Here is a 144179-nt window from a genome sequence, read left to right on the forward strand (position 1 = left end):
CTATATATGTACATGTCAATCATCAAACATGTAAAATCTAGATGAAAGTCTAGATCAAATAATCTATAATAATAAAAAAAGCTATGGATCATCAGCTATAGGACTATCATCATGACATCTCCTCATAGTGTGGTCTGAAGACTAACTATCACTTGGATGCTCACTAGGATGTGCTAACCCCATATATATTAAAGAGAAAGTGAAATCAATGTACACAATTTCATATTTAATTTAATCTCTTTTAAATTTACTTGAATTGCATGCAATTTAAATATTACATTTAAAGCTCACACGTGTCTAATTCAAAAAAATAAAAACTCACATGTCCACTACTGACATCATCAAATGAGTCTTGACAACATACATGATTGGGCATCAAAGATGGAGTAAAAATAGTAATGTCCCCCTATAATACATACATACATGTGTGCAAAAATTCATATTAAAACATGTACATGTGCATAAATGATTAGTTGAAGAAATTCTTGAAATTGAAATTTTAACATGAATGTAAAAAAACTATAGATTTACTTGTGTAGATGTTGGCATCTGATAATACTCAGACTTCCTAGCATCGATTTTGTCCACCAATTTATCTAGATTTTGTTGGGCCTCAAACAGCTCCATCACTGCATGTATGCTAGCATGACTGGTGGCTGGCACACATCTTGATAATGATGATACAAGTGGACTGACTAGATGAGATGGCATAGAAGTAGAATCATCATGTGTCAACAAGTCCATCCATCCTATGGTTGAAAAGTTAAAGTCAACATCATCAAGGTCCACATCTAAACTCTAACCATGCCTTGCACTAGCTAAAGGATCTATAATTCTATATATATGTCCCTCTGTAGCAAAAAAGTGGTCAATAGGTGGATCATGATGTGTACTGCCACCATGAGCACTACCTGATCGAGGAGAGGAATGTGGTCAAGGATGTGACCCAATACCACCATGGACATGATGTTGAACATTTGATATGGGTATGCCAAGATGCTTTAATATAAATCTATATGGATATAATAGATCCTTAGCAAGATTACTCATAGTATCTCATGCCAACACTCCAGTGAGACCTTCTAAGCTAGTTAGTGAAGGGATGCCTACTACAATGTACAAGTCTCCTTAAGATGAAGCACCAAATGATGATCTGGAATGTCGATGTGACATCAAATACTAGCCAACTTCATTAGTGGAAATAGATCTAACACCTGTGACACTATCTCCAACTCCTTGAATCACCCCTTGCAACTGTGTGCTAGGCATGGCCTCATTAGTTGATGGACCTAATATACGGGAAATAGTAGATGTCCTCTCTTTGACAATCGACATATGTGTCAGTGGTGGATGATCTAATTGCCTATCAACTAGCCTACCATGCCCCTATCCTAAATGTGATGGTACATTAGTGTAGTTCACCACCCTATGTAAGTGAACCTCAACATAAAGTTGTCATGCAAAATAGAATGGAACTTGGTCATTATTTGGATAACGACCATGAGCAACGAGGAAGTGTGAATATATAAGTAAAGCCATCTGTGGATCTGTACACTTAAGGAGAGAATACCCCTTCACATACTTTAGTGGAAGATAATGAGGGAAACATTCCCTCTTCAGTGTCTCTTTGGACACTAAGCCCTATACCTACTGCAGTGAGAGCCATGAAGAGACCTCTCATCTCTTACTATTAAGGACAATCTATATAGTATGTGTAGAATATGGAGTAGCACCATGAATCTCATCTCTAATATATTTGAGACTCTGTAAGATGCTTTGACATGTACTACTATACACACTAGAGCATGTTTCACTAGCCAAGTATTCATAAAGTCTATGAATCTCTTGGTTAGTGTGCTCATAGAGCATGTTAGATGGGATAGGTTGCTAATTTGTGGGAATAGCATGCTGCTTGGGGGATAGGCCACTATTCGGGGGGGATAGGAGGCTACTACTCGGGGAGGATGGGAGGCTGCTACTCAGGGGGGATAGGAGGCTGCTCAGGGGGGGATAGGAGGTTACTACTCAAGGGGTATATGAGGTTGTTGATCTGCCATGTGAAGGTCAATATATGTACTATGCTTGCATCTATATAATGTGTAAACCTAAAATAAAAATTAATAAATGAATTTTTTTAATAAACATGAAATTTATCAAGCATAATGACATTTAAGAAACTAATATGTATAAACATGAAGTTCGAACATAACATATATATATATGTACAATACTACATGTGTAAACATAAAATTAAATAATATGCACGTGTTTAAAGTTAAAATGTTACTTGTTTAGGTTAAATTAATTTGATTAGGGTTGACATTCTTGAGGTTAATGTTTTATCATGATTATGAAACTTATATTATGTATGGTTATAAGGTTAATTTTAGGGTTACTTGGTAAATTTTCATTAAGTTAGGGTTAGAAAAATATTTAGTTTGTAGGGTTAGAGTCCAAGTGTGCATTCAGAATAGTGGTATATGTCAAGAGTAAGCTATTATGATAGGTTAGACTCAGGATTAGTGAACTATAAAATTATTAGAACTCTATCTAGTTAGTATTAAGAACTTAGAGTTAATTTTTGGGTTATGCTTAAAGTTAGAAAATTACTTGGTTAGGTTAAATTAATTTGATTAGGGTTTCAACATTCTTGAGGTAAATATTTACTTGGCTCCTAGGGTTAAAGGAGTGTGTTTTCAAAATAGTGTTTTATGTTGATGTAGAATCATCAATGAAATATTACCTAGAAAGTTAATATATAATGTTTAGTGATCTTTAGTATTAAATGTTTAGGGTTAGTGTACAAATCTCTAGATCTTAAAGTTTTTAGTTAGGAAATTGATAAATTAGCTTATTTTTTAGGGTTAAGAAGTGAGGATCATGATATAAAAATTTAAAGTTAGAAAATTAATATTCATGCTTAAGTTTAGTGATAACTTTTGGGTTAAAATGATATAAATTTATGTTTAAAGGTTTATATTTCTAGGGTAGCTTATATTTTATGGAACTTACATGGTTATTCTATCAACCTATCTTCATTCTAGGGTAAATATATAACATGAGTTTGAATTACATTTAAGGTTAAGATTAAATTTACATGCGGGTTAGCATTGTGTTACATGATATTTCTAGGGTTAGGATTGCATGATTATATTTATTTAAATTATATTAGGTTAAATCTAGTCAAGCTTTAATTAGACTTTCAAGATTAGGGTGAGGAGGTCAAAGTGAATTTTATAAATTAGGGTTCATGTGTGTGTGTGTGTGACAGGTAACCAATGTCCAACTAATGTTAAAAGGTTAATTCATTGAAATTAAATTATTGAAGGTAACTTGGTGAAGATTTAAAAACACAAACACACACATGTACATGTATATGAACTTAAATTTTAATATATTACATTGTCTAAACATGTGTACATTACAAATTTATATACATATGTGTACATATCCACAATATGTTCATGTATGTATAACATGATGTTACATTTATGTATATACACACACACACATACATATATACACACATACATATATATATATATATACATACGTGCATGCATGTATATATATATCATGTACACATATATAGTGAATGTATATATATGCATATATGTACATGACATATATATATATATATATATATATATATATATATATATATATATATATATATATATATATATATATATATATATATATATATATATATATATATATATATATATATATATATATCATGTACACATATATATTGAATGTATATATATATGCATATATGTACATGACATATATATATATATATATATATATATATATATATATATATATATATATATATATATATATATATATATATATAGAACCAAAAAACATATAAAATGTAACTAAAATCATAAAAAAACAAAAATTGTATAAAACCAAAACCATACCTTTTTCGAAGGTTGAATTTTTTGGAATATTCAAATGGGAAGAGTACTTCCGAGAGGGGAGGGGTGAATTAGAAGTACCACATTTTTAGCCTTCTCAAATATTTTAAAACAAATAGTTGAAAGTATACTGCATGCATGTAAACATATTCAATAAACATAAAGTAAACACATTCAAGTAAACATGGCACCAGATTTGGTAACCCAAAAATCCTCCAAGAATAAGAAGGTAAAATTGGGGTGGGGATGATACCCACAAAATCATTGCAACAATAATTGTTTGACCACTTTTCATGGTTTGCCCTATGAAAGGCCTGCCCTATTAAAGGCTTTACATTGTGTCAATAGTGACTTGGTTAAAGGATTTACAAAAAATTTACATGAAGTGTCACCCTATTAAAGGATTTAGTCACCTCTTCAAAGGATCTACAAAATAGTTGTTAAGCTAACCTATCAACATAGGGTTTTCACTATCTAATACAATTGCTAGAGTGTATTAGAAACCTTTGACCTGATTGCTTACAATCTTCAATTACTAATTTTAAGCACTTGAACTTCTCATTCTGATGTGATCCTTGGTTGATTTGATATCTATTTATAATCCTTGTACTTTTCTGATAAACTAGATATGTAATTGCTGCTTAATTCACTAAATCTGTGATGCCCCTATTGTTTTCCCTGTTCTGCAATTTTTCTTATCTGCTTAGTAGCTTCCTTGAATTCTCTTTAGTAGCATAAAATTGTGGGGTCTTAGCCTTCTTATAAAGACTTCATAGACTTAGGGTTAGGTATGGATCTACGGTCCATATTGAATCTTGAATTCATGCCCATTCTCTGCATTTTTCTCATTGGTTGCATGCCTTTTCCATTTTTCTTGATTGGTTGCATAGGAAATATAAAAGATTCATTCTTATCCTTATCATCCTTTGAAATCCTACTATGTCAGCTCCAAAAATGGTTTACATCTAAGTTTGTGAGGGCACAAACTCATATGCCAATTTTGTGTTACTCAACACATTCTAGACTACTAGTGCTTGACACATATACTATCTTGCTTTACTTGGCACCATTTGCATTCTATCTTTCTTGACACACGTATGACTCTAGGTCACTCGGCACATGAAGCATTTTGACTTGCTCAACATCAACTATGACTCAAAACCTATATGTCACTCAGATCTTATATGAAAAGTGGTTAAGTGTCTTGACACTCAAATGTCAAAACCATTCTAAGACCAACAATCTCCCCCTTTGACATGACTCTCAAAAACACTTAACTAAACATTACTAGTATGATCTTATGAGTATGCTATCTAATTTGATATTACTTGCTTTTTCCCTGTTACTGTAGTATGTACCTATGTGCTAAGTTGTTCTGTCTTTATTCATATTGTAGACACCTAAAAAACCTTTAGAAAATAAAGTATTTTTATTTTTTGAAAAAGTCCTGATGACATCATCATTAATTAATTAATTAATTAATTAATTAATTAATTTTTATGCCATTAAATCCCTTTATCTTAATTAAAAATATTTAATTAAGGAATCCCTCCCAAAAATGTTTAAATCTTATTTAAACATTATTTCCTTATTTATTAATTATTTAATTAATAAATTGACCAAAAAACCCAAAATAAATAAAAAATTTATTTTTTGCCCAAAAACTTGGCCAATTTTCTTAAGACCACTAACCTCTTCCAAAATATTCTAAACCTTCTTTAATTTTAATTAAAGGCTAATCCCATCATTTCCTACCCCTAATCCCAACTCAAAATATTTAATTAAGATTAAATATTAATCCTCATGTTTATTAAAAAAGTTTTAATAAATATCTCCTCAACCCAAACCCTTGAAATAAATAAAACTTTATTTATTTCCTAAAAATCTAATTTATCCTCATCCTAAGAAGTTCTAGACTCTTCTAGAAAGTCTTCATCCTCATCCTTGGAAATTCTAAACTATTCTAGAAAGTCTTTATCCTCATCCAAAGTCTAGACTCTTCTAGAAGATGTCTTTAAACCTAATCCTAATCCCCTCCTAACCTTGTCACATTCCCTAAACATGGATTAAAACTTACTAACCCAAGCCAAAGTTAACAAATATCTCCTCCTTCACCCACCCTCATTAAATGCCATCCACTTGCCTATCCCTAAGCTAATCCTAAACCATCCTAATCCATCCTCTAATCATTTTCACAAGCCTAAACAAGCTTAAAACCTTCCTAATCAAGTCCAAGTCGAAATTGCTCTCATCACCCTCAAAATATCTATAAAACTTTATGAAGTCCACCAGGTCATAAATGACTCTTAGAAGCCCTTTTATTTCTCTTACAAGTCATTATGAGGGTCTTTATGAATATTTTATCCCTTGAGCCTCCTTTGTTGACTCATCCTTCCCCTTTCCTCCATCCTCTCACCATGTGACATGTGTCACTCCTTGATTGGCTATAAGGAAGCACAATCCATGTGCTCTCTTCTCATGCAATCTGAGCCCTCCATGAGCTTTTTCCCATCCTTGCATCTTAGACCTCAATCCCTCAAGCCTCTTGCCTATAAATTGGATCCTTCTCCTTTGTAAAATAACACAATCCATGAAGTAAAGTCATAATGCCATTTTGAGAAGCCATTTTACATCCAAACCATACACTCACATCCAAATTCCAACTCCATTTGAAGCCCTTTTTGAAGCATAAGCTTGAGCATACATCCTATCTATTTAGACAAAGCCACTCAACAAGAGAGCTTCTCATTGAGAGAGTCCACTAATGGCTCATATTCTCAATTGAGAGTTCATCTTAGTCTATCTTGAAGTTTATGAATTTTGTTTAGTTTGTAGAAGCTTTATTTAAATTTGGTTTCTATTAGCATACTAACATTGCTCATATACACATATTTCCTTCAAAACATTATTTCTCCCCCATACTATTTACACATTATGACTTATCTCCCCCTTAGTCATATCTTCCTTATTGTTATTTCTCCCCCTATCTCCTTTATTATTTCTCCCCCTTTTTGACACTTATGTCAAAGGGTCCTAAGGAGTAATACCATATTTAGCCAAAAATGTGTTGTTTACCTCCATTATCATTTCTACGGTTGCATCCCAATTCTCCAAAGTAATTTCTAGTGACTTATGTTGGAGGGCAGTCTCTGTAGCAAGATGTACAAGTCCATCTAACGTAGAAAGATTAGGATCTTTCTTTAAGATAGTTTTAGCATAGACTTGATCTTTGTGGAGGACCTCCAAATGTGGTGTTATGGAGGATTGAATCTACATTAATTTGGCCTTTATATTTGCCTCTTCACTTGTTAGTGTAGCGAACTCTCTTTGAGTGTGAAGCAAGTGGGAAAAATGCTTCTCACTTTGAGCTGGATCCCTTGGCAATTACATTCTAGAAATCTTCAAATTTCTCTCCAAGCTCATTATCCTCTGATCTATCTCTTGTGTGAAGTTGGAAAAATCACATAGCTTTTTATATAGTGAGAAAATGTTCTCAAGTACAATTTTGACCTTGTCAATTTTCTTGGCCAATTCTACTTGTTCAAGTGCTATACCACTAGATATTTTCTCATTTGCCTTCCCTTGAAACTTCTTTTCAAACCATTCCATAAGTTTAACATTTGTATCCTAGTTTTCACTAGTCACCTGGTCAACTATATTAGATAATTATTCCATTATGGGCTTTGACTCATCTGGTGATTGCAAGCTAAAGGCATCCATAAAGATGTCCTTAATCTCATGTAGTGCTTGCTTATGTTTCTACTATTTTTTGAGTATTTCTTATCTTTGCCTCTTATTTAATACATTTTGCATTTCTGTAATCTGCTCCATTGTGATAGTCTTTGAGTCATAAGAAGGAATGATTATCTCTTCATCTAACTCAGGGTCTCCATAGTGAAGTACCCTAGTCACCTTGGTTGAGCTCAAGCCTGGTGTGGAGATTCACAAAGGTATGGTGTCAGTGCTTGGCTTCTAAGGACTCTTTGTGGGAGTGCCTATTTTTGGTAGTTCTACCAATGTTTGAATAATGACTTGCTCCTCTTCCTTTGATGTTTCCTCCTTCTCATCATACTTTCCTTCTTCTACATTGGATTCTGAATGGTGTCACCTGTTGCTGTTGCAATTGTTGGAGGTGGTGGTGGAAGCATTAAAATTTGAGTGCTAGTAGCTATATAGATGAAAGGTGGTTCTTATGGTTTCAGGTTGTCTCTTTTTGGTTATGCTCCTACCTTTTGTAGCTCATCTATACTCACCAATATAGGGATTGTGCATAATTTTTCCTATAGAGTGGATTGGTGAAGGATTTTGGAGATATCCTCTGTAGTTAGAAGATTGATGCTCTAAGCAGAATTGTCAGGAACATCCTTGATAGTTATTGTGTTTACAGGTGTGATAGTTACATAAGGAGGGCTAGGAGGTGGCATTTTTGTGTCTTGAACACTCTGTTCCTCTTCTTGCTATTGTTCAACTATTGCCATGTCTTCTCCCTTTTGTGTTTATTCCTCCTCACCTTTTTCTTTTTCCTCCTTATCTTTCTCTTCTTTCTTCTTTTCTTCATCTTCTTTTGTTGTTGCTTCCTTCTCCTTCTCTTCCTCTTGTTTCTCATCCTATCCTTTCTTTTCTTCTATTTTCTTTTCCTTGGCACTAGCCTCTACCTTGTTTGCTTCTTCATCCTTGTGATCAATTAACTGGTAGATTATCTTCCACAATTGTGTGGATTTATTTACTACATCCTCAATCTTATTTTGTAGAATGTTCAAGGCTCTATATTTAGGCACAAATTCACCACCATGTTTCATATTAGCCTTTTTTGTTTGACCTCTTGTTAGGTTAGGCATCACTTGTGCTGAGGTAGATTCTCTGATCTCCTTTTCCATTTTTAGACAATAATTCCATTTGTTTTCAATTATCTTATATAGTTCTCTAGGCATGGTATTTTCTAGCTCTAGAGGTGTGTTTTTGAATTCAGCCATCATGGCATATACTAATTCCTCTATTTTATTTTTCACTTCTCTACTTCACTTATTGAAATCAAGACTTTTTAGATCACTCAAATCTAAATTCTTAACATTTTCACAAATCTTATCTATGGAAAATTTGGGAGGAGGCTTACCACTTTGAATTGGCTGATATCCTCTGATTTTGTTCTCTCCTCATCATTAGTGTCTAGCTATGCCACATACTTTCTCCTTTTCTTTGGCATTTCATTAGTCTATTCAGTGGCCTTTTTTTTTTCTTTTACTTGCTCCTTGGCCTTTTGAGTAGAGGCCCTTTTGCTAGGTCTTGTTGCTGGTGTTGGCTTGGCTTGTGTAGGCTTGGTCACCTTTTTGGGTTTGGGATGAGTTGAAGACTAGGTTTTAGCCTTTCTTTTCTTTGACTTGACTTCTTCTTCCTCTGCATCTTCCTCCTTGTCTTCTCCTAAGCTTTGGGTCAACTCTATTTGACCTTGCCCTTATTCTTCTTCTTCACTCGCACCTTCTTCTTCTTCTTCTTCAGCACCTACTTGTCCTTCAATATCTGCACCAAATTTCTTCTTTATCTTCTTTACTAATTTATCTTTCCTCTTAATAATAGAGGTTGTCTTCAACTCTATTTCAACTTTGGATTTCACAACATTATATGTGCCAAAATAAGGAGCCTCCTTATCTATCTCTTCTGTAAGCAATGTTGTGATTGCTACTAAGGCTTCATCTACATCAAGTTCATAACCTAATGGCCTTAGCAATCTTACCTTGGAATTGTTGCTTGGATATAAGTATAGTCAATATCAACCAAAAAGCATATGTCATTGATATTTTTTTCCACTAGGGAAACTGGTATTCTAACCATTTGCTTCATGGATTTCTTAAAATACTCAAAATAGCTTGTCATTTGGGCTTCAAAGTTGTTACTCATCTAATCAATGAACTCATTGATTTGTGTGATTGCAATTTTGTTAAGGTTCCAATTCACCTTTCCAATAAAAGGAAACTCTTCCATGACATAATAAAATATGCACATTAGAATTGATCAAACTTACATTGAGCACCTTTTGATCTCCTTATTGCTCCTAGGTTCTCATTTATTTGTTGCAACATTAGTTCTGACATATCATATGTGTGATCTTTCTTTACAAACTTATAGGATACATCCACATCAATACATGGTACACTGTTTAATATGTTGGATTGGTATAACTTGTGAGAAATGATTCTCATAGTAAAGTCCAGAAGGGGATCTATGATTGTTTCAATTGACATGCCATTTTTATTCCATTTAGCCACTGTGTTCTTTTCAATTGCCTCTTTATAGTCACTTCTCAGTGTTTTATGTCGATCTAGGGTTGGGAAACCCGTAACCCTATGTACTATCCTCTTGGTAATCTTCATTGATCCTATTTCCAACCACAAACATCCATTGTGAATTCTACTGAGAACAATCCATATCCATTCTATTTTGAAACTTGTAGGGTAAACAAGGGCATTTGTTAAATGCTTCTTCTCAACTATCTAAAATTCATCCTTCAAAGTTTTTTTATCACACAATTTGTCATAGGCTTGGAATATCTCAACGTCTCCTACAACTCCTATCTTGTAGTTATAACACTTTCTTACATCTCGCACCATAACAACCTTGGGTGGGATAATGGACAACGTGTCAACAGGGCCATTTTCGTAGGTGACTTTAGGGATTGTCCTACACTCAGGTTGTTTTACTTCATTACTAACTAGTTGGACCTCATGACCTTCCTTTTCTTTGGGATTTCTTGAACTAGAAGCCATTATATTGAGCTAGGGTTTTAATATATTAGAAACTTCAATATTGTGTAGCTCAGCACTTGATAAATACCTTAGATCGACAAAATGTATGTTGAATCACTACTGAAATCAATGCAAATGGCTTCAAGGTTTTTGTATGATCACTTCTACACTCTTCTTGTCTTTTCTCTATGTTTTAATGGTGTAAAAATGAATAAAATTTTACTTTATACCTTTCCAAACCTAGCATTAAATGCTTAGTATGTACAGCTGTACACTTGGCACTTAAAGGTTTCAACATAACTCAGCTTCCATTGTGTTTTGTTTACTCGGCTTTCACTAGATTTCCACTTCACTCGGCTTCCATTGACATTTCTCAACTTGGAATCAACCATCAACTTGGTTACTATTAGTAACTTGACATCCATTGGAGCTTTACTCGGCATCTAAGAATAGTTTGATAGAATTTGCAAAAACTTCAAATTTTGTCTTGGCATCTTTGCTCATGCTGATTTCTTCTTTGCAGTACTTCTTTGTCTTGGGATTGATGTATGATATAACTTTGTATACTAGTCCCATGTGCCTATTCATGCTTAATTTGATGAGCTATGATCACTTGACCTCTTGGGTGAAGTGATCCCTCCATTTGATGTGTTGCACTCATCTTTTTAGTTCCAAGTTTTGTTCATTTGCCCTATGATTTGTTCAACATCAACCTTTTCTTTTCCTTTGTTGACTTCTAACTTGGGTGCCTTTGACTTTGTTGGGAAATTCCTACTGATATGACCAGTCTTCAAGAAATTGAAACATGTGGTTTGGCTCAACCATCTATTGTAGTTTCCTCTAAAATGTGTCCATACTCCTAACAATAATGATAGCTATACTTGGTATTGTAATCCTAGTTGTAGTGGTGTGCATGGTTGTTTTTCTTTGTAGGCTGATTAGGTGTCCACATAGGCCTTGATCTGCATTCAAATGTTCTATGTCCATACTTTTTGTAGTTATAACAGTGACCCTCAAATCTTGGTGCCCTCATGGTCTTAGTTCTACATTCATGTGCTTGATGTCCTTTCTTTTTGCACTTGTGACAAAAGCTTTCATTCTTAGGCTTATCATGCTGATGACCATTCTTGCTCTTACATACATTAGAGGTATGTCCTTTTTTACCATAGTAATGACAAGTAGGTGTATTTTTTCTTACCTTTGTTACTCCTTTCTTCTGCAGTCTTGGATGATTCTCCTTGTTCAGTGCTAGTGTAACCAAGTCCTGAAGTATCATTACTCGCCCTTGGTGATTTTAGTAACTGCTCAAAGTACTTGATAACCTCATTGGGTTTGTTGAAGCTTTTTTCTATCTCCTTTTCTCTTTTTATGTCATTTTGCAGTTGATCATTTTGTATCTTCATTGTAGAGATCTCAATATCTTTCATATTTAGTTCATGATGAGCATTCATCATCTGACTTAAGGTGTCAAGCTAGATGTTTGAGATTCTTTCATACTCAATTATTTTCTCCTCTAGTCTATTGGTAAGATTTCTCTTTTCATCTTCTATCATGGCCTTGTATTCAATGGCTTTCTTCTTTTATTTAGTCACTTCACAAAGCATTATGGCTTGTGATTCTTGTTCAAGCTTGAGTATTTTGATTTCTCCAGCTTGTGCTCTATTTTTCTCCATCAATTCAGCTATTTCTGCATCAAATTCCTTAGAATCTCCATTAGTAAACACTTGTGTGGTATCAGTCTCCTTGTAGTGTATTTCATTTTCAACTATGGCTATATCCTTCCTTCTTTTTAAGGACTTTTTCAATTCCTCTCTGGCTTCCTCCAATTTGTATAGAGTGAGATGCACATCAATCACCTAATTATCTATGATCTTCCCAAGTTTGAAGACTTCCATCTTCAGATCTTTTCTCTAAGCTATTAGACTTCTCCTTATGAGAACCTTGAGCTCTGATACCAATTGTTGGAATATTCAAATGGGAAGAGTACTTCTAAGAGGGAAGGGGTGAATCAGAAGTACCACACTTTTAACCTTTCCAAATCCTTTAAAACAAATAGTTGAAAGTATACAACATGCATGTAAACATATTAAATAAACATAAAGTAAAAAAATGCAAGTAAACACATGACACCAAATTTGGTAACCTAGAAACCCTCCAAAAGTAAGAAGGTAAAACTGGGGTGGGGATGATACCCACAAAATCACTGTAGCAACAATTGTTTGACCACTTCTAATGGTCTGCCTTGTGAAAGGCTTTACACTATGTCAATAGTGACCTGGTTAAAGGATTTACAAACACTTTACATGAAGTGTCACCCTGTTAAAGGATTTAGTCACCTCTTCAAAGGATCTACAAAATAGTTGTTAAGCTAACCTATCAACATAGGGTTTTCACTATCTAATACAATTGCTAGAGAGTATTAAAAACCTTTGACTTTATTGCTTACAATTTTCAATTGCTGATTTTAGGCACTTGATCTTCTCATTGTGATGTGATCCTTGCTTGCAATCTAATATCTATTTGTAATCCTTGTACTATTGTGATCAACAACATATGTAATTGTTGCTCAACTCACTAAGTCTGTGATGCCCCTACTATTTTCCCTATTCTACAATTTTTCTTATCTACTTAGCAGCTTCCTTGACTTCTCTTTAGCAACATAAAATCATGGGGTCTTAGCCTTCTTATAAAGTCTTCATAGACTTAAGGTAAGGTATGGATCTACAATCCATATTGAATCTTCAATTCTCACCCATTCTTTGCATTTTTCTCATTGGTTGCATGCTTTCTCCATTTTTCTTAACTGGTTGCATGCTGATTGCATAAGAAATATAATAGATTCATTCTTATCCTTATCATCCTTTGAAATCCTTATATATTAGCTTCAAAAATGGTTTACATCTGAGTTTGTGAGGGCACAAACTCATATATTGATTCTGTGTTACTCGACACATACTAGACAATTGGTGCTGGACACATATACTATCTTGCTTTGCTTGGCACCTATTGCATTCTATCTTGCTTGAAACATGTATGAATCTAGCTCACTCGACATATGAAGCATTCTCACTTGCTCAGCATCAATTGTGACTCGACACCTATATGTGTTTTTGTCGCACAATACACGCCCCATTCCTTACTAGGAATGAGGACCCCCTACCTTTTCTGACTCTCGAACTCACACTTTGAGAGTCAAGGGAAAAGATGTTAAGAGTCAAAAAGTTTGAAAAATACAAAAAAATAAAAAATTTTAAAAAAATGTTGAAAAAAATTCTAACTCTGGAATTTTCTAAAGTTGAAAAAAAACTAACTCTAGAAAATTCTAAAGTTGAAAAAAAAAAAAACTAACTCTAGAAAATTTTGAAGTTGAAAAAAAAAAACCTAACTTTGGAAAATTCTAAAGTTGGAAAAAAGAACTAACTTTGGAAAATTGTAAAGTTAAAAAAATAAAATCTAACTCTAGAAAATTTTGAAGTTGGAAAAAAATCTCTCTAGAAAATTCTGAAGTTGGAAAATAATCTAACTCTGGAAGATTCTGAAGTTGAAAAAAAACCTACCTCTAGAAAATTGTCACTTAGAAGAATTTTTGAATTTTTGGATCTTGTCACCAAGGTGAGCTATTTTTTATTTTTTATTTTTTGTGCTTTCTAAGGTTAAAATTAAGGTTTTGTTTGGTGTTTTTGAGTAACTAGTTTTTAGGGTTTTGTTTTGGTGTCATTAGGGTGTGTCTTAATTAAGTATTTTTCTAGTCTATGGACTAATATTTGCTTCTTTGTGTAGGTAAAAAAGGGCATCCTCAACTTGTCAGGGTCATAACTTTTGACCTAGAGCTCAAAATTCAAAACTATTTTCACCATTAGAAAGAAGAATTGAAGATCTAATTTCAATCACTAAAATAGCGAGCCTTCAGCTACCCAATTTTAGGGAATGATGAAGGTTTTGACTTGAAATTTTGAGTAGAAGACCTCCGAAAAAGCCATTAAAAAATGCCTAGAAAAACTTGTGAAAAAATATGAAAAAGTTTCAAACATTTGATCATTTTGGATAATGTGGGTCACTTTGTCTTTGACTAGAAAGGATAGAGCAGTTGGAGAGAAGACAAAGGTCAAAGATATAGAGGTTGGACACATGAAGTGGAACAGGTTCCTCATCTTATGCAACTATTAATGATAAGATTCAATGCAGGTGCCTTGGAATTTTAGATTGAAGAAGCAGAAGGAGTTCAAGTTTATGAAAGTGATTGGTTATAAAGAGGGTATAAATCATCAAAAAGGGGCAAAGTATGTACATAAAAAGTGATCTAAATCCCCATTTGAGAAAAACCTAGAAACTATTTTCAAAATTGAGAACTTTAATTTTTTGGTGAATTAAGCTTTGGAGGTGTGCAACTACACATTTTTAGGAGGTGCACATTTTCAATAGGTTCACATTTTGTAGGTGGACATTTTTGAGTTCCACAGGTCTACAGCTCTACAATTCAGAGGTGTGCTAATAGTTAACTACCAGTTGCAAAAATAGAGCTTTCCAAGCATTAGAAGCACATTCCGACGACAGTTTAACTTCGACACACCCCTAGTAAAGGAATAGCTTCTATTTTTGGCCCTTCTTGATAGAAGCACTCTAACTTAGAGCTTTCTTCTCTCATATTTTTTTTTTTTTAAACATGTAAAAGGCTCATGCATCCAATTAGTGAATAAAATATGGATGGAGTCCCTCTAAGCACCATATTAATTGTTAGTCTGTATATATTTAGTTTGTTTTATTAGTTAAAAGTATTTTATTGCATGAATAATATCTATCACTCTCAACATGTAAAAGGCTCATTCTAAAATGTTACAAAGGCTGCCATTATTATGCAATAAAATTATTCTTTTGGTGCTCGCATTTGGAGTGTAGTGATTCTTGCCTGAATGTGTCATATTTTTGTGAATTTTATTCATGAGATTGTGATTGAGCCAAAGGTTTATTGTGTTGTTTCTAGTTGTGTGATCTTTTAGTTCTAATGTTTGCTACAAATTTACAAATTCTGCTAACATAACGAGCTTGAGAAGAGATCATCAACCTGCATAGCCTTTTTGTCTTACATGAGCGCACTTTTTGTGGCCCTGTGATTTGATGAAAGGTGAAATATCATATGATTGTTAAAGTTTCTCATTGATGATTGCATTAGTGGATTCTAGGAAGCGTTGCTCCTATTTTCATTGGTTTCCTACCGATTTCTTTAAAATTTTAACTCGTAGCATGTTGTTTTATATAGCTTATGTCCATTTAGGATTTCAATTTCAAGTTATTTCAATTTCACGTTATTTTCTTTCAATTTTTTTGTTTGCTTTGCTAACCCCTTGTTAAAATAGGAACTCATTTTAGTTGCATTGTTAGAATTATATTCATTGGAAAAACCAAAAAATACAAAAGTATTGTTCTTTTGTGAGTTATTTTGAGACAAAAAATAATTTTACTTCATTCTAAGATCATAATAGGACCAACAAAGGCCTCTTTGTGAACAATTACATTTATCTTCACTTGAGCAAATTTTGGTACATCGCAAGACAAATACTGAACCTTGGAGTTGATCTCCAAAAGGATTAGCTTTTCAAGAGAAGAATTTTGCAATGGATTCTTGTCGTTGACCTTGTGTAAAATGACCACCCAACAATATGTCAATGGACTCTTATATGAAAAGTGGTTAAGTGTGTTAACACTCAAATGTCAAAACCATTCTAACACCAATAGAATTTCGGATGCTCTTTCTCCGAATTCACTTTTGATCAAAACTACACAATGAAAAAAATGACAAAGTGGGGTTGAGAAAGTGAGCTTTTTTCTTTTCATTATTTTTATTGAAACTATTAAATCCTGATTGCAAGTTTATTAAACCTGTGGTCAGGTTTTAGTTTTGATCGAAACTAAAAAGAGGTAATAGTTTCTATCAAAACTATGTCATTTTTTTGTTTTGATAGAAACTAATAAGTTTCTATAAAAACTTATTTCTAAAGTTTCCATCGAAACTTTGAAGTAAAGTATTTTTGATTGTGTGATTGTGTAGGATTTTCTTCCTCCAAAAAAGTATAACCCACTATTGTGGGTTCACCCCATGCTTACTAAAAGCTCTGCAACTGCAAGGCCAAGACTTTGAGCTTTAGGATGCACTTAATAAAGACCAAACAATTTTTCAAAATTTAGGGCTCCTTGGAAGAACTATTTCCTCTTAAAGGTGGTGGATGTGTTCATCTATTTGTTTTATGTATTGCTGATTGATACCGATCCATACTATAATCAATGATTATATTATTACTAGTGATGCAAAGATATTACTAACTAGTCTTCTAAAATAACTAAGGAGAAATAATTCAAGGTTAGATAATATATGATTCATTTATAATGTGATACCTTATTTCAAGTAAAGGTTTTGAATGATGCTTATCCCTTTCAAATTGGTTACAATGAGAAATGTTGTATGCTTTTTTCATTACATGGATTTTATTTGTTTAAAATAAATTTTTATTTAAAGATGGTTTACCTTTCTAGTGAAAAAAGGTGACTCAAAAAATGTTTTGGTAATTAATGCATACTATTTCATGATCATTAATGCATACTATTTCATGACATTGACTACTTGTATGTCTTTTAAGGGCTCTTCACCTTTCTAGTGAAAATAATGACTGAACAAATGTTTTGGTCACTAGTGCATACTTTTTCTTGTCATTGACTATAGGCATGTTTGAAGTTTTTGAGAGATAGAACATTATTTGAAGCATCAAATGATGCACTGGGAAATTTAGCCCAATGTTCTGGACCTATAGTCAATCTTTCTTTGGATACCACTGCAAGCTTCTTTAAGGTTGGCCATATTTTCCTCTCCTTGATATATTTAGAATGAATGAATGTATCTTGCTTTGCTATAGGACTGCGATTTTTTTTAGGTACTTTAGTCTAATGTTGGCCAATTAGAGAGTCTCAAGATCTTGTGGAAGAAATGAAATGGTTACATTTTGCAAAGCTCCATGTGAACCCCTGATTATTAAGTGTTGGTGTTGCGGAGTAATCATGATTTGAAGTATTTTCTATTGATATTGATGAAGACTCAAATTCTTATTTTTAGAAGATCTATGTTGGGTAGTTGACTATTGAGGATTTAGTGCAAATACTTGCATGCTTCAAGGAGTTTTTTGACAAAAATTATATTACTTACTAACTAATTAGCTAGTACAGTTGACTGTTGTAGCTAAATAAGATGTCATTTGATGGATTTAAAGTCTACATTATTCTCATTTTGTTCTTTTAAATTTTCATTGATTCAAAAAATTATGCAAATTATCTTAAATTATTTTCCTTTCAGATCATATAATATCATGCTAAGCATATCTATACATTTTCACTAGTATTGACCTACTCAGTCATATATGTGCATTAATGCATTTCATTCTTTGTTTTCTCTACCTAGGGGGCAGTACCTGTTATATTGATCACCAAAAAATAGATACATATGTTATGAAGAAGATCCTCCAATACTAAATTAAAAATATATCCTCAATGATAAAGGTATCCAATACCCTCACCAATTGAGGCCAACCTAGCTACAACATCCTTTGAAAAAGGCTTATTATTAACTTGATAGAATGACAAAAACTTTTCCATATCATTAACTTGAGCAACACAGTCCTTGAAGGTCATCTAGGCTTTTTTCATAATTTTTTTTCTTTTCCTTATCTTTAGGAGCAAAAAATGCCTTTAGTAGCACACCTAAGAGATTGGCATACATCAGGTCTAAACCCACAGTCACTTGGTGAAAGAGTTCATCTACAAGAATTCTTCTGACCATACCATTGACAAGTGTTGAGTGGCCTATAACTTTAATGATGGGCAAGAAAGGTCATGAATAAAATTTCCATCATGAACATGATGACTAGACTAGTAATCTACCCACAGAAATGAAATCATAGTTGCCTTCTCCCTTTCATTGGCTTTGTTGAAGATGCGCTACAACTACTCTCCCAGTGATTCCCTAAGCTCCACTTCTTAAAGCACTTACAACTAATTCCCATCATATGTGCCATTGCCTACCTTATCTTTGTAAACTGCAAGTCCTAAAATGAAAAAATTGGAGAGATTTTCCCTATCGAGGGGTTTTTCTTAAAAACTCTCATAGTGCTGAAAAAAGTGGAAAACACTCTACACTTGCCTATGGAGGCTGCCATTATAGAGCTTGAAGGACTCTACAATAGTCACACATGATAGTAGAAGGAGCTTGTCCTTCCTATGCAAACACTCTAGAATTGCCTATGGAGGCTACTATTGTAGAGCTTGAAGGACTCTACAATAGTCATGCATGATAGCATTATATATTTTAATTGATAATATAATATATATTTTTAAAAAATAGAATCAGACATCGCAATTCCAACAAAAGGGACCACAAAATTTTGACAAAAATTCTATACGTATGATGTTCATTTTGACACATATTCATCACCATTTTGATGAAAAATAACTTAGTATTTTGATGGGGATGTTATACATGCAATGGGAGTTTCAATGGGTGTTTGTCGCAATTTTGATAGGAAAGATCACAATATTTTGACAAGGATGCTTACAATGCTTGCAAGTTGAGGTGGATATCCCAATAATAGTTTCGTTGATATCTCTATAGTAATAACGTCACAATTTTGACAAACATTTTGGGCATCGTAAGCTTGATGAAAAAAGATCGGTGACAGGGTTCATCATTTTGTCAACATAGTGGTGTTGAAATTATGACGAATCCTTGTAAAAAATTAGGTCTAAATTTACTAGTGCTTATTAATCCTTAACCATATTAGCAGTATAATTAATAACCATAATAAGATACTCAATAACACTAGATATGTTAACTAGGGAAACCCTTGATCAGAAGGAAAACCCTGGTGGGGATGGTACCCACAAGATCATGTACTAATATAAATATTCCTTGTTAGAGGATGGACCCTGTTAGGAGTCAATAAAAACATTAGGTACATATTAGTTCCTATTAGGAGACTTTGAATCCCTATTGGTAGATTCCAACCCTATTAGGAGTTGTTGAAGGTAGATGGACCCACTGTCAAAATAGCTTCAAGGGCAAGAGCAATGAACCCCCTGTCTAAATGATCTATGTATTATTCCTTGTAGAGTAATAAAAATTGTTAGGATTAACCATAGACAAAAAGAATAGCTACATGCAAATATAACTATATCATTAGAAAATGGAAGCACTTCCATTTGAGATTGGTTTAGCCCTTTAAGTACATGGTTTGGGGTCATGTCAAGTTCCTTGAGTGCATATTTGACTAGATCTGTCTTTTTCCCCTATTCTACTTCTCTCTCCCATATTTCTAGCTCTTTTCTAACAGCCTTTTTGAAGATCTGAGATCTTTGACCTTCTAGGTCAAGGTCGACCTTGACCTTCACTGAGGTCAAGGATTACATCAATCCTCACCTAGGTTAGAATTGACCTCGACCCTGACCCTAGGTCCAAATTTTAGATCTAGAGGTCTTGGGATATTGGGCTTTGAAAAGTATTATTTCTCACTTTCAAGTCGGCTATTTTGGATTTTACAATGGTAAACTCTTAAATTGTATTAAATTTTAGGTCCATTTCTAGGTGCTAAGACTTAATTGGAATTTAATTCTCCTATGTTAGCCTCACTAGAAATTTGTGTCCCAGAATATTATAAAAAGAAGCATTTCTCTCACATTTCAAGATTCATTTTTCATGAGGACAAGGAAGTTTTTCAATAATCCAATTTTTCTACAATTCACTTTCATGATCAAGTACCCAAGTATTGAAGCATTCAATTCATTAAGGAGATCCATTGATAGCTATTGAAGGATTTAATCTCTTTGGAGCCCTCTTGTTGAAGATTATAGCATCCACATTCTTTCAAGCTTCTTTCTATTCCAAGATCCATTCAAGATTGGTGTTGAAGATCCAATGTAATTTATTTTAGACATTCTACATTCAATTCTACATTAATTTGCAACATCCATACTTGTGGATTCAAGGATTCAAATCCTCCTCAAGGATTACAACACAAGTAAGGTGAATAGTTTCATTTACTTTGTTTATCTATATTGCAATTTCAATTTTAAGGTTGATTCCAAATTGGGGTTTGACCGAGGCAAACCCCTCATCAAATAAAAAAAACCTTTTTTCTTGTAGGAGCAGGTGCAAACAAAATGAATATTAGTCCAGATTTGAGTACCCTTTTCGGAAAACTTTCAAGATATGTGAACATAATTTCTTTCAAAGAAATGTAGTTCAAGGTAAAAAATAAAGGGACAAGATCTTACCCCAGCTTTGCATCAAGGTCAACCTTCTTTAGAAAGACAAAAAGTTTTAGGGTTTTCTCTAGTTTTTGCATTACTAGTATAGATCCGGTTATAGGATTTCCTAAAACTGTACATAGACATCAATTTATTTTTTCTAGATTTACTATACTTTAAGGTTAATATTGTTTTCAATTCAATCAAGATTTTAATACATATTTTCTATAAGAAAACATAATGTTTTCTCCTTTATTCATATTCTCCATAAGTTGATTCTTTTGTGCAATTAACCTTTTTGGTTGATCAATTTGATCTCTCCTTTGGGAACCTAGATTTAGAAGTAGATCTTATATTTCTTTCATCCCTCTACATTTTGATACACACTTGTTATTCATCATACATTTTGGTGAGCACTTGTTGTGGAACATACATTTTGATGAACCTGCAATAGACAACTCTTTATTTTATGGTGATAGATCTTGCATGTATTAGATTTCTTTTATGTGTTTGCATCTCATATAAATTAAAAATACAAAAATATTCATTTCTTCATGCTTTCTGTTTTCTTTGATTAGTTTGTTTGCATTGCATTAGTATATGAGCTTTACTACCTTTAGTTCTATTTATAATATTTTGGTTAGAAAAAGTCATAGATTTATGGATGTCTTTGAACTTGAACTTGAATCTTCCTCTCCTTTCTTTAGGATACCGAATGACAATTTGATTATTCATGATTCCAAAAATATTATGGATCAAAACTCTTCTCACTCATCTCATGATGAGCACAATGCTTTAAGAGTTCCTCATGAACAAGTCCACAAACTTTCAATTGAACTTTATAAAATGGGTAATTGACTTATTCAAGAAAACCATAATTAAGATTCTATTCAAGCTATAGAGGCTCTTAAGAAAGTCCTTCATGATAATGATTAAGGTTTTATTATTCGGTGCGGTATAACTCACATCATGTATTCAAATTTTAAACCTTTAGTTCAAGAAGCTCAAGATTTAGGATTCATTCCTCGGGTTGCTAGTGTTGAACCTCCTTTAGTTCTTTTACCTAGTCTTCCTACTTATACTCCTCATTTGGTGACTACGATGGTTCTAGTCTTTCCATGAGTGTTCCTCTTATATCCCTCCCTTCATCACAACCTTCTTACCATAATGTTCCTTTTACTTATTCCAATCCTCTTCTAGTTGTGGTTCCAGGTGCTCCTCAAGTTGTGTTTTCCATTCATATCATCCCTTACACTTTACCTAGTGTTTCTAACATTGTTTTTTCTACTATTTCTTCTAATGATTCAACAATTACGAATTTTTCTCAAACTATGTCATCTTTACAACAACAACTTGCTTCTTTAAATCAAAAAAAGTTTATCATTCCTACATGTGACATGGGAAGTCCTCTATCCTTAGATATCATTCATACTCCTATTCCTTGGCAAGTTGATATGCCTCAACTTGAGAATTGCATCAAAAAAGGAGACCCTATTACTCATGCTAAAATGTTTCAAATCCTTTGTAGTGACTATGCTCATGACCATAGGATTTTATCCAAGTTGTTTGCTCAAACTTTTCATGATAAGGCCTTGCAATGGATTTTTTTTCTTGTCTCCTTATTCTATTGAATCTTTTCCTAAAGTTTCCAATGTCTTTATTCAAAAATTTCAAAATAACATTGGTCTACAAGTGTCTTTAACTGATTAAATGCATTGTAAACAAAATAGTAAGGAAAAATTGATTGAACTCATTTGTAGATTTAAGCATTTACATGCTCAGATTTCCTATCTTGTTCCTGATATTGATATTCAACATATGTTTATTTCAAATTTTCAATAGGATATTAGAGATAAGATTCTTCTTACTGAATTTACCTTTTTTCAACAACTTTGTGCAGCGCTTCATCATTATCAATTACAAGTGAGTCAATTTGAGAGAAACACTCCAATGGCTCCTGTTCCAGTTGATATAAGTGATGTTGCTTCTATTGAAAATTGGTTAATAGAGATATGTAATTGTTGTCATTTATGGCAATACATGAAATACATTCTTATAGGAAACCTCAGAAATAAAGAGACTTAACTTTTGGTAATTAGAAAATTGTCTAAGTATGGAATTTGGTATAAAACAGTATATTGTTTTGTTTATAACTTGTTTCTCATGTCATATTATAACTAGCAAAGTTAGATGGAGATAGTATACATGTTGATGATGGCGTGTATAACCTTAGAAGTCAGTACAGACTATACAAAATAGAGATACTCAAGTTTGAAGTGAAAGACAATAACAGAATTGAAGGAAAGAATTATTTTGTTTACAAAATAATTACTTATCCAATTAGGACCAACATCCTTAATGTCTACTCTAAGTTGGAAAAGTGCATTTTGGTCTTAGCCGACCTAGCAAGAATTTGTGTAAAGGCATGGTATTTATGTAAAGGACATTTTGTGATGAAGGATGTAAGTTGTGTAATACCCCAAAATTGGCTCATTGCCATGATACCAATTCTGATCTATTTCTGACCAATCCTAAAATACCTATTCTAATAGGCAATTCTCATTCTGCTATTTGCTACTTGAGTTAATTGTCAGATATAGAAAACCCTAATCTGCATTCATCATGCTTATTATTTAATTCCTTCTGTATTTACTCATAGTAGTCACATTAAACCTATTGATTAATATTTAATTTAATTATTAAGTATTTATACTTTAATTAAATTAAATTATATCCTAAGGCTAATGCACTATGGAATTAAATTTATTTAATTTAATAAATACGCCTATCTTAATTAATTAAATGTAATTATTTAATTAAATGGAAAAGGTATTTCTAATTAATTAAAAGAAATTATTTAATTAAATGGAGTACTTACTTGTAAATAATTAAACAAAGTAATTTAATTAAATGGGAAGCCATTCCTAATTAATTAAATGAAGTTATTTAATTAAACAAAAGTGTCTCTAATTAATTAAAGATTATTTAATTAAATAGAAAAAGTAATTATGAGAGCATATCTCATTTTATTAAATTAAATATCTCAACAAAATCTCTCTTCAGTTCAAAAAGGGAAATTTCCAGTTCACTATTGATCAAAAATGAGTTAAATCAGTTAACTCCTTTTTCTACTCAAATTAAAACAGTTAACTCCTTATTTTACTCAAATTAAGTTTGTTAACTCCCTTTAATTTGGGAATTTCCCTTTATGACTGAACCTCATCTTCAATCCTGACCGTTGATCTGAATCGATCTCAACCGTTGATGGATTCTAGGAGAGTCTATTTAAGAGACCCTTAACTCTTCATTTTGAGGGGGATGAATTGATTTTCTATCGAATTGCTGTTGAAATTCATGCTCATATTTACTTACATTTCTTGCATACATTCTCATTCTTAGTTTAATCTCATTTTAGTTTAATCATGCATATGCTTAATCTAGTTTGCTTTATTTGTTCTTAGATTACATTGCATCTTTCATTTTTTAGATTAATCTGCATACTCATTTTTAGGTTAATTCCATTGTCAAATCCTTCGTTCTTAGAGGCTCTGGTTGCTTGCACCTTGATTCTGAGGATATTAACAGGCAAAATCCCTTTAGATAGAAGGCAACAGTCACTTTGCAGGGAAAATTTTGGATGAACAATCCAATGTTCATTCCGAGATGAATCCGCATGCAATGACCGTGTTGAAGTGTGTGTGTTAGCATAGGCCACATTTTCACACATGCATTTTTGGCGCCCACCGTGGGGCATGAAAATCAATTTTTTTGGTCTCTTTTTGTATTTTTTTAATCATTTTTTTGTTCTCTGTCCGTACAGTTCCATACAGATTCAAGAATCTTCATGCGAAACTATTCATTTTCGCGCGAGGATCTAGAATCTTCTCGCGAGCGGAATTTAATTTCACGCGAGCCGAATTTGATTTCGCGCAGGCCATAAAACTTCTTCGAGCAAACTGTCAGGAATTTCACGTGAAACTCTGCTGACAGCGGCAAATTTTTTACATTGATTTGCATGTTTTCTAATTTTTCTGTTGACTGTTTGTGGTTTCTAGTGTTTCTGTGTCTTTTGATTTTTTTGAACAACATAGCAGTAGTTTGTGGGACAATGGGAAAAGCGTGCTAAAGTTGCTAGAAACAGGTAAAAATCTACTAAGCGCATTGCGAGGATCACCAGGTAATCTTCCTCAGCTGATAACACTTCATTTGGATCTAAACCAAACATCTTTTGTGTTGAGCTTGTGTGTTTCCTTCTGTATTTTCATTTTACAACACATGCATAAATTGATACTAGGGTGTGATCTCTGTTAGTATTCATTTAGCAGGCTTAGTCTTTAGTGATAGATCTAATTAGATATCTTGGGTTATTGGACTAGTTAATCCACCGACCCCTCATTCCACCCTATGGTTGCAAGCTCAGCACCATGTTAAATAGGGGAGGGGTCTACAGGACATAAGTGTTAAAGGCTCCACAATGCAACCCTTTTGTGCTTTCTAGAACTCACTAATTTCTGAGTTGTGGACTCATTTTGACTTGTGTGAGGGGTTAAATGTTCCACATCTTTGGACTCACCTCGCATTAGTTAAAGCGTTCAGTGTACCACCTTGTGCTTTTTGATTACTTTTAGATAGATTTTCTTTCAGGAATTAACATTTGTACACACATATTAATTAAGCCCCCATGAACACTATTCGTGGATCTTGAGGGAGTGGGTTCCTAGTGAAACTCCTCTCTAAGATGGATTCCTTGTAGGTGGGGAGGATACTTTGAGCATCTCGTAGATAGATGAATCTTTGACTTGTTGATTAAGGCATCCTTTCTCCAGAGAGGTTGATAGATCACTAGGAGATGATATCATAGATCTTTAAGAGATAATCTTAGTTTAGCGTGTCGAATTAATCTATCTTCTTTGATTGGGCTAAAGGTGACAAGGTGTCAAAACCTTGAATCTGGAAGCTAAGTCCCCTTGTGGTATACTATTGTGAGTTGGTCACCTTTAGAGAGGGTTAACCGTAGCAGACAATCCCTCTACAGGGAAAACTGTGATGATGAAACCTCAAGCGGTAATAGCCATTTTCACCATGGTAGTGACAACTGCTATATAAATGTCCTTGTGGAAGAAATCTCCACGGGTGTGGTTCATTGTGGGTTTTCAGATCTCCCTAGTAGCTCTTGAAGATTAAGTTCTCAGACTGTGTCAAAACCTCTGTGCGCCAGGATTGGAGGTCACCCTTGTGAGTCATAAAAGTTGCAGAGTCAAACCATTACTAAAAACCTTAGAGAGGCCAACTTTTATTTTCTAGGGATGTATGCATGATTGAAAAATCTTTTGAAAATGTACACAAATAGCTCTCTTAGGGATTAGCACAAACTAAGTCACTTGATTGTTCATGCGCAAGGTTGCTTTTGCCCTTGCTCATTATTTTCAGACGTGCTTGAAATCACTTGCTTGCTGTTCTATGTGCCTATTTATCTGCCTGGTTTTTGGAACGATTGAAAATTTTGTCAAAATCAGTCATTGTTGTGAAATTGTTCTGTCCTTTCATGCAAAATAATTTGGGTCTCGCGCAAAATCATTTGGCTATCACGCGAAGGAATTTTGTCCTTGTGCAAAATTAAATTTTTGTTGTTCATCTTCGTGTGAACTGGTAAACATTATTGTGCAAAATTAAAAACTGTTACTGACCTTCACGTGAGATAGAAACATCTTCATGCAGCCCGTAAAACTTCTTCGCGTGACCTGTAAAGGTTTTTCTCGCGAGACTTTGTATCAGCATTTACAATCTGGGTCTGTTCTAGCTATCTGTGGCATGCACACTATCCTTTTTTGCGTCTGTTTATCGCTCTCTATTTGCAAACATTCCTCAAATAGTGGCATCTTGCTTAGCTAATGACTTGTGATCCATACTTTAACTAGTCTTGTCTCTCAGTTATCTTACTCTTGTCCTTTAGTGCTTGTTGTACTCCACGTTATGATAGTCATAATCTTTGGCTATTCTAGCCTTCAAATTAGACTATTCATGCCTTAGTATACAACACTCTTATCTTGTCCCATTGAGACTAAGTTCTAGTGTGGTTCTTGTCTAAGCTTTTTCTTTTTGTCATTGTCTATGACTATGGCAACTTGACTTATGTTCTAAAACTTGGTTGTCACTACTTGAAACATAGTACATCAAAATGGCTAACAATAAATGTGCTAAATCCAATATTCCTAGTGAGGAACAAGGGATTCTTATTGCAAACATGAAGCAACAAATCCAATCAATGGGTGCTCAACTTCAAAGACTAAAAGAGGAGGAAAACACATCATCAAACAAATTCTCCTTGAGAGAAATTTCCCCTTTCTCCTATGACAACCAAAAATCACATTCTTGTGATCTTGAATCCAAGACATCTGAGAACACCTCACATACACCCAAGAAATCTAGAAATATCTTTGAAGATAAACCTTGGGAACCTAAACCAAAGCGTGATTTCACACCTTTGGGAAAATCTTATGAATTAATCTTGGAAGAACTTCTTGAAGAAAAACTCATTGCTTTACCTAAGCTCACTTTGGTGGGAGTTTCCTTTATGAGTAATTATTGTGTTTATCATAGACATAATTTACATAAAACTTCCCATTGTAAGGAGCTGAAAAACAAGATCCAAGATCTCTTTGACAATGGTATAATTCAAAAATCTAAGCTATCAACTATTAAAGATTATACTCTCAAGAAGGATCAACCTCATGAAACCATGTCTAATAACGGTTCAAACACAACTTCTACTTCCTCCAACATACATCCACCTTTTAAATTGTCCAATATTTCCAACACATATTCACCAAAAGAACTCACTACTCCCCTAGTTGACTATGTGTACCCTTAAGGACTACCTTTAAAGGAAACTCAAGCTAATCTTGACTTAGCTACAAACCTCTCCCATACTACACAAAGCAAAGATCCAAAACCTCCATGTGTTGCTCCTCCTGTTATCCCCACTCCAACTATCCCTCCATTGTCTCTTCAAGAGCCTATTATGCAGCCTCCAGAAATATATTTGAATACAGATTCAAATACTCCCTTATCCTTTGATTTGGTTTCATGTCAAGAGGACCACTTAAATCATGAAGAAACAAGTGTTGATCAAGACCAATATTCCTTCATCCCCTTTCAACTCTTCCAAGATCTTGTGCCTCCATCTCAAGAGCCACTTAGTCCTCCATCTCCCATGTCATGCACCTCTACTAAGCAAGATCAAGATATTCCTTCCACCATCCTTAAGGAGATTACAAAATACCAAGAGAAGGATACTTTTCCTATGTTACCAAAAATTTCTTTTGAAGAGAAAAGTGTTCCCTCACTCTCTTATTCTACCTCACTACATTCACTTTCAAACTATGCTCAAGCTTTAAATACTCCTGTCAAAGGTATCACTCCTATAATAGTTACTCATAAATCTATTGATGGCTTTGGCCATATTGCTCACTCTAAAGATGCTGATATCCATACTCATGGTCCATTCACATCTTCTAAATCTATCCTTGGTCCCTATCCATCTAAACTAAATCCTTCAAGTCTTCCATCCATATTGGGACCTTATGTTCCTCTATCTCATATTGCCACTACTAGCTCATTACACATTCTTCCTACCCTACCCCAAGATCAACAAAGATACACATACTTGAACTCTTCACATTCACCTTTCCATCCAAACCAGTCATATTGGCCTCATTCATCCACAAATCCCAAGTCCTTTGGAAGCAATTTGGATGATCATCTCAAACACAAGTGCATGAATCCATCCTCAAAAGTTCACTATGTCTCCTCTAATCGACATGTGAATGTCAAGAAGGAAAATATGAAAAAGAGACCACAAAGGTCCACTATTGAAAGAGCTCAACCAAAGAAAGTATGGGTTCTTAAATCTGTTATTGAAGAAATGCGTTCCAAAGCATCTAATGAAAAATCAAAAGCTATATGGATTCCCAAGTCTCTTTTGAAGAACTTGAATATCGAAAAAAAATCAAAGTTGACATTCAAGCTTCCAAAGGCTTCCACTCCATCTTCTTCCCAACATCTTCCTAAAAAGGTTTCAAAACCTTCTACTCCACCCCTCTCGAAAATGGCTTTGCTACATCATATATCTAAGCCTCAATCTATCTCATCCATATTTACTCCATCATTTCACTACCCTTAAAGGTGTGTGTCAATGTTTATCTTGCCTAATATCTCATCCACCCTCATGAGATTCTCTAAATCTTATGCTTGCTTGCCATCATTGCTTGTTTCAGTCTTCAAAAACCAACAACCTTATCCTCCATCTACCTCTCATTTTCCTATCATGTCCCTTCCATTACCTTATTAGCATCTTTGAGTGTACCTTGCTATGGCCTTGGCTTATCATATCTTATCTTACTTATAGGCATGCTATATAACTTGAGAACAACTTGAATTCTTTCCAAAAACTCTAAAAATCCCAGAAAAAGAAAAAAAAAAAGAAAAAAAGAAAAAAAAGTGCCTCGGTGAAAACCTAGAAATAGGCACCTTGGTAGCAAAAGTAAAGATAAATAAATTTATCCTATGGTGAAAACCACTTCTTGTGGCACCTTGGACAAGTACCATGATGAAAACCTGGTAAATAGGCGTAATGCATAATTCTTCCATCCATGACATCCTATCATGGTCTTGCTTATCCTTTAGATGTCCTCATCTCAAGTCACTCACTCATAACCTCCATAACAAACTTTGCTATCCTATTCAGTTAACCCTTTGGTCTTGATCAATGAAAGAAATAAGAAAACTCAATTCTTAGCAATCTCTTGACATGGTCATTTTCTTGGATTACTTATATGACACCCTTCATTACACCATGCGCTCATATTGTTATATCCTTTTCCCTAGCTTGGGTAATCTTGTGAAGGCTTTCCTTGAGGGTAACATTCACCACTTCATACTCCTTGCCTATCCATCTCTGCTTATCCACTTGCTTGCTACTACATCTTGTCCTACACCTTGCTAGACACTGAAACAAAATCAAGATAATCCTTCTTGAGAGCTAGTAATCTCCAAAAAAATCTAAAAATTGTAAAAAGTCCTGAAAAAATTATTACCCTGGTGAAAACCTAGCAATAGGCACCTTGGTAACACCAAAAAAATCAAAAAAATCAAAAATACAAAAAAATTAAAAAACAAGAAAAGTGCCATTGGTGATAACCTGGAAACAGGCATCATGGTAGCAAAAAAAGAAAACTTGCCAAGAAGGTGAAAACTTGGTAAACAGGCGCCTCTTATTCCCAATGCTCATCTTGCAACATATCTTCTAGCTATTCTGTACAGTTGCTTTCATGCTTTTTCTTTCTTTCTTTTCCTACTTTCTGCTCATGTATCCATGGATTGAGTCTTGTCATAGCTTAGGGGCATTCCCCCCTTAGTGTCACTTTTTTCGAGATTCTCCTCATAGAATCTCCTTCATGACAGTCACCAGTGGTTCTCACTACGTCTGCCTACTGTCACAAGTGTCACTCTTTTCAAGATTCTCCTCATAGAATCTCTTTCACGATAGTCACCTGTCATTCTTACTACGTCTGCCTACTATCGCTAGTGTCACTCTTTTCAAGATTCTCCTTATAGAATCTCTTTCACAACGGTCACCAGTTGTTTCAGCTGTGTCTGCCTACCATTGCTCGGGTCATGTCTTAAGATTCCTTTATGGAAGATCTCTTTTGCGTCAGTCACCAATCATCCTGGTTGTGTCTGTCTATTGTTGCTTAGTCCTTATTAGGTTCTTCATCATGAAGATTCCTCTTTGACCTTAGTTACCAATCGTTCTAACTGCGTCTGCCTACTGATGTCACCCTACTGAAGAGATTTCTTTCTTACATGTTCTGGACATTGACACTTGACATCAATCCCAAAAACATTAAACTCAAAAAAAATAATGATATACTTGTTTGGATATGCTGAGCATTTTCTTTATTTGTTATGTTTTGCTTTATCATATCTCCTTGAGCAACTCGATGATGTCATCTTCGACTAGAGAAGTAATGACTAGGGGCATGATCTTTTTCTTTGCTTTCTGTTTGTGGTTTAGTTCTAATAAGTTGATCTATTCCTATAAGAGGGGTGTCTACTATAAGAGCCTCCATCTTGTATTGGATGGCCATGTGTACCTCGACTCCTTTTATACAGATATGTCAATGACATTGGTTCTTCTCCTTTTTTGTTGGAGTGAACTCTTCATGCTATAGTGCATACTGATACTCATCCTATTAAGTGAACGTACGAGTCATTGCGAGTATATCTAGCACACTTCTGTCTCAAATTACGAATGCAAGGGTCATTGTGGATAGAATGAATACTGAATACTTAGCATAAGAGGAATCTCCTATGTGTTTGGTGTGCTTGTCATGCAAGCAACATTCAAGTCATCCTAGCGTCTATGCTTTGATGCTTATGTTAACTTGCTACATTAAAAGGGACAAATATTCCAGTCATTTTGGCTTCTTGTGCCTCGAATGCTTATATTTAATCCTGACAAACCAATAACATATATTATATTCATATTTCCATGATTGCAATGTCAGTGGGAATTGTATAATATACCAGCTTTATTTTATATTCGGTGATGATTAAATATTGAGGCTTGGTAACTAGACCTAGGGTTGCATTTAACATAGTCTTGCATTACATACTTCACTTGCATAAGCATGCGATTCAATTGCAAATCTACTTTCACCTTCTCTGATGAGGGATTGTTGATCTCTTCAAAGTATCATGTTCTTTCATGAACTACACAAATGATTGATTAATCACCCTCTTGGCTACTTTGGTTTCTCTGAACCCATTTTTCAAGATCGAATTCAAAATCTGAAACACTTAAGTGGCTCAAAATGCATTTTAATTTTTTTTGTGCAATCCAAATCTTTTTGATACTTTGCAATTCTTGGAATCTTTTCAACTCAAACTTGGTCTTTTGGATCTCAAAATCACTTCGGATCAACTTGCAAATTTCTTTTGATTGTTCTAATATCTTCATATTTCTTCAAATTGTTTTGATCTCTTTATATTTCTTCAGATCGTTCTAATCTCTTCATATTTCTTCAGATCATTTTGATCTCTCCAAATTTCTTCAAGATCATTCTGATCTCTTTATATTTCTTCAAATCATTCTGATCTCTTTATATTTCTTTAGATCATTCTGATCTCTTCATATTTTTTCAAGATCATTCTGATCTCTTTACATTTCTTTTGATCGTTTTGATCTCTTCTTTATTGTTCAGATCATTCTGCTCTCTTCTACATTTTGTTGAATCTTAGATTTCTTCTATATCTATTGCTATATTGCTTCACATCTATTTCTAGTGTGTCATCTTTCAATTTCACTCCTGAGGGGGCAGGATGATTACATCATTAAACTTGAATTTCAAATCAATTTGAATCTTCATTGCTTGGGGCATCTTGTTCCTATCTTTGCTATCTATCACTTGGGGCATCTAATCACTCAGGGCATTTTGTTCCCTCCTATTTGGCATCTTTTCTATCTATCTTATCTTTTCATCAATTGATCAACCTTATAACAACTATTCTCAAAGTTCGACAGATAGGTATTGGGACAGTCTAAACCCCGACTCCTGAGGATCAAGCCTCATTCTGGGGATGATTCTATGACTCATGATTAGGACCTTGTTATCTTTTATCAATCTTAGGTATCTAGGTGTTCTATCTGGATCCTTGAAGATTATGCTCTATTCTGGAGATAGTCTTCTAAATGCTATTATTCTCGAGTATCTAGGTGTTCTATCTAGATCCTTGAAGATTACGCTCTATTCTGGAGATAATCTTCTAAATGCTGTCAATTTCAGGCATCTAGATGTTCAGTCTGGATCCTTAAAGATTACGCTTCATTCTGAAGGTAGTCTTTTAAATGCTATCACTATTAGGTATCCAAGTGTTCTACTCAGATCCCTTAGGATTAAGCTTTGTTCTAGAGATGGTCCTTAAAAAGCTTATCAATTGGTCTCCGTATCATCACCTTCGAAACCCATCTCATCTTTGCATCATGCTTTCTGATTTTCTTTGAATTGAATGTGCTGCTCGCACATTCATTCAAAGAGGGGCAAAATGTAATACCCCAAAATTGGCTCATTGCCATGATACCAATTCTGATCTATTTTTGACCAATCCTAAAAGACCTATTCTAATAGGCAATTCTCATTCTGCTATTTGCTACTTGACTTAATTGTCAGATGCAGAAAACCCTAATCTAAATTCATCATGCTTATTATTTAATTCCTATAGTATTTACTCATATTAGTCACATTAAACCTATTGATTAATATTTAATTTAATTATTAAGTATTTATACTTTAATTAAATTAAATTATATCCTAAGGCTAATGCACTATGGAATTAAATTTATTTAATTTAATAAATACGCCTATCTTAATTAATTAAATGTAATTATTTAATTAAATGGGAAAGGTATTTCTAATTAATTAAAATAAATTATTTAATTAAATGGAGTACTTACTTGTAAATAATTAAACAAAGTAATTTAATTAAACGGGACGCCATTCCTTATTAATTAAATGAAGTTATTTAATTAAACAAAAGTGTCTCTAATTAATTAAAGATTATTTAATTAAATAGAAAAAGTAATTGTGAGAGCATATCTCATTTTATTAAATTAAATATCTCAACAAAATCTCTCTTCAGTTCAAAAAGGGAAATTTCCAGTTCACTATTGATCAAAAATGAGTTAAATCAGTTAACTCCTTTTTTAACTCAAATTAAAATAGCTAACTCCTTATTTTACTCAAATTAAGTCTATTAACTCCCTTTAATTTGGGAATCTCCCTTTATGACTGAACCTCATCTTCAATCCTGACCGTTGATCTGAATCGATCTCAACCATTGATGGATTCCAGGAGAGTCTATTTAAGAGACCCTCATCTCTTCATTTTGAGCGGGATGAATTGATTTGCTATCGAATTGTTGTTGAAATTCATGCTCATATTTACTTACATTTCTTGCATACATTCTCATTCTTAGTTTAATCTCATTTTAGTTTAATCATGCATATGCTTAATCTAGTTTGCTTTATTTGTTCTAAGATTACATTGCATCTTTCATTTTTTAGATTAATCTGCATACTCATTTTTAGGTTAATTCCATTGTCAAATCCTTCATTCTTAGAGGGTCTGGTTGCCTGCACCTTGATTCTGAGGATATTAACAGGCAAAATCCCTTTAGATAGAAGGCAACAGGTCGCTTTGCAGGGCAAATTTTGGATGAACAATCCAATGTTCATTCCGATATGAATCCGCATGCAATGACCGTGTTGAAGTGTGTGTGTTAGCATTGGCCACATTTTCACACATACAAGTTGTGTGAATATTGTGAGGTGCAAACTTACTATGAAAGCGATACATGCAAAGTTTTGTATAAGCTATTTTTTGATTTGAGATCAAGCTAAAGATTAGAGATCAATCAAGGAATATGATATAGTACTTATATTTTCAGAAGTCTGATTAGTTGTTTGGCCAGTGAGCCCTTCTTGTAATTGTAAGTGCATGTTTGGGTAGTGGGCTCATGTTGCATTCTCTATACTATAACTCCTAATAGGGTTGAAATCTCCTATCAGGGATTCAAAGTCTACTAAGAAGGACTCCTTATACTAAATTTTATCATTGAATCCTATCAAGGTCCATCCTCTAACAAGGAAACTATATATTAGTATATTATCTAGTGGGTATCAACCCCACCTAGGTTTTCCCTTGGCCAAGGTTTCCCTAGTTAACAAAATATGGTGTTATGAGTTATCTTTGTGCATGGTTATTGTTATTGTTTAGCATTACTTTATTACTTAGTTATGTATGGTTTAAAGTAAGAAATAATATCTAGTTGGTGACTAAAGTTTGTAGATCCCTATGGATATGGAACAGTTGATGAAGAACTTTGAACAAGCTCTTGAACAAATTGATCTTCTAATTGAAGAAAGAGTTAAGCTAAATAATAGATATGAAGACTCCAAAGTGTACTCTGGAAAATTGAAGGAAAAGATTGAACATCTCAAATCCAAGCCCAAATCTATTGAATCTAGAACTAATGATGATGATTATTCAAAGGTAAAGATAGAGTACAAGATCGTGAAGCATGAATTGAAAATTATGAATCTGAAGTTGAATTTTAAGGAATGATCCTAGAAAAGTTGAGTTTTATTTGAAAACTAAAAATGCAGATCTAAGAGAAATTTTGGCAAAGAAGACATCTAAGTTTGAAACATTGAAAGAAGATCATGAAGAACTTCATAAGTATAATACAATTGTGAAAGGTGAATTAACCCAGTGCAAGTAGTAGCTTGAGAAGCTTAATTGTAGTAGAGAAAAAATTGATGATTCAATGTCAATATAGAGACCTACTTATGATAAGACTAGTCTTGGTTATCTATTTAATATGTCTACAAAGAAACCTAAGATTATATTAGATTCAAAAGAAAAAGAAAAATCTGATGATAAGATTGGATCTAGTCAATCTTCTGATAAATCTAAAGAAGTTGAACAAAACAAGGAAGTTGAAATTTTGGATGAACCAAAGCAGGTGGAATCTCCTAAGGAAACTATTTATAAATTTAGAGGTAAGTTTTTTTTATGTAATGAAGTAGGACATATGAAAAGAGATTGTACTAATAAGTCATTTAATCATGTTAAGAATTTTTATTGTCATAATCATCATGGTATGGGATCATAAAGCAATTGATTGTAAGAAACCTAAGGATGATAATGATAGAAGGAATAGCAGAATGTCTAGAAATACTAACCTTGCAAATAGAAGAAGATCTAATTGAAGGACATCAAGAGATGAAAGACCTTATGAAGACAAAAGACAAATTGTGTGTTATAAGTGTAACAACTTTGGACAAATTGCTCAGAATTGTCATGCAACTGATGATTAGTAGAATCTTAGAAGTAGAGCACCAATATGTTAGTCATGCAACAACTTCAAACATGTAGCAAAGTATTATAGAATGGATAGAAACTTTAGAGATACATGGAACAATGGAAGAAACTTTGGGAATAGAAGGAATGATGGAAAGAATGTCAAAAATGACAAAAGGAACCATGAAAGGAACACTAAAACTAATAGAGATAACGAGGAACAAAGAAACCTTATTAATGAACTTTGAAAAGAACTTAATGACACATTTGTAAAAGGAGTAGATATCTCAAAGGAAAAGCTAGATGATGATGAGATAAGAAGATCAAAGTTAGTTGTTGATTTTGATTCAACTAAGTTGAATTAAGATTGTTCATAGCATTATAATTTGAGAACTTCATCCAAAAACCTAATTAGAAATAGAAAAGTTGGGAAAAGGTGTATCTAGTTAAGGTTAGATGGTACCTAAGCTCTCTTGTAATTTGGAGTTTCTCTAATCAAGTTATGAAGGAATTTAGAGTTATTGGTATTACAAAAAGGGTTAATTCTGTAGCAGAAAATGAAAAGTATGCTTTTGCAAATTATTTCATGAAGAGAAGTTTAGTAGAGCTTTGTCATGATGGAAAATAGCTATGGAAAACCTCAAGTGACATTTGAAGATTGGATAGATTCTCTTGAGTAGTTATTTGATTACAAAATGAAATTGATAGCTTTTTTGTGTTTGCAAAGTACACATTTAATGCAAGCTCAAGTTGAAAGAATAAATGGAGTACATAATTGATTTTCACTTCATTGTAAATTCATCCTATTGGTGTAATTAAATATTCACTAATCACACTTACTTAAGTTGACTTAGGATAATGCATTTTATAGTAGTTTGTGATTGAGACACTTAGGAGTTTGCACCTCAATTAAACACATGGTGTAGGAGAATTCCACTCTAGGTGGTCATAGTTGTTATCTCATTCCACCTTTAGTATACTTATCACATTATTATCCTCATTATTTCACATACTTCATTGAAAAATGGAGGATGATCCACCTTTTGTGGACATGTGATTCCACCATGTGTAGGTGATAGCTTATCTTCTTCTTTTCATTGTCTCTTATCGCTCTCCTATATAAGGAGGCCTATTATGTATAGTTAAAATCAATCTATTAGATGTCAATAAAGTCCATTATCAATAATAGAATTCTTGCATCTTCATGCATTTATCTTGCCAATCTCTTGTGGAAGTTTTCTTGGTCTTTCATTTGATCTTGGGGGTGTTGTAGAGTCACCTAAAACTCTAACACATATGAAGAAGAGAGCACTCAAAAGTGACTTACTTTTCAGAAAGAGATATTTTATCATTTTTTCTACAAATTTGTTTAGTAAAAGTTCTTATTTGATAGAATCATGGATATGTCAGTAGTGCACAATGTTGAGAATGAGGATAGACCTAAGTTGAAGGTTGTTTCCATAAAACCTATTGAAGGAAACCCTAACTCAACACTATCCATCACTCTAAACAATGTAGTATATCTTGAAGATGTAGGAAGTTACCTTAATAGTAAATTTGAGTTTATTGGTAGTGAATACATGAACATAGATATGGAATTAGTTTTTAATAATGACATGACTATGAAGTCTAGATTTGAACATTTAAGGGAACTAGACCTGATCGAATATCATTTCTACCATGAATTGGACAAAAATGAGTGGACACGGATCATATTAAGTAAGAGGCCTATTATGTATATTTAAAATCTATCCATTGAATTTCAATCAAGTCCATTATCAATAATAGCATTCTTGCATCTTCATGCAATTGTCTTGCCATTCTCTTGTGGAAGTTTTCTTGGTCTTTCATTTGATCCTGGGGGTGTTGTAGAGTCACCTAAAACTCTAACATGGTATCAAAGCTCTCATGGTGTGAAGTCTTCTTCTCAAGAAGAGAAATCTTGGCTTGAATAATTTTTGGTGTAGCATTTCGCAATTTGGACATCAAAATTTGGAGGAGATTTTGGGAGTCCTATTTTGTGACCTTCTATTGCAAGTGAAAATTGGAGTTTGCTAGTAAAAATTAGAGGGTGACATCCTATAGAGAAGGTCCAAAAACCCCTAAATAATTTTTTTTTTCATCCAAATTGGACATATGAGGCCAAATCTAGAGCCATTTGATTTTTGAAGGTGTGATGGCAGCGATTCAGAAAAAATAATTTCATAAAGAATTTTCAAACAACAATATCTCCCTCATATGGACTCCTATTTCTAAGATTTTTTTGTGTTTTGGGGTAGAATTTAACAATCTATATAGTGGTCTAGGTGATTTTGGATCTCTGTCTCTAAATTTTTCTAAAAGTCACAAATCCCATTTTTTGCAACTTTCAAGGCTCTATTTAAGCACATTCGGTAACATTTTCAGGTCCAAATTATTTTGAAAGTGCATGATTTTTCCTCTACTTTCCAAACTTGTAATCAGATTTCAATGATTGGGAGTGGGCATATCACTTTTAGAAATAGGTCTTTTTTAGCTATATTTGCACTTGGTGAATACTTGGATTGCAATTTTCGTAATTGAATCAGTAATTTGAAGGAGTTATTAGTTAATTTCAGTCATTCTTTGATTCATTATGGATTTTTCAAAAGTTTCATTACTCACTCCCTATAACTATCATGAATGGAAATAAGCAGTTTCTACTCTGTTTACGAGTATTGGATTGCTTAGAATTATTCTTGGATAGGATCTTAAACTAGCTACAGGTGTTGCAGAAAGAAGGAAATGGTTTGATAGAAGGGATAAAGCACTTGGCTCTCTTAGATCTACCATCTCAATGATTCGCTATATCATATTGCATCCTACACACATTCTCATGATGCTTGGACAACATTCGAAGGAATCTTTGGTAAACTTAATAGAATAAGAAAATTCAAATTGGAGAATGAGCTTATAGGTCTAAGTCCATATGATTTTGACAATATTCAAGACTTTTTCTCTAAGTTCAATTCCATTAGATCATAGCTTTCTAATTGTGGCATTACTAAAGATAATGAGCAATTGATATTGTCTATTCTTTCCAAGCTAGGTCCTGAATATTCAATCTTTATTTCCACATTCTATGCTACTATGGATGCTCTAGGTAGTGCATACAAAATGCCTTCTCTTGATGAATTTGTAGCTCAGCTCACATGGGAACAAGAAAAGTTAGCACACATGGGTCAATTGAAGCCTTTAAAGCATCAAGCATTGGTTGCAAATGACTCCTCTCCAAAGGCTCCCAAAGGAATGGGAATAAACAACACAAGGATCCTAAGCAACATGAAAAAGGTAATGACTCTCCTTCACAACATAATATTGAATCCAAGTCCTCTTCAAGAGAGGAATCATCTAGAAGAAAGAGAGAGTAAATGTGCTTATTGCAAAAAGTTAGGAAATGGTGAGCATAAATGTTTCCATAAGAAGATTGATGAGCTTACTCACATTCTTCAAAAGAACAATATCTAGTTGCCCTCATCAATGTCTTATCCTTCTTCTCAATATCAAGTAGCTACTACATCTACATAATCATCTAGAGGCAAAGGAAAATCACTCATTTCTTCCACACATCTTGAGAAAGTAAATTGCTTCTTGATTTAGGTGCATCACATCATATGGCATCTTCTATGGATATAATTTTTTCTATTGAGCCTTGTAATTCTCCACCTATATTGATGGGTAATAATAGATACATAAAGGTTTGTGAGAAAGGTCCTATTCCTATGGGAGAGGGTACATTTAATGATGTTCTTTGTGTACCATCCTTGACTACTAATATCCTTACCATTTACCAAATTAATCATGGGGTACAAAGTAAAATTGTTGAGTTCACTCTATTGACATATCAGTCAAGTTTGGTATTAGTGAAAAAGACTTATTTAGATTGTATATAGCTACCAAGCTCATTGTATAGTTCTCAATGTTTGCCATGTATTTCAATTGTCACTGAGTTCTACAGTTTCTACTAAGTCCTTTGGACAAATCTCAGTGATTATCGAGCAAAGTTAGTTAATGTGAAGACCAGCAGTGTAAACCATGCATTTTAGTTGATGCCAAGTTTATTAGTGGTTACCAAGTAGTGCAATGCTTATCGAGATAACAATTCATGTGATGTGAATCCAGTGTTAACTAAGCCATTTTGTGTTAACCAAGTGACTCAATTTATACCAAGCTCAAGGTGATAATGTTTATCAAGTCATACAATATAAATCAAGAGACTTAGTTTATATGATGAGTTTAACAATGCCTACCGAGTCACTAGTGTAGACCAAGTTTAAGAATACTTAGAAGTGATCAGTATGGATTAGGCTTCTACATCTACCAAGTGCATGACAATGCTAAGCAATGAAAGTGGATGTTGAGTATCAAAACCTCAAAGAGTTAGTCTTTAGAAACTGAATGTCTTCATGTGGACCGAGTTTGTAACATTTGTGGTAACTTGTATGATGGTTGACTTTGTAATTTGTATAACTAGATTGATATATATGTAATTCATTGTTTCATATCCAAGTGTGTGTATGCATGGAGTTAATTAGAGAAGAGAAGAAGAAGAGTGAATTTTAAAGGCCATAACAATATAAGTTGTAATAGAGACATATCTATCACATAAAGGTAATCAATACACAAAGGAATCCATTTAGCAAACCAAGTTATAGATCAGAGATCTACTACTACTTCATCCTAATAGGTGGATCAGTCAAATCCTTTCACAAGGTAGACCTAACAGTATCTTGTCAATCTCTTTACCAAGTGCATACTTAATTATATGTTTGTAAACCCTTTCACAAGGTGGACGTTTTAGTCCTAATTGCTTCTAATATAGCAGATCATCACAAGTGATCAATGTAAGCTTTAACGAGCTAAGTTTATACTATAGTACTAAAGTTCTGGGTATCATCCCCACCTTATTTTTACTTTCTATTTGGAAGGTTTCTAGGTCACCAAATATTTGTGTCTCAGTGTTATGAATGCTTTCATGTTTTTAGTTTCTTATGCACACAATAAGATCAAAATTTATATGATGGATTAAATGTTAATTGAATGGTTGGATTAAGGATTGAAATTTTTGAAGTTTTAGAAGTTATTGATTCACCCCTCCCCTCTCAATGACTTAGCTTAGTCTTGAATATTTCCAACAATTGGTATCAGAGCATTGTGGTTCTTAAGAGAAAGCTTAATAGCTTGAGCAAAGATCAAGGCCATGGAAATATTTAGAGTTGACAAAGCTATTAAAAATGAAAAGCTAGATTTAGAAATGGCCATTGTCCAATTGAAGAAAGAAAAGGAGCAACTCTCTCAATCCTTGAAAAGAAGAAAAGAGCTTGCAATTCAAACGAATGACCATCTCTACATTTAAGAAAGAATTGAAGACCTTCATTCAAGTAATTAAGATGAAGCCAATGAAGCAATCAAAGAACTCCTAGAAAAGAATGGTTCCCAATAAGAAGAAGTAAGAAAGCTAAGAAGTGAACAAGAAATTTAGTCAGTAAGGTTATGTGAAGTCTTGGAATAGAGAAACAAGATAAAAGAAGAGATAGATGGAAGGAACAATGAAATTCAGAACCAATCACTTGAGCAAGTAGACCTTATTGATCATCTCTCCAATGAAAATTGAAGAAATCATGAGCCTAAGATTTGAAAATGAAAGAATGAGGAATGATCTAAATTTTGAAAGGCAAATCAATGAAAGAATGAGAAATGATCTAAAATCTGAAAGAAAAATCAATGAAAGATTGAGGAATGATCTAAACTCTGAGAAGAAAATTAATGAAATAATGATGAAATCTCAAGAAGACATGAATCAATTGAATGATCAAAACCTCTATAGAAAAAAAGGAAAAGCAGGAATTGGATATACAAAAGAAGAAGAATCATCCAAGCAAAGAACTCAAAAGAACTAAAGACCTACTTGCAATCACTGTGGTAAGACAAGTCATACATCAAAAGAATGCTAGAGTAATAGAAAAGCAAAATTCAATGGAAAATACTACAACTACAATTAGCATGGTCATAGAGCTAATGAATGCAAAGAGAAACCAAGATTTGAAGGCAAATTTCACAAATACAAGAAACATTAACACAAGTCATCAGAATGCAAAACCAAGGTATTGAATCCACCAGAGCAAATTGTGGAAGCAATATTTGGATGGGACTACAACACCTAATGTAGATGTCATTACTATGGAGAATTTAGAAACATTCATAGAATTGTGTTAAAATTCATATGAGGAAAAGAGATATTACCAAACGATGCTTCATTTGTATAGAACTTGGTCTCTTTCCAAGAACTATATGAATACTGGTAGAATTCAGGATGAGAAGAAGAAAAAAGTTGATAACATTTGAAAACAGATGAGACAACAATGGGTTCCTAAGTCTACCAAGTATACAAGTCCAAGCAATAATGAAGATGTCACTCAAGAATTGGGTGACTCTACCATTTCTAATTAAGTTCTCAAGGGAGAACTTGAACTAGACTATCAAAGATGACATCCAAATTAGTTCCAGTTAAAGGTGTCAAAGATTCAAATATGTATTTAGGATACAAAGGGATCACTGAGTGAGATTGGTATTAGTTATTACTAAGTTACCTTTTCTACTAAGTGAGGTCAGGTCATAGACTCTATCGAGAAAGGTCGAGAGTGATAAAGATGTTCATGGTTACCAAGTCATGAAGAATTTTCCGTGTGATCAGTCCCAAGTAGTGGATGATAGTCTATCAACATATCTACTTTTGTACCAAGCATTAATAGTCAAATTTCAACAAAAGACATGAAATCAAAATCATTTCTTACCATGAAATTTTGAGTGCTATTGCAAAGAGTGATTTTCACTGCGACCAAAGTGATTTGAGAAAATTTCTAGCAAAAGTGTTTTGAATTCTCTCAAACTCTACTATGTGAAAATAGCATCCAGTAGAAACAAGGTTAAGCAAGGATCTGACATGTCAGTTTATGGAGTGGAGTGGAAGTTGCCAAATTTCAAGCTCACTCCTACGATTGTTGAAACCCTAGATCCAAGTGGTGCACAATCCCGAATTCCTCCAAAGGTACTTCTTATCAATGATATTTGCACTCATTTCAAATGCATTATTCAAGAGATTGGTACACTAGAAATGGATGATGCCCTAGGTCATCTATGTGTGAATGGAGTCCTAAAACCTAAGCATCAACATCTAAAAACCAAAGAGTTGACACACGTCCCTTACATGCCCCATGAATTTCAAATCAAATGGATTAGGTTTATCCTTAGTCATGTGCATAATGGGTAGCTATGGTTAGATAAAACAATTCTAATAAACAAGAAAATGATTCATCAAATCACTGGCCTCCCAATGCTAGCTAAAGCCAAAATGACAAAAACCCTAGGTCGGGGAGAATTGGAAAAGAAAACCCTAGCTGAATGGGATGGTAGAGGAATGAAAATCAATAGTGTCACAAATGCATAATTAAAGATTGGTATTCACATCATTTCACATAAGATATATAATTCAAGCAAACTAAACAGTGTGTTATGTGAAGCCATGGACTTGGCTTACAAGGTGGTTAAGAACAATTTATCATACGACCTCATAGAGCTATTGCTAAGATAGTTCAACAAGAACATGGAAAGCATAAGAACTTCAATGAACAATCCATGTAAGTTCAATTCCTTATTGACTTATCTATTCTTTTATGTATAGAAATTCTTTCCCTCTAAAGGCACTATAGTTTGGAGAAAATATGTGTCCGTGCTCTATCAAATCAATAAGTATATTTCCAAGATGGGTGAAAAATACAACAATATCATGGACAACTACTTCGATGTATTCATAGAGAAAATGAACAACAGGTTTAGAATTCCCAAGAAGCTAGTTGAGGACTATAAGGATGATATATGTTTCATGGTGGATAGTGACAAGGTGTATATTTAGGCAGTTAAGCCTAGAAATGTGTGAGTAAAACCTCTTGGTTATGGGGTCAACATTGATGAAACAAAGGATATCATTAAAGATATTATCAATGAACTAGTTGATCCTAAGGTTGCATACTTTGGAATGTATGATGAAGAAAAGGCCAGGATTGAACTTGAAATTAAGCTCCCTCAAGTGGTCAACAAAGGGAAAACAAGGATTACAAAACTAAAATCAAGTTCACCCCTCTTATTAACTGAGGGAAAAGGTGAGGATGAGCAAGGTGAAGAAGAAAAGGATGAGGAAGAAGAACCATTAAAGAAGAAAGGAAAAGTGATCATCACCAAGCTAACAAAACCATCCACTATAGTTTTCACAATATCTTGAAGGAAGAAGTTTGACAAGGAAGGAGGAGACATTATATTTAGAAAACCTTCACACACCTTCCAAGATAGACTAAAAGATCTAGAAGTAGGGGTAGGCATAAAAAATTTCAAGGCTTTAAAATATGGGATTAGGATAGTAGAGGAGCAGAAGTAGATTAAAGGGAATAAAATGGGTAAGTGGAAATACTCACCAGATCAGCTCACTTCTCAAGTTCCTAGTGAATTATTGGAAAAGATAAAGCCAAGATCAGATTTTGCAATGCAAACTATCAATGATATAAATGGGAAAACCTCGAGGTAGTTATTATCGAGTATATCAGATGTTCAGATGAAAGAATCATTGAAGAAAAATGAAGAAAAATTGACTCTAAACTTTAATACTTATCTAGTTTTGACCAAGGACATTGAGCATGTTGTTAAGAATGCAAAAAACACTTGGAAGAGTATTTACTTGTTACATAAACCAAGTGATTTTTCAGTCAATGTCAAAGATGATGATGATGAAGAAGATAAGGAGAAAGATGAAGAAGAGAATGTTGAAGAAGTAACTCACTTTGACAATGAAGAACATGAAGAGGATCAAGGACAAGAGGCTAATGAGGAAGAAAAGAAAGATGATGAGGAGCCTTACCCAATCAAGATAGATGTAACTGGCATTGCCTCACTTCCTTACTCTCTAAGAAAGTCAGTGTCAACATCATGTGTGGAGACAACATCAACAAATTTTATTGTGACCACTAGTGACATCTCAAATTTCCAATCACTCTTTTCTTCTGCTCATCTCAGCACATCACTAATAGAAGTGACTTCCACTTCATCTACCAAGCTATATATTTCTCCTTCATCTACTAAGTTAAGTACTTCAGTTTTGATTTCTCTAGTTTTGACTTCTTCAATTTTGAGCACATCAATTTTGGGTTCCTCAACTATTTCTATAAGTATTCCTTCAGTTAGTACATAATCAGTTTTTACTACAAGCCCTAGTATCTCTATCATTGTTTCTACTATGGATACAAAAACAATAAGTGTAAGGACAGTTGAGCCCAAGGTTCAACCAAGCACAAAATTTTTGGGGAAAGGAAAGGAGATAGAGGAAGATATTGATTTAGATGGGGAAATAGTAATCCTTAGTTGGAATATTTACAAGCTTACTCTAGACCAAATGCAAAGATTTGGTGAACTCCTCCAAAAGAAGGCTAAACAACAAAGGCTAAGAGAGGAGAGAGATAAAGAGTATAAGATAATTGAATATCCTAAGAAAATTTTGGTAAAGGCTATAGGAATTGAGATTGATTCTTCTCAACCTATCTAAATTAGCTATTGGAGTTGATGAAATCCAACTTCGAAGATGCCCAAGATCACCTGCATGTAAAAACTTGTCAAAGAGAAGCCAAGGAAAGAAGAGCATGGAGCAAGGGAAAAACCCTAAATAGATATGAGAGAGAAAATATACAAACATAAGAAAATATGTATTCGAGTGGATTTACCACACTAAGTATGTTGTTGATAGTTCCTTTGATAAGTATAAGGCTCATCTTGTTGCGAAGGGTTTTTCGCAAGTCGAGGGTGTTGATTACTCTGAGACATTTGCCCTTGTCACCAAGATGAATTCTATTCACCTTGTCTTATCCCTCGCAGCTTCACATGGATGGTCAGTTTATCAGATGGATGTGAAAAGTGCCTTCCTGCACAGTGATATCATAGAGGAGATTTATATGGAGCAGCCTCTAGGTTTTGTGCAAGATCCCACCTTGGTTTGCAAGCTTTGACATTCATTATATGGTCTCAAGAAAGCCCCTAGGGTTTGGTATCAGAAGACAGACTCCTTTCTACTATCTACAGGCTTCATTCACTGCCATTTTGAGCCCATAGTGTACATTCAACGTCTTGGTGATGATATTTTGATTCTTGTTTTGTATGTTGATGATCTTATCCTTATAGGTAGTTCATCATCCATGCTCCAAGATGTTAAGCGTGCACTAATGGACTAGTTTGAGATGACTGATCTTGGTTTGCTGCACTACTTTCTTGGTCTTTAGATTCATCAATCTCCTACTAGCATTTTTGTGTATCAGCAGAAGCATGCTCTTGACATGCTTCATTGCTTTCACATGCTTGATTGTAAGGCTACTCCTACACCATTTTAGTTGGGTGTTACTTTGTTTACCTCCTACTCATTTTTTAAATCATTTGCAAAGCTTCATATATTCTAGCCAAAACTGACTGTTCTTCTCCTATTAAGTCATTCTATTATCATAGTTTGGTTGCCCTCTAGATGTTCTAAGGGTTTCTATAATGTTCTAAACATCATTTGACACAAAATTGCAATGATAAATAGTCTTATGAATAGCGATCAAAGATTGACATGGATCAATAACTTAATCAAATGAAATCAGATACAACATGATAATAGATGATGATATCTATATTGTGATGCACATAGTGACATATAAATCCTATTACTCAAATTGTCGATGTACTTATGGTATGCATTGCTACTGGTGACTATTTATATCGTAGATCCACTAATTAAACAATCTGTGCTGCTAATTGAATTCGGTCCAGAATTACCCAATATGAAGAATTATAATCTGGTATACTATGGATAGCAATGACCAAATCTTGTAAATACCAATGTAGGAATAAATCCCATGGTAGTATGATGTGCACAACTTTTGGCAGTACTTTGTTATTTCTACTGAATAGAAATAGGATTAGGATAACATGATGTCTGTTATTAGACTGTACGGTGCATCGGCTTCCCTTGTTTGGTCTTGTTTTGGTGTTGTCTAGGTACGATGAAATGAAAGTAGAAATAGCCTGGCAATGTCTTCCAATTGTGATTTGACTCTAAATGATTTGTTTTCTCTAGGTTCCCTATCAGTGAGATGGAAGAATTTTGGATGCCACTAGTGATTATCACCATGTATGCATCTAAGGTTGCCTATTCCTACCAGCGGGATCACATTGTTATTGTTTATTGCTAATATTTAGCCAATCGATTTGAGTGTTGTTCTATAACTCTTTAATCAAGATGGGGCTACTATTGGGCAGTGGTTTTCTATGCCCACAATGAGTAATGCCCATACCATTTACAATGTTTGAAACTACTTTTCAAAGTGCTCCTTTGATTGCTATGATTCCAAAAATAATTGACTCTATCTCATATTGTAGACTCCACACCAGATTTCCTATTCTGCACCTCATAATACGTGTCTGTGACTTTTGGCCTTCAAAAACTTGAAATGAAGAACAAAGTTTATAATTTCATTCATAGCCACCATCTAACTTGCTCAGTATTAAGAGTTCTATCACATATTTGGCACACTCTTCCAATTATAGAGTCAATTTAGGTATTCACTACATATAGGTGACCTATCTATTCCTTGTTATATCCTTTTACCTTTAGTGATGTCTTGTTATCTTGTTATATGAGATGATTAGAATGAAAGGAATTTATATTCCTTTTGACGGAAAACATTCAATACAGAAACATTTTAATAAAAATTTTTTTTTTTAAAAATTATATATGAGAAGGGGCAAGGAGGGAATAACCCCATGCCCCCACCCCTCTCCTTATTACCTCCACCATGTTGATCAAGTAGCAGGCCTTGCTACTGATGCAACATACCCTATTGCGGCAACAACAGAGGTGCTACCATGGCCGCATGACCCTCTGTGTAAGTGCAGGTAGATAAGTTAAGTTTTGTTTTAATTTTGAGATATATATGGTATGATTTAAGTTTGTAGTTTATTTCATTTCCTCAATATATCTATGTTTGTATATCATCTTGAAATATATCTTAGTATCAACATTATTATGGGTTAGACTATCAGTTGTATCACGTTGTATCTATTCAAGAATCTAGTGCCTACCTGCTAAGCCACCCTAAAAAATTACCCTCTAAATTGTCTTCTTAATAAATTGTGCATTCATATACCCTACTGCTCAAACATTCTATACATTGGCATTACCTTCACAAGTCTCTTTTTTATCTTTTTATATGTGACAATTAGATTAATGTTGTTAATGGCCTTTACCCTATACATTCTTGACTATCTTTTTTGGGTTGGTTTCAATGTTTATTTTATTGATGACACTGATAATAAATCTACATAGTATTTATCTTATTGCCTAGAAGCGTCCTCTCTTCCTTAGTGTCATGCTTTCCTTCACGGTTGGAAATTTATACTTTTCTTGTGTCATTATATTTGCAATGACTATTGGGTGCATTTTGCAATCACCTCTTGCCATTAATGGGAGGCGTCATTCAATGACAATTGGTATTCATCTCTTCTGTCTACCCCCACTCACCTCTTATCCATTGGCATCTGCGAGTTGTTGTATTGCACTTGCGGTGAGTAGTGAAGGAAGCCATATGGCTTCCCATTAAAGTCACATAGGCTTTAAACATTTATTAAAGTGTATTAAAGTTGCTTTTATTTTTTATTAAATGTTTTAATAATGAGTTTGATTTATTAATTAATATATATTATTTAATATATATTGAAGGTTAATAATACTCCAGGGATTAATATCGCTTAAGACTTTAATGCCTTTCTTTTAATATATTGTAAAGTTTTAATATTATTGAGTTTTAATAATAGGTTTTTAATTAATTATATATGGTTATTAATATTAATATATGTTATGTTATTTAATATATATTAATGTTAATATTTTGTAATTTGTTGATATTGTATTAGTAATGTTAATTAACTATATTTATTGAGTTTTATAATAATAACTATTAATAAGTTTTTAATTTAACTTGTTATTATTTAATATAATTAATAAGTTTAATTATATATGGTTATTAATATTAATATATGTAATGTTATTTAATATATATTAATGTTAACATTTTATAATTTGTTGATATTGTATTAATAATGTTAATTAACTATATTTATTAATGAGTTTTATAATAATGACTATCAATAAGTTTTTAATTTAACTTGTTATTATTTAATAAATAACAAGTTTATTGTTATTTGTTAATATTAACACTTTTAAGTTGTAAGAAATGATAATGTTGAGCAAGGAACGAGAAACAATCCAAGTAAGTTAAGTGTGAAACAATGTTACCATAAGATATGCAAACTCCAAGAGCATACATCAAGATGGTTCAACAATGGAGACAAGGATTTATAAGGGGAAAGCAAAGAAAACCCCTTGTGAGTATTATGAATGAAGGCAAATGCCTAGAGAAGAGAAGAGAGAGAGTGTTGGAGCAAAAGTAGCTCAATACAATAACATCAAGTGCTAAGAGTGTAGAAGAAAGAAGGAGGAGCATCTCTTATATAGAGATGAGAGAGGAGTTGCATTTGTAACTCCCATTTCTATGAATGCCAAATTCATAATAGGTGTGTGCAAAGTGTCACAATCCTCTTAAGGAGGATAAACTAAATAAAGAAATAAACAAGAGTTGTCCTTACATGTGGAATAAAGGACAAACAATGACATGTCCTCCACATGTGTACAAGAGGACAAACTACATTTAGGGACCCTTGGAATATCCCAATTAATACATCCAAGGAAATATTAACCTTTCTAACACCCCCCCTTAATCTTTACTTGGGGAGTTTACATCAACGGGTTGTAAACCCAAATTTTTACAATGGAACTGAAATCTCTCTTTAGAAAGTGGTTTGGTTAAAATATTAGCCACTTGATCTTCTCTTTTACAATAAAGAAGAATAATTTGGTTGTCTTCAACTTGTTCTCGAATGAAGTGATGTTGAAGTGAAATATGTTTGGTTCGTGCATGATAAACTAGATTCTTTTCCAAGGCAATAGCACTTTGATTGTCACAATGTATAGGTGTAGGAGATTGTTGAGGTAGACCCAAATCGTCAAGAAGTCTTCTAATCCACAAAGCTTCTTTAGCTACATTGGTACAACCTTTGTATTCAGCTTCAGTGGAGCATAGGGAAATAGAGTGTTCTTTTTTTCTTTTCCAAGAAATTGGACCTGAACCAACAAAGAAAAAATAACCACAAGTGGATTTCCCATCATTGGGATCTCCACCTAGATCGGAATCAGTATAGCCATGTAAAATAAATTCAGAATTTGCATCATAAAATAATCCCATATTAAGAGTTCCTTTAATGTACCTTAAGATGCGTTTAGCAACTTTAAAATGAGTTTGTTGAGGTTTAGACATAAATCGGGAAACTAAACCAACACTATAATAAATATCAGGTCTAGTAAGAGTTAAATAATTTAAACTTCCTACCAATTGCCTATACAAAGTTTCATCAACAAAAGGAGTATTCATATCAGTCATTAATTTAGTACCTAATTCACATGGAATTGAAACATGGTTAGAGTCATTCATCTTAAATTTTTCTAAAAGATCATAAGCATACTTGCTTTGAGAAAGAAAGATACCTTTAGGAGTTTGAAAAATTTGCATACCTAAGAAGTAATGTAAGATACCTAAATCAGTCATCTGAAATTACTGTTTAAGTTGAAATTTGATATCAAAAATCAAAGCATCTGAACTAGAAGTGAGTATTAGATCATCTACATAAACAATAACAATGATAATATCATCGTTAGTATGTTTAATATACAAATTAGAATCATTCTTACTTCTAGTAAAACCTTGAGAAATGAAGAAAGAATTAATTTTAGAATACCATTCTCTAGGTGATTGTTTAAGACCATAAATAGATTTGTTCAATTTGCAAACTAGATTTTCACTACCTTTCTTAACAAATCCAGGAGGTTGAGCCATATAGATTTCTTCATGTAAATCACCATTTAAGAAGGCACTTTTAACATCCATTTAATGAATGGGCCAATTCAATTTAGATGCTAAAGCAAGAACTAATTTGATAGTAGGCATTTTAGCAACAGGAGCAAAAGTTTCATTATAGTCTAATCCTTCAATTTGGGAAAAACCTCTAGCAACTAGTCTAGCCTTGAATTTACTAATTTCATTATTAGTATTCAATTTTGTTTTGTATAACCATTTACATGAAACTATATTCTTTCCATGAGGTAACTTGACTAAGTCCCAAGTTTGATTAGCAATTAAAGAATCATATTCCTCTTGCATGGCTTTTTGCCAATAAGGTTGAGAGTTAGCTTGATCAAAAGACTTAGGATCGTTAGAATTCATAATAGTAGTCATCAAAGCATACTTACAATAATTAATCCTTCTATGTTTAATTCCACCAAATCTAGAAATGTAATCATCACCTTTATTGATTAAGTTTTGAGCCCATTTAGGTTTACGTTTAGTTGCAATGGAATTATCACTAGAGGAAGAATCATTAGTAATAAAAGTATCATTAGTATCTACTTGAGTATAATGAGTTGTAGGAGCAAAAATAATAGGTGGTACTTGATTTGAAGGATTAAGAGAAAGAGTAGGGTTAAGAGAAGGAGGTTGGTCCTCCACGAGCACAATTTTAGTGCTACTGAATTCTTCATCATGTGTAGTAGAGCAATCATGAACTCCATTTTCTGCAATACAAACATCTCTAGCAACTTGAACTTTGTTAGTAGTGGAATCATAAACACGATAACCTTTAGTGTTTTCATCATAACCAACAAACATATAAGGAGATGACTTAGCATCTAATTTATGCCTTTTCTGTTTAGGCGTATGAACATAAGAAATAGAACCAAATATCCATAAATGATGTAAATTAGGTTTCCTACCAGACCAAGCCTCTTCTGGAGTGATAGCCTTGAGAGCTTTGGTAGGAGTCCGATTAAGAATATAAGTTGCACAAAACATGGCTTCAGCCCAAAATTTATAATGCAGATTCTTAGCATGCAACATGCTTCTAGCCATTTCAACAATGGTCTGATGCTTTCTTTCTGCCACACCATTTTGTTGTGGTGTATAAGGAATAGTAAGCTCGTGTTTAATTCCACATGATTTCAAATAAGAATGAAAAGCATTATTCACATATTCTTTGCCATTATCAATTCTAAGAATTTTAAGTTTAAAACTAGATTGCCTTTCAACATATAACTGAAATTCAATAAATATATCAAGAACTTGATCCTTGCTATGCAAAAAATAGATCCAAGTTCGTCTAGAAAAATCATCAACAAAGGTAAGTGCATACTGAGAACCTTGGATGGAGGTATTCTCCATGGGGCCCAAAAGGTCACTATGGACAAGATGCAACTTATGAGTTGCTCGCCATGATTTTCCACTTGGAAAGGGCTCCCTATGCATCTTACCACTCATACAACCTGTACAGGCAATCTTGGAAGGAATAATGTGAGGCAAGCCATCAACCATATTATACTTTTGCATGAAAGTAATATAATCGGAATTTAAATGGCCAAGTCTTTCATGCCATATATTGAAATCAATAGAAGTATGTAAAGAATATCATGAACTAGCAAATTCATGGAATTTAAACAAATTGTCATTATCCATTTTAGCATGAGCAATCACTTTGAGAGTTTGAGGATCTATGATATAACATGTATCTTTGTAGAATTCAACTTTATAGTCCTGACATAACTGTGAAATAGAAAGCAGATTAGTTTTCAAGTCAGGTACATATAATACATTATGCAATTTACCATTAGGAATAGTAACATCACCTAATCCTTCAACTTTACAAGTCTGATTATTATCTAACTGAATAGGAATGTTAGCAATATCAGGTTGTAAAGAATCAAAAATTTCTTTATGAGAAGTGACATGTTGTGATGCACCACTGTCAACAATCCATTCTAAAGGTCTACAAAGATTAAAGCTACAAGTAAAAGCATGACGAGAATTAAAACCAGTAGAGTTACTTTTTTTATGATTTGAGTTTTGATGATTGTTACTATTATTCATAGGTTTTTTATCATTTTGCTTTTTAAAACAGTTATTGACAATGTGACCATCTTTGCCACAATAAGAACAATGAGGTTTGGAATTGGAATGATTCCTTTGATTATTAGTATTACGAGTATTATTAGGATGATTGGTATTATTATTATATTTGGCATGAAATTTATTGTTGGAATTATTTGAATTAGTATTATATTGTTTATGATTATTATTATTATTATTGGAATGAAAATTATTATTTGAATTTTTAGACACAAATGCATGTTCAGTTGATTTAAGGATACCAAACTGAATTAGCTTAGCTTCTTCCTGTCTTAATAAAGTTTGAAAAATAACATAAGTTAACTGAGAAGTTAAAGTAGGAATAACAAGATGTGCATGAATATTAGTTATAAACTGTTGAAACTGTCTAGGAAGACATTTTTTAAGAATAAGATGAATTAAATGAATGTCCTCTAATTGAACACCTAAGGCAATAATTTGACTTTTAAGAGAATCAAATTTTAAGAGAAATTAATCCATACTTTTAAAATCTACATACCTGAGATCTTCAAGTTGATCCTGCAACTATATTTTGCGGTATTCATCTCCACTGTCATACTTGGTTTGCAAGATGGACCATGCATCATGAGCTTTAGAACAATGAGCAATTAACACATATAAATCTGGAATAATGGAAATACCAATTAACCCTAAAGCTTCTTCATTTTTAGCTTTCCAAGTATCTTTCTCATCTTGAGTAGCCGCTGAACCGGGTTTAAGAGAAGGGTCAGTGGCTATTTCGAAAAGGTGTTTAAAACGAAAAATAAATGAGATATGAGTTTTCCAAGAATGATAATTAGAATAATTAAGTTTTATTTCTAGAATTAAGGTTGACATGATTAGAAAAAAAATTTCTCTTTTTTTTTTAAAAAAGAAAAAAATTCCTTAATTTGAAAATCAAATGAGAAAAAAAATTTTGATGTTGAGAAAAAAAAAATTTTAATTTTATTAATTGTGAAATTTTTTTTTTTGTTTTTTTTTAATAAATAAAACAAGATTTGAAATAAAAGAGGTCGATAAAAGGGCGGCAAAGAGGGCATAGGTTTGTAAAATGGAGGATAAAAGGGGAGCAGAGCGCAGGCGATGGCTGCCGCGTGGCCAAAGGGCGAAGGTGGTTGGTCGGCCCTGGTTGGTGGAAAAGGGCGGGGTTTTAGTTTTTTTTTAAAATGGATGAAAGTGGATAGGGATGCTGGCGTGGCTGCACAGGCGACGGTTGCCGCGTGGCCTGGACGCAGGCCGCGCCGAAGGGTTTACACCAGGTGTGAAGGGGGCGGCGGAAGCGGCAGAAAAATGAACGGAGTTAACACAGGGTTTATGGCATCGGCGAAGTTGCAGAACTCGCTCGAGCGGGTGATTTATGTGGCAGTGGTATCAGAAAAAAAGAAACAAAAAAGAAGGTTTACGTGACGCAGACGTAGTGTTGGGTGGCGATGCGCGGCGGCGCTGACGGCTCGCAGCGACGCGCGGGTTTCGTGCGGCGGTGCGCGGGTGGCGCGACCGCCCAAACAAATTTAAATGTGAGATTTTTTTAAAAATGCAATGATAATAGATTTATAAGGATTAAATTCTATGAAAACATCTATGTTGTATGTTAGAAATTTTCAAGAGCATACAACAAATAGATATAGAATATATAAAACAATATATTGGAATTTTTTTTTTTAAAGAGTAGAAAGAAATTTTTTTTTTTAAAGGAGTAAGAAAATTAGAGACTTATTGAAAACTTTACTCATGTAATACTTCTTGTTTTGGCAGCATGCCTTCCAAAACAAGAAAAAAAAAATTGAAATTTTACAAGAAAACCCTTTGGCGGCAAGCCTTCCAAAGAGGGTTAGTAAAAAAATAGGAAACCTTCATACACAAGATATGTTAAAATGAGCTAAAACCACAACACAAACTTCTTCTCTCAATAACGTCTGCAAATAAGGTGTGCTCCAATGAATGGCAACCTTCAACACAAAACTTAAAACAAGGATTAGATAGCCAAGCTCTGATACCATGTAAGAAATGATAATGTTGAGCAAGGAACCAGAAACAATCCAAGTAAGTTAAGTGTGAAATAATGTTACCATAAGATATGCAAACTCCAAGAGCATACATCAAGATGGTTCAATAATGGAGACAAGGATTTATAAGGGGAAAGCAAAGAAAACCCCTTGTGAGTATTATGAATGAAGGCAAATGCCTAGAGAAGAGAGAGAGAGAGTGTTGGAGCAAAAGTAGCTCAATACAATAACATCAAGTGCTAAGAGTGTAGAAGAAAGAAGGAGGAGCATCTCTTATATAGAGATGAGAGAGGAGTTGCATTTGTAACTCCCATTTCTATGAATGCCACATTCATAATAGGTGTGTGCAAAGTGTCACAATCCTCTTAAGGAGGATAAACTAAATAAAGAAATAAACAAGAGTTGTCCTTACATGTGGAATAAAGGACAAACAATGACATGTCCTCCACATGTGTACAAGAGGACAAACTACATTTAGGGGCCCTTGGAATATCCCAATTAATACATCCAAGGAAAGATTAACCTTTCTAACATAATTGTAGTTTACTTTTTAATTAGTTAATAATTGAAGGAGAGTAATCTAATGAATTATTAGTCAACATATATAGATGGAATTTAATTGAGATTGAATTAGAGGGGGGAACATAAAGGAAATGAATTCAATTTATTTTGATGATGATTTGTAATAAAATTGGAATTAAATCATTAAGAGATTATTAATCTTAATGATTTAAGTTATTCAATATACAACCTTAGTTGATTTTAGCAAGGTAGACTTCAAATATTTAAGAGGTTGAACCTTGATTTATGTAGTTATATGTACGATATATTTATAGGGTAAAAGAGAGTTTTCTCACATGATAACAAACCCTAATAATAATTATACTCTATATAGACACATGCTGGTCTCTGTTTGAAAACAATAACCTTAGTGAATTTGATAATCATTAAGGTGTTAATATAGTTATATTAAATAATTGTTGAATTAATTAAATTGGTCATTAAGTTATTCAATGGAGTTTAATTGATACGATTGTTTCGGAATTAGTTATTATATGATGAGATGATGTGGTACTCTATATTTCATGTATGCATGATGATTATTTAGTGTTTTTAGATATTGATGATGATTAGTTAGAAGGTTTAATATCAATGTGTTTTCTTATGGATACTTACCCCATATTGCATGTGTATGGTGTGTGTGTATTTTTTTTTTTGGGGTTGACTAGATTGTTGACCAGTTACAGGACGTCTACCAGAGGCTCAAGGGTTATGAGATGTGATGTCATGCTGATATTATTTGATCTCAATTCTTTTTAAACCCAATAATGGTAATGTGATGGCATGCTCTATGTTGTGTGTGGTTTATTGATTGATATTGATTTCCAGTCTTCCTGTGTGAAGCTGAGGTGTATGTATATGAGATACTTGACTTAAACATATTTGAGTCATTGATCAGTCATACTTGGTTTACTTTCCAGTCACTTTAATGGGACTGAAGTGGTTGTTTTGATCTTGAAGATGTCTATTGTGACATGTTTGACTTGACCATTTTGGGGTCTTCGATCAGTATTACCTTGAGATACTTTTTGATTGCTCATTGAGAACTGTTAGAGATTATGATCTATCATTTGATTCTTTCTAGTAACTCGTGGAGAACTGATGTGAACTTGTGGATTATATTTGATGCTTTCTAGTCGCTTGTATAAGACTGAGGTGATTTTGTGATTTGTGATTTCATGAGCCTAGGTTAGGTTATCTATATGTAGTGTCGGGAAGTGGCTTGCAATGGGGGCTAGGGTCCTAAGTGGCTGCCAGGGCAACTTGTTGTAAGTTGTTTAATAAGTGAAAACATTTACACTAAATGGGGATTAAAATGAACCTAATAAGATAATTGTATGTTCTCGCCCATGCCTTGAGTGCTAGTACAGAATAGGATGGGAGCAAAGGTAACGCTTGGTTGTGACCTTGCATTCCATAGTATGCCTCGTCAGTATGAGAGGATACTACTGGCTGCATAGGGATCACTAAGGGGTCGAGGTCTATTGAGAGAATACCAAGGTAACTCTAGCATGATTCATGCGATGACACTTTCTCGCTTACATAGTAGGTTTCCTCCATGTCTATGTTGTGCCTCTGGGTCTAGATGTTGATCTATGTGTTGGAACCTTTGAGTTAGTATATTTTTAGAATTCTTGCACTTAAAGAGTATTTGTGTTATGAGATTTGATATCCTATTTGAGACTTGAGACTATCTCCTCTAGCACTTTCTTTGTTGGCATTTACCTTGATTCTATTCTTGGATCATTATGATAGATGTTATATCTTATGATGGATGTTATTTTGTTAACATATTTCTTTATATTGATGATTAGCATGTGATAGATGATGTTATCTATTTTGTAGGATCGTCTTATGCTTTATTCTTATATGTTAGATTTCTCTATGCATATGTTGTAGCATGTTTTAAGAGTGACATCCCTATTACTATAGTACCGATGATCTCTTCAGTGGCTTGGGATGTTATGCGCAGGCTATGAGTAGGGCCCACGATGGTCTAATGATGTTATTAACGATTGGGAGGAACTGCGCACTTAGATTAATTGAGTTTTCTAATGGATGGATGTATCATGTATGTTATTGGTTTCATTTACTTTATTTCACTTGTATCATAGATTCGATGAGGATGATGTATCTTTATTTTTACATATGTTTGATCTTTTAAGCTTTTCATACCCTGTGACATGTATTGTGGATGATTGAGCATTCTGAAAATTAATTTACTAAGGGACATTTGGAACAAATGTATATTGTTTAAGAACATTGGACTTTTCACTATTATTTCATGTGGATGTGGTATTAGTTGGAATTAATATTAGTTAAATGTGACTCAACATCTTGGGATCCTTAAGGAATGTAACCTATTATGTATGCTCTAGTTGATTGTATATTATTGCTACCACTACTAGGTGTTCGATGTTGTTGCTTCTACTACTTGATATGAATGGTTCATCTTTCATGATTAAAAAAAAAATTTCTTTGGCAAACTTAGTAAAACTTTAGGTTAATTCTTTCGGATCCCTTGGTGGGGCATTACATCTAGCTTTTAAATTAAAGTTAGTTTTATTTGTTATTAAAATGTTTTATTTGTTATTGATATTAATATTAACAAATGTTATTTAATATATATATTGTTTAATATATAATGAATATTAATATATTGGTTACTATATTAAACAAAATTAATAATAACATTTTTAGATTAATGATAATTTAATATAAATTATTATTATTATGATCAAGAGATATAATAATAATATTTATCATTAATTAAGTTATTATTAAAATAATTTCGAGCCATAAAAATTGTGAATATTCCATACAATTATTAATTAATTTAATTAAATGAGATTTAATTAAGATTGATTAATAATGAAAGGCATTTTATTAAGTTTTTTTTTAAGCTTGTCAAGTTATTGTAATTCTGTTTTAATGAAAATGTAGATTATTAATTAATGGTAATATACTAGTCTTGTATAATCATTAATTAATTTAATTAGTTTAATTGAATTTAATTAATGATTAATATTGCTTAAAGAAGATATAGTGATATCTTATTAAAGTAGTAGTATTGAAACATCAATGATTTAGTGAATGATCACCCTTAGGTTATTTTGGAGAAAAATTACTAAAAGTCGAATAGGAGTAGTGGTGCTTGTTATTTGAATATCCAGATGGGTTTAATTATTGGGGTGAATGAGGAATACTTTTACCTAGAATATACTTTGAAATAAAAACTAAAAATTGAAACTTATTCCATTTTTAAAACATGTATCTTTCATCTATGCCTTAAGGTAGTATGCCTTTGATCATGTTTGCAAGCATTATGTTTATCATTTGTTTGGAGTGTTTAGGCAATCTATTTTAGCATTTGTTAAAAGAATTAATGCTAGATCAATGTGGTTTTTGGTTTACTATTAAACTAGAATCATATTGCACTAAGTGTGTTGTAGTGTCCTCAGTGGAATCATATCGGTGCCGACAGTTAGTGCACTCAGTAGGTGACACGTGGCAGAAGTGCCTCGTGGCATCTGCCATGCCACCCTACCAACTCAGCCACCTGCCATGTGGCATCCATGTGTGTAGCCACATGGACTGCTACGTGGCTTCTTTTTTTGCGTCGACAACCTTCAAGCCATCAATTTTAATTCAGTGAAATGCTAATGTCAGCACTAAATCAGCATACCTTGCTTGCACATCTCCTAGGTCCTTTTTTACCTACCTTCAATTTTTTGGCCCTAACTTAAGCATACGGAGGTATTTTTCCGATCTGAAAGAAGTGTTGAAAAGCTAGTTCCGAGATAGAGACATTACTATAGGTATTTTTAGGTTTTGATACATTTTTTTTGCCCATTTTTCTAGTTGAAGTTTGAAGTTCTATTTTTGACTCTGGCATGCATATCTTTTGCATCCCATGTCACTTTTTGACAATGTTATATTTTTGGAAAGCTAGTTTTGTCATCTTTTCAAAAATGTAGTCTTTTTCCTTAGATTTTGGCCCATTCTCTTTCTGTCATTTTTTTGGCATTTTTTCTCTATGGTGGATATCTTGGGTGTTTTAGGTACGCAGATCATTTTCCTGGCATGGTTTCTCTTGTTTTTGGTTGTCCTATCTTTTGTGTCAACTTTTTCTTTGTTCTGATCATTATAGACATCATTTGTAAGCACTCTTGTGTACGCACTGAGATAAAGTGTCACTTTTGCATTTTGAGGGTCATGAACATTATTTTGAGTCAGTTGTACATGCACTCTTTTCATAAAGCACCATGGGGGGATAGTAGTTGCCATGTAGTGAGTGTCCCTTCCATGACATCAGCCCCATGCAGAGTCAGTTTGACTATGTCTTTACGGGTGTTTGTACCTCTTTCCCTCTTGTCATTCTTGGTTCATTTGCAGGAGACTTTGGCCCACCTTTTCAGTTGCCTATCATCTAACCCCATTTTCATTAAGGGGGGGTTATGTTTTTGTTCTAATACTTCCGTGGTTCGATGGTTTGTTATTGTGAACTATGTATTCAGTGGTTGATCCTATATACAAGGCAATTGCAGTGGCTGGCTACCTATGCATGTGGTTGAGGTTAGTTGTTGACAACATGAGAGTTTGTTCCCTTTAGCATACTTATCTTTTCCACCTCTTGTGGATGTGTGCTTAGTTGTCAACCTTATCTCCTACCTCATTCGAGCTTGTTCTACAAGGTTCCATGAGGCCTTTTTATTTGGTCTCTCATTCATTGTAAATTCATTCCATTCACATCACAATTCTAATTTCCTATTGTGAAATATTCTCTTGTGCAGTATTTTCTTCAAGCTCTTTGCTCCCTAGGTTTCTCTTCAGCAAGCTATTTGCATTGCACGTGATCTTGGTGCATTTTTAGAGTCAGATTCTCAACTCCTACATCAACTAGTAGAAGCAGTCTAGAAATTTAATGAAGACACTAATGGACAAGATAAGTTGGTGCAAAAGGCTGAAAAGAAGTTTGACAATAAAGTGTTGGAGCACATTTCTCAGTAGATTGCCATTCATCAAGTAGAGCTTTCTACAATTTTGGGCAATTTAGAAGCATCATGTTCAAATGTGTCATCAATTTTTTTGGGAAACTATTTGATGTTATCCAAGATAAATGAAGATCTAAAGGCCAGTCCTCATTAGCTATAACTTGACCCTAGCTCAAGCTCTACACACTTCAAGAAAATAAAAATTTTGTCAGATATGCAAGAAAAATTGCTAAGGGAAGAAGCAAGGATTAGATCCAAATTGATTAACATACAAAACATGATCCTTCCTAACATGAATGCTCTACAAAAACATATTACATATTAAAAAACTCTAATCCATGGCAATAACTTCTCTATTGTGGAGTTTATGATATAATTATTAGTAGAGGTACAAATTGCACTTCATATATGTAAGGTCTTGTAGGAAAATTGGGATAAAACCTTGGCAATCATTCTCAAGGTACATTCTAAATTTTTATCTCATTTTGCTGTTTCTAAATAAAACAAAATAAATCTTTGGCATTACTCTCAAAAAGGGGGAGAGAGACACATAGTATGAAAAGAAAAAGGTGGACAGAGATACATAGAGAGACACATAGTATGAAGAAAAAGATAGAAGATAGTAAGGGGGAGAAATATGCTATGGGGGAGAACTTGCAATAAGTAAGAAATGTATAGAAAGACATGGTGTATATAGCAAGAAGATGTATAGTATACTGTATATACCTTACAAAATTAATTTTGAAAAATCCCAAAAATGGTATACTCTACCAAGCCAGTATCATGTGATGATGGATATAAGGTATTCATCTTTGGCTGATAAGTGTTTTTGTCACTAATGCCAAAGGGGGAGATTGTTGACATAACAATCAAGTTTGTTATTGGTGACACACACTTATTCACATTGTATATAGCTACCGAGCTCATTGTATAGTTCTTAGTATTTTCCATGTATTTCAATTGTCACTAAGTTCTACAGTTGCTACCAAGTCTTTTGGACAAATCTTAGTTGTTTCTGAGTAGAGTCAGTTAATGTAAAGATCAATAGTGTAAATTGTGCATTTTAGTTGATGTCAAGTTTATTAGTGGTTACTGAGTAGTGCAGTGCTTATCAATCTTGCAGTTCATGTGATACAAATCAAGTGTTAACCTAGCCATTCTATGTTAACCAAGTGACTCAGTTTATATTGAGCTCAAGGTGATAATGTTTACTAAGTCATACAATGTAAATCAAGAGACTTAATTTATATGATGAGTTTCACAATGTCTACTGAGTCACCAATGCAGACTGAGTTCAAGACTTCTTAGAAGTGATTAGTATGGACCGAGCTTCTACATATACTAAGTGCATGATGATGTTGAGCAGTAATAGTGGATGCTAAGTATCAGAACCTCACCGAGTCAGTCTTTAGAACCTGAATGTCTTCATGTGGACCGACTTTGTAACAATTGTGGTAACTTGTATGATGGCCGACTTTGTAATTTGTATAATTGGATTGATATAAATGTAATTCATTATTTCATATCTAGATGTGTTTATGCATGGAGTTAATCAAAGAAGAGGAGAAGAAGAGAAAATTGTAAAGGCCGTAACAACATAAGGAGCAGCAGAGACATATCTATCAAATAAAGGTGATTAGTACACAAAGAAATCTCATTCAGCAAACCAAGTTGTAGATTAGAGATCTACTAATACTTCATCCTAATAGGTGGATTAGTTAAATCCTTTCACAAGGTAGACCTAACTGTCTTTTGCAAATCTCTTTAACGAGTGCATACTTAATTGTATGTTTATAAACCCATTCACAAGGTGGATCGAGCAGTCCTTATTGCTCCTAACAGGGTAGATCATCAAAAGTGATCAATGTAAGCTTTAACAAGATAATTTTATACTGTAGTACTAGTTTTACTTTCTATTTGGAAGGTTTCTATGTCACCAAGTCTTTATGTCTCAATGTTATGAATGCTTTCATGTTTTTAGTTTCTTATGCACGCAATTAGATCAGAATTTATATGATGGATTAAATTCTAATTGAATAGTTGGATTAACGATTGAAATTGTTGAAGTTTTAGAAGTTACTAATTCACCCCTCCCCTCTTAGTAACTTAGCTTTATATGTACCCTAAAGTGGTCACCCAAACTATGGGCCCCATTATTTAATTTATCAATTTATCAATTTCTTGAATTAATGGTTTGCAGTATTTTATTATATCAATTCAAATCAATTTTCTTAATCAAATTCGATTATTTCATTTCTAAGGTTGATCATTTTATCCTAAGTCTTATTTAATTAAAAGAAAATCTCCCTTTTAATTAAATAAAATAAGTCCCCATTTAATTTTTAAAAAACCTCTCTTTCAATTAAATTCATCCACATTTAATTAATTAAGAGAAAAACCCCTCTTTTAATTTAATTAAATATTTCTTTTTAAATTAAAAGAACTTGCTCCCTTTTAATTAAATAAAATCCCATGTGAAAAAGGAAATGAAACAAATGAAAATTAAATAAATTATTTTTTCCTTCCCTCATTTAATTTTCCTCCTCTTTCTTCATTGGTGGAATTTTGTCTCACCTGGATCAAACTCTATTATCCCATATTGGTTGTGAGAAGCTTCCCACTTCCACATTTTTCTTTATAAGGGAGAGCCCTCTCCTAAGTTTTGGACATCCATTATTATTCTATTGTTATATTACAGGTTTAGAGAGTAATTTTTGAAGGAGGAGATTGAATACTAAAGCTTTTTGTGGAGAACTTCTATCTTCTTGTCTTCTTCTCTCATGAATCCATGGCTTCCATCATGAGGTTTCATCCTTGCATTTTCATATTATCTTAGAGTCATATTTATTTTCATAGATTAATATTGCATTGTTATTTCCTTTTATAGATTAGATTTCCTTTCTTGCATTGCTTTACATTGTCATCATTTAGATTAGTTTGCATCTTCATTTGCATTCATATTTTGATCCTTGAATCTTTTGTTTCATGGTGTACTTGCATGGGCACAAACTAGGTCAAACTGAGGGCCTCCATTACAAACCCTTGCACTCCATGAATAGAGAGCTATGAGCCATCATTCGATAACTTATTTTTGAGAAATCTTGGATATAATGACTCATAGAAGTGTGCTCACATTTTAGGCATGCAAGCTTAGTCTTGAATATTTCCATCACACTCCTAATTATGTCTATATTAGGGACATGGAGACCAGAGATGTCATAGCTATGAGAGTTGTTGATCATACATCACGCTTGTATTCTTCTGCACATTTTGTTGATAATAACAATGATATTCATGATGTACCTAACCCTTTATCAAGAGTGAATAATTCATGTGAGGAGAACATTGGACACTTGAATCATTTTTTTCTTGAGACAAGTGTTGAACTTCCTACTCCTCCAACTCTTGCTTCTTCAGACATGAGCTCTACTATTCAACAGGATGATCTTTATGCTTTAGATCTTACAATGTGGGATGAATTCTTGGATGCTATTTCAGATGAGTCTCATAATGAAAATTTTGTTAATACATCTGAGGGGGTTTCTCTTTGAGATACTTCTTCACATTCTTTGGAGATTGGATTTCCCAACTCTTTAGGTTCTCTTGATTTTTTACATCTCATAGGTCAACTTGATGGTGTGACAAAATCTTAGAGCTTGGAGGCACCTATTCAATCTTTAGAGAAGCATACATGGAGAACTTCTTCCTCCTTCCTCACTTTTTACATGGAGTGGCTTCTTCATCATTTGATGTATTTATCTCTTCCTAAAGTATCACTCCATATCAAAGTATCTGAAATAACATACATCTCCATATCAAAATATTTGAAATGACATGTATATATATAAAATGTCCCAACATCAATAAAATAGACATGTAAAATAAGGTCAATCGCCTCCCCCTCCTGATCCATGACCCCAAAATGCCCTACGATCTGGATCTAAACCCTGTGTCAAATGAAAGAAATTTGTAAAATTATAAAACTATACATGTATTATATCATATGTACAATATATATCTATCAAATATATTATAAAAAATACATAACATGCCTATGACTCATGTCATGTAGGATCTATTGGGGTGTGAAGATATCCAAAACATAACATACTATCACTAAGACCCTATAGAACACACATGTACATGTACACAAGTTAAATTGAATCACTCAAGAATACATGTATAGACCTAAGTACATGTATAAAAGATCTTGAGTATGCTAAACAAGTATACATGTGTAAATTATAGTAACAAATAAATTTAAACATATAAATTTATAATATTTACTATTGCATCATGTAAAAACATATAAATTTATAATATTTACTATAGCATCATGTAATGCTCTGCCAATCTAACTAATATCTAAATCATGTAGTGATAGAGTAGCCTAGTCTAGGTCAACCGTCTCATCTGAAATCATAGTGGTAAATAGACCCTATCATACTATGGGGGCCTGAGTATTGGGGGGTGTTATAGGAGGTGCGAGGTGGGTGTTGTAGGGCCATGTTGTGTGGGAGCAGGTGCTATAAGATCCTGAGTAGGTATGGGGATAGGTGTTGTAGGGCCCTCTATAGGAGTAGGTGTTATAGAATGTGCAAGGATGTCCTCTTGTCTCTATGAGAGTTGTGATCCTGCTATGCATGAGAGAATATGGATGATGTGTCCACCAATGTCATGAAGAGGAATCCCCATGACTGTTGACAATGCCTAATATGAACAAGAAGATCAGATGCTAAATAAGATGCCATATGATGAAATGCATCCATATTTGATATAGCAGAAACCTCTAATGGAGATGGTATATATGCTATCTCATACAAATCATCAACTCATGTGCTAGAGGAAAATCAATATCAAGACATCTATTGTAAGTTTGTAGCAACTATGGCAATGCTAGAATATATCTGACTCCTAACTATATCATCAGGAATAGTCATACCTATAGTAGCCATCTGTGGAGCTTTGGGCATGACCAAAAGGTTTGGACCCACCATTGCCCATTTATTAATGAGTGTAGGGGTGTCTGCAGGTCTAAATCTCTATGATGATCTAACAAGGCCCTATCCAACATGACCTAGAAAATCTGTATAATTGACATCATAATGTAAATGAAATTCTACAAATAATTGTTTGTAGAAATAAAGAGGAAACTCATCCTTCTGTAGCCACCTATGATGTGCAGCTAACCATCGAGGTCATATAAATCGTGCAACAAGCTAATATATACACTTTGTAGCTAAATAACCTCTAACCCTAGGCCTATCTATATAAAAGGGAAATCGATTCTTCACCATAGCAGTGGAGACCTCACCATAAATCTATGTATACTTCACAATGCCAGTGACATTGTGAGAAAGGGAAGAGTAAAAGGTTTCAATACTAATATCATCAAATGGGTTGTACATCTCTACCATCTCAATCATATGGCATAACTCATCTCTCATAGAAATAATCTTCTCCCTATTAGGGAGAGTGGTAGAAGCCAACTGTGTAGAATCAAGATACTCTAAAGCACAAGATAACCTAGCAATAGTATCTATAAAAAAATGTTGTCTCTCTTTAGAGGATGATATCGGTCTACATGCTGTGCCTAACTCAGCATTATGACCCCCTCCCTGAACACTAGCCTCCCTTGAGGATATAGGTGCTCTAGTAGTACCAAATGCCATAATGTTATATGCAAAGAAGATCTCTATCTATAAATGCAGAGTTAAGATTTTACATGTAAGTACATATAAAACTAAAAGTTAAATTTTATTTAGTACATCTAGCTCATGTATGTGAATATAAAATATGCACATGTTATTTAGTACATAGGTTTACTATGTTAATGTTTTCTAAAATGTAACTAATTTTTAGCTATCTTGAGGTCTTAACAAGTTTTTGAAGTTTCATATACATGTTATTATAGTTTCCAAGTTTTTAAGTTTGAAGTTAAATTTTAAGTTTTCAAGCTTGAACAACTAGAACTTATTATAGTTTAGTTCTACCTAATGTTTCAAGTTACATGTTAGTTATCTATATAGGTTTGTACTATGCTAATGTTTTATCAAATGTAATTACTTTAGTTATCTAGGTCTCAACTTGAATTTTCTATGTTTGATGTAAAATTTACATTTATTATTAAATATATATTTAATTTTAAAATACTATATAGTTCTTTATCTAACATATTGATGTAACTATAACTAGTATAAATAATGAACTACTAAAACACTTAAAATTTAATTAATTTAATTACTAAAACACTTAAAAATAATTAATTTAACTAATGCTAACATGTAATAACTAAAAGAAAAAACAAACAAAAAAATAAATAATTTAACTAATGCTAACATGTAATAACTAAAAAACAAAAACAAACAAAAAAACAAAGAAACCACTTATTAGTTATAGCCAAAACACTCTGACCATTGCTAGAAACCATTACAGTAAAAATGACCATCTGCAAGTAGTTTTTCCTTTTTTATTATACTGCCAGAGTTATGGCCAAAACCCTTTAGGCCGAAAGGGTTTCGGTTGTAACCCCACTAGCCACGTAGGTGGGGGAAAGCACCACATCTATACAGTCGTAGCAGTTTCGATCGTAACCCTACCGAATACTCCAAAGGGTGACACGGATCTATTCTTTTACCTAGGAGAGAATCTTTATGGAGGTCTACTTAGCCTTGTTGACCATATAATATTCATTGGGGTGTGTGGTATTTGTTGTTGTGATTGTTGTAGATCATGAGGAACTATTGGAACATCATCTTTTGGAGTATCATCCAACACTACATAATCATTTTCTTTCTTCTCATGCTGCTACAACAAATCTTTCTACAACACTTTCTCATTGAATATGGCATCCCCACTTCTTATAATTTTAAAATTTTCAAAATCCCAAAGCCTATAACCAAATTCATCAAAGGCCATATCCAATAAATACGCATTGTTTTGACTTAGCTTCCAGCTTGGTTCTATTTTTAGAATCTCTATGTGCAAATGCTTCACAACCAAAGGTTTTGAGAAAAGAATAACTCACCTTCTTACTAGTAAATGCTTCCTCTAAAATACCATAGCCCAAAGGAGTAAAGGGACCTTTATTAATCAAATACATAGCAGTATTGACAACATTTACCCATGTGTTTAAGGGTAGCCTAACATTTAACCTCATGCTCCTTGCACACTCCTTTATTATCTTGTTCATACGTTCAGCCACTCCATTTTCCTATGGAGTCCTTGGATAGTTTTCTATCTATGAATACCATTAGTGGAAAAATAATTTTCAAATTAAAACTGCAATATTCACCACCATTATCAAATTTGAGACATTTTAATCTCTTACTAATCTCATTTTCAACAAAGCATTTCCATTTCTTAAAAATTTAAAATACATCAGATTGTTGTCTAAGGAAATAAATTGCATCATCAATAAATTTAATATAATAATGAGATCCGTCAAGGGAAGATACCTGAGCTGGTCTCCATACATCTGTATGCACAAGCTCTAATTTATCATTTTTCTTTTCTTTCCCACTCTTCACAAAACTCACTCTCTTTTGTTTTCCATACACACAAATTTCATAGAAATCCATATTAACACATTTTAGACCTGGTAAAACTTTCTTTGAGTGAATTAATTTATGCCTTTCTCACTCATGTACCCAAGTCTATGGTGCCATAGTGGTGTATCAGAATCTACAACATTTGTTTGTTCTCCCTACTCAACTAGAGCAATTATTCCTGAACATTCATTTTTCTCTGAAACAATCAAAGTAGAAGGATTAATATGACATGCACAAAGATATAAGGTGCCTACTTTAACACCTTTTTCTACTACAAGGGAACCTTTTGAAACCTTCCAATTTTTATCATTAGAAGTAACTACACAACCCTCATCACTTGGGTTGTCCTACTGAAATTAAATTCCTACTCAACCATGGAACATGTCTTACGTCATGTAGTAGCCAATGATTACCATTATGCAACTTTTTATTAACTTTTCCCTTTCCAATAATCTAACAAGATTCATTATCCCCCAAATAAATAAGCCCAAAATCCCTTTCAACATATTCAATAAAATAACCTCTATGGAGTGTAGCATGAAATGAAGCACCAGAATCTAAAACCCATGAACCATCAACACTTTCTAAAGAAAGAAGCAAAGAATCCTCTTTGGATTTGTTACTTACTAGATTTTACTCCTTGTTTCCTTCTCATTTATCTCCTTCATTATTCTTTTGAGTCCAAAAATCTTTCTTCTTATGCCCTAGTTTTCCATAGTACCAACAATCTCTTGGTCCTCTAGACCTCTTTTCCTTTGACTTTCCTCTTGATTATCCATGATTTATAGAATTATTTCCTCTCTTAGTCATTCTGCCTCTACTTTATGCATTCAAAGAACTTCTTGATGTAGATCCACTTGAGATTTTCCTATGAGTTTCCTTACTCAGAATAACACCAATCACATCATCAAATTTTAGGGTATTAGATCTAGAAACATAATTACTCACAACCATTACCAAGCCATTCCAACTTTTTGACAAAGAACATAAAATCAAGAGAGCCATAATTTATTCATCAAAATTAAAATTCATAAAATATTATTGACTAGTAACAATATTAAACTCATTTAAATCATCTGCAATAGATCCACCTTTTTTCATCTTCATATTTAACAAATTCTTCATGAGAAATACCTTGTTTAAAGTAGAGGGCTTTTCATACAGTTTTTCTAGGGTTTGCATAAACTCTTCTATCATCTTCACTTTTGTAATGTTAAATCTCACTGATGGTGCCAAGCATAATCAAATGATTCCAAGTTCCTTTCTATCTAAAATCTCCAAGTCCTCATCCATCATAGGTCTCTTTTTCTTTCTTTTTCCTTCCAATTGCTTCCATAAATCCTTCTGATAAAGACAGTCCTCCATTTGCATCTTCCATAATTGAAATTTTTTCCCATTAAAATTCTCAACCTTTAGATTACCCCCATCTATCATTGCTCCCACTTAACCTCTTCATTTGGACACAGTGTAGAACATGTCCTCAATCATCTATCCATACGACCTTGATCTTTGTTTGCTACTTTGTCAATCTTCAAAAAACCTATACTATGTTGCCATTAATGAAAAACATAGCCATGAATGCAAAATATCAATCATGTTACCAATCTCCACATGCTCTAGAAATGCTTAGGATAGTCGCCCAAAGGAATACCATCAACATTCATGCTAACAAGATTATGATCACTTGAACCTTCAATTAAAGAACCCATCTAATATAAAACTATTCCTTTAATCTACTAAGGTTTTAGGGATATATGAACATTCTATCTATATCACATCTTATTTCTAATGAATTTAGTATTGCTTAATCTATGGATTCTAAATATTTAATTTATGTGAATGTTCCTAGTATTTCAAAGATGAATCATTGGAATCATAAATTGACAAATCTCTTTGAGTAGTTTTGTTCATTCATCCTTGTAATTTTGAAGGGTATCAGTGCAACTTGAAACTTCTTGATGATAGTTCCATGTTTGGTAGATGTATTTTGTTCATTTTTCACTCAACTTTAAGAGATGTCACTCTAACCAAGACAATGACTTATAATTTGAATACCATATTTTAATAACATGTCAACATTTGAGAAATTTCTAAATACATCTTTATTTTTAAGGAGTGGAAAGTTGTTTTACATAAATTATTGAGTTTTTTCAACTCTTAAGGGGAGAAACATTGTGTGGAAATCTAAAATTATTTTCAACCTTCAATGTTGAGCTTCCATTATTGATGTAGGAGACTACACATTGACATGGTCTCTTTCTCTTTCTTGGGAAGAGTGTAGTATTAGTATGACAAGGCATTGAGAGGGAAAAGGGGGAAGTAAATCAATGCAACCACAAATTTTAAAACCCTTTTAATCAACTTCCAAATAAACCAATATCTGATAGATATTATAATACAAGAGCAAAGTAAATGGACATCCACAACATAACACACATATAACATCCCCATTTTTATCATGGAAACCCTTGGTTAAAAGGGTAAAACCATGGTGGGAATCAGCACCCACAATGTCTCACTATTGCAGCAATAAGATTTTCCCTATTAAAGGAATTACAACATTTTACTAGGGGTATACACTATTAAGAGTATTTATAAGGTCATATTAAAAGCTATTACAAAAGGTTAGTTAGGATCTTCTTAGTTAAGGGATTTAGAGCTCCTTCTAACAGTCACCTTGTTAGAGGATTTTTAATCTTTAGACTTGTTAGGATCCTCCTTACCTTGTTAAAAAATTAGTCCACAAATTTGTTAGGATTTTCCTTGAGTATGAACTAAAATGATTATTTGAAAGTAGCTAGCACTCATTGCTTGACAAATCTATTGTTAATTTGTTCAATGTGATACTTTGAAATGCTTCTACGACACCCTAACACCTTTTACTTAACTTATCAAATGATATTTATGTATCACAACTCCAATATTTATGATTTTCATTTCCTTTTTATATGCCTTTTTCCATGTTGGTGCAAAACATAAAAAATGTTTTATTAAGTCAACCTCCAAGATAATTATATCAAGTGTGGGAGCACTCTTATTCACCTTTTCATATTCCTTGATTTTGGTCCTAAGCAAATCAACAAGAAAAAAATCAACCTTTTACTTTTATTCTGTCAGTTGACAGATTTAATGTCACTCACATCATTAGTATATTGTTCAAGTCCATATCTTTGATTTTGTTCCTTGAATATTTTCCTATATTGCATATTAGTTGATGTCATTCCAGACATAGACTAATATGATACTATCAATGATTCAAAATAAACCATATAATCTAAAAATACCAAATCATCATCTTTGATCACCTATTCCAAAAATGACTATCCCATTACTAGTACATTGAACACTTAGTATTTTTAGTTTTTTTATCCAATTCACTTCCAGTATTGTAAGTCCATCACTTACATTATGCTTTGTTACCAACAATGACAATTCCACTTCAATGCTTCATGGTCTCTAACTCAATTATCATTATCATTATGCCAATGATATCCCCCTTTGGCATTGATGACAACACTTAAGTAAAAAAATTGACTAAGCGTCAACATTTGCAAATATGTACCTCTGATCATTAACACAAATTAACTCCTCTTGAACATTGCAAAATTGTTCATGGCTCCCCCTTAAATATCCATGACCATAATTTTTCACTGGCTGATTGTAGACATCTAAATCTGATCATGTAAAATCATAATCAAATTTAGTCATCTTCTAAACCAAATTTTAATTAAATATTAAATTATTTTACCACTATCCCCTAATTAATTAATTATAGCCTAATTAATATATTAAATGATAATCAATAGTCTAATTTTGATGCAGGCAAGGGTGAATAACTAGGGCCAAAGTCTAATCCAACTATCAAACCACCCTGCAAGAGTCAACACAATAGAAGCAAACACAAGGAACAACAACCAAAGGAGGAAGAAGAGAGAAATACTTATTGATTCATCAAAACATCTTCATACATGCCTAGCTATAAGGCCTTCTAGGTTATGGCCAGATACAAAATACAACTTCCTAATCCACAATCCTGCTTTAAATTCACATTTTCAGACACATAACTTTCCACTCTAAAAAATCTAAAATCTTCCCTAACTCTAAGCCTAATCACCCTATTTATACTTTCCAAAATGGCTTATAGAACATTCTAGAACATTACATAAGAGAAAGGCCAACCCAACTATGGTCTGGACACACCTCAAGAAAAGATCTTAGCATAAATGTTGCGATCAAAATAAATCTCGCAAGCAGCTCACAAAAATCATGTTCAAATGCTAATACTCGACATAAATAGGAGAACTCAACACATGAAGGGTCACTCGACATACACTGGGTAACTCAACACATAAAGAGTCACTTAGTATACACTGGGTAACTTGGCACATGAAGAGTTACTCGAAATTCACTGGGTAACTCGGCATTCACTGGGTAACTCGGCATTTACTAGATAACTTGGCACACACTAGACAACTCAACACATATTGGAACTCAACACACACTAAAAACTGGCACTTGGAAATGATTGGAAATTGGCACTCGGTAGTAACTAGAAATTGGCACTCAGCAGTAACTGACAGAATGAACAAAAGGTGTAGGATTACAAGGAAACCCAAGATGCTCTTGTATCAAATTTATTAATAAAATCCCCCTTCCTCTATTAAATTAAATAAACTCACAACTCATTTAATTTGATCCCAAAAACCCTCTCCATTTAGTTAATATAATTAATTAAACCCCTCCAACCACAAACTCACCCTCAACCCAACAGTTAGCTAAACTCAACCCATCCACCATTAATTCTCATTTAATTAAATAATTCATTTATTTGATTAAACTCACCCACCAACCCTTTTTCTAACATATCCATCCACCTCCCACATCATCTAGTCAGTTGAGCCACCTCACCCACCATAACCGAAACACATCACCTCCTCTTCTATCTCTAAAATTCCTCTCCAAATCATGACTTGCATGAATCAAGGCATGATTTATTCCCTCAGAATCAAGCCCAACTCCACTCTCATGCCACATCACCCTCTTCCACCTCTAAACATAGAAATTCTTCTCTTTCACATATTCCAATCAACTCAAGTCTATCTCACACCTCACTCAGTTAACTATCCATCAACAGTTTTGATCTCATCCTCACTTAATTGCTTATAAATTGAACCCTTTGATCCTCACAAATCATCGACCTTCCAAGTAGAATTACTATACCATTTTGAGTGATAATTACTTTCAAAGTGCTATTGATATATTCATATTTTCATGCATCCATCCATGATTCATCCATTGTTGAAGCATCAAGCACACCATTGAGCACACATCCATAATCATGGCCATATCAACATGTCAAGGAGGTTGCACACAAATTCAGTTTTGCATTCTTTGTTTTAGGCTTCAATCTAGTTTATCTATTTATTTATCTATTGTTAGTCTGTGGATGTTTAACTCAGTTTCATTTCCTTACCATACTAGTTCTAATGCATACATTTTGGGATGCCTTGTGGGACCCCATTTCACAGATCATTTATTTACCTTTGTTAATTTCTTTTGTTTTATTTTCTTTTACTAATAGCCTAACATATCTAACATTTTTCATTTTAGTGTTTCTGCAAGCTTGTTCTCTAATTTTTGTAGGTTCAATGTACAAGAAGAAACCAAGATGACACTAGTACACAAAATTATATAGGTAATCCCATAGTCATAATAATGATTGTACAAACTTTAAAGAATGAAAATAGAACTCCAAAAATATTTTTATCATGTCTATTCTTGTCTTTACCTTTTTTCAAATCTTCACATTCCCACTATTGCAAGAATGCATATTTGGCCGGCAGAAACAGGCCACCATAGGAATACACTGTGATTTATCTATCAGTGGGTGTCTGTTTATTTTCCACCAATTTTTAGTTTACAAATTTTTACACATGCTTCTAGAGGTTGCAAGAATGCAAACATGGGACAATAAGAACATGTTTTTGACATATGAAAATGCACAATAGAATTTCTAACCAGTTTATTCATTGTGCAAGGTGTATTCTTTTGTGTTCATTTAGATTAGTTTAAAAAATGAAATCATACTTTATTTGGGGCTTAAAATCAATAGTGCATGCTATATCATAATCCAATCTTGAATGATTAAGGGACAATTGAAAAAATAATAAATATTTTGATTTGGGTTTTAAAAGAGTCACAATTCTTGAATGCATAAGGGTTAGACAATATTACAAATTGAACACCTAGTTTTAGGATTAAAATGAATGCAAAATTCTAGAATGGCTAAGATTAAAAGACTCTTATTCCCTTATCTTTCAAGCTTTCACAATTTGATATATTAAGTTGACCCTCAAATGATTTATTAAGTTGATGATTGATTTAATAAGTTGACCACACGCATTTTTAAATTAAAAAAATGAAGACTACATCTTAATGACATGCATCTTCTGTCATAGGTAGAAAATTTAAAATCTTCAATTTGGAAAGAATAGACTAATTGGTGTGTTTCAAGGAGTGTTTCTACTACAACACTTCTAAGGGCTCATTTGATTTTTCTTGCATATTAGAATCATGTTAATTAAGAAACATGTGTATCGAAAGGTTGTTAGCAATCTCATCTGCAACAACCCTAGGAGCATTTCTAAAGAGGTTTGTCCATTGGGAAGCATCACCCCATTTGAGAATGACATCACACTAATAAATTCCTTTATTGGTATAGAAACAAGGTGCTAAAAGAAACTCTCGATTTATATCCATGCAAGTTTGGCAATATATTTCTAATGGTAGTCTAAGGTATGAAAACTTTCCTATGATTTCAGCATAGTCAGAATAGACTCTTAAGTGGGTTACATGCATAACAACTATTTGGAAGGACTCCATGGATTTAATTATGAACCAACTTAGTGTTATAATGGGGTGTTCATTGCACTAAAAGACCAATTTGTTAATACTTGATACAACCACTCAACTTATAGTACATAGAAGGGAGTTAATCCCTTTTCATGAATTCTAAGGGTAGCACTAAATATTTTTCCAACAATATCCCCCTTAGCATTACCCAAGGGTCTAAGGATTTGAGCCTATGACATAACTCTAATATGAATTGTTAGAGTGGGTTTGTCATTGCACAAAAAGATCAATATACTAATGCCTGATACAACCACTTAACTTAGAGTACATAGGAGGAGGTTAAGCCCTTGTCAAGAATCCTGAGGGAAGCATTGAATATTTTCCCAATACTTAATAGCCACCTTTTCAACCATAGTCTAAAAAGCCAAATTAACCTTAGGGATAATGTATGGTTGAAGTGCTTGCTTTTTTATTTTTAATATTGTAAAAACATTTGTTGAACATACACAATTCTTGGTTCTATGTTCCAAAATCATTTTTTAAAAGAGACCACTTGCTTGTATCTCTCAAATTTGTTATGTCCTTTAAGAGGCTATTTTTTCACATATCTTATTTATTGTTGAAAATTTATCTTTGAGTACTAAAATGTTGTTAGCAAGATCATTCACAACAACCCTAGGAATGTTTTGTTGAAACTATCAAATCATATCATCAATTTATCTATTTGAGAGATTACTTGTCCTATCTGTTATTGAGATCATATATTTATGCATAGAGAAGTTGAGACCTCATGTCTGAACAACCAAAGATGAAAGAAGGATTTGCAAACGAACTAAAAATTGAGAAAGAAGGATTTGAAAAAACATTACAAACTGAGTGGGATAAAAAATTCAACAATCTAATCCTTAGGACAAGATAAAACCAAGGGCTTATTGACTATTCATACATCAACCATCATGATTTATTTTAATCTCATGACACACCTTGCACTTTTTTAATATAATCTTTATCATTGAGTACTGAAAAGTTGTTATCCAGTTCATTCACAACAACCCTAGGATTATTCTAGAGAAACCATTTGCCCAACCCAAGATAGGGTATACTTACTACAATCACTACTTGATCTAAACATTTTTATACCAAGAAAATCTATAAAGTTCAGTCTTCATGTCAAAATGATCCAAACCTAAGTTCAAAAGGGTTAAGCTTCAACCATCCCAAGTATACAGAGAAATATAAGTCAACCATAAGAAAGCAACATTCAATCCAAGAATTGCCTAATTCGATCGAATTGAGAGAGAGGGCATTTAAATTGTATTACAAGTAGAGTGGGACTACAAGATCAATTGACTAAGATACCACCCTAGATTTAATTACACCTTTATCAAGATCACCACTTAAAATTATAATGACTAGTTCCAACTTCTTCCTTACACACTTTGCATGGTTGTTTACCCTAGAGTATTTTTTCAGAGTCATCATACAAATCATCTTCTTCAACATTGTTAGAGTCACCATCTTTTAGAAGCGCATCTAGAATCCTTGTCTAGGTGCACCTTGATCCATATTATATATCATATCTTGTCTCTGATATCATCATCCTAACAACTATATATCTTATAGCTTGCATTCATCATAGTAATATGACTATCCCTTGGCTAACACACTTTCCTAAGGTAGTTTATCTTGTCATTTGTGTCCCTTATAACCTTGTTTAATAGTTTGGGCTCTACACTTGATTATCCATCATCACCATCCAAATTCCACACATATCACATCCCATCCATCTTTTTATACTAAGACAATCCTCACATTCCTATAGTTATCACATCTTTAGGCTAATCCTCCACCATCAATCTATTTTTTCACTTTAGTCACCATATTTAGATCCTTAGAAAATCCATGCATCTTAGGGAAATCATAGACCTTATCTCACATATTGCATCCACTATCACATCATCTTTGCACCCAACGTCTAGGTTATAGTTTTATTTCATGCCACCAAACGCACATCATAATAAAAGGAAGAAAAAGTAAATTACTCCATATCCTTTCAGCACAAGAACTAGAGCACATCTCAATCCTAAGAAAACAAAAAACTTGCAGGACACAACATCTCAAGATCTGGAACCCAACACCAAAAATTTCATGAGTTCACAACCTACATACTTTTCCATAGAGGCATTAACGGATTTTCCTAAGAATGCAACATTTATTAGTGTCGTGATTGAGAAGAGTAAGGATACCATTGGGGAAAATTTGCAAAGAGAATACATTATAGGTTTTGACTTTGGGTGAATGTCACCATCCAACAATATCATAGATCCCAAAAATCCACTTTTTGGAATGCCAACGTCATGGGAACCCATAGATCCAAAACAACCTAGAAATGAAAGTCAACCATTGATATAGCCACATGTAGACCCTTTTTCTTGATCTACCCAAATTCGCCCTCCCATCCCCTAGAACAAATTTTCTCCCATCACATCGTCTGTAATCGATACAACACCACAACCAACCACCACATTACTAGTTGTATCCACTAGCATTACCATCACTATTGCTTCTATTATGCAACCCATATCCATGCCTTTGAACATTACAGAGCTTGTCATTTCCCAAACACCTAACCAAAATATTTTCACCCAAAAAACCCCATATACATCCACCATTCTTCACACTAGCAATTATTCCATCACATCCCAAAAAGGCTCACAATCTATACCCCAATACACAATAGGAATACCATCCATGAAGTTCATTACCCAATCCACCTACTTCCTATTACTACCCTCACTCCATCTACAAAAAATCTAAACATGTCCACATCATTTTTTTTTATGTTGTGGAGTTTAAACCAATTGCAAATGTAAGTTGTAGGCATCCCTACTTTCACCCTCATTGTGCCAGCTCCACCACCTATGAATGTACCTAAACATATCCCTAACTACTTTGCAATGCCACCACCTAGAAGTACTCACACCACTTGCCCACCACTCTAGCAACAAATGAGGGTAATCCCCTATCAACTACTATATGCCACCCTATACCCATGTATATCCTCATACAAACATATCACCATCATATGGTGGGAAAAATATAGCCACCCAAACCAATATGAAGATTCCTCCACCTTAGAAAACTCGACAAAAAAAGTGCATGCCATATGTGCCAATAGAAACTCATTCATCTATGCAGAAACCACCCATTTCATTAGTACCATAATATGTGTAGAATCCACCCTCATAGAAACAATTCATTCCAATGCATCCCCAACCAACACCAAATATTTTCTAAGCAATGGGGTGATCCTCATCACATCTACCACTATTCATACAACAAAACCCAACATATTCACTCACTCCATTAGATCCATATCATATACCAGAGGTGCTTGAAATGGGGACACTTTCGACACCACCTATAAATCTAGAGTGGGAAGAAATTAGAAAATCCTTTAAGGAACTAAAAGAAAGAAAAAAACCTAAAAATTTCCAATTAAAAATTGTATGCTCCTATCCGTTTGACATATCTATCATGACTATCCACTTGACATATCTATCATGACTGTACCCTTCCCCAAGCATTTTGAGATACCCAAGTTTGAAAATTTTTGGGGGGAAGGGATATCCTTTAACACACATCAAAGAATTCTATATTCATTTTCATAAAGTGGCATACAATGATGTGTTCCTCATGCATTCATTCCCTAAAAGTCTTGGGGATCCTACTTTAGAATGGTTCTATCGTATACCTTATGGGATTGTGAATACCTTTTCTAAACTTTCTAAGACATTTGTTTCACAATAGACTCACCTAGTTGAGACACAATTTTTAGTAGTGAACCTAGTCCACACCAAAAAAAGGGAGGTGAAAGCATTGCTAACTTCTTACTAAGGTGGGAAACCCTCACCACCCAAGTATTGTACAACCTAACTAGAAAATAAATTGTTAAAATATTCAACAACAACACACATCCTAAACTTTCACATGACATGTGCATGAATTTCCTACAAATGTACAAAGATGTTAGAGAAAAAGGTATGCAACTAGAGCAAGGACTCATCGATGATGGCATCATTAAAACTATACAAAGAAAACACCTAGGACCATTGTCATCCCAATGAAAATTATAGATACTAGAACAAAAATAAGAATGTGGTAACTCACAACGCTATTGATACAAAGCACATTCATGTGGTAGGCATCACTTAGAATAAAAAAACACCACTTATCATCCATAAAAATCTTACCAAAAACAATCCTACCAACAAAAACAACCCCACTAGAAACAATAACCATATCAACAACAAGGGTACCAACAAAACACACATGCATACCAACAACAAACCCACATGAATCAAACAAATGCCATATCTATTGCACCAAGACAAAGTACACATGTCTAGAATGAGCCTAAATGAGTTTTTACTCCCCTTGGTGAACCTTTGGACATTGTATTTGAAAAAATGGTAAATAATTATCTAGTGGTCTTCCCACATATGCAACAAATGGATGATGACACCTCTAAGCCTCCTTGGTTCAAAGAAAATGAATAATGCACTTATCATCAAGTAAAAGGGAATACCACCCTCAACTACATGAACCTCAAAGACTACATACAAGACCTCATTAATTGCAAAGAAATCCCAATAGGAGGATAAATACAAAGCCCTCCAAATGCAAAATTATAGATCTACCAAAATGCTTTCCCACCCCATAATAATAACATGAGAAAGGCACCTAGAAAATAACACCACCACGAACAACAAGCCCAATAACAACAACTAAAATGGCATACACAAGCAAAGGTGACTTTTAAGATAACAAGAATAACACCACATGTTACATCAATTTTGAGAATCTTATAAGTTGTATATCCAAAGAAAAACCTTCAATCAATGCCATCCATGTCAAAGGCATTGAGCGCAAATGTGTCATCACAGCTCTATGTGGCCATATAAATATTGTGGGACTAACTACAACTACTACCTTGAGAGCACAAGGTCCACCTACAACAGCTACCTTAGGATCCTAGTTCAATATCTTAGAACACATTAGGAATACACCAGCACAAATCTACATCCTAGATCATCTTAGCACAAACCCACTTCATCAAGAGATCCTAAATAACACCCTCCACAAATCTCATGTCACCATAAACATAAATGCCATTGAATTCATAAATCTTGTGGGACACCTATCTACACCATGTGCACTATCTTTCAAGCCCTCTGATATTCCCATGGTTGAGCCAAATCATATCCTTCTACTTCACATACCCATCATGGTTTTCCATTTTTCTATCAAAAAGATCATGATAGATAATGGTTTAGCCCTAAAATTATTCACTCTAAAATTCATTAAATAGGAAAGGTATATTGAGTCTGACATCATTGATGATGTAATCATGATCAAGACATATGATAACCTTGAAAGAACATCTAAGGGAACCATCTGATTAGCTATTAAAGTTGGTCCTATTATTCAAAAAAAAATGTGCCATGTGGTTGATCTAAACCTACCATTTTTAATCCTCCTTGACCAACCTTGGATTCATCCAATGAAGGTCGTTCCATCTACATATCATCAATGCATCAAACTTCCACATTAGGGCCCTGAATTAAAATTGAAATTGACACTTCCATCACCAGTTCTTCCAACTCTTTCCATGATCCACACACCATCCTTGCCTCCACTTTATCCACCATTAAGATCAACCACCAAGGATGTGGTGAATACAACCTCATAGATGCATTTTTAGTTGGTGTCTTGTCCCTTGACCCACATACACAAGGGCACCCATCACACCAAGTCAAGGAAGAGCACCACCAGTATGCTCAAGTATATGAGCAAGTGCATATTTTTCTCCAATGTCATATTGAATGGGAAAGAAATGGTACAAGACATAAGCACCATGATATACAAAAAACCACCTCCTAAGGAAAAAGGCCTCTTGAACTATTTAAAAAACAATATCCACATTCCCATAAACTTGCAACAAAACAATGAGACTATCAAGGAGGTGGCCTAGGTCAAAAAAGAAATAGGCATCACACAACTTGTAGAAGCATAGGAAAATACAAAGAAGAAAGGCCTTGGATTTGGATTAGCTAGAATTGGGGGTGCAGCTAAGAATGGCCACACTTTCCTTAATATCCAAAATGAACTTGTAGAAGTCAAAAACATCTCAAAAGAAGTAGAAAAGAGAGCCTACAATGATACCCTTGATGAAATCTACCTAAAATAATCTATCCTCCATAAACTACCCATTCACCTTATTGACCTCCCACTAACACATCCCAAACTCATTGATTGGGGCCAACCAAGCATGCTCCATATTGACAAATTTCCAAACAAGACTGCAAACCACATAAGAAGGTTGAAGTACCATAAACATATATCTATAAATTGAATCCAAAGGGATACTTTGGGGAGGAGAAAATCTCTGAAAATAAAGGGAAAGAAAAAAACCAAAGGGGCTCTTGGTAAAATCTCCCTTGGAGCACCATTAGACTCATTAAAAAAAGAAATAGAAATCAAAGGTGTATCTGATGGTGAAAACCTCCTAGAGGCAACTAAAGATAGATATTTGATCCTTTTCCTACACGATAATAGACTAGAAGTGTCATTTATCATCACTAAAGAAACAAAGTTGATCAACATCGGTACAAAAGAGATCCCAATGCTTGTTCACATCTCAACATCATTACTAGTACCCCAAAAGAAAGCACTTGTTGAAGTACTGAGGGAAAATATTGGTCAATTTGCATGGTCCTATCAAGATATGCTTGGACTAGATCTAGAGCTAGTTGTGCATTTCTTGGTAGTGGATCCAAAAGAAAAGATAGTTAAGCCAAAGTTGAGACAAATGCACCCTATGATAACCTTGTTAGTAAAAGTAGAGTTGGAGAAAATACTCACTAAAAAAGTCATTAAACCTATTGATTATTTAGAATGGATCTCCAACATAGTACCTATTACCAAACCATCAAGTGACATCATAATCTACACTAATTTTAAGGATATCAACAAATCTTATCATAAAAATGACTTTCCTTTACCACATATAGACATGATTGTGGAATTTACAACTAGACATAAGATGTTGTTACTCATGAAGGGATTTTTAGGATAAAACCAGATCTCCATTATAGAAAAAGATCAACATAAGACATCATTCACAACCCCATGGGGTACCGTCTATTACAACATGATGCCATTTGGATTAAAGAATGTCAAAGCCACATATTAGAGAGTAGTGAGAGTTATCTACCATGACTTAATCCACAAGACTCTTGAGGATTATGAAGATGATATCTTGGTCAAGTCAATTGACAACTTAGATCATCTGCATCACTTATAAGAAGCCTTTGACCATCTGGAAAAATATCATCTCATGTTGAATCAAAAAAGTGTTCCTTTGATGTCACATTAGGGAGAAATCTAGGATTGATAGTGTAACACCCCGCCAGGGAACCTAAAAGAAATTAACCTAAAGTTTCACTAAGTTTTCCAAACATTTTTTTTGAAAGATAATAACAATAAGAGATAACATTGTGGAAGCAATAACTCACGTACATACAAATAATCCATAAATAGATTACATCTCTTAAAGGTCCTATGATATTGAATCACATATATGTAAGTTCTATTAATACTAAATCTAACACAACAAAATCCACATCATAGAATAAACACAAGTACGAATCCAATTATATAATATACAATTACATAAGATGTCACTTGGCATAACTAGAATGCATAATCATCCACTATACAAGTCACAAGGTATGAAAAGCTCATAGAATATACATCCTGAATAAAAATACATCATCTCATAAGATCTCTAATAATTAAATATAGTACAATATAATATAACCATCCATTAGAAACACAAGATTAGGATAAAAGGGAAAACTACACAAGTACATCCAGAAATGACATCCAATTGTCAGATCTCAATGGTATAAGAAAAACTACCACCCAACCTCTTGGAACCTAAATGGCCCACTCCCACTATGCTAAGGAGATAATATCAAGTCCCATATGGATATCAATCAACAAGTCATAACCAACATCTAAGTCAAGGAAACACCTAATAGCAATCTATCTCAAAGGTACCAAGACACAAATGACATCTAGACCCAAAGGTAACAAAGAAACATAGGAAATATACTATGTAAGTGGGAAAGTATCATCAGATGAGCCAATTCTAAGGTTACCTTGGTAGCCTCTCTAGAATTTGGCCCCCTAGTGTCTCTATGCAACATAAGTATCCTTTCATGTAGACAAGACATACTAATAAGGCAAGGTCACAACCAAGCATCTTCTCTACTCCCATCCTAGCCTATCCTATCACTTGAGGCATGGGTGAGGAACGAAAATACTGACCCTTATTAATTAATTTAAAAACCATTTAACAAAATTTCATCACTTATAAAAAACTTACAATGGATTACCCAAGTAGCCCCTTTAAAGCTCTTACCTCCATTGCAAGCCACTTCCCAACATACACATAGATTACCTACCCTTAGCTCAAAAGAAGTACAACTCATAAAATCATGATTTTCACCCCAGTCCTTTACAACCAACTAGAAAGCACCTATAGATAAAACAAAATATTCACTTTAGTCCTATGCAAGCAATTGGAAAGAACCAAAAGATAATCAAAACTCAAGGGTTACAACAAGAAAGTCACAATAATCACCTCAGTCCTAAATAAGCAATTGGAAAGCATCAAAAGATAACTGATCAAAACTCAAAGGTTACACCAAGAAAGCACAGCATTCACCTCAATTCTACACAAGTAACTAGAAAGCACTAACAAGCAATTGATCAAAACTCATCATAGAAATATGTGAATACATCACAATGGTCATGTATAAAAGATCGTGACCAAAATATACATAACATCATCATAGAACAAAACACCCTAAGCCTCTAGTAAATATCTTGAATGGTCAACAAAGTTAAAACATACATTAGAGCAAGTGTACTTTCATACTTGTTTGGTTTGAAAACATAAGATTTTGATTTAAAAATAGGGTTCAAGTTCTCATTTTCAAGTGTCAAATTTGCTAAGGTTTTTGAGTCCACAAGAATCTCAAAAGACTCAACAAATTCCTTAAAATCATCTAAATATAAAAACCCATTTTTTTATATAAAAATGAACTATCACATAATAAAATCCAAACTCCATTAAAATAATTTCTTCCACTTTTAACAACACAACTTACTTGATAACTATAAACCAATTTTTTTAAATATTATTAAAAAAATTAAATAATAATTATTCAATTATAATAATAATTATTATTATTATATTATTAATAAAATAATATTTATTTATTTATTAATAAAAAAAATTATTAATTTAATAATATAATTATTAATATTATTAATTATTATTAATATTACTACTTAATTAAACTAATCTAATGAACTATATATTAAGACTTTATTTAATAAAAAATAATTAAATATATAAAAATAATAATTAAAAAAACTAAATCACATCTTACTTTTTTAAAGGTCGATGGCCTTGCTACTAATAGTAGCTCCAGCTACTTAGGTAACCTCAACTGTCATAACAACTATGACTGCTATTGACAACCTTGGCTACTGTCGCAGCTAGGGTTTGATGCAACATGGAAGTGGGACGGGAGGTTATGAACCCCAATTTCCCTTTTAATTTTTTTAATATAATAAAACAAAAAAATAGAAATAAAAGCCCCCCCAATTCATATGCAAATTTTGATTTACTCCCATCATGAATTTTTGTTTTATGATAAAAATTATCACTATAACTATATACTGTGGTAATCTTTATTAATATAGTTTTTTTTGTACAACTTTTTCAGCATAGATCTAATTGGAAAATGAATACAAAACTATCAAATTTATAAATCTAATTTCTGATATTCATTTTCAAACCCCATCCCAAATCCAAACAATCAAATTATGAATCCCCAAATTTATCAAACAGGGGTTTCTAATATCAAGTTCTTACACAAATGTTTTCAAGAACAGTAAATTTCAACACAAGGGTTTCAACCCGAACTAAGTTATGAAAACATATTCATTCAAACACAAGGAAGATAGAGAGATTTCAAAGAGGGAATTATTGTGCAAAACTCAACAAGATCCTACCTTGATTTGACGCTAACTAATTGATGCTTAGAGCTCACAAGAAATTCTTGTCCTTTCAGAAAAACCCTCTTTCTCAAAAAAATTGCTCCTCCAAACCTGTGTGTGGAGAAATGAGCTCTTATTTCTTAATAAAGAGCCTTCTCCCTTTACAGTTTCAGTTTTACAATCACATGAACCCTTTTCTTTATTAGTTTATTCTATTTTAATTTCATGTGCAAATATTTTGCATTTTAATTAAAATAAGCTTTATTAAATTTATTCTTTCTCTCTTTTATTAAATCACAAGACATATTTAATAACATATTTATTATTTTAAGTAATACTATTATTCAAAGTTTGATTTGTTTTTTTGATCGATAAGAGGCTAGAGCCAAGATTAATTATTGTGTTTTGATTAATTATTATTATTAATTAAGCATGAGTATATTCGAACCCAAGACCTCTTCAAATAGAGGCTCACAATTTACCATCGTGTTGTACACTTTTGCCTATTATTTAGAGTTTATTATTAAAATGAAACTCCTAAATAAATTATTATTAAATTAAATAAATATAATTACGCCAAAATTAGAACTTTAATTAAATCTTTTAAATTTAATTCTTTTATATAATTAATTTTTCAAGTAATTAAATACAATTAAAATTTATTTTTTCTTTATTAAATTTTTGTTAAATTAAATCATTTAATAATCTTTTAATTTGATTTAATTATAATCGAAAATCACAACTAACCCACAATCTAAATCTGAAAACTCATCTGAAATACAAAATAATAAATTAAACTCATGGGTCAAAATCTCAAATTCACATCACTTGACGAATCTAGAAGGGTAAATAACTTAGATACTTGTTCTATTTTCTAGGACAATTGGCTTAGGGTTAGGATTTGGACTCAAGAATTATCTCCCCTCTTTTACCATTGAGATACTGCAATAGACCATGTTCATCCTAGCAATTTAGGGAAGTTGATGCCTGGTACCTGTAATTTACATAATCTGAGCATGTAGATATACATATAATCTAAACTAAATAGGCATTGGTGGGGAGTGGTGCATCGTGTAGATCATGACTAGTAGGTGACTACGACTCCCTACCTCAACCACATTAGAAACGTCAAACATAAAGTTAAAAATACAAGTACACCTTACACATGCAAGTATGGGTAAGTAACCATAGAAAATGCATATAAATCATCCATCTAACTATCATCATGAAATAACTAAAATCACTATATGAACATGAATACATCATCATTGAAATAATCATGAACACAAAAGATAACTAAGTATCAAGTAGCTTATCAAAAATATAAACGGAGTATGAAATAACATTTAGTTCAAATCAGGTTACCAAGTACCACTAGTCATAAAACATAACCATAAAGGTTGCCTAAAACAATTCATCACTATAACATGAAAACTAATCCAAGGGTAGGCATTACACATAGTTTCAAGGAGAGGTATAGAGATTGACCCCAAGAAAGTCAAAGCTATAATGGACATGCCTCCTCCTAGGACACTTAGACAACTCAAAAGTCTACAAGGAAAGTTGCAATCAGTGCGTAGATTCATCTCCCAACTTGAAGATAAATGACACATCTATTGAAAAAGAACCAAAGCTTCCAATGGGGTCTAATTTGTCAATGTATATTTGACACACATGTAGTACCTAAAAAATCCACCAATCTTAGTGCCACCAATTGCAAGAAAACCATTTATCTTGTACAACACAACTACACCAATAGCCTTGGGGGTGCTCTTAGCTCAACTAGATGATGATGCAAAAGAAAGAGCCATTTACTACATAGGTTGCATTGTTATCAGATATGAACTTAACTATTCACCTATGGAAAATTCATGCTTGGTAGTGGTCTTCACCACCCAAAAAAATTTCCATGACATGGTCAACTATAGAGTAAAGCTCATCTCAAAGATTGGCCCATTGAAATACACTCTTTCACAAATAGCTCTCACTAGGTGTCTAGCAAAGTGGGTCATGTTACTTAGTAAGTTCAACATATAATATGTTTATATGAAAGCAATAAAAGGGAAAGTTATTGCACATCAATTGGTAGATGCACCTCTAGTGACCATCCTTTGGTATAGAGTTTCCTGATGAATATCTATGTCTAGTAGAAGAAAAGCCTCCATAGACACTTTACTTTGATTGATCATACACATCTAATGGATCAGAGGCAAGGATTTTTTTGGTCAACCCCAAGGTGATTACATTCCCAAATCCTTCAAACTAAGCTTTCCATGCCCAAACAACATAGCAGAATATGAGGCTCTCATCACAAGACTTAGAAAAACATTGAATGGAACATCATAGAATTACCAAGTTTTTGGTGATTCCAAATTCATCCTCAAATAATTCCTAGATGAGTACCAAACATAGGATGATAAGCCATTTCCCTATAAAGAGATGGTTGAAAAGATGTAGGAACACTTTAACAAGCTCCAGCTCACATAGATATCATGACTTTAGAACAAGGTTGTTGATTCTATGGTTACTATTGGTTCTCTCTTGGACATTCCACAAGGAGCTTCACAATACCAATTCTTAGTTGAGAAATTACATGATCTTTCTTATGAAAATGATGAATCAATGATGGTTTGTGTTTTGGTTGGTCCCAATCTCCTTAGTACCATGAAATTCACGCTTACTTTTAAAATGGTAACATCTACCCCCATCTTACAAAACACCAATGCCTTAACCTCATTCATAGATCTTCCCGCTACACTATTATGGCAAAAACCTTAGATTATCAAGATTATCATGATACTCTTTCTTGATGTCTAGACTCAAACAAGGTTGTTATGGCTTTAAAGGAAGTACATGCTATAATTTGTGATGCCCACATGAGTGGGATGGTCCTAGCTAAGAAAATTTTAAGGGTTGGATATTATTGGATCACATTAGAACATGATTCTTGTGATATTGTTAAGAAATGTCTACCATGTTAGAAACATGTTAATCTGATACATGTACCAACACAAGATCTACAACCCATCACACCACCATGTCCCTTTGCATGTTGGGGGTTTGAACTTTTTGGGGTAATCACACCCCCATCTTCTAATAGACATAAATGGATCATCACAACTACTGATTATTTCAACAAGTGGGTTGAATTAGTCCTTCTTGTCAATGCCATGAGAGTCCAAGTTTCTAAATCCATCCTCTACCACATTATTTGTCGCTTTGGTATCCTAGCCAGTATCTTTTTAGACCATGGGGGTAATTTTGAATATCTTAATATGGAGGAATTGTGCTCCTATTTACACATCCATGACTACTTTTCTAGCTCATACTTCCCATAATGCAATGGTAAGGTGGAGGCAACCAATAAAATCCTACTCATAATCCTAAATAATTTTGTTAATGATTCTAGTCATAATTGGCATCTATAGATAAACCCTTCCCTTCGGACATAATACACTTCATTGTATACATCCACTTACACAACCCCATACTCCCTATTTTATGGTGTTGAAGCAGTCTTACCCATACAAGTTTAACTCCTATCCTTGTATATATCTTCCCAAGGTGAAATATTTGATGATGACTACAAAGTTGCTAGACTCACCCAACTAAATCTACTTGATGAAAAGAGGAAACAAGCCTATGACCACCTTGTGGTTTATCAAAATAGACTTAAGAGGAAATTCAATAAATAGTCTCACCCTCATCAGTTCCAAGTGTGTGATATGGTCCTAAAAGATAACATGAAGGTCAAATCAAATAGAGAGAAGATAGGAAAATTTGAGCTTGCATGGCTAGGTCCATATGTTGCACAACATCTTTTTGATTAAGAGCATATGAGTTATCTACTCTAGAAGTCAAGCTTTTGAATTATCCTACCAATATCATTCACTTTAAGAAGTTATATGCCTGAGCCACTCAATGTACCCAACTAGTCCTTAAAAGATATAAAAACATCAAAAAAAGTCATGAAAAATGTATAAAAATTTGAAATATGGAAAAATGAAAGAAAAATAAATAGAAAAGGAAAAGATCAAAAAAATAAACATCCAACAGTGAAGACTTGGCAATTCAAGCACCATTATATAGGTCACTTGGTGAAAACATAGCAATAGGTGTCATGTGTACTTGAACCTTTTTATTATCTTTGATCACTCATCCCTGATCCCCATAACATTCCTCCATCCACTTACCCATATCCCAAGGTGATCCAATATTGCATGACCAAAACACTTGTACCAATCACCATCCTTGCAAAAAATTTAAGAATATTATATTCTATCATGATCGAGATGTACTATAGCTTTACCATGCATGATAGTGTTCCAGATCTTTAGATGTACTATATCATGAACCAAATGTAACATAGCCTATGCACTATATCAATAGCTCACTATCACACTATCAAATACCCTCAAAACATGTACTATATAGCTCATTGCACATGATCTTCTACCCCTTGTAAATAGCTCATGTACAATATCATCTTTGTAAATATCTCAATCAATTTTATTGTACATACCATCCCACATATCAGTCATCAGTCATCAACCTTTCCCTCAATAGTCATCAACTCATCAACCTTGAGTCAATACCATTATACATAGCCTAGTCTCATGTTAATTCACATCAAAATAGGTTCTCTCATTCTCAATGCTTCACACTCTAGAAAGTCCTTATGTGAGACCCTCTATCACTAAAATATTGTTCTTAGAATTTATGGTTCTATTGAGTATAGGTTCTAGGTGCTACCGATAAGTCCTTGCAAGATATATCTTTCCTCTCTTTAGACTTGATTTTTTCATCATCAATTTCTATTGATCTCTCTAGCACTATTATTTTTTGTCAATTTACTCTTTCATTCGATGTTGGATTTCAATTTTGGTTCCTGGTGATCATTTCCAAGAAATTTGGCTATCCCCTCCTCAAGCTCAACATGATCATTCATATCATGGTGTGTTGCAAATGGGGTAATCTAAGAGAAAAGTCTTGATTATGTGGGGCCCATTTGCCGTTGCACCAAAAGCCATGACTGTTAGTGAACATGGAACACCACATAATTAACCACCTGTGGGCAGGGGAGCGCGTCGCATCACCCAACAATCTCCCCCTCGATGCGCATACCAGGTGCTTACACGGGTCGGGAAGGCAGCGGGAAGATTTGAACCCATGACCAAGCCAAAACCAGGCTCTGATACCAATTGTGGGGCCCATTTGCCGTTGCACCAAAAGCCATGACTGTAGTGAACATGGAACACCACATAATTAACCACCTGTGGGCAGGGGAGCACGTCGCATCACCCAACATATTAGTCTTTCATTGGTTTATATTTTCTTCATGTGAGTTAGTCTCATTATACATAGCCCAATCTTAGGCTAGTTCATGTATGATCAAGTCCTCTAATTCTCATCATTCTACTCTTCCTAAATTCCTTATGTGAGACTCTGTCACTGGAGTGGTGTCCTTATAATTTATGGTTTCTATCGAGTCTAGGTGTTAGGTGCTACTAATAAGTCCTTATAGGATACATATTTCCTCTTATTAGATTTGGGTCTATCATTGTCAAGTCTTACCATTCTCTCTAGTAGATGATTATTTTTTGTCAATTTAATCTTTCTTTTGAAGTCAGATTTAAATTTTGATTCTTGATTATCTTCTTTGAGAAATTTGGTTATCCCCTCCTCAAGGTCACCATGATCATTCATATCATGGTGTGTTATGAATGGGGTAATCAGAGAGCAAGGTCTTGATCAATCTCTCATTTTTTATTTTCTATTTGTGAGTCAATCAGGTGTAACCTTTGCATATCCAAACATATGGTCATTGATGATTACATGGTGCACTTGGGAAAAATTTCTTATTTGTGGTTTACCCAGTGTCATTTCCACTTTGACTCCCATTGGGTTTCATGTGTGATGTTAGGGAAATCCTTGCATGTTTGTTTTGATTCAATCACATGTAATGATGGCAAGAAGGCCTTAATGTTCTTGGTAACCTTGGAATGTCCCCTATATTTCTATATTAAATTAAGTGCTCAACTATATGGCAGTCCTCCTCATGGAGAACCCTGAACTCGAAGCTTCAAATGGATTCCATATCATTCCCCCATTTCACAAAAAGGAAAAAAAATAGTCTATTTTTATCTTTATCAAAATCATCCTATCAATGTCTATCCTACATCCTTGTCTTATCTTGAATCCTATCCAAAAATCCCTATGAAATCCCACAAAGTTTCTAAAATCCCATCCATTCATCCACCACATGCTAAGGGTTTAATTTAAAAAGAAAAAATCACCCATCCATCCCACATGTCCTCAATCATATCTCACAAATATGTTCAAATTATGCAAGTGATCTATCCCTACCTAATAGAAAATAAGGTCAATAATATGTTGTTGTACACCCCATCTCTATCATGGAATTTCCCATTCACTTCATTTCACAATTTATTAGTTCATTTATATTTCATTTCAATATGTAAATTTGTATTTAGAATCATTTCATTCATTTTTTTACATCATTACTTTCATCTGTATTTCATAAAGTTTACATTCATTTGCATCTCATTTCGTTACATTAGTTTCATTTAGAATCATTATCTTTTCATCTTCATTGCATTCATTACATTAGTTTCTTTTAAGTATCATATCATTGCATTCATTACATTAGTTTCTTTTAGTATCGTATCATTACATCCATTACAACCCATTCACATAGGTTTCTTTAGTGTATCATTCCATTACTATTCCTTATCCTCTAAAAATTCTTTAGTATTATCTCATTTTTTTATCAACTACCTCATTTCATTAGACATTCATTCCATTAAATATATTAAAAAATTTCATTAGGTCCATAAACATATCATTACATTCCATTTCATATATACATAATAAATATTTGTAATCTCATACATAGAATATAAATCACCTGCATATCATCCATAACATACACACATCTGCATCTCATCATATAGAAATAAAAACACATGTATACACATCACATTTTTGTACCATATAAAGAAAAAATCACATATAGGTACATCCACAAGAATCACATCTTGCATAATCATGTCAATATCAAAATTTGATGCAGGAGCATCTTGGGTGTAAGAGCAATCTTGCATTACCCAAAAATATATTATTTTCATTCTTTTCTATTTTAATAAGGACTAGTAGACAGAAGGGTTGCTATTTTTGGGAGCTTAATTTTTTTAGTAAGTTTGTCAAATGAGTTTAGAATGTCCTCATTTTCTACATGAAGGTTCATTTCATAATTATAAGCCTACCATAAAAATCTCATTGATCCAACTTAAGTATCAAAGAAGTTATTACTGATTTTTGGTAGAAAAAATTGCAGAAAAATCTTTAGGTTCACCATTGGAGGCCTTAGAGTGCCTAAATGAGGTCTAAAAACTCCCCAAAAGGGCACTTGCATAGTTCCAAGCCTGTAGATTAGCAACTAGCATTTCTGAAAAGTGGTTATAGCAACCCATCAGAGCAACAATTCAAGAGTTATGGCCTTCCAAATTTGGGCTACCCAAAAATTCTAAAATAATTATCAAAGATGTATTTGGCCAACTCTATATGTATTGTTAGGGCCTATTGGCCCTAGGTATTAAGTTTCAATTTCTAGAACCTTCCCAAGCGGCATAAAATTGCCTATTTAAGAAAGACTTGAAATTGTCTAAAATAGTTCTAGGTGCTAGTTCCTAGCTTAGTCTTGCAAATTATTGTAATGAAGGCACCCATGTGGGTTAGCATATTGTACTTGTGAGTTCTGTAATTCTGCATTTGTGGTGCAAATAAGAAGTCCATATTTTATTCTTACATTTGATGTTGTTTCCTTATTTCTATTATGAGTTTATGGTTTTAAGGGGAGCACCCTTCATCAAGTGGTATTAGAGCTAGATTTCTTGAGTGTGTTGACAGATCACTGACTATGAGGTAGTTTGCACTAGGACCATAGTTTGGGCTGAGTGTGTAGATAGATCACTGATTGTGAGGTAGTTTGTACTAGGGTTTCAATAGAAGCATGAAAATGCCTCCACAAAGAGAGCATTACAGAAGAGTTGTAGGTGTTACACTTGAGGGTTTTAGAGCCCTCCAAATGCAAATGTAAGAATTGGAAGAAAAAAAACACAGAGGAATAAATCTTCCCATAAGAGATGAAAGAAAAGATGAGGACAAAGTAGAAGAAAATGTTGAAGCAGAGGCAGTTCTAAACCTAGAGGAAGAGAGGATTTTTAGGGCCATCTCCAAGATTGGAAAAAGACCTAAGTTTGAAGTTCCCACATTTTCAAGAAATCTTAACCTAAAGGAGATGACTGATTGGATCAATGAACTAGAGGAGTACTTTGAGTATGAAGATATTGAGGATCCTAAGAGGATCAAGTTGCAAAGGTGAAAATGAAGTGACGTGCAAAGATCTAGTGGTAGGAAGTTTAGTTGGAGTGAAATAGAAAGGGAAATGACAAAATAAATAGATGGGATCATATTATAGCTAAACTAAAGCAACAATTTATTCTCGTGGACTATGAGCTTGATTTGTTGAAGAAAATGCAAGGCTTGAAGCAAGCAGGAAAATTTGTTCAAGAGTATACCAAAGAGTTCTACCAAGTTCTCACCAAAACTGGTCATGCAGAAGCTAGTAAGGAGAAAGTGGCCCATTATCTTAATGGGTTAAGGCCCAATATTCAAGATGAGCAGAGTCTAGTTCAAATGAATAGTACTGAGGAGGCATACCTATTTTCCCTAAGAGTTAAGGAGAAACTAAGCAAGAAGTTTCACAAAAAGAATAGCGAAAGAGGTTGTGGTGGAAGATCTAGTAGATGATCTTATGGAGGTCATAATGATGATCAAAAGAACAAGGATGGGGTTGGAAGTAGTAGTTAGAACTAGAGGGAAAAAAATTCCAATCATTTCTATAATCAAAATAATAGCGATCAGAGAGGAAGAGGAAAAGGACAAGGATTTGGAAGAGGAGGCTTTCGTGGGAAATGTTTTCACTGTGGAGAAGAAGGGCATAGAGCATTTGAATGTTCCCAGCATCAAGGAAGGACAAATTGAAGATTAGAAGGTCATGCCAGAGTTGCACATGTTGATGAAGATGTCAAATCATTACATTTTGAAGATGTTGAAAGAGGAGAAGTCTTAGTTAATAGAAGAGTCCTACTAAATGGTGAGAATTAACCTGATCAAAGAAGGAGCTTGTTTCATACAAGGTGTAGATGTGAAGATGAGTGTTGTGATGTGATCATTGATTGTAGAAGTACTAAAAATCTAGTGTCAGAGATGATGGTCACCAAGTTGAAGATGAAGAGATAGAAACATATGTGTCCATACCGTATCACTTGGGTGCAAGATGACCACAAGGTCATGGGTAATGATCAATGCTCAGTAAAGTTCAAGATTGGAAGCTACCAGGATGAGGTACTATGTGATATCATACCTATGGACATATGTCATATGTTGTTGTGTAGATCGTGGCAGTTTGATAGGCATGTTGTACATGATGGGCAGGCAAATACCTACACTCTGACCAAGGATGGAGTGAAGCATAAGTTGAAGCCATTAAAGGGTAAAGAAGAAAAGGTATGTACTACTGCCAAAATATGTTCAAATACAATACATCAATCCTTAGGATCTCAAAATACAAGATACAACTTTTGAATAGATATCTCTAGGACAAGAACAAGAATGATAAAGATACAACTACATCAACAAACATCCAACATTAGTGCCAATCCATGGGGAATTCAAATGGTAAGAAGTCACTATCTCCCAACCATGTGGTCACCTAATGACACTCTCACTCCCATTGTGCAAGGGAGAAAATGTATGATCCACGCCTGGATATCAAACACTAAAATCAATCGTTAGAAAGGAATCTTAATAGCCAAATCTACCTCAAGGGTACACAAACTACTAACAAAAAATTTTAATCACAGTTGAAAGAAGAATTATCCAATACCAAAATCATCATTTTAATGTACTCGTTGATTAGGGTAAGACTACCTCCAAAATCAATGTTAGAACTTATAAAATAATAAATTATATTTCACTATTGTACCCTCTATCCTAGCCCCAACCTTAAAGATGCATCCACATCAGGATTGATAATCCTCTTAAGGACTCTTAGCTCCTCAGTTACTTCTTTGTCTTCTATGAAGTGCTCCCTTCAAGGTCCTTCCTAGAATAAATATTCTCTATCTAGGGCCCTTATCAAATATGAAAATGTTAACATCTACGGAATATTTTGGCCTTATAACAATGTATTAAGATCTCTCTCTTCCTAATGGGACTCTCTTGATGTTATGTTATTAAGATCATCCTCTTCTCAAAAGGACTCTCTTGAACTTAAGAAATCAATCATTTTTTCTAAAATATTATTGGTGCAAGAGCACCTAGGTAGGGCTATTTTGTCACTCAGGGTTCCTAGTCAAGTTTTGGTTTGTAGTGGTCTTAGCCAAGCCACTAGTGCAATAAAGGGGCTACTTTGTCCTAGTGTGTGACTTAATCTTTAGGAGGTCTAATTGGGTCATTGGAAATTATTCAATGTTACTTGTTTGTCCAAAGTTGCTAGGTATTGTGCAAAAGTTGTCATTATTGTCAAATGTGGCATTTGTGCATTTAGAGGGCTAGATTGGATAAATAAAGGGTGGAATAGTGGTTTCATGTCATAAGGTTCATATTTAAGCACTTGGTAGAGTTTCATGCGATTTTGACCAACTTTGGTCTAACTATGCAAAATGTTGTCAAATTGCATGACAACTTTGCAAAATTGCAAAAGTTGTCATGACAACTTTTTTTGCTTTGAGTGCATCTTCAAGAAAGCATTTGAATAACTACCTCAAAAAATTGGGACATGTTTTTTGGACCTATATAAGGCCCCCCTTGACTCGTGACAAGGGTTGGAAGAAGTTTGAAGTAAATTTGAATATTAAATAAGGATAATTTCTGGACAGTTTGATCATAGTTAAGACATTTTCTTTGCATTTTTAGATTTAATGGATTGATCTCTACATTGTAGCTTGTGTATGATTTATTATAAGTTTTTACTTGATTCTATGTATGATTATATAGGTTTTTTGATTTCATTTCATTTCATTTTGTAAATATTTTGGTTTTAGCACTATCGCTGGTCTAAACTAGGCAGTCTTAACTCATGGGGTCATAACTCACATTCTCACTGTGGCATCTATATGGTTCTTGGGATTTGTGAGATGACTCCCTGTAAATTAAGTGTGTAGAAGCTTGGGCCCTAGAAATAAATCTTGTTGGTTTTACAGTAATGCCCTAGTCAAGCCAGAGTAGCATGGTCAGGGATCACAGAGGCTGCAAGAGCAATTTGGCAGATTGTGTGCACTCATTACTTCAATATGAATCTATGAAGAGGTGGTCACATGTGTGAAGAAACCCCATGCCCAAGGATAAGTCTTCTAAAAAAAAATTTATAGGTGTTTGAACAAACCCTTCTGGGTGTTGGCAACATATTGGTGAAATCCTTGTTTTTAGGCTTAATTCTAGAAACCCACTATATGGATAGGTTGAGGAAGTGAGACTAGGTAAATTTGAAAGGTCTTCCAAAAGGGTGTCAAAATATGGAGTTTATTTTCCACCTTTCTATGCAATTTTTCAAGTTATAAGCCAAAAGGTGTGTTTGGAGGCCTAATTCCTTATAGTCCCATTAGGCCTAGTTTGGAGAAAATTCTTTAAATCAATAGGGATTTCTTTTCATTTTTAGTTGATGAGAGTTGGAATGGATCCAATTCCCTAGAAACAAACCTTCCTCTCCATTGTTGGGTAGTTTTGATCATGTTTGAGAACTTGATGTGGATAATCCAAGAAGACATCTATGCAACATTGGTTGGGTTAAGTGGACTTTATTGTTGGTGTAGACAAGTTGAAGAAGGGAAGGATTCAGAATAGGATCCTCCTGAGCTAAAATTAGTGGAAGAACCTTAATAGGCTAGAGAAGTGGCCTAAAGAAGACCCTAAGAGAAGGTAGGGTTAGAGAGAAAGATTTGTCCTTACATCAATTATATTGGCATATAAGTAAGGTTATAAAATACACAAACTTGTCTTCCTTAATAATGATTATGTGAGATATTGAATGCAAGAGTTCACAACTTGGTACATATACTCATCCACAATATATACATTTTTATAATGAACCATTTTTCATAATGATCCCTTGATCTTGCAATAAATTCCTCCAAAATAGGTCAATTGATAGAGGTATTGTGTATGTTGAAATCACTTATTTTCATCAATGGAACTTCAAATTTTACAAAAATTAGAAGCTCCGACACTTTACTCGATGCACCTGATACCAAGTGGAGTGATGCACTTGAAGAGCCAAGAGAAAAATCTTTAGAGTCCAATAATAATCTACTTTAAGTCAATTAATCCTTTTTTTGATTTGGGCATCATATATGGCATAATTATTAACAATTAGTTTATGGTAGTAGAGGTGCGCAACCCTAACCTACAAGTCAAGATAGAAGAGATTGGTAGCAGGGGCTTTCATAGCATGATGTAAGTAAAGAGTATTTGCCTCATATGACCTACAATGGCACATGGATATTAGTCTACTATAAATATAGATAAATTTCAAGACATGTGTTGTATAACATTATCAACCAAATTATCCAACAAATAGTCGAGCGAGATGAATTTCAAGATTCCAAACCTTTGAATATGGCCACTAGAAGTAGGTCACTCAACAAATAAGTGTTCAAGAAAAGATGAGTAATGAGTTGTTGTACATGAGCCACTTTTGATTCATTATTGAACTTGATGGGATAGTGGTTTGACAAGGTTACATTGAAGAGAGGTAAAATCAATGGCTCTTGAAAGTCCCCAAAAGAAAAATAACCATAATCATGGAATGATCAAGTTGTTTAAGAATTAAATCAATATCATCTCATAAATTATTCCACATATACCAAACACCCTAAGGAAAATGGTGGTTGGTATTAGAGTGAAAAATATTCAATATATTGCACATGTAAAACCATGCTTCTCTCTCTAGCTATCCAAAAATAGGAGAAATAATCCCCCTTTATTTAAGGTTGTCTCAACTATGCTAATGTAACTTAGAGTACATAAGTATTTGGTTGTAATGAATCAACAATTTTACGCCAAATAAGAGATTTCTCCACAACATCATTAGGAGTATAAACGTTAGTGATTTCAAAAGACTAGTTATCAACTAACCGAGGACCCACATAAATCATTGAGTGGGATCCAACCCATGAGCCATAATAGAAGAATCACAATGTGGTGCAATAAGGGTGATGATGCCTCCCCAACTAGCCTCATGTTTACAAGAAAAAACTAGGTCAGTTGGCCAACTAGCATGGCATGTAACAACAATTTTAATCTCTTAAAGATAAAAACAATCTATAGTAAGATTTGTCTATTGAGTGGCCTACATAAAATACTTCCTAATGAGGTCAATGTGACTATAACATTCTTGGACATAAAATTCATGATTCAAATTCTTGCATGTCATCCTTATCCTCAAGAGAGGAGAAATTTTTCTATGAGAAATTTGGTGTTGTATGGAAGCCAAGATATTGAACCTTGCACTTTTCTATCTATCTTTGTTGTCATCACCACACACCTATAAGGAATGCAAGAGCAATACAAGGAAGTAGATAGAGCTAAAAAATGGAGGTAGGCTTAGTTGTGAACCCAAGTTGAGAATCCACCACCAACACTTATCTTCTCCTTCCCATGAGACATAGGGTTTGAAATAGGTTACAATCATAGCTATACTAATGGTTGGGCCTACAAAGATGGAGAACTTTGTTGCTTCTAGAAGCATACAAGGAACACTTCACTTTGAGAACAATTTTAGTCTAGCAATTTGTAGCTTTCGGGGCCTGAGATGAACATGCACGAGTATAATCCTTGGGAGGAGTTTTGACTCAAAGAGTAGCTAAAGGATAATCCTTGATATTGTTTTTTCGGCATTGACATGAATAACAAGTATAGAGAAAGTCAAAATAAAGAACTCTTTAAGAGTATCACAAATCTCTTATTTTAAAATCGATAATCTCCTTGAGGTATCAAGACAAATTAACTTTAATGAATACCCTTATTTGAGAACAAGTGTGAAATAATTGCTCCACTTTTGACTAGGGTTTCCAAAAATGACCAACAAGAAAAGGGAAGACTAGGGAATTGCATTCAAATAGAGAACTTGAGCTTCTTTTCATGAAAGACAAAGAAGTATCAAGATCGTGGCTAAAAAACCAAACAAGGAAAGCTAAATAAACTAGGACTTAGGTTGTAAAATACCTTGAACATGGGTGGACTTGGCAAAGCAAAACATAAAAAAGATTTTGGTGGGATTTTGAATGCCATCAAGTAAGACCTTACGAGGGCTAGGCCTTAGAAAACCAACCACAAAGAACACTTTCAGGTGGAAACCTCCCCACAAAATACCCTATCTAAGTAAATCTTGAAGCCATTGAACCATGCACTATCACTGTCCTAAATAGACCTAATAACATTAGGGATACTTAAAGATATACCTTGTGAACAAAATTGCACACAAGTTTTCTAGGTCGTTTGTTCAAGGTTGTTAACTATGGTTGTGAATTGGCAAAGCTCCAACACTAGCATCATTTATTGGGTTGAGGTTGGTCATGGCCATTGAAAAGCTTTAAAAAAACCCCACATGAAATGTCAAGAAAATATATGTAGCAAACTAAAGGAAAAAAATCTAGTAGGAGCATTCATGTTGTCCTCATCTTTTGCCTAATTCATTGATGTATCTATCATCTCTCGTCTAGTTCATTGATGTATCTATTTTTATTGATGAGCTGATTTTGAATTTTAAATGCGTTTTAAACATTGAGTGATTTAAAATTGATTTATTTTTCAAATATCTTACATGCATCTTAACCGTTGTGCACGTAACAAAATTAAATGGGAGATTTCAAATGAAAGTTGAAATAATTTTTAAAAATCTATGTATGTGAAGGTTCGTCTACATTTATTTATTATATCCTCTGGACAAAATATGGCCCAATATTAAATGGAAGGTTTCAAGTGAAAGTTAAAATAATCTTGAAAAATTGTGTATGTGAAGACTAGCCTACATTTATCTTTGATATCTTTTGGACAAAATATGCCCTAATCTAATTGAATTATGTTGGATTTTGTAAAATGTGCACATGTAATTTATTATTTAAAATTATTTAAAATTTATTCTCATAATTTGTACAAGTGATCTTCTCTTACATCCACATCATATTTAATTGGATACATCTTGAACTTCCTAAATATACCCATATGCAGATGCACATGGTGATGTCTTAAATGAATTTTTATAGTATATTTTGAAATACAATCTCTCTCATGTACTTATTTGAGGTCAAAAATATGGGGGACATAGGACAAATTTGACATAGTACACCTCTTAAGCAAATACTAAAAGTCATATTTTAAATGATGTAATATTTTATTTATAATACATTTATATTTTAATATGAAAATTGAATATCAAAACAAGTCACCATTAATTTTAAAGCATAACAAGATGTCATTATAAATATTAAAACATAAACATGCATTGAGTCCTCTTCCCTAAAACCTTTATTTTTTGGATTGAGAAACTAAAAAATTTAATTTATGATGTGTTTCTTATTATCTAAAAAGTTTGTGAAACCAACTTGGTTAATTCTTTGACCTTCACAGAACTAGAATTGACTAGAGAAATTTTATATATTAATTCATAGAAATTAGTCCGAGAATCATCATGATAGTTCATAAAATTTAGTCTAAATTGTGAAACAAATAAATCCACACAATTGACTCAAGAAACTTTGCACAGTAACTCCATAAACTCTTGAAACCATATTTTCACAATGAAATGTTTCTACAAACTTCCAAAAACTTTTAGTGATGTCCAGCAACACTAAAGCATTTTTGGTCCAGTAACGTTATTGCTATTTTTTAAGTAATTGAATTGGTGCACTTGCTCTGACCATTTACACTGGATTATAATTAGCCAATCATGCCCCTCTGATTTGAATTCAGATGTCAGGTCTTATCACGAGACCCATAAACAAACTGCCTTTGAAATTCAAACCCAACAGTCCAGTCTATACACTTAATTTGTCAAAATTTCTTAACGAATTAAAAAATATTCTTAAAATGGAATTGATTTCCTACTCATCGCATCTCCATCGCCAGATTCGGCATTCCACTCCGTCTGGTTGATCCATAAGTATTCCAAATCTTTCGTTTTCAAAGTCTAAAAGAATATAACTGAAATGGCATATAAACAAATAGATTACCAATATTGTAGATAGATTCCATGTTATCTCGTGATACAAACAAAAATTGTCACGTGAAAAATGTCATGATAGGATTGATGTATCAAGTCCAAAGAATTAACCTTCACAGTCATTATTTGCTCATTATATCCAACCTACTCGGGTTTGATTAGTACTACTGGTATGCAAGATGTTTCTGAGAAACCAGAAGATTTCAGTGTACCAATGGAAGTTCTACTTTGTTCTACTTGCTTTTGGGTTAGTGTTATGTTCCATTTGGCAATGCAACAGATTGTGAGTTTCCAGCAATCTTCAATTTTGGAGACTCAAACTCAGACACTGGTGGGCTTTCTGCAGCTTTTGGTCCTGCTCCCACACCCAATGGAGAGACTTTCTTTCACAAGCCTTCAGGCAGATACTGTGATGGAAGACTAGTGATAGATTTCATTGGTATGCTTATTTACTTACTTGACTGTTTTCTAGTGTTTTGATCTGAAGTATTTCAATGGTTTGTTGTAGGTTTGAGTAATGGGTTTGGTTTGGTTTGATTTTGAGTTGAATGCAGCTGAAAGCTTGGGGTTGCCATACTTGAGTCCATATCTTCAGTCCGTGGGTTCAAACTTCAGCCATGGTGCGAATTTCGCAACTGCTGGATCCACCATTAGGTCACAGAATACCACATTGCGTCAATCTGGGTTCAGTCCTTTCTCACTTGATGTGCAAACATGGCAGTTCAACCAATTCAAGAAGAAGGTCATTGATGCCTATAATCAAAGTAAGATATACTAATTTTGGATTTGATGATACCTCTAAAGACTAACATAATAGACATTGCTCTGAACACGAGGATTGGTAGAGGATTGGTATAGGCACATTTCCTTGCATTTGCTGAGAATGTATGAATCGGAAATCTATAAGATGCATAATTATCAGAGGTTTTACTAAAGTAAATCATATTGTAGAGATTCTGATAAATCAGAGCCTTGAGTAGCTCTAGAATTTCCAAGAAATCTGTTTAGCTACTAGATATGGGAGCACGGGCCTTATGGCTGAACCTCTTCAGCTAAGAGCCAAGGACTAAGGGGTCAGAATTTCTACTAAATCTGTTTAGCTACCAGATATGGGAGCACAAGCCTTATGGCTGAACCTCTTCGGCTAAGAGTCAAGAACTAAGGCGTATCCATTCTGCCAGATTTTCCCAGGGCACGATATCGACCTCATCTCTTTTGGATGTCGAAACCTTACATTCAGCAAGATTTCATCCCTGGTGGGCCCATTAAGAAACTTATAACTTCACTGATAAACCAAGGGTGCAGCTCTCAGCATTTTGATAAGTAGTAGGGCTGGAATTTTTTCTGTTTTGTTAGGAATCTAGAACTGAATAAAAGATGGCCATACACAACAGCTTTAAGGTGGGGCATTCAAAGTTAATGAGCTGATAATGAAGGTTTTTAGGAGAGAAGATCCCATTTATGATGCATTGCAGACAATACCCAGTTCTTAAAGATACAAGTGCATATTAGTCAATTTTCTGCTTAATTATTTGACACCTACAAACTTACAGCAACAGTAGCTTAATCATTTGAATTCTTTTCTTTTAAGTTTTACAATGTACTAAGCTAGAGGCAGGTGGATCCCTTCCATTTCTTATAAAAAGAGTATGAACGAGCCATATAGCCGAAGGAACCAAATAAAAGGACTATACTCCTGATAGAAAACAGGGGACTAAGAGCTACAAGACAACATCTTGACACTCTATAAAAAGCTCGGCCATGGACAGGGTCATAGGTCATAGCAAGTTAATTCATTGCTTCCATAGAAGCTAGTTTTAAAGAAATAACAAGCAGGTCTTCTTTGAAGGAAGAACACTGCAAGTTCCTCTTGGAATTTTAATTTGTTTTGCATTTATTGTCTGCTTATATTTCCATGCATTGGATAACTAGCAAGGAGATCAACAAGTTTTTCTGCAAGAGATGAAGAATTTTGTTTCAATGCAAAGAACCTCTTCAAAATGCTAATGTCGCCATAACTAACAGTGCCAGCTAGACCAACTGTGGGAGCATCTAATCCAACCTTGGTTTATTTCCCCCATAGATTTCTAGCAAAGTGATATTTGTAAAATGTCTGCCAACTATAGCAGAGTAGACATTGTGCATAAGCTTAACACTTACTCCGAAGCAGATAGAGGAATTGGAAATGGGATTTATAGTAAACATAGCCCATAAAGCCTTTTATTTATTTATTTAGATTACTTCCATTTCCACAACTGAAGTTATTTTCTAATCTACTGTTTTAGAACTGAACCCTAATCATTTCCATCTTTTGAATTAAATATCCTTTTTAAAATCGCATACTATCATGACATGAGATCTAAGCTTCATGATGAGAATTTGAATAGCCTAACACATGGCTTAATTCAGAGGTTCTGGATTTCGTTATAGCAATCGTTCATGATGCTTATCAGATGTACTCCAGTTTGATTCAGAGATCAGTTGCCATCATCAATGCTGAAGTAAGATTGAGCTGTTCTTCTTCAAGTCGGACCTTAAGAATATGATTTTTATAGCAGATATCTTTGTATCCTTATCTTGAAAGGACGGTATGGTAATATCATTGATCAGAACTACTATTTTTTCCTAGATCTGCTTTGGTCTTTTAATAAAATTTTATTTTGAGGACAAATTATAGTAATGCTAATTAACACCAAGCACAGAAGATTAACCTACAATTAGATAATGCTTCAATTCTGGCAAGAACATCTTCATACTGAAAGCTTATATTCTTGGTACTAGCATTACCTTGAGTTACCTTTTTCCTAGATCAATCGTGATCCTTATCAATCTTTTAGTTTAAGTAGTATTATGGTACCTTGAATTATTTTTATCCTAGATATGTTGTTTTTTATCCGAGTTATATGTTGAGGATAATTCATGCTTATACTAAGGATAGGAGATTAAAACACAATTCTGTGGATCATGGCATGGGCATATACACTTGTATAGCTCTCTTTATATATGTGGATGATATATATGAAAAGAAATGAAAATGCAGGTTCTCCTTACAAAGATCTACTTCCCAAACCAGAGTATTTCAACAGAGCTCTCTATACATTTGACATTGGCCAGAATGATCTCGCTGCTGGGTATTTCCTCAACATGACCGTAGACCAAGTGAGAGCTTTCATTCCTGATGTTCTCAGCCAGTTTTCTACCATTATCAAGGTTGAGTATTGAGCTCCAAGAGAACATAACTTCCCTATTCCTTTATGACACATAAATAATCTGAAATGGCTCTTTTCCCTTTTTTGTGACAAACAGAATCTACATTTTGGAGGAGGGATGTATTTCTTAATACATAACACTTGTCCAGTTGGGTGCCTGCCTTATATTCTGGATAGGCTTCCTCACACCCCATCTGAGACTGATAAATATGGCTGTGCTATTCCATACAACGAAGTCGCTCAGGATTTCAACAGATTACTTAAGGAAGCAGTAATACAGCTGAGAAAGGATCTCCCTAAAGCAGCAATAACATATGTGAATATGTATTCAATCAAATATGGCCTGGTAACAAATACTTCCAAAGAAGGTACATTGTACTGCACCAATATTGCCCTTTTTAATAAAAATACAAAAATTTCATTGCTTTAGGTGTAGGAATACTCAGTGTTGGTAGTGGGAAAAAGTCTAAATAATAAGTCTACAAGCTTATATGATAAGTGTGCTTAGCTTAGGAGTTATTTACATTATTGTTTCGGATCATGGTCTGTGATTTATTATCAGAAGTTGTTGAAGGAAAATGATAGATCATAAAGTGTGATTCAAAACATTAATACAAATAACTTATACATAATTGCACTTAGAATCCAAGCACATTTATCTTTACAGTTTGGATCATGGTCTGTGATTTATTATCAGAGGTTGTTGAAGAAAAATGATAGATCATAAAATGTAATTCAAAACACTAATACAAATAACTTCTACACAACTGAACTTAGAATCCAAGCACACTTATCATTATAAACTGTAGAAATCTAATATCTCTGAAGCCTACATGATTTCAACTTGTTTTACTATCTGATTACCCTGAGCTTGTATTGATTGATTATTTGCAGGATTTAAGTATAATATAAGGGCTTGCTGCGGGAATGGAGGTAAATACAATTACGACAGGAATATTGGCTGTGGATCAACGCTAGGAAAGTCATGCACAGATCCATCTATTTATTTGAATTGGGATGGGATTCACTATACAGAGGCTTCTAATCACCACATTTTTCAGCATGCTATTTCTGGAGAATTCTCTGACCCTTCTCTTCCCCTTTCTCAAATCTGTCAAAAAACTTTAAGCGGTTGAAAATAAATTATGGTTCTTTGTTTGCTCTATCAACAAGGGAATTGTCTCTACCATTGAAAGTAGCTTATTATTTCCATAGATTTCCATAGATAAGATTTCCCAGGTGAATCGGTTCAGTTGAAATGACTTTGTTTAGTCATGGAATACCAAAAAAAATGAATTTGTGAACCGCAAATTCCCTTTTCAGAGTTAAATCACAAATAAAGAGAGCCTATTTCCTGTTGCCTTATTGAAAAGCAGATTGTGGACGAAGTTTAAAATTGATCATATTGCAGAAAATTAATTGTAAGACCTCATATCTTCCAGAATTATATCTTCATTATTTAAATTAAAATTTTATTTTTTATAATGTTATGGGTATCCTCATAATTCAATCCACCGTCTAACTTGGCTGACTGTACTACAAAGGATGAATAGAGGCGAAACGGATCTCTTATAGATGCACTTAATCACATGCAAACCATATATCTGCATTATTTTACTTGTGTTGTGTTTTCCTGTAATGAATGTGGCTGTTTAAATTAAGCTTGAAAAAAATAAGTCAATTTTGATCGAATTGCTTAAACATCACACACTAAGCTTCATTCGAAGACTAAAAGTGTTAAATAGTCAAAGTTGACTTAATTTTTTCAAGCTTAATTTTTTCCTTAGTGTGTGATGCTTAAGGGTGGCCAACTTTGACTTTTAGCCTAGGAATCAAACCTTAGTGTGTGATGTTTAAGCCGTCCAAATGTCGAATTCATAAACTGTCATACAATACTTCCATATATTAGATGTTGGATTATTCTTGGCCTTCCTAAATTCTCAACAGAATCGTTGATGTGACTTGAGTATTTTTGCACATAAGTGAGGTGATTGATGAAATGTTAATGTCCCTTATTATTATTATTAGTATATCACCATTTTGGCAATAAAAAAATGAACTAAATTTTTAAGTAGACTTGTTTATTCTTTGAAAAGTTAGTAATCATATGAGAACTTTTCACACAGGAGGATTGCTTCTTCAAGGGATGTGACTCAGTTTCTAATAGAAATGTACCATTGATCGATTTTCAAAATTTGAAAAATACAGTAGATATCTACGAAAGTTTCTGCATGAATTCTTCATGATCTGAATGATTTATGGTAGAAAACAATAAAATTGTGTAAAAACAATCACTGAGTGAAAAAAAATCAAAATATATTTTCTTACATGTACATTTTTGTTAGGAACTTAGCCCACGCCATTTTCAAAGATTGCATTTGTTAGAATGTAAAGTCCTACAATATAGCTGAGGGTGGGGGGTGGGGTGAATCAATTATCCAACTATTATAACATTTATCAACCTTATTAATCCTTAACCATATGAGCAATATAATCAATGACCACAACAAGATACTCATGCACAATAACACTAGTTATGTTAACTAGGGAAACCCTTGATAAAAGGGAAAAATCCGGTGGGGATGGTACCCACAAGATCATATACCAATACAAATATTCCTTGTTAGAGGATGGAGCCTGTTAGGAGTCAATAAAAATATTCAGTACATATCAATCCATGTTAGGAGTTGTAGAAGGCAGATGGACCCACTATCCAGATAGCTTCAGGGGCAAGACCAATGAACCCACTCTTCAAATGATCTTTGTATTACTACTTGCATAATAATAAAAATGAACTGTAATTGTATTTCATAAAATTTATCAACTTTATTAATCCTTAACCATAAAAGCAATATAATCAATAACCACAACAAGATACTTATGCATAATAACACCAAATATGTTAACTAGGGAAATCCTTGATCAATGGGAAAACCCTAGTGGGGATGGTACCCACAAGATCATGTACTAATATAAATACTTTTTGTTAGAGGATGGATCCTATTGGGAGTTAGTAAAAACATTTAGTACATATTAGTCCTTGTTAGGACACTTTGAATCCCTATTAGGAGATTCCAACCTTGTTAGGAATTGTAGAAGCACTAGTACAAAAATAACAATATATTACTAAATAAACTACTAAAAAATGTAGGTATGCGACTAATTTTGATCACATGACCAATGGTAGTTTATTGCTAGACATTTATCTCCCAACCAAATTTATAACTAAAATTATTTTAATCATTGATTTAGTCATTTATTTTTGTTACTTGGTAGTTTATATGGTAGTTTATTTGGTAATTTTGGTAGTTTATTTGGTAGTTTTTGGGTAGTATATATGGTAGTTGATTTGGTAATTTATATTTGGTAGTATATTTGGTAGTTTTTTGGGTAGTAAATATGGTAGTATATTTGGTAGTTTTTTGTGTAGTATAAATGGTAGTATATTTGGTAGTTTATTTAATCATTAGGGCACGATGGAATTGAACCACCATCCTCCTACTTTTAAATCAAGTGCTCTTCCATTGAGCTAGTACCCTTTAAAGAATAATACAAAAAATTGACAAAATTGTCTTCCCAACATTAAATCTACCATCATCATGATCACTATAATATGATATAATCTTCTCAAAGAACACAAATTATTTTAGTTATGATGAAAAACAATAATCTAAATCTTTATGAAAGACAATTCAACAATTTTAAATTCTTTTGTTCAAACATTTTAAAATTATATTTCATGTCAATTACACTTATTTAAATTATTGTAGTGATACACTTACAAAAGACATTTGGAGAAATTTGGCCACACAAAAGTATTATTTCTTGTGCTAACTTCTCAAAAAAAGATAGAAATGATTATGCAATTTATGTCAAGAAAATAGACCTTTGCAATAAATAAAAATATCAAACCCCATTAAAAAATCACATCTATTAAAAATTATGAAACACAATAAATTGAAATACTCACTTTTTAACATATGGAGGTGCCAAAGGATCAAATATTTCCTCTTCCTTAAGCTTAGGTGGGTGTTAAAAGTGTTTACTAGGGTCAAATATTTCCTCTTTCTTAGGATCAAATATTTACACTTTGTATGAACAAAATCTTGAATTCTATTCAACACAATTAGAAGGTGTAAATAGGTTTCATTAAAAAAAAAATGAAAAAAATGATTAAGGAAATGTAAGCTTTTACAAGACAAGATTCAGAACCTTGGTTAAATAAATATTAGCCTAATAAGAATATTAGAGACTAGTAAAAAAGTCTCATCTTGAACATCTTGTATTACCAACAACTCCTTATTACCACGACTAAACAATCCAAAGAAAAAAACAACAATAGGAATAATTTGTTAGAAAACCCATGAATATTGAGGCTAGCTTCAAGCCCTTGAGAAGAACATAGAGAGGACACGAAGCAGAAGAGGACATGAATGACTATGGTGAAACACTTTTTAACATTGCAAGTACAATTTCTTGCATGAAGTTTTCAAAAGGAATTCAAGAAAACTATCACAAATGCTAGTTTAGTGACTTGACTCCAAATAAATAGGAGAAGATGCAAATATTTCTAGCATGATGACCAAGATTCTCAATAAAAATATAAGTGATATAGCAAAATCATTTGAAGAAAGATGTATACAAAGAAGTTAAAGTCTAAATGATGATTCTAAATATCTAAAATCAAATATAGAATTAAACTCTATATCTCTTGGGTGTGTTCCCAATGTAAAAAGAACTTTTAGTTAGTTTAAGTCTAGAGAATCCATCAAAAAAGTTTAAGTAACATGGAATTCAAACCTAGAGAGTCAAAGAGAATTAGTGCAGCAAATCAGGATAAGCCATACTTGAACTGAATTAACAAATACTAATTAAACAACTAACTTCTAAACTAGACACAAAAGACTAATTGAAATCTGATTTGTTCAAGTTTTCCCAAAAACAATACATTCATGGCCATACTAGGCTACCTATTGTATAGATCTTACTTCTTGGACTACAAAATGGATGGTTTGGCTTTTGTTGATCTATGTCTTTTGGTACTACTATCCTAGTGCCCAAATGCTGATATAGATCTCACAAAACTTTGATTAACATGTAATTTTTTTTGCTGTGACTGGTTGCCATCCAAAATGGGGAGTAATGTGGAATGTAATATATAACTTTATGGCTAGGGCTAGTTGATTTTATTTTTGGAAATTCATTGTTGACCTCTGAAAATTGAAAACTACTAATTTTTGTCCCAAATGACTAAATATTAGAAACTAGTTTTCTTCTTCTTCCCTCAACATTCAAGCTGGGTGAAATTATGATAACCCTAGACTGTATGGTAATTTAAATCCCTTTGCAATATTGTTGAACATGTCTTGCAACAATATCAAATGAGATTCACATTATGCTCACCCCATATTGTGTCAAATGTACTCAATCTGATCAGAAAGTATCCAATTATATATCTAGTGAAAATCATCACTTGAAGCCAATGTAGTATATAGTGTAATTGATTAAATAATGCGTCTTTGGATATTTGTATGGAATGGCATCATTCAAATCTTTCTAAACACCTAAGCTAAAATCCTTTATGGGAAAGTCAGTGACCTAAGGAGTAGATTGATAATATCTTAAGGCCTCTCCACAAAGATTGTAGCATTTGTTGTCTCTAGTGACTTTAACTGATTTGGATTTTATTTTTTGCCTTTACTTCCCTACTAAATAGTTATTAGAAATAATTTTGGTTTATATTATGTGGTTTTTATGAAGACCATTACATTTGTCTAGATATTATTTTGTTCTTGTAAGAGCTATCTCTCTAATTCTATTTTGTGCTCAGTCCTTTCATGTGTTCAATAATTCTCCAAGTACATATTTTTGTAGTAGGTATAAATTAGGTCTTCTATATTGTATTTTTCTATAACTAGAATATTGCTGATGTGTCCTCAACATCAACTCGTACTCCCATCTATAAGGATTTTATGCTCAAAGAAAACATAGGGTATATTATAGCTAAAGGAGAAATAATGAGTAATATAGCAGATCTAGTATGCTAACACTATACATTTCCTTGATTTCCTTATTTGACTTGTTTATTATTGGATGAAATTGAGATATGCTGGAAATTTTCTCTTTTTCTCTTATGTCTGGAAATAGTATGCAGATACTGCCAACATTTTTCTTACTATCTTGTGGATATGTATTCTCTTCATATCAAGAGGTATATTTCCTAACAACTATACAGTTGTGAAGACTAAATTTTTTTTGAGATGTACTTAAAACATTTCTTTATTTCAAATTCATTCACAAGAATGCAACTAGAGCTAGGATGTTACACTTAATTCCGTATCCATTTTCTTTCCAGGTGAAAGCTGTGATACTGCCCACAATGAACTAAGAAAGATTTGGGGTGTCAGTTCAACATTTTCTCAATATAATTTTTTTTTATTGCATCCTTTAGAGTTTATTTTCTTTTGTCACTTTCCACTGACAAATAACTTAAATTCCTGCCCAAATAAATTTGTGCGGGTCAAGTACCATCTATTTATGAAGCAAACAATAGAGAATGTATTTTTACATTTCCTTGGCCTCAGTAGATGGATGTAGAGCTTGGTATTATCCATATCTAAATATGCACTTGATGCTCCTATATGTTGTTCCAACCCTTGTTAGGGATATGTTTAAGTTCCTATTACAAAACTTATCTTTCAATATTGCTATTTTCAGGGGGACATGTTGCTAATGCTTTTCAAAACTCTAGGGAATTTCTTTTAGCCAAAGTTGTGTTTAAGGTTAGTCTCGATAGACTAAAACTAATGGTAATTTAATCATGAAAGGAGACTAATCTATATCACAAGGGAAAAAGTACAGATCTTAAATGACAGTGTCCAAGATAACTTTAAAATACAAGGAAATGTGCTTCCTATGATATTGAATATTTTTGGCTCAAAAGAACAACTTTTCAGGAGGCATATAAAAAATTTAGTCCCAAACTATGCAATTCAACATTTTTGAAGGTGGCATTTTTTCACTATGATACAACATACAAAATTCATAATATATATTTACCAACTAGGCCTTAACAACTGATAATGATGGAAAAAAATTGTATAGGAGTATCCAACAGTTAATGCAGAATACAAATGGCCCTACCAAGACTAATTATTTGGCTATAAAAAAAACTACATATGTGTAGGGGGTTGAAGCACTTCTTGGATTTCCTCCTAAATTTCCAAGTCCATTTTCTAATGAGTAGATTCTATCAAGAAAAGGCCTTACTATTAATTTCATTTTAATACATGTGTCTATAACATGAGAACTTGCACAATGATTATTTAAGTTTGGGTAGTACATAGAATAATTTCAATAAAATGTAAGTTGCAATGGTTGTGACCCTTTCATATGTGTCTGTCCATATTGGATAATTTTAGAGTTCCTTATTTGGCATCTTAGCCTTGTACCTGTACTTCAATTTGAATATGTATGTTTTTAGTTAAGACTAAGGAGAACATATTTAGAAATACAATGATTAATGGACATTGGAAAACTTATTAAAATTTCCCCACTATACCTAGGAGTGGTAACCAACAATCTATTTATTTCTATGCTCTAGCTAGCTAATTCTTATTGCATAAATTTCATAGTATTCCATGGAGCATCGGTCTTCTTTATCACACAAACAAAAGAAACATTTTGCTTTGAAATTCCAAATTAAAAACTTAGATTCAAAAGATATAAAGAAAAGTGAATTAAAAGACTTAAATAGCACATAGAAGAAGACGAACATCATAGGTTTCATGCCTATACCAATCAAAGTGAGAAATAAATCATCAGTAGTTTTAATTTTTAATTATCTAGTATAAATATTTAGCTTCTCTAAATCACAAGATTGTGTTTTCAAGCCGATGCCTATAAGTTGGGAGAATCCTTTATCCAGGGACTATAATACGTGAAAATAATTGACTCTAGAGATGAAGGAAATACCTCTTTCTATAGTTCATGGGTAGAAAAATATCACATAGAGACTAACCTACAATACAAGCCATCAGTCTAGGATTTGGACCCATTCTAGATCTATTATTTCCTTTGCTAATCTTGCATTATAGACCACTTGAACCTTCCAAATTTTGACCACATGTTTGTAGGCACCTTGCATGTCCATTAAAAAATGAAAATTTACATTTATCTACCAAAAAGAGGTTTAATTTATTATATTGAAGCAAAATATATTTATATGGACAAATGATTTGGATCTTCACTTAAGATGTCTCACTTTAGATATGAGTAGCCAAAACAACAAAAAAAAATTCAAGGAATAGAGTTATTTAGTTATATTAAAATCACCCATGACCAATAAAGTTATTTAGTTATATTAAATCAGCTACGACCAATACATTCTATCATAGCATTCTTTGATGAAGACTACATCTACATTCAACTGTTATTTCTCGCATCAATGTTTAATATCATACTATATCACTAGCACTACATCCCAATAATAGATCACAAAGTGTGATTCAAAATGCTAATGCAAAGTTGAAACCAATCAAATCTAAAAGCTTTCTTCATTAAATCATGGATTGTGGCAAACAATAAATTTGATAGCATGTATTGCCATCTTATAGCTAGATCTCTTAAAATGAAACAAATAAACACTACTTACATGTGCTCTATGTAGTAGAACATCAAGATTGAAGCTTGATATGTTGTCCCCAACTAACACATTAGGATCCAACTCATGAGGTTTAATCATCAAATGAAATATCTTCCACTGATTCAAAAAATATAATTCCCATCAATTAAATCTAGGAAAAAAGGTGTGCATTAGACATTAAACAATCTACTAACCATTACCTTCAATATCATTATATTATTATCCATATTTTATTAATTTAAAACCAACATTGGATAGCTATAATAAGAATTTTCAAACATTTTGGTTAAATGTGTGCAAGAGAATATACCTTCTCTCATAGCTCAAGACATTAGAGCCAACTTTAGATTATTTTTTTTGCAACATCCTATACGAACCCCATTGGAAATATACCTCCATTAAGCTTATATAAAATTGAAAAGTGACATGGGATAACAGATTTGTTCCACTCTACCTTTGGCATTGGGTAATCAATCTACAAAGATTGATAAAATATTTTTTTGTAAGACAATATATAACTTTAATATGTATTTTTATAGAAACAAAACCTGTAAAATAGTTTTTGTTTTTCAACTACAAATAGATGAGGCAAAAGAGAACAATGTAACTAAATGCACATCAATAAATCTAGTTCCCATAAATATCTTAAGATTTTAATTTTAAAGAGCCTTCAAAAAGTAAAATTTGGCAACTTAATAAGTAATCACATAGCTTACAAAGATGCATATCCCTATCCTATGACAACAGTCAATAGAAACACAAGCAATTTCATTGCTGTAGTGTTTTTCATTAATCACAGTTTTAAAATTAATTGTAGAAACCACCAGTGGAAGAATTTCTTGTGGAATACTTTTGGATGCTTTGAATTTTATGTCCTTTGGGGACTCTACATTAACTAAAAATTTGCAATAGCTCACCTGATTCAAGCAATGCCATTTTGCCTCACATAATAGAATATCAATGAACTAAAGCCCTTAAGAACAAATAATAAGCAAGTTCCCATAAATAGTAACCACTATGTCTACTAGTCCCTATTAAAACAAAAAAGGCTGAAAATGAAATATTTTTGGGTGATGCAAGATTTCTCTTACACCAAGGATGTTCCTGCATCAAGAACAAATAAACAATAGAGGTAAATATAGAAATTGGTTGCAATCAACAATAAGTTGTTGGTAATAGAGAAAATATGAAAATATTTGGAACCTAAATACAGACAAAGGCAGAGGGCTACTCTAAATTTCTCATAGGTCACAATATAAACTAAATTGAAATAAATGTGATTCAAACAATAGAGGAGAATCATCTATGATTTCTCCTTGTTTTCAAAATCAATTTTTTTGACAATAAAATGTAAAGTATGAAAACCTAGATAAATAAATTCAAAAAATACATGAACTTGTAATATGGGTAAGGTCTTATCATGTACAAGCAACTACACATTCATATTTTCTTGAAAAACTTGATAAGGAAGGAGACCAATAGAGAAACTTGCAAGCAAGGATAAATGTTATCTCATACACATGTTTTGCAAGATTCAAGGCCAAATGTAAATGATTCCTGATAAGTAAATATTTCAAGACCAACTACACACCAAGTTTTTTCTTCTTCTTTGAATCAATAATATTTCTAATCTTGCAAGGTAGGAAAACCCAATTCTCTGCTAGATCCATTAGAATCAAGAAAAACTTCTTTCATGCCTAACCAAACCCCCTGAATGAGAGCCGATGGTGGATAAGAGTTGTCAATATTTTTTGTTGGTTGGATCTACATGAATTTTGTTTGTTGACATCATCCAGGGCATATAGGGAAAAGCTTCTCTTCTTTATGATCCTAAATGTAGAAAGTTCCTAAAGAGTTTCACAGAGGGATAAATAAAGCCAAGACTTCATATTCCAGTTTGGTGTAATTTTTTCCCTACTTTCTTCTTGAATTTGACCTATAATTCTCAAGAGCTCATATCTAGGTCTGAGTTTTCCACTTCTCCACACTTCATACAACTTTGAATTTGATGAATTTATGTTCAAGTTGATATCTTTTTTGTCCCATATTTGGGTGACTAACATGAAGGGATGCATCTTATTAGTTTAAAGAAGCTCCTACCATATCTTTCCAATTTGATTTCCTAAATGAGCATGTATATCCCACATAATGTTGTCAAGATTAGCCATACCCTAAATAATTTCCTTTACGACCCACAACAAATTAAACTCAAATTTTTTAGGGTGATTTCCAAATTGTTGATTTATTAGTGGAGTAGCAGCAACCAAACTGGCTTCACTTTTAGATTCAATTTAGGACAAACTTATTAAAAGAATATTCAAAGCCTTCCAAAATCAATCAATTTCTTTTCAATCCTATAATGACAAATTGATCATCAATTGGAGCATTTGAAACCCCATCTACATGTGAAGAATATAAGCTTGAACCATCCAAGCTCAATTTAATTATGTCTTCCTTGTACTCAATGTAGGTCAAGTGTCTCATTATCTGACCATCACTCATGCTTGACCTTCTTTGAAACCTCTATGTGATTAAAGATTACTAACAATAGTGCCCAAAAATGAGATTTTCTATTAGAGTATGCACTTTGTCAAATCTAAATGCTTCTAAATCCCACATCTCTCCAAATCACTTCCTTCAATATTTTCCAAGTAGCATTACCTTCACTATAATGAGTATTTAAAAAAATATTTATCTATTAAACTCGCTCAAAAACCAATAGCAAAGACCATATAAAGTTTCCTTTATAAATGATGGTGAACAAAACCCTAATTTTTTCTAAATGATTCTCCATACAAGTTTGGAAAGTTGCATTGCTATGGAAATTCTTTATTGAACCTTTTAACTACTATAATTTTGATATAAACATTATTTTTTTTGGGAAAAGTGGATGAGCTACTAGATATATATATATATATATATATATATATAAAATAAAAAACTGCTTCAAGAGCTCAACTGGGAAGGAACCAAAAAGAAAACCTAGCATCATCACAATATTTACAATTGACTAACATCAATATTTACAATCTTGTTGTATCATTGAACAGTACTAACACCATCAAACATTGAAGCTTGTCAAATTTTATGATGTCATCACACATCAGGCATGGAGGATAGGACTCGAGATCAGACAAAACAAGATTTTCAACAATTTGTAAAACATGCTTGAAGTGTGGAAAAATAATCCAAGAAGGCAGGAAGAAACCACTAAGCTATCTTTCTTCCATATCCTCAATTGAAGTAGTGAAAGAAAAGATGGGTGTCAAGCTAGGATTTACAAAGAATCCCCATCCAAAATTTGGACATGATAAGGGAGCAATGTCCCAACCTGAGCTTGAACCCATAGTAGAAACATCTAGAGTACCAGTAGAAAAGCTAGCAGAAGAATGCACACACCAAACACTTGGTTTGGTAACATCTAAGTGGGAAAGCTGAGTAGTCTCATCTAAGACATGATGGACAAATTCAAGAACATTAAAGGCTAAGAACAACTAGGCACCTGGTTCATGAAGCAAATGTGTTGGAATAGCCAAAGGTGTCTTCACCTAGGTAGCCTTTTCTCATGCATCAGAGATTGGCATACCCAAAATGTCAGTCATAGCAAATGCAACTTTCTTTACCTCCTCTGTCAATTGATAACCCAGAGCACGTGTCATGAATTACAAGGTCTTGGTCAAAAGCCAAGGATTATGCTTTTCAAATTTCTTCTGCATCACTTCAAAGGTCATCATATCCTCATGGTTCTTCATTAGCATGGTTCTAGAAAATATTCCCCCAACCAAGGCATTACAAGACCACAGGTCATATCTCTGTATCATGTCTTTCAACTTATTTTCAGCCCAAAATTTTGGCCAGATGACCTTGAGAGCGATAATTTCCAACCTTGACATAGATTGGAGGAGATCCATGGCATTAGAAAGGAAAATAGAAACCAAATTTTGAAGGATATAGCACATTTCTTGCAAATGCCAAAAAAGGATCCTCCCCAATTATGGTTTGAATTGTATGACGAATGTTGTGAGAATGCACAATGAACATGGTGTCTAGAGCTGCATTGTCAAGAGGATGAGACAAGGCATCTTCATCCAATGTCAAATGAAGCTTGATTCTAAATTTTTTTGGAAGAATGTTACAATGGAATTGGTGATAGGAGTTGCATTTAATGCATGATTCTTGAGGAATCGACATTGTGGAGGAAAATTAGATGGCAAGCACAACAAGCTGGAAAGATGAAGACTTGAGTAGAGGTCAATTTTGCACATTTAAATAAATCCCTTAGCATACACATAGAGGAAGTGGAGTACCTGCACTCATGTGTGTAATAAAGAGGATGCCATTAAATTAGATCCCATTTGCAATTTGAGAAAGGCAAAGTACAAAACTACCACCCCCAGAATTGAAGGATGAGCAAATTGTTCCACTGATGTATGTGTTGAATTTAATCTTTTCATATGCAAAGTACCACATGGCCAAACAGAGATGAGTTCATACTCTAGTGATTTTATCCAATGAAATTCTACTCAGTGAAGAAGATTTAGCACGATTTTACCCTACTCTCACACATGGGAGCCTGATTTATAAAGGCATCAATAAATGTTCAATACCCAATTTGGATAGTGCTCAATGACCATCGAGTGATGTTAGAGTGTTCATGATGACTTACTCAACACATATGACATTTTGGCTTGCTCAACATCGACTATGACTCGACACATATTGGTCACACGGCACAAGAGGCATGCTCAACACCTGAAGTAGCTCAATAAACATTGTTATTGAAATGAAAAAATAATAATTTAAAACTTAAAATTATATTAATTAAAATGCATATCCTAAAACATATTAAAAGCTTTTGTTGTAAGAACTTTCTTATCTTTTATCTTTTAATTAATATTCAAAATAATTATTTTTTAAATTAAAATTATTTTATAAAATAAAATTTTAAAATGAATCTTATAATAATTATATTCTAAAATTTATCTCAAAACATCATGAATAATTAGAAACCCCAAGCTTCTTGTTTAATTTCTAAATATTTATTTAAATTCAATATTTCTACCGAATAATCTATATTAGTGAGAGAATGCAAATAGAAATTTATTGGCTTTTAATTAAAATCTAAATGATAATAGGTTGCAAAAAAAGTGATATAATAGAATTTGAATGGTGGGTATAAATATTGAAAATAATGAATAAAAAATATAATAAAATAGATGGGAAAAAACCATAGCTCAAGATGATTGGATAGAAGTACATTATTTTTAAAATAATTTGGACAATTAGAATCTAAAATTAAGCTCCTCCCCAACTAGTAAATACCTTTTGTGTAAATATAGTTTAAACTATAAATATTTATTAATTTTATTATTAATTTTTTTTATTTTGAAGTTTAATATTTATTAAAAAATGGTTATCATTATTTACTAAATAGTAAAATAGTTAAATGTAGTGATAATAAAATAATGTTATATTTTATAGCAATAGTTATTACATGATGTTAATGTGATTAATAGTAATTGTATGTTGATATTATATAATACTTTATTGATAATTAATCTTTTTGATATGTAAAGATAGACTTGAATTTTTATCTTGAGTACATTGAGGGTTTTATTTTCTACAAGAGTTTATAGATGGATTTTGAGGAGTTTGAGTGCAGATTGGGTGATTTTTAGTTCATTTCTAGTTCAATACTCATTGAGATGGTGTTTGAGGAAGTTAATAGATAATGATGTATTGATAGGACAAAAATTCATTGTTGAGTAATAAAAGTTATAAAAAAATTTTAAAGAATGTATTAAAATGATAAAAAAAAATCATTGATCATTCATTTAGTTATTTGTTTGGGTGACTAATTATTAGTGACCAATATTTTAGTAATTTATTCAATCATTTATTTAGTCACTTATCTTTATCTAACCTTGTAATTTGACATGATAACTTAGTCATTTATTAAGTCACTTATTCTTATAAATTATAAATTATTACTAAAATTTCATCAATTTTAGTCTTGTGACTAAATTTTTTGGTCATGTAGTCATTTATTTGCAAAAATTCTACTAATGAAGGCAGATGGACCCACTGTCCAAATAGCTTCTAGGGCAATGAACCCACTATCCAAATGATCTTTGTATTACTACTTGTAGAATAATAAAAATAACCTATACTTGTACTTCATCTTCCTCTGTCTTGTCAATCGGATTGATCTTCTTCTTCTAATCTTGATTCCAGATCACCAACTTCACATCCAATAATCCCTTGGATCACTTACTCACATCTATCAAATACTCTACTCTTGTTCACACACTTCACACTTCATACACATCCAATTCACACTCTACCAAAAGGAGAATAACCATCCTTTATACCATGTCCTCAAAACAATTCCTTGAGTCAACTTTGAGGCTTTCCCAATTAATTAGAATATGACCATACTAAGATAATTAATTATTTCATAATTACACAACACTATTGACTCACAGTCTTTACAACTTCTCCCATGCATGACTACAAACCTTGAACACTCACTGATGTCACCATTAGACTATCTATTGTCATTGTACAAATTTGCATATCAAGATTCTATCTCTGTTAGGAGATATAATCCAACCATTAGAAACTACTTCTAAAGAGCTTTGTCTATAAACTGCTCTCTGTAAATCAAACATATTTTCTATATGTCTTCGAAATACTTTATGCACACTTAACTATTATAAATAATAGTCCACCAAGATAACTAAGGGGGGTGGGGTTTGAATCAGTCATCTAATTACAAAATTTATCAACCTTAATTATTCTTAACCATTCAATCAAAGTAAACAACAACCATAACAAGATGCATATACACAATTACACCAGATTTGTTAACCAGGGAAACCCTTGATCAGAGAGAAAATGCTAGTGGGAATGATGCCCACAAAGATATTTTGATATATATATATATATATGTATGTATGTATGTATGTATGTATGTATGTATGTATGTATGTATGTATGTATGTATTAGAGGATGGTCCCTGTTAGGAGTATAAACACATTTAGTACATAAGATTCCCTATTATGAGACTTTGAATCCTTGTTAGAAGATTCCAACCTTGTTAGGAGTTGTAGAAGGTAGAAGGGTCCACTGTTCAAACAACTTCTAGGGAAAGACCACTGAACTTCACTGTCCAACTGATCTCTCAAATATTCCTTGCAAAATAATTGTTTGTACTATACTTTATCCTCTTTCCTCTATCTTGTCAACTAGACCAATCATTGTCAGACCTTGTAGACCAAGTCATGCGAATCCAAATACCAAACCTCAGATCTCAAAATAAAACATCAACAATGAAGTTTTCTCTAACTTTGCTCTGCTCTTCTTATCTTCACAATTATATCTTTTCTTTTCCTTTAAACTCTTCATCCTTCATCCAATCCTTTATATCTAACAAAGGAAAATGTCCTTTCTTTATACTAAGTCCATAAACAATTCCTTGAGTTAGTTATTACACCTTCTCAATTAATTATTATAGGACCTCATTAAGAACTCATTTTACTTAGCAATAACAACAATATGTTGCCTTGTAACTTGAATAACTTTTTGTATGTGTAATATTATGATGAGTGAGCTTAGTCACATCATCTCCAACATGTCTTCTACATGTATTTAACCTTGTATCTTATAATAACAACTCTACTAGGAGATATAACAAGTTTACCAAAACATGCTTCTATAAACTCTATCTCAGAATAGTCTTCACTAAAACTTGTATAACTTCTTCTAAACATAATATCTTTTGTACCTAAGGTTAGCTACATATACTAGACACATAGTAGTATCTCCCTATAACCTTGCTATTGAAAATACTCAATGATCTATCCTTTCCAACTTGATATTTACCGCTATTCTTTTGTCATATACCATAGAAAATTGCTATATTGACATCAATGACAAAAACAATCATGAATGTAACATATCATCATGATAATGATCTAATCCCATTTCTAAAATGCTCCCCCATGTGAATATCATTAGAATTCATGCTTCCAAAAATCTCCCCCTTTGGCATTGATGGCAACATAGATGAAAAACATCTAGTTCCAAGAATACCAGTTCTATTAAAGACTATTATCCTTTCTTTTCAAATCCTCTTCATCAATCATATTTGGCTTCTGTATTCACACACTTATCCCCCATTGATATACCTCAGTGTGCTCTATATCAAAAAAAAATTCATGTTGTAATCTCTCCCCCATTGACATCAATGTCAAAGGTTTTAGCAACCATCTTTGCAACAACTATCTTTGACTTGCTCAAGTGTCCATAGACACTGTTAAAAAAAACATCTATCAAGAGTCCTAGATGAATCTATCCATCATAGATACTCCCCCATAGAGTAAGCATCAACATTTAGTCCATACAAACAATAGTTCTCTGTACCATTGGACCGATGCACTCTTGCATCATCTACTCTGATGTAGGTAGAGGCATAACCCCTAGCATAACTTGCAAATACTCAAAAGTCTCTTTGGGAAGAGGCTTAGTGAAAATATCTACAATCTTCTCTTTGGTACTCACATACTCCAATCTAATTTCCTTTTTTGTAACTTTCTTTCTCAACATGTGATATTCAATAGAAATGTACTTAGTCTTAGAATGCAACACTAGATTCTTAGACATATTCATTGTGCTTGTGTTATCACAATGTATGACAATAGGTTCACTGAATTATAATCTTATATCTTTTAGCATTCACTTCATCCAAACAACTTGATTACAATTGTTTGTTGCCGCACCATATTCTACCTCTGTTGTACTATGTGAGATATGATCCTACTTCTTGCTTAACCAAGAAAAAAAGCTCCACCACTGGTGCTCTTTCTGTCATCCATACTACCTTCCTGATCAGCATCAATATAAGCATATAAAGTGAAATCATTAGATCTATCATACCATAATTTTAACTCTGGTGTTCCTTTCAAATATCTAAATATCCTCTTAACTATTGCATAATGTGCTTCTCTGGGATCAGCTTTAAATCTTGCAATAATTCCAACTGCATTTTCTATATCTGACCTTGTGTGAATCAAATATTGCAATCCTCCAATAATATATTTGTACTTCTTCTACTCAATAGTAGGTGTCTCATTCTTTGTCGATAACTTGTGTCCAGTTATCATGGTTTACATGTTTCTAAACTAAACCTTTTCAATAGATATTTCAAATACTTAATTTGAGAAATAAAGATTCCTTCTCTATCCTACACAATCTATAATCCTAGGAAGTATTTCATTTCCACTATCATGTTCATTTCAAATTCCTTCTTCATTTCCTCTGCAAACTTGTCACTTTCATTATCATATCCTCCTCTATCTAATCTTAAACATTTAATCTTCATACTTGATTCATTCTCAACTCTATTCTTGAATATCTTGAACTTGTCAAATACTTCAAATTTTTCTTTAAGAAATGCAACCCACATCATTCTAGAAAAGTCATCCGCAATAATCATAAAAAACCTTTCACCATAGAATAATTTAGTCATTGTGGGACCACTAAGATCTGTGTGTATAATCTCCAACTTTGTTGTAGTAGTGAACTTCTTTTTGGGAAATGAATTTCTGATATGCTTTGCCAATACACACTCCCTACAAATTGTGTTAGTAGGCTTTACAATCTTAGGCAAATCTTTGACTACAAACATATTACTAGTTTTCACAATGCTATCAAAGTTGATATGAAAAAATCTCTTATGCCATAACCAACTATCATCTACCTTTGCAACCAAACATGTCACTTCAATGGGATTTAGCTAAAATACATTACCTCTAGATCTAGCTCCTATTCCAATTACCTTTCCATCTTTGTCTCTGATCATGCATATCTTCTCTATGAACTGCAACTGATAACCTTTATCCACTAATTGTTGAACACTCAAAAGAATGTGTTTCAAACCATCAACAAAATTTACATCCTCAATGTTATTCTTACCATCAAGAGTTATACATCCAATTCCTTTAACATGACAAGCTGCATTGTTTCCAACTCTGACAATGCCTCCATCACAACTTTTGAAATAAAAAAACTTGTTCATATCACCAATCATATGATGTGAACAACCACTATCAATTATCCAATTAGATTACTTTTCAACTTGTGATACCAAAGCCATTTTCTCTAGACTTTCTTCTTTAATAGCCACAAATCCTATTTCATCATCACTAGTGCTTGCTGATTGTTCATCAGATTCATCTTCTTCATTTTAGCATCTTAAAATGCACAAATCTAGTTTTGTAGCCTCATTTTCTTAGAATTTACATCACCTTCAAAATTATTTTGCAAAGCTTTCCAAATCTTATGGGAAGTATCAAGTGTTTTTACCCAGTTGTACTTTGCTTTAGGAAGTGCAGACAATAGTGCTTCTCTAGCTCTCATGTTGCACATAAAAATTTCTCTCTCATCATTGGTACAAGTTTCTAGATCACTTTCAACAATAATTGTCTTTTCTAATTTTGTCAAGACTTGATATCCTAGACCCATACACAACAAATATGTCTTCATATTTTCCTTCCAGTTATCATAATGTTTTCCATCAAACTTTGGACTATTCATCTGAATATGTTAGCCATGGATCTCCCAAATTTTTTAAACTTTATCTTCAAGGACTTGATTCTCTGATACCAATTGTTAGAAATAATAGTCCACCAAGATAACCGAGAAGCGGGGAGGGGAGGTAGGGTGAATTAGTTATCCAATTACAACATTTATCAACCTTAATTAATCTTAACCATTCAATTAAAGTTAGCAATAACCATAACAAGATGCACATACATAATTACACTAGATTTGTTAACTAGGGAAAACCCTAGTGGGAATGATGGCCACAAAGATATACTAATATATATTCCTTGTTAGAGGATGGACCCTATTAGGAGTCTATAAATACATTCAGTACATAAGAGTCCTTGTTAGGAGACTTTGAATCCTTGTTAGAAGATTTCAACCCTATTAGGAGTTGCACCAACCATGTTATGAGTTGTAGAAGGCAGAATGACACACTGTCCAAATAGCTTCTGGGGAAAGACCAATGAACTTTATTGTCCAACTGATCTCTCAACTATTCCTTGTAGAATAATTGTTTGTAATCTACTTTATCCTCTTTCATCTATCCTATCAACTAGACCAATCACTATCAGACCTTGTAGACTAGGTCATGAACCTCAGATCCAAATACCAAACCTCAGATCTCAAAATAAAACCTTTGCAATGAAGTTTTCTCCACCTTCACTTTGCTCTGCTTATCTTCACAATTATATCTTTTCTTATCCTTTATGCTCTTTGTCCTTCATCCAATTTTTCATATCTAACAAAGGAAAATCTCCTTTCTTTATATTGAGCCCATAAATAATTCTTTGAGTTATCTATTACACCTTTTCAATTAATTATTATATGACCTCATTAAGAACACATTTTACTTAGCAATAACAATAATTTGTTGCCTTGTAACTTGAATAATTTTCTTTACGTGTAATATTATGATAAGAAAGCTTAGCCACATCATCTCCAACATGTCTTCTACATGTATTTAACCTTGCTTCTCAGAATAACAACTCTTCTAAGAGATATAACATGTTTACCAGAACATGCTTCTATAAACTCTATCTCAAAATAGTCTACACCAAAACTTTCATAGCTTCTTCCAAACTGAGTATATTTTACACCTGAGGTTAGCTACATATACTAGAAAGATATTAGTATCACCCTTTAACCTTGCTAGTGAAAATACTCAATGATCTATTCATACTAACTTGATCTTTATCGTTGTTCTTCTATCAGATACCACAGAAAATTGCTATGTTGACATCAATGACAAACACAATCATGAATGTAACATATCATCATGATAATGATCTAATCATGTTTCTACAATACTCCCCCATGGGAATATCATCAACATTCATTCTTCCAACATTAACCTCATCATCAGGACACAATGTAAAACACGTCCCTAATCACACTTGACCTGAATATCAATCATTTGTCTATACAACCTTGAATTGTCAGCTACTCTATCAGTCTTCACAAAAACCATATTATGTTGTCATCAATGAAAAACATAGTCATGAATGTAACATGTCAATCATGCTACCAATCTCCACATGCTATGCCAATGCTTAGTATACTCCCTCAAAGGAATACTATCAACTTTCATGCTAACAATCTCCCCCTTTGGCATTGATGGCAACATAGATGAAAAAAATCTAAGTTCCAAGAATATCAAAAGATACTTTGTTGCAATTTCTGCTATTCTCATCTTTTCAAATCATCTTCATCAATCAAATCTGAAATCCATCGAAACACTACTTTATTATACATCTCTTTCTTTAGGATCGACCTTATTTATTCACACACTAATTAACTCACATTCGTTGTTCACATAGTAAAAAACTCTCAAATTCTCCCCCATTCAATGTATCTCCCATTGAAACCTTATACATGGGAGATCTCAATCTCTCCCCCATTCGTCAATCTCTCCCCCTTACATACTTAGGGGATGTTTTTCATGCACACTTCTATTGGAAATATAAGAGGAGTAACTAAGAGGGGAGGGGTGAATCAATTACCACTAAAAAAATTCCCAATCCCTTAGATGTTAATAAAATTTCCTTTAAACTCACAACTCTGTTAGAACTAGATATACACTATAACTCAGTTAACAAAGAAATCTAATATATTAATGTGTATTAACCTTTAGTAACTTAGTTGCAGAAAGATAAAGCAATAAGAAAATAACATGAACACATTCGACATGAAAATTTAATGTGGAAACCCAATTTGGGAAAACCTCAAATGCAATTAATTGCAACTTTTCACTCTTCTAAAATGAGCCTTGTTAGGAGCAAACCTTGTTAAAGGTTACAAAACACACTATTAGGTGTGACTCTGTTAAATAATTTAAATCACCCTGTTAAGGCCTTGTTAGAGGTTTTAAGACACTTCAATATAGAAATGCCACTTTCTTATAGGATTTACAAAATGACTCTTAAGTCAACTCTGTTAAGAGATTTCTTCACTACTACAATTGTTAGAGATTAATAATGATTGACCTAATTTATGAAGCAACTAGATTACAGATTCATATCACTATTCTAGCTTATCCTCTAGATCCTCCTTGATTAGAATATTCTTTGCAGTTCCTTGGATACTCTTCTCTTAATTAGATATCCTTCACTTTTTGCATCTTATCTACTTTACTTGTTGCTCATATTTCAATCCACATATTGACCTTTCATATATATGAAATCCAATGTCAAATCAGCTTGGATACCCTTTCTAAAAAGCTAAAAAAATCCACTGAGTCAGCTTGCATAAACCAACAAATGGATAAAACTAATATGTTGAAGGTCGGCTAAAATTGGCTCACTAGGTTACCAATGAGCTCCTTGGTAACTAACCTAACTTAGTTTACATTAAACTCATTTGGTAACCAACCTGACTCAATTTACATAGGAATTCATGAACTTCTCTTCTTCTAAACCTTTGCTCGGCAAATACTAGAGTCTTCTAAACTCAGTTCCAATTGGCAGTGCTTGGTAAGAGTACAACATTTTTGTAACATCAATGACAATATGTAATTTAATAATTGTTATCAAAAAGTTCTCCCCCATTGAAATTAATGAAAAATGTTTCATTATGTTAATCATCTTCTCTAAGTCTTCAAATAGCTCGAGTGTCCAAAGACATTGTTCTAAACTAGCTACTAAGAGTCCTGTTCTCACAAAATCTTGCACCCTTGTCCAAAGTTTTTACCTAAGGATAACCTTGTGAAACATTAAAATATCCTCCAAGTTGTGGGACTTGAACTATAAGGTTGAGTCTCTAGAGAAGGCTGACTTCCTCTACTATTAGGATACACTTAAACTATTCTTGAAGAGAAAAGGGGGAAGGAATACATGAAAATAACTACCTAATCTATTCTAAAGAGGTGATGTACTAAAATAGGGTGTTCAAATCAATCTTTTCCCATACATGCACAATACCATTATCATGATAGTCCAAAGATATACATATTCAGACTTTCTTTAATCTATTAACCACATAAAGATCAGACAACCACATGAGTGACACAAGGAAAAAATGCTTCACTTTTTATCATTCACAATTCAACAGAGATATAGAAATGCAGATCATAGATATCTACAGTACATTTAAGAGAGGCAAGAAAATCTTGCATAGTACATCGATAGCTGAAAGAGATAAGATGGGATGTCATATAATTCAAAGGCAAGAAGGGAATTTATAGTAGCATGCCAAGGCAATACCAAAGAAACAAATAAGATCCAACCCTATGAAAGAGTAAAACATTTTCTTTTATAGTGCAAGCATAACTTAGATAACTTCCATCATAAGACAAAATTTAACCACTACAATCAAATCTACAAATAATAATCACTGCAAAATTGGAAAGATCTGATCATAGTGCAAATCAATTTATGAGAAGATCACTTCCTCACCAAACAAAGCTCTTAGAAGTTAGGAATTATGTTCATTAACTTCTGACTGAATGGATGGATCAATAGGTGGTGGTGGAGGGTCTATTTATATTTATCAAACCTAAAGAATGATGAAAGTGGTTGTAGGAGATCAAAAAGATCAGATTCATCATCAAGGAGTTGCTCCCATTGTCATCAAATTTCCAAACTAGTTGTGTTATTTGGTCAACTGGAGTTATCCATCAAGCCTTGCCATGTGGACCCAACATCTCTTAGCATTTTACCACTTTGTTAGTATTCAACTTTATATCTTACATTGACCACCTATGATTGCAGCTTTGCCACCACCTTTCTTCCATAATAGTTCTTGCTTGTGAAACTGTGACCCATTGATTATCATTGGTTCATAGCCTACTTCTAGCATTCTTCATTAATTGTCATGACTCTGTAAAGACTGAGATCCTGACCATATCTGCATTTTTGCCACCTTACCTGAGGTTCCCCTCTAATTATTGTGACTAAGTGAGACAAGGGGAATCACTTTATCACAACTCAAACCATAGCCACTCCTTGGTCTGTTGTGACCATGCACTAGCCATAGATCTAAAAGATCTAATGGTGTGAAATATATCTTTAAAACATTGAAGGCTTGCCCTTCTTGCACTATCACAACTTAAGTCATAGTATGTTAATATAATCTTGTGATCAAGAAAAGACAAAGAAAAGTATGCTTTTGCCACCCTGACCTTGGTTAAGCCTACTAACTTTTTGACGATACAAACATAAATAAATTGCACCTCTACCATTCTGACCTTAGTTGGCACTTAACCACCCATGACCACATGAATCACACGATCATGACTTGAAATTTTCTAAGGCATGACATGAAATAAAGGATATAGCCAACATTATATTATTTCATAAAACACCCTAGGTGACCATTGAATAGATTATTATTTGAGTTTGATTTTCTGGTTAGAGGCCACTTTGGTTAACATTTATGGAAACTTAGAGGGTATGCAAGCCTACTTGGCATATGACTAGTGACCACAAAAAGATCCATTGGGCTATGGAATCTCTGAAACCATGAAACTCATCAAATTTATCACTTCTACTGCATTCTGAGCTATAAAACATGCCCTTCTATCTCTGCAACTTTGCAAAAAACTAGAACCAAAATTCTTTGTTTAAAAAATGAAACATATGCCTAGGCACTTCTTGGAAAATAGAAAAGAATAGGAAGAAAAACTACTCTAATATATATAAGAATATTTATTTCCATTAGAAACAAGGCTTGAGATTGTCATGTCCTGCCCTGACCATCACAACACTACTGACATTTTTGTTTCTTTTGGACTATGATAGTTAGACTTTGGATGACACATTATTACCTCCTATGGACATTGATATTTTGATCCTTAGACTATTTGATTTCATGTTATGTTATTGGGACATTGAATCCTATATCATTAGGCTATATGATGATTCCTTATGATGTTATTAGGACACTAATATTCTAATTATTTTTCATGATGTTATTTAGATATGGTTACTTACCTTCTTGATGATCGATATGTCATGATTAAGGGTTATGTTATATTCAAGTGAATGCTTGATTTTTGAATTGTGGTTTCCATATGGTGCTAGATTATCATGTCTTGGCATATTGAGAGTAACATTAAGAATTCATGTATCATTTATAGGAATAAACTAGAATTGTATACTTATATTATATTTGATGCATTGCTTAATGTAGATTAATTCCATAATTTTTTTCAAGAATAAATGATCATAATGTTTTACTATCTAGACTAGAGAATTGCTACAAATGTGAAGTGTGTAATGTGATATGAATTGAAATAAATATTTCATATTAGTTATGCTCTTCATGGATGATAGAATCTATGTGATTTATATTTATGTTATCATTTTATCACCTTATTTTTGGACTACTGATATTTGCAGTAAGTGTGCAGGAAAAAAGACCATGGATTTATGTAGAACCTTGCTAGGTGTTTGAAAAACCAAGGTTAACCCTAAGGAGGGTATAACCTTTTTACCGTTGTATTTTATTTGTAAAACCAATTTGTGTGTATTATTGTGATTTTATAAAAAGCAAATTTGTTTTTTTTTATGTCTTGCCAAGTATGTTGTGTGTGTTGTGGTGTCACTTGACACGTGTTCTCTTTTGTAGCATACTTAGTGGGATGGTAGGTGGTTGAGTGAACCAAGGAGTGGTTTGGTAGGTTTTTTTTTTCCTAGGTGTATTTATGGGTCCAAGAGGGATGTTTTCCATGCTAGGTCGAATGCACACCTTTTGCAAATTTCTAGGAGGTTTACACCATCCCTAAGGGTAGTTTAAGGCCTTATTTTAAAGCCCATACGATATACCTAGGGGGTAGGGGTATTTTTAAGTATTATAAGCTTCCCTAGGCATTGAAAAGAGCACCCAAAATTGTGGATTCCCAAGTTGGCCGAATTTGGAAACTTAAGCATGAAAAAAAAACATTCTAGGGGGAGAGTTTTGGGAGATCTAAAAAAATCTAAGTGAGGGTAATTTTGGGAAAGGGAAAAAACAAGGAGAAGAAGACAACTTAGGAGGAGGATTGCTAGTAAAAAAGAGATGGAGCTCAAATTAGGTTGGAAACTAGGTTGGTAACCTTATGTATCCTTGCTATGAAAGCTTGTTGTCAAGTATGTTATTTTTTTATAATTTTATGCATGTGAGTTTTCTATAATGTAGTTGTAATATGGTATGTTGTAATGTTGTGTTATGTAAGGTTGAGGGATCATGTTGCAGTTTTGGTGTATGGGTGTATTATGATTTACTTTGTGTTGTGAATTCATGTGTTCTTGTCACAGTTTTCTATTTTGGGTGTGACAAGGTGAGTCTCATCCCTTGAGAGGGAAAGAAAGCCTTGTGAGGGTAACGGGTGCATAGGGACTGTGTTGGGTGAGAGTCTCTCCTTGTGTAGGAGAGGGATGCCATATGGGTGTTATGGGCCCCATATGCCACCTTGCTAGAGTTATAAGTGTTGTAAGGATGTCATGTGAGTGCATGTATGTGTTATTGGGTTTCCTTATGAAGGCATGCATATAAAATGTATAGCCTAGCGAAGGCATAGTTGTAGGTGGACTCTCCCCAGCATTCATTTTCCACCCTTACCCCTTGAGATGGATCTACATGTGATCCTAAGTGGTCTACCTTGGTTGGGAATTTTTGTGGTTTTATTTGTGAACTATACAATGTGTGAACAATTTTGTAATGTGAGCATTGTGCTATAAATAGTTGTTAGTAATGTGTGTCCACCTAGTCAAGGTTCTCCCAACTCGGGGGTGGCCTTGAAAAGGCCTAAGGTTGGCAGGAGAGTACCATGGGCTTGTTGGTGTGTGTTTTATAGTAGGTTGTTGTCTATGGATTTGAAGAATTGAAGAGAAGAAGGATGTTGTCTTATTTCATGTGCAACAAAAGCATACTTCCATGTGAATTCTTATTTTATTAGGGAGAGTCACCATTGGGTAACCCCAAGTCTTGTGTTATATAATAGCTTGTAAGTTGGAAATTGTATAAGTGGACTGTATAGGTAAAATGTACTTGTTAATATGTTGCTACATTCAGTGATTAAGTGATTAAAGAAATTTAAATGTCATGCACTATTCTATAGTAGATAAAAATGAGTAAAGTTGTTATATTTTGTTTCTAAAACTATTATGAAAGAAAATGTGTGTATCTCCATTGAATTTGCTACATTTAGTTATTAAGACATTCTGTTATAATTTCAAATAATATTCTGGTTGGAAGGAATTAAAGTGGTTAGTGAAGTTAGTTAGTTAAATGTATTATAGTAATGTACATCAAGATTGTAGATAAAGGAACAAAGAAAAAAATGCTTTCATAAATAAAATAAAATAAAATATATATATTTACATTTACTGGTTTCTTTGACTGTAATATCATGGTGCACTACACTTGGTATCAGAGCTAGGTTTCCAAAACTAGGACCTAGGCTCATTATGTTTCTAGTTTTAAGTATTTTGTTTGTTTGAAAAAAAAAAAAAAACACTTAATATGTTTTCAGTTTTGAGTATTCTGTTTGTTTGAAAAGGAAATTTAAGTTGTAGATTTGAAACTTCTTTCAACTGCATTCAAATACTAGACATTAGATTCTGAAAATAGATTCTAAAAATATAATCAAGCTAGAACCTAAGTCAAAGAAATGTGTATTTTTTGGATATGGCATTAATGAATTTGGTTATAGGCTTTGGGATTTTGAAAATCATAAAATTATAAGAAGTAGGGATGTGATATTCAATGAGAAAGTGTTGTACATAGATCTGTTGTAGCAACATGATAAGAAAGAAGATGATTATGTAGTGCTAGATGATACTCCAAAATGATGTTTCAGCCATTCCTCATGATGTGCAACAACCACAATAAATACCACACACACTAGTGAATGTTAGATGGCCAACAAGGAAAATTAGACCTCCAAAAATATTTTCTCCCTCTTTGTATTCTATTTTACTTATTGATGCTATTGAACTTGAATCTTATGATGAAGCTATGTAGGTGGATACTAAGATTTAGTGGGAGACTACAATGAAATAAGAAATGGAGTCTTTGCTAAAAAATAAGACATGGGATTTATGCAAGTTACTTGTAGGTAAATAGGCTTTATAGAATAAGTGGGTTTACAGGTTGAAAGAAGAGAAAGGAGGTAAAAAAGGATTTAAAGCTAGGTTAGTTGTAAAAGGATTTGCATAGAAAAAGGGCACTGATTTTGATGAGATATGTTCTCCTATTGTTAAAATGAATTCTATCCTTACTGTTTTAATTATTGTGGCTATTGAAGATTTACATTTAGAGTAGCTTGATGTTAAAACAACCTTCCTTCATGATGATTTGGATGAAGAGATATATATGGCTCATCCACAAGAATTTGTAGTCAAAGGTAACGAGAAATTAGTGTGCAAATTGAAGAAAAGTTTATATGGCTTGAAGCAAGCACCTCGGCAATGGTATCTAAAATTTGACAGTTTTATGTATGAGCATGGACATAGTAATTGTCATTTAGATCATTGTGTTTATTTTAAGAGGTTGGATGATGAGAGCTACATTATTTTATGTTTATATGTTGATGATATGCTTGTATCTGGGTCTAACATGGATCATATTAAAGGGCCGAAATGCTAGTTAGCACATGCATTTGCTATGAAAGATTTGGGGGCAAAAAAACAAATCCTTGGTATGAAGATTCGTAGAGATAGGAAGAGTAGGAAATTGATGTTATCTTAGGTTGATTATGTTGAGGTGTTGCAACGTTTCTCTATGGAGAATGTTAAAGTTGTCAGCAAACCTTTACCTGGTCATTTGAAGTTGACTAAGGAGATGTGTTCCAAGACACAAGAAGAGGAGGATAAGATGTCAGAGCTACCCTATTCATTAGCTATAGGAAGCTTGATGTATGCTATGGTATGTACAAGGCCAAATATTACACATGCAGTGGGAGTCGTTAGCAAGTATATGTGTCATCCAAGAATTGAGCATTGGAATGCAGTCAAATGGATTCTCAGATATTTGAGAGGAACATCTAGAAAGTGTTTACACTTTGGGGGCTCTACTACTAATTTATAGGGATTCATTGACTCAGATTTGGTAGGGGATATTGATACCAAGTGGAGTACTATAGGTTATGTCTTTACTATTTTTGGGGCATCTGTGAGCTAGGTTTCTAGGTTATAGAAGGTTAATGTTTTATCCACTATAGAGGTAGAGTATGTTGCTACTATAGAGGCAGCCAAGGAGATGATATGGCTTCTTTTCTTCTTGGAAGAATTGGGACACCCTTAGAGGGATAATTATTTGTTTACAACTAGTCAGAGTGCCATTCATTTTGCAAAGAATTTAGCTCTACATTCAAAGACAAAGCACATTCAGTTGCGGTACCATTTCATTTAGGTAATCTTGGATGATGGACAATTAAAGTTGGACAAGATACATACAGATCACTATCTAGTAGATTTTTTTACAAATGTAGTAATAACAGAGAAGTTGAACTTCTCTTCAGCTTCAATTGGTCTTCTAGACTGAAGATGAATAAAAGAATAGCAGAGTCCAGGGTGGTTTGATCTAGTGGGAGCCTCATGGAGTAATGGTATAGCTACAGGATCAATCTCCAAGTGGGAGATTTCTATTTAGTATGGAGCCTAATTAGTTTGTAATCATTGGATCATAAAAATATTGGACTTTCTATTTGGTGGTCTTAGCCCAGGGTTTGGGTGAACCACGTAAAATCTTGGTGTCTTGTGTTCTTTTCTCTGTGATCTATTACTTTCTAATATGGTTTATATTTGCATGTAATTATTATTTCTATCTGAGGTTTAATCCTAATAGAAGGTGGATTAATGGGACAAATAAAATATAATCCCCACTGGGAAAATGGTTGATCAACCTAGATGGGGTGAAGTGGAAGGGTTGCAAGTCTCTATTTACCTAAGAAAAAGGCACAATTTTTGCACTTCCTTACATTTCTATGGCATTCTTTGAATAAGGATGGCTAGTAGTACCTAGCCCCTAATCTATTTTTATTTCTTGATCCATCAAAATACATATTCCATATCCCACTTGTCTCTTCTTTGGTTTTCATTAAGTTGCGGGCAAGAGCATCCTTTTCTAATATACAATAGGTGCCAATGCATGTCTCCAAGGTTTCTAATATAAGATCAAACTAATATGTATTAGTCCACTTGTCCAAGAGGAAATTAGGTATCTCAGCTAAATAAGTGGCAGGCTCATTTGATGTGTTATTTTTATCTATTTCTAGGATGGTACAATTCATATTGATGAGATTAGGAATGTACAAATCAATATGATGGAGTGATAATGGTTCTACTTTGACTGAAGCTTTGGTTCCATATCTAGCTCTAAAAAACATATATGGCCAATCACAAGATATGTAACCACCTATTTGGGAAGTTAAATCTCTTGAAAGACAAATGGAAAAGTGTGGCTTAACCTCAGCAATTGATATATCTTGAACTACAATAGAACCTGAGAATGTATGTAAGGCCATTTTAACATTTCTAAGGATTCCCACAGTCTTGACATTACTATCATCTAACTATAATAAATCCTTGACAATGGGTTCATAGTTTACCTCTAAAATATTAGCAACACATTTGGGCATTACTAAACTACTAGCCCCTAAATCAATCATGCAATTGTGGACTAGCTTATCTCCTATAATTAGAGAAGCATAAAATGGAGGAGGTCTAACCTTTTTTCTTGTTTTGACTTCCTTTAATGGTTTTACCAAGCTCACTGCATTCTCCATGCTAGGTGGCTAATCTCTGAGTTCAATGCTTTCCAACCCTTGTTGTAGCAACCTCTTTTGTGATGGTATAGTAGTTACATCATCCCACATAGAAATGTTCACATTCATCCTCTTCATCTACTCTACCACACTAAAAGAGGCATTACATGTTATGGTAGAATCCCTATAAGTAGATTCTTGAGGTGGAACAGCCTGAGGGTTATTAACATCTCCTCTACTTTCATTCTACCTTTGTTGTTGAGGGACATTGGTAGGTTGAGTAGCATTGTGTTGCTGGGAAACTCTTTGTACATGAGGCACTACACTTGATGTTGAGGTCTAATTAGGAGGTTGAGGAGCAACCTCTTCCATAGCTCTTCTCTTGCTCCTAGTATTGTAAGCACATGAATCCTAGTTTACATTACCATGCTCTTCCACTAGGTAGTTCATGAAAGAACAATCATCCTGCTCAAAATTATCAGCAAGTTGAATAGCATTGTGTTGTTGGGAAACTACTCACTTTGGTACAATTAAAGCCAAGTAAGATCATGCCTTCTAACACATGCAATATCTATAGGAGTAGTTACAAGAAGGGCAAAAATCTTGATCTTGGACAAGGTTTTTATGAGGGACTGAAGCCCTATTTAGGTTGGTGTTTGAAGAATTAGGGTGGTTGATAGGTCTATTTTGATTGTGAGGGTGGTTGATAGGTCTATTCAAATTATAGGGGACATGACTCTATTTTGGGGGTCTACTAGGAATGGGACCTTGACTCTAGAGTTGGAGAGGCTTATTATTTTGAGCTTTCCACCTCTTCATAGTCACCAACTCATTGCTCATTTTTTGCACTATCGCATTGTTGTCCTCCATCTTATTTTCTTGATCCTTCATCCTCCCATCCACATTCTACATCAATGTCTACATCTTGGCCTCAATCCTATCAACTTCATTAGAGGATGTGGAGGCTATTGGGACCATAACAAGAGGCTGACTTATAGAGGAGACATGAATAGGGGTTATAGTAGGCTGATGATTAGGCATATTGGGGAAGAAAGGCATTGGGGGCCTTCGAGCTAACTCCCCTTCCTGTATCAAAATATTTTATACTCTTATGGAAACCTCATAAGCATTTGGTAGAGTGTCCCCTCCCATAGATTGTAGAGTGGTAGAAATATCACTATTGAAGGCATTGAGATAATATAGGAATACATTACCAAGAGAGGGCTTCACTTTAGTAGATATCCTATCCCATGTCTTCTAAAATCTATAATTGAAATCAATCATACACTCATGGGGGGCCCTCTTGATAGTTGTCAGCTATTCTAAAAGTGATAGGTGATCACTTTTCTTCTCAAAATGCTTTCATATGGCTGCCCCTAACCCATACCAATTGGTAATAGAGTTATGAGGCAAACCTATATACCATTGTAGTGCCTTTGCCTTCAAGGATGAGGCCAGAAGCCTGACTACTACATCATCCTCAGTGGCACCATGAATATTGCAGACATTAGACACCTCTTAAATATTCTCAAAGTGGAGATAGAGATTTCACTAGTAAAATTAGGTATGATTTTAAGAGCTGATACTAGTATGTCATGTATAGTACGTAGAAGAGAGGCAGACAAAGCTTGCACAGTACATTGATAGCTGAAGGAGATAAGACATGATGTCATATAATTCAAAGGAAAAGAGGGAATTTACAATAGCATTTCAAGGAAATACTAGAGAAACAAAGAAGATTTGACCCTAAGAAAGAGTACAACATTTTCTTTTAAAGTGCAAGCATAACTTGGATAACTTCCATTGTAAGACAAAATTAAACCAATACAATCAAATCTATAGAGAATAATCACTAGAAAACTAGAAAGATCCAATCACAGTGAAAATCCATATACAAGAAGATCACTTCCTCATCAAACAAAGCTTTGAGAGGTTAAGAATGGTGATCATTAACTTTTGATTGAATGGATGGGTCAATAGGCAGCGGTGGAGCATCTCTTTTTATTTATCAGACCTAGGGAATGCTGAAAGTGGTTGCAGGAGATTGAAAAGATTAGATTCATCATCAAGGAGCTACTTTTTTTGTCATCAAATTTCCAAATCAATTATGTTATTTGGTCAATTGGAGTTATCCATCAAGCCTTGCCATGCAGACCAAACATCTCTTAGCATTTTACCATTCTGTTAGTATTCAACTTTATATCTTATGTTGATCGCCTATGATCACAGCTTTGCCATCACCTTTCTTCCATAATAGTTCTTGCTTACAAAATTATGACCCATTGATATCACTACTTTGCAGCCCACCTCTAGCATTCTTCATTAACTACCATGACTCTAGGAAGACTGAGATCCTAACCATATTCACATAGTCCACCAATATAACTAAGAGGGAGGCATTTGAATCAGTTATCCAACTATTATAACATTTATGAAACTTATTAATCATTAACCATATGAGCAATATAATCAATAACTACAACAAGATACTCATTCACAATAACACCAAATATGTTAACTAGGGAAACCCTTGATCAGAAGGAAAACCTCAGTGGGAATGATACCCATAAGATCATGTACTAATATAAATATTCCTTATTAGAGGATGGTCCCTATTAGGACTCAATAAAAAAATTCAATACATATCAGTCCCTATTAGGAGACCTTGAATCCCTGTTAGGAGTTGAGCCAACATTGTTAGTAGTTGTAGAAGGTAGATGGACCCACTATCCAAATGATCTACGTATTATTCCTTGTAGAATAATAAAAATGAAATGTACTTATACTTCCTCTTCCTCTGTCCTATCAACCAAACTGCTCTTCTTCTTCTAATATTGATACCAAATCATTAACTTTGCATCCAATATTCCCTTCGATCACTTACTTGCATTTACCAAATACCCTACTCTTGTTCATACACTTTACATTTCATACACATCCAATTGACACTCTACCAAAAGGAGAATAGGCTTCCTTTATACCATGTCTTCAAAATAATTCCTTGAGTCAGCCTTAAGGCTTTCCTAAATAATTATAATAAGACCATATTATGATAATTAATTATTTCACAATTATACAACATTTTTGGCTCATAGTCTTTACAACTTCTCACACATGCAACTACAGACCTTGTGCACTCACTGACATCACTATTAGACTGTCTACTATCACTTTACAACATCACATATCAAGATTAGGAGATATAATCCAACAATCATAAATTGCTTCTAAAGAGCTCTATCTATATATTGCTCTTTGTAAATCAAGCATATCTTTTGTATTTCTTAAACATATTTTATGTGCACTTAACCTTGTCATCAAGATATAGTGTAGAACATTTCCCCAATCGTGCTTGACCTAAACATAAATCATCTCTTTGTATGACCTCAATCTCTGTCTACTACTTTTCTAGTCTTCAAAAAAACTATACTATGTTGTCATAAATGACAAACACAGTCATGAATGCAACATGTCAATCATGCTACCAATCTCCACATGCTCTAAAAATTCTTAGGATACTCCCCCAAAGAACTTGTTAGCATGAATTTTGATGATATTCCTTTGGGTGAGTATCCTAAGCATTGGAGAGCATTAAAATGTTGCATTCATGATTGTGTTTGTCATTGATGTCAACATAGCAATAAGTCCATGAAGACTGATAAAGTAGTAGACATAGGTTTTAGTTATATGTACAATGTTTTGATTGTCTAGTGATGCATGTTCATCAACATTTTCTATGTTGTGTCCTGATGTTAAGGTTCAATGCAAAGTATCTAAGCAGAAGATGTATGAAAGATGTGTGTGATTTACAAAGAGCAGTATATAGACAAAGTACCTAAGAAGTAGTTTTTGGTGTTTGTATTATATCTTCTAACATAGATATAATTTGGAGATGCACAGTCAACTAGTGACATTAGACACGTTGATGATGATATCAGTGAATGCACAAACCCTAGTATTGCACATGTGAGAAGTTGTATAGAGTGTGAGCCAATAGCGCTATTGTAATTATGAATTAATTAATTATTTTATTATAATTAATATGGAAAGCCTCAAGGCCAACTCAAGGAATTATTTTGAAGATACTATATAAAGTAAAGATGTTTTCCTTGTTTTTAATTTAGTAGTAAATCATTGTATTAAATGTGAAGTGCAAAAGGAGCATAGTGTTTGGTGAATGCAAGTAAGTGATCCAAGGGATTATTAGATGCAAGATTTGTGATCTGGTTACAAGATCAAAAGGAGAAGAATTTTAGTTGATAAGATGAAGAAAGAGGAAGGAAGTACTATTCATTTCTATTATTCTATAAGAAATAATATAGAGATCATTTGGATAGCGGGTTCATTGGTCTTGCCCCTGAAGTTGTTTGGACAGTGGGTCCATCTGTATTCTACAACTCCTAACAAGGATTCAAAGTATCCTAACAAGGACTGATATGTATTGATTATTGTTATAGACTCTTAAGAGTGTCCATCATCTAACAAGGAATATTTATATTAGTACATCATCTTTTAGGTACCATCCCCACCAGGGTTTTCCCTTTGATCAAGGGTTTCCCTAGCTAACATATCTAGTGTTGTTGTGCATGAGCATCTTATTGTGGTTTCTTATTATATTGTTCATATGGTTAAAGTTTAATAAGGTTGATAATTCTAATATTAGTTGGATAACTAATTCACTCCCCTCCCCCCTCTCAGTTATATTGGTGGACTATATATTCTAACAATTGGTATCAGAGTTTTAGGTCCTTCAAGAAAAAGCTTTACGACTTCGAGAGATCAATGATGAATCTTTTTACAAAGGATAGTCCTAGATTTGATGGGGCCAACTATGATAGTTGGGAGGAGAATATGAAGACTCATTTGTTATGTATGGGTCTAAGTTATTGGCTTTTGACAAAAAGAAAAAAGAAAATTGTAAAAAAGAGAAGATTGAAGAATGTAGTGAAGCAGAGAGAGATCTATTCATGTGTAACATGAAAGCTAGAGAAGATTTACTACTAGATCTTCCAAATAATTAATACAGTTAGGTAAGGTCACTTCAAACATCTCATAAGATTTGGATAACATTAGAATCTATTTTTGAAGGTGATATACATACAAAAAGGGTAAGATTGCATAATTGAATATGTACATTTCAAGATGCTAAAATGATGGAAGATGAATCTACAAGAAGTTATATTGGTAGGATATATGAGACTATTGCAAGAATCAAGTCATTTGGTGGAAGCAAGGAAGAAGATGAGGTTGTGTGGAGGATCTTGAAGACTTTGACACCACTATTCAAGCAAGTAGCTCAGATGATTGAACTACTAATACCCTATACTAAGGAGTTTACTAGGGAAATGTTTCTTTGAAGATTGGAATAAATAGAAGTAGGACTAAGATAGTCTAGAGATCTAACAAGAGTGGAAACAACTTTTAGTGCCTTAAAATTTTGACCAAGTCTATTTAGAAGCACAAGTACACATGGAAATTTTGCTAGTAGCAACAAAACTAGATCTAATGAAGATAAGAAGATTGAAGAAGGTATAGCCCTTCTTGTGAGAAGAGAAAAAGATGGTAAGAATATTTTTAAATGTCATACTTTTAATGATTTGGTCATTATGCATCTAAATATCATAAAAGAGAGAAAATGTATAAGGGAAAGTTTAATCCTAGGAGACCTAGGAACTGTTTGTATGCTAATGAAGAAGAAGAATCTGATGAAAAAGGTTAGAGTGAAAGTGATGATGAGTTAGGATTTGTAGCTATTAAGGAAGATGATTTTCATAAAGAAATTAGAGAAGCAAGGCTCTAGTTTCTCAAGTTGAAAAGAAATATGATTGGATAATAGATAGTGGATGTTCACATCACATGACTGGTGATATGAATAAGTTTTTTAAATTTAGAAACTATGATGGAGGTATTGTTAGAGTTGGTAAATATGCAACCTATCACATTACAAGAATATGATCTATTACTTTAGATATAAAGACTAACACTAATGACATTTATTTTGTTGAGTGTTGGATAGTTGGTGGAAAAAGGTTATCAATTGCAATTCACAGAAAAGACTTGCACTATCAAGGATAAAGATGGTAAGATGATTGGAACTGGAACTAGGTCCAAAGGTAGTGCATTTCATTTGAATCCCACTAACATGACATGCTTAGTAGCAAAAGTGGATAGCATTTGGTCATGGTATACGAGATTTTGTCATATAAACTTTGATAATATTGTGAAATTTAGTAGCACATTTGTAGTTAGAGACTTGCTTAAGATAATAAAGCCTACTAATTTTTTTTGTAAAGAATGTATTTTGGCTAAGTAGAAGAAGGTATCACTTCCTAGCAAGAAGTTCACTATGACAAAAAAGCTGGAAATTGTTCACATAGATTTGAGTGGTCCTACCAGAGAAAGAGGATTCTATGGTGAAAGGTATTTCATGATTTTTTTGATGATTTCACTAGAATGATGTGGGTAACATTTCTTAAAGAGAAATCTGAAGCATTTGAGAAGTTTAAGATATTTAAGAATAGAGTTGAGAATGAATTTGGTGTTAAGATAAAGTTTTTGAGATTAGATAGAGGAGGAGAGTTCACCTGTAGAGAGTTTAACATATTTTCTGAAGAAAATGGGATTAAGAGACAGTTATCTTCACCCAAGACTCCTAAGCAGAATGAGATTGTAGAAAGAAGAAACATATTAGTTTCAGAGGCATCAAGAGCAATATTTTTTGAAAATGATGTATCCAAAACATTTTGGAGAGAAGTAGTCAATACAGTAGTGTACACTATTAATAGAGTTTAGATAAGAAAATATGCGAGGAAGACTCCTTATGAATTATGGTTTAGTCATTCACCATTACTTAAGTATTTCAAAATATTTGGAAGCAAGTGTTACATTAAAAGAGATAATGATATTGGTAAGTTTGATCCAAGAAGTGATGAAGTTATATTTCTTGGCTATTCATTGAAAATCAAGACATACACATGTTTTAACCATAGAACCAAAACAATAGTTGAATGTGCAAATGTAAAGATTGATGAAAAGTTTGGAACTAAGGAAAATATGTTAGATTGCAATTCTAATGAAGAAGAAGACAATACTAGAATTGTTAGAAAGAATATTGAAGCTTTCTTTGAGATAAAAATTCTCTATAGAATGATGTACAAACTGTTGAGTAAAGGGGAGAACAAATATATGAACCAAGAGATGAGATAAGAGTTGAGATAGAAACTCCTACCTCTAATAGAAAAATGACAAAGAATCACCCTCTAGAGCATATAATTGGAAGCAAAGACAAAGGTTTGATGACAAGAAATAGAGTTAAGGAGGAATTATGTCTGATTTCTCAAGTTGAACCTAAAAGTGCAGAGGAAGCATGTAAAGATGATCATTCGATTCAAGTAATGAAGGAAGAACTAGATAAGATTATGAAGAATGAACATGTGAGTTAGTTCTTAGACCCAAAGAAAATAATGTTATAGAAACCAAAGGGGTATTTAGAAAAAAGATGAATGAACAAGGTGAATTTGTAAGAAACAAGGCAAGACTTGTGTATAAAGGATATCTAAAATAAGAAGGAATAGACTATGAGGAGACATATGCCCCCATAGTCAGAATGGAAGCAATAAGAATGTTCTTGGCTTATGCAGTGAATAAGAAGTTTAAAGTATATTAGATGGATGTTAAATCAGTTTTCCTAAATGGAGAATTTGAAGAAGAGTTATACATTGAGCATCCTAAAGGTTTACCTCTAACAGAAGACAAAGATATGGTATGTAGACTAAAGAAAGCTCTATATGGACTAAAGAAAGTGCCTAGAACCTAGTACACAAGGTTGGATGAGTATTTTAAAAATCTTGGATTTGTTAAAGTTACAACAGATAGTAACTTGTATTTGAGAGAAATTGAGAATGGTATGTTGATAATATTAATATTTTTTGATGATGTAATATTTGGAGGTAATGATGAAGCAAGTGACAACTTTTCTAAAGAAATGAAGAATGAGTTTGAGATGAGTATGATAGGAGAAATGAAGTTTTCCCTAAGATTGAAGATTGTGTAGAATAGTGATTGCATTTTCATTTCACAAACTAAGTACTTGAAAGATTTGTTGAGGAGATTTGGATTGGAAAGTTGTAAGACTATTGGTACACCTATGATGATTGGTCATGAGTTATCTAGCAAGGATGAGACACCTACAGTTGAGCAAAAGAAGTAAAGATCCATGATTGGAGGTTTGCAGTATCTAACTCACACCAAACCATATATAGAAAATGCAGTTGGGATTGAAGGTATATTTCAAGTTGATCTTAAGAAGTATCATTATGCATTAGTAAAGAGGATATTTAGATATTTGAAAGGTGTTTTTCCTTAGATAGTTTTGACATTTGAGTGTCAACACACTTAATCACTTTCTACATTGAAGCCGAGTACACTATGTATGCCAAGCTCCAGTGTGAGCCGAGTTAGTATTTTAATAGGTGTCGAGTGACTTCAGGTGTTGAGAAATATATAAGTGTTGAGTGACATATAGGTGCCAAGTCATAGTTGATGTCGAGTAAGTCAGAATGCTTCATATGCCAAGTGAACCAGAATCATATATGTCCCGAGCAAGATATAGTGTAATTTGTATCGAGCATCAATAGTTCAGTATGTGTCGAGTAACAGAGAATTAGCGTATGAGTTTGTGCCCTCACAAACTCAGATGTAAACCATTTTTGGAGCTAAAATAGAAGGATTTAAAAGGAGGAAAAGGATAAGAAAAAATCTTTTACATTCCCTATGTGATCAACATGTAGCCAATCAAAAAATGGAGAAGGCATGCAACCAATGATAAAAATGAAAGGAATGAGAGTGAACTTAAGATTAAATATGGACCATAGATCCATACCTAACCCTAAGTCTTCAAAAATATTTAAAAGGAGGTTGAAAACCCATTGCATGTGTGGATGAGAATAGTGTAAGGGGAGACTATAGTGAAATTCAATGTGAAGAAAGAAAGACTTAGAGGAACAGAGTAACAATTTCATATCCAATTGATTAGAACAGTACAAGGGACTAGAGACATGACTAGTTATCAGATCTTAGAGGATCAAGGTTAGAAGGAGTAGAACA

At 33.4% G+C, this 144179-nt stretch overlaps 1 pseudogene across 1 annotated transcript; it reads left to right on the forward strand.

Annotated features, from left to right (window-relative positions):
• Window positions 1–101609: 101609 nt before the first annotated feature.
• Window positions 101610–106011, forward strand: LOC149580092 (GDSL esterase/lipase At3g26430-like; annotated as a pseudogene). Its single transcript, XR_016359805.1, has 5 exons — window positions 101610–101869; window positions 101985–102194; window positions 104471–104640; window positions 104737–105007; window positions 105534–106011. The product of XR_016359805.1 is annotated as a GDSL esterase/lipase At3g26430-like (transcript).
• Window positions 106012–144179: the final 38168 nt, after the last annotated feature.

Source organism: Cupressus sempervirens, chromosome 1 (assembly GCF_028749045.1).
Source record: "Cupressus sempervirens isolate cs-2001-9-10 chromosome 1, ASM2874904v1, whole genome shotgun sequence".
NCBI lineage: Eukaryota > Viridiplantae > Streptophyta > Pinopsida > Cupressales > Cupressaceae > Cupressus > Cupressus sempervirens.